This window comes from Ptychodera flava, chromosome 7 (assembly GCF_041260155.1).
Source record: "Ptychodera flava strain L36383 chromosome 7, AS_Pfla_20210202, whole genome shotgun sequence".
NCBI lineage: Eukaryota > Metazoa > Hemichordata > Enteropneusta > Ptychoderidae > Ptychodera > Ptychodera flava.
This window is the reverse complement of record NC_091934.1, coordinates 34,253,785-34,365,888: the sequence shown is the minus strand read 5'-3', so window position 1 is coordinate 34,365,888 and position 112,104 is coordinate 34,253,785. Positions and strand designations below refer to the sequence as shown.

Sequence of the window (112,104 nt, the reverse complement as noted above, 5' to 3'; positions counted from 1 at the left end):
TACAAGATAGGCTATGTAATATTATACAGTAAAGGAATAAATACCGACTAAATCTCCCAGTCAGTAACACTGCTCTCAACTTGTCAGTGTCTGCCACAAGGTTTCTTGCCTTTCGCCATGTCAGCAGAAGTAGAGATCATTTCGTCATTATTATCGACGTCATCAAGCAAACGCTTTGACAAAGACAGATGGAGAGATTAGTTTTCCCACTTGCACCGAAACTGCTGCGAGGCTGAAATATGATTAAGCCCAGTTAAATGAATTTGAAAATGTGCTTTGTTCGATTAATAGTAGGAAATGATGCGCAACCTGCGGATTGAATTTGTTTGCGGCATCGGCGCATTAAGTATTTATAAATCTCATCTGATCTTAGATGTGCCTGTAGCCACGGTTTTACTCAGGTGTGACGGCCGCCTCTTTGAGGCCCCAGCCGGGACTGGGGCGGGTTAAAATATCAGGTTTGTCACATATTCTAAATACTGAAATAATAATATCAGCCATTTACAATGAATTGTTTGATTTGTAAACAAAAATAATGTCATGAACGATATGAATTTCAATATACATCTAACCTGAGAAGTTGTGATTTCAAAGATATGAGTGAGATGTAAAGTGGAAACGGCAGTATAGAAAGAGGATCATGGGTAAATATGCAAATAGCCGTAAAATGTCACGTACTTCGTTGGGTTCAAGTGCATGTTCAACTGATTTGCTTTCTAGAACATTTGATGAATTTAATAAATAAGTTGCTACAGAAAATATACATTTTATTTGAATAGCCACAAAGTTTTAAAATATCCCATTAACAATCCCTAGGCATATAATATTCTAACTTCATTGTCAAGCAATTTTTTGACATTGGTAGGTATATTAACAAAGTATATAGTAAGATAAAAGCGTATGGCCATATATCCATATGAAAATATTTGCATCGTGAATTGTACGTAGTTTTAATATCACATTTACATTGAAACACTTTTTTCGGTAAGAGATATTTCTTGCTATGCTACACTTTAGCGAGAAAATGAACAATATCGATTTATTTGATAAATATTAGTAAATTTTGAGGAGTCTTTCGAGAATGTGTCAACTGTAAACCGTAATGTACAAATACAATGTTAGAAATATGCCATATGCCATCACTGTCCATTATTCTAATCGATGATAACCGTAATTACAGAGAAGAACACGACTGTCCGATAGCTTCTTTCTTGCTCCTCGATTTCCTAAACCTATGTATATAAATGATTTCCCAACACAAGGGGAGCTGGCGATTGCGCACTTCGAATAGATCAATTCTTGAGGACGCTGTCTCTGAACCCAAAAGGGAAATACAATTCTATCATCGTAAATGTACATTCTGTCTCTAATTTAACTCTACAATCGAATTACCATCTCTTGATGTGGACTCTGTATTCAAGAAAGATGCAAAGGGCATACTAATTAGGCCAAATAAAAAAAATATTTCTGTTTCCGACGACCTGACCTACCCTAGACGAACCTGCGGACCCTGGAAATTTTATTCGCATTTTCAAGAACAAAATCGGGTAAATTCTCTAAATTTTACCGTATTTTATGGGTCTCAGCCAACAACAAGAAAAAAATCTTCCGACCTTCATTATCCTAATTTTTGAAGACATGTTACCAGAAACAACCATTTTATTATTTGGCCTTAGATACTTACAAAAATTTCCCCCAACTTCCAAGAGTATCCGATTCTTTGGCGTCGATTGTAAGACTCTTGTGTAACAACAATTATAGTCGGCGCTTTTATATATGTCTACAAATTTTAAAAAATATGAAAAAGCTTCCGGCAAGGACGCGGATTTTTTTCCCCATTTTTGCCATCACATATTCTATCATGGTTCCTATCTAGTTGTATACATAACGTTGTACGTACGCTTCGGATCCGCGAAAGAAAACGCGAGGACGGCACAACCAAACAGTTTATACAAAGATTATTTGCTTGGGACACCTGTAAGATGTAAGATTACCAAGCAATATTATCCTAGATCACAGACAACTTGGAGAAAAGAGTTGTCTCCTTGCCTGTGCCTAGATATCAAGGGAGGGAAGCCTCCGTATATACCGATTATGACATTACTCTTCGTATTAATTAAGCGTGGAACTACCTTGGGGGTCAGTCATCTCCTAAAATATGCAAAAGTCACTCTGCTCATCAGCGTAATCTAATTTGTCGTTTGTCAATTATCATTGAAACACTGACCCCTGACTCCAGGGGGCGTTTACTTTCCTAATGATCTCCTCGGGACCACTGATTCAGCTCGAAGTCATGACGTCACTTGCTCATGGATCAGATGTCCGATCAGTAAAGAGGTCTTTCCAAGCAGTATTCCATCGAGGAAATGATGATAATGAACTTTGTTTGGGCCATTAACACATCTGTAATAAAAAAAAGTCTAAAATACCCCATCTTTGGCCTCAGAAAGTGGTTCGAAATTGTAGAGGAGGGTGTATTAAGATACTTCCACAGCAACAACCGTGTCACATTTCACGTGAGCTGAAATATATCACCGACAGATCGATACTTTTAAGCAATGGGACATGGTTCAATCATTTGGTATGATGCCTGGTCGTCTTCAGTCCGACGTGGGACGGCTTAATTTTCGATATGGCAAGGTATTTCTTATCGGATAAAGTTTCTCAGGAAAATCACGTAATAAGCTTATCCATAACTATTCACTCTAGTATCTCAGGTAATCAGAATAAATTTTACCGGTAAGCTTACTCCCGAAAAGCATTAACGTATCACTCACAGATCATAGGAGAAAGCCATTAACAGTCCTGAAAATCTGATATCTGTTCGTGAAGTATTAAAATGCCACAGACGTCAATCAAAAGGATTTAAACGTCTTCAATGACAATTTGACGGCAATACCCTGGGAACAAGACAATAGCGTCATTCCATATGCATCGCGGCATTTTTCTTCTGTTCAATTACTATAAGTGATATCCGTATGAGTGTGTGTGTGTGTGTATATATATATATATATATATATATATATATATATATATATATATACACATATATATATATATACATATATATATATATATATATATATATATATATTTATATATACATGTATACTATTATGGATATCACTTATAGTAATTGACCTTTTTATTTATCTATCTATCTATCTATCTATCTATCTATCTATCTATCTATATATATATATTAATAAATAAAAAGGTCAATACAATACGGCGCTAAAGACAAGCGGATACACTGAACAAATTGAATCTGTCAAGACCAACCAATCAGCGAGGAGAAACAATAACAGGAAACGTCACATCACGTGGTTCAACCCCCCCTTTCAGCAAGAACGTGGGAACTAATAGACATAAAGATAAAGACATTTTTTAACTTGTTGACAAACACTTTCCAAAGGGGTCTAAACTTCACAAGATCTTCACTAGAAACACAATTTAAGTGTGGTATAGCTGTATGAAGAATATGGCAAGTGTAATCAAATCGCATACTAAGAGGGTAGTCATCGGAGATCAGCGTAAGGATCAACCAGCTGATTGTACTTGCCGGGTCACGTGTGCATGTCTCTTGAAGGGTAACTGTCAGGTCAAAGGCGTGGTTTACGAGGCCAAAGTATCAACGGAGGACAACACGGAGAAGGTTTACATCGGTATAACTTATAACACTTTCAAGACACGCTTCGCTAAAGACATGCAATCGTTCCGTAACGAGAAATGCAAAATGGTACAGAGCTGTCAAAGTTTGGTCAATTATTGACAAAGCATCGAGCTACTTTAACATAAGAAAGCGATGTAATCTTTGTATATCAGAAAAGCTGCACATTATTTGTGCTGACAAATCTACGCTCTTAAAACAAACGCTCTGAATTGGTTTCAAAACGTCGCCAACAAAATGAATATTATTTATCGAATTTTAACACCACCAACAAATAGAATGGTACGTCCAAAACATGCAAATGAGGGTGTTGCTAAGAATGCTTTTACTTCTGTCTGAAGATTGCAGAATGCATGAAACTTAAGTAACAGATATTATTACTTTGTACTTGAAGTTGAAGTAATTTGTAAGGATCAACCAGCATGAAACTTACGTAACTGATATCATTACTTTGTACTTGCAAGGTAATTTATGTTTTTATATATATATATATATATATATATATATATATATATATATATATATATATATATATATATATATATATATATATATAATATACATATATACATATATATATATATATATATATATATATATATATATATATATATATATATATATATATATATATATATATATATATATACTGTAAGTGATTTGATTGGACATCTGATTTCTAGCACCAAAATGAGCATCAGATCACCAACAAAGAAAGCGCCATAATTAATGTATGTCAAGACATGCCATGTGACCAATGAGACGTGAGTAAGCAGTGTGATAAGAAAAATTATTGAGCTTCGCTGAACCAGCTGAGAGACGAGTACAGGTTGATATGGAGGCAACGACCTTGTTCGGCTTAACACAACATTAAATGGCTCTCTAGTATTTATGTTTGTGGGATTCAATGCCTGGTACAAAGCTTACTATTTTTAAGTTCATTGCTCCAGTCTTGGTTGGGTCCATCAGGTACTGTGTAACTATAGTAGGTGAATCAACAGGCGCCCTTCCTTCGACGTTGTTAAAATTTGAGTCAAATGATAAGCGGATGGTTGCGGGAAATCATTGTTCAACCGCCCGCATGCATAGAAATCACTCGACAGTGAACATTGTGATGTCTACGGATTTGTGGTGCTCTCCGTCGCTTACACGCATTTCTGCCTGTTTTTTTTTCGCTCGATAGGTTGTGGCCGTTGCCCGGCTGAGGTTTCAACCGATAACCGATGCCTCATCTTTACTGCCAATTATGTGCCTTCTGAACGGGTGATGAAACGACAACGACCCCCATCACCCATTGTCAAATATTTTTATTGATTGACTGCGCTGTGAACTGTTATGACGCCCTCCGATCGCCTGACGGTACGCACGGATGGACACGTAGGCTACTTCAAAATGTCGGGGGCAAACAAGTTACCGGGAATAGATAGAAAAATCGTGACAGACAAATCTGATAATTGATACGCAAACAGAAGCAATCTGATAAATGTCACACGGGCACACTATGAAGCGCCAAAAAAATCTGAAATCGTGGCGTTTGTAACTGAATTGCAACAACGCCGACAAAGGCCGGCTGCCACCTCCCATCAGATGAGACAGACAATGCGGCGTAACATATGAGGTCGGCATGATATTGATGATATTGCTACCTATAAATTTATAGCATTGGAAATCCCTGATGTCATACTTGGTTGCGTTTAATGCCTAGTTATTTTCATATGCAGATTGGTACGTATGTGAGTCATGTATATCATCGTGTTAATGAAAACGAGTCTAAAAAAGTCGCTACCAAGCAACATCATATATGCAAACCAATTGAGTTTCTTTCAGCGACGCGACCATACATCAGACACGAGACTCGGACAGAGTAAATTTGGTCCTTTATGAGAATATAAACACTTAAAATGCTTTTCGGCTTTCGTTTATTTGGTCCCGTGCAGTGCCATATTTCTTATATCACGGGTCGCGCTCTTAACATAATAGCTTACCCATATGGTCTGATAAAATGTTAGGGTATTTTGGAAAATCTATCGACATCCTGCGCTGTTTTAGAGCTCGGCGCTCTTCCGAAACCGTATTGCCAACGACATAAGTGCCATTTTAAGATCAAATATCAGGATCTCATTTCCATGTCAAATCAGGCTTAATAATTGAGAAAGCTTGTGAGACATATTGCAATTCAATTTATTTGATCTATTTCGCTTTCAATAAAGGAAAGATTAACTAATCTACAAAAAATATAGTCCTGTCCTGCATTGAGATCATGATTTCAGCGTGCAGTGTTATTAACAAGATATATGTATATATACCGATTTAACGAGTTACAACCCAAAACCCTCTTGTATCATTTGATAATACGCTTCAAAAATACCAAGATTCGCCAGTAAATGCTTTGCGATGAAAAAAATTCTGACATGTCATGTACGTAATCAATAAATATAGTGTAAATAAATTTATTAGAATCTTGTTTTGTATGTCAACATGCTGTTGACATGCATTTGTCGAAAAACTGTCGGAAAAACTCTCGGTGTTGGTTGGGAAAAGCAGACATTCTGAAAACGTAGTTGAGTTAATCATCATCTTTAAGGCAAGACAAAGTAATGCTATACTCTTTCATCACGGAATTACAATCAACGAGCATCTTCACAAATGATGACATGGTTAGTGATTTAAAGGTAGGGGGTCGTCGAAACTACGCGTGTGCGACTTTCTTGTTTACAAACAATGCATTTCATGCATGGTATCTTGATGCATCAAGTCAACATAGCTGCAACATTTAAAGTTTGCGACATTCATTGTTAACAAACGTGTTTTAACGTTCATCAATCGCCAATGTACCCTAGATAAAGTGTTTACATCGGTCGTAGGGGTCCCTAGCAACCTTTCAGCAGAGTTCCGACGACCGCCTCCCTTTAATATTGTTAGCATGACAGCAAATCAAATCACATATGTAACCTAGTTGATATGTATCGTTCTAATTGGTTAAATAATTGAAAAAGAGGCAAGAAAAATAACAAGGAAAAGACAAGGATGTTGTTGTGCATTTTCCGACCGTGCATAGTAATAAATTTACCCTGTCATTTCATGGGCGGTACTTTACTTGATGAGAAAATCAGTCTCAAAAGAAACAGTCATATGAAATTGAAACATTTTCCAGTCCTTCTTGCACAAATTTCGAAAACATACATTTCATTGTGACTTTCAATAAATGTGACCAAAACATGGGTACGTATTTACCTGATGGAGATGGTATATTTCATCTACAGTATCTCTCATAAGTAATTTACAGAAATAAACTCGATCAGGTTAAATTACAATTATATAGTCATTAGTTTACCAAGAAATCAACGTTATATACTCGGGCATTTCCGTATGCAAGTCAATGGAATTAGAAAACACTATTTCTTATTGTTTGCCCGTTTTTTAGCGGGTGTGATTTCCAGGAAGGCTTCGATAGCTCCTAAAAATAGATCATAGTCAGGCTTTCCGCATCGCGCTATTGACAAGATGCTTAAAAAATTAACATCCGTCACAAAGTCCACATTTTTTGTACCGTCAGGTGATCTGACTGTTCTCTGCGCGACCTCTGTGAACTTGTGTTATAATGTTTCGAACTCAGGGAGCAGTTTTCAGAGCGTCTAATAGTTAAAGGGACAAAGTCGCTCTTTTTCGATATTTTTCATGAATTTCTTTAATATCAAAGTAATTTGCGACTTGAATTCTTGACGTATGCTGAAATACTGGTCAACTGTGCACAATGTTAATGCTGCTTACAGCCAGACAAGATTAAACATTTCTGTGAAAGCTTCCACAGTCTGTACTAAAATATCAAGTTCAGTGCACAACTGTCACTACGCATGCCTGAACATACAATGTTACAAAATTTTGGACCTAATGTAGGCTGTTGTAACGAAATCTTAAATGGCGACTCCTTTCATATAGATAAGGATATCAGCTTTTCCTTCAAATCATGGCAATATTTCTCGGTTATAGGAAAAGCAAGTTGGAAAACGAAAATTCTACTTTGTCTAGAAGTCACAAACAAATCATCTGCTTCCACTTAGCAAATGGATAATATTTAACAATTTTGTACCGTCGCATTTTGTACCCTGAGTTGTACCCTGAGTGACTCTATGCAATTATTCCAAGTTTTCTTGACATAACAAAAATGACCAAAAATAGCGACTTTGTCCCTTTAAGTGACGGAAGCGGATAAAAATAACCCTGATAGTGCAAGTCAGCACTTGAGCTTCATCAATGCTACATTGAAATACTTTTCACCCAAAAGTCATTATTTCAGACATTTCCACATATTATTGACAGTATATTCACTTTATTGGTGACAGTTTCTGAAAATTACTGAACCTTCTCGGCCACCAGGTTTAACTCGTTTTCTTCCAGTACTGACACTAACCGTTCATTGGTCGCCGACTCGCCAAACTTTCTGCGCCAGCGCAGAAGCATCTGGAATCTCTGCTCGCGTGCATTACCCGGATGGTCGTACTCGATGTCGGAGATTTCATTCTCGCCCAGGCCGAGATCTCTCGCGACTTGCTTCCAGAGTTTTGCAGGTATCCAATTTGAGGCCTGTTTGATTATTCGGGACTGAGCTGTAGAGTAAATAACCAAAATAAATTAAAACTCTACTTCACATTAAAACCGATGAGGGCTTTTTCGATTTGTCTTTGGAGGTCTGGAAGAATACAGTAAGCCTCCATTAATTCTCTCAAAAAATGAGGGGGTTGTCTAGAAAATCCACAAAAACTGAAAGGGGATGGTCGCCCCCCCCTCCCACACATAAAACAAATATTACAGAATAGGAGTCGTGGCTAAAATTGACAGAGATAAACGAGTTAAATTCTTTGGCCTAGCATCGACCATACTTCCGTATTGTCCCCCATACTGCAACACACCCATTCTTGGGTTTGTATTTTAATACATCATGGTTATCGATCATTTTGAAACTTTGAACTGCAAACAAACATTGTACTATATTGACACGCTACCTATGTCCCCGGGTCAAATATCTTAGCATGCTCATGTATCGTTACGGATATAAATAGTAATTGATACAGCAAACGAGGACAGGGTCACACGTACAGTATTGACAGTACCCTGAACTACGTTGAGTGGTTCCTATACGTTCTGATGTACAGTGTTGCTGTAATATACTGACAGATATTGAGATAAGGTCTATGCTTATTGGAATTACAGAGGTATGCTTAACTCGATCAAAGCTAATCAAAGCTTAGCGACGAGAAACTACGTGAAACCTTGAACATTGCTCCAGAGAGTGTCTTCAGCTCCATGCTGAAGTGGTATCAAAATTTATACTGTGTTTTGACCAAGGTGAAACACCAATAAACATCATGTATGTATAGGTTTCGTTTCTGAAAGATTCCTGTAAGCATGGAGTGTCGTACACACGTTAAATATTTTAGGGTCGTGCACTTTGTTAACGAGTGCTTTTCCTGCAAGCAGTTAGGTAATATCACTAGAGATAAATTGTATAAATATGCTTATCAGTAATAAACAGTATTTTGAATTTTTGGTTCAGCAAAACATAAGTACGTGCTTTGTTCACAAAGCCACTGGACCTAAATGTACGCAAAGCATAAGAAGAAAATTGGGAAATGTGTTTTTGCAGGGTTTTAAGGTAGAATGCGCCTCGGGGACAGACATTCGGGCTCTAAATTTTTTTAAATTCTTTGCAGATCTATCATTTGCGGGGGGGGGGGCTCATTTTAAAGCTTTTGGAGTAAAAAAAAATTCACCATTTTTGTTTTTCAAAAATTGAAAACTTTTTTTCCCAATAGATTTTACACAGGGATGGCGGCCATTTTGAATTTCAAGTGTCCGTAAATGTCAGGTAACGTGTTTCTCTAGTTCCAAACTTTGGACAGCGACCCCTGATTTAGATACTTGAGTTGGTAAGAGAATGGCTGAAAGTTCAGTGGAGGACAGTTTGGGTACAAGTTTTAATCTTTTGCTTTCAAGGCGCGTACTACATTAAGCTTAAAGGGATCAAAGGAAAAAAAAAATCAAAATTCTTCGGTTCCCACTTGAAGTAAACAATCAAATGTTCATGTCGAGAGACCACATGATCCTATAGGTTGAGGGACTATAACTACAACATGAATAATTCGTAACACAATCGGTCGTCAAAGTGCCTTTGCGCTCAATAGTTAATGATCAGCTTATTAAATTATTTACGGGTAAGTTACGTTACCTCTGTCCTCTCTTGAGAAATATCCAAACAGATGACTGATTGAATCCTGAAAAACAAAAAACGTACAGTTTAATTGACTTAGATATGTTTCTTTAACTCTGTACAGCCTATAAATAACGGTTTTCCAAGTGACGACGACCAAAATAATACCGCTTGAGCCTTTCGTGGTTTCCAATCAAACCGGACTGCTGGATTGAACTAGTTCATCCAGTATAGCTAGGAAATTAGTTTCCACTATACGGCGGCCTACGTACACTAGCATATTGCATTGTAAGGCGACTGAGGCTGCATTCACAAAAAACGGTTAAGGGGGGGGGGGACTGGAGGAATTCAGGGGGGATTCGAAAATTTTGGAGGTAGTAGAGGGGGGACTTGAAAATTTTGCTCTACCTATAGGGGGGACTTGAAAATGTTTGGTTTCGAATTCCTTTTGTGTTTTACATTTTCCAGTTCCAAATTTTTGTAGGTAAGTCAATGAAAAATGAATACCATTTTTATGTCATCAAAATGTTGTAATGTTAGTAATAATTTAACAAAATCTAGCACCATTTTGTCACATTTCATGACTTTTATCTCGAAAAATTCTAAACGTGTGATTTGTCGTAAAAAACAAACTTGAGCCAAGTAACAGGGCAGAAGCTGCAACTGTTAATGATTTCTGCAATATTTCTATGCAATATAACAACTATAGTTTCTTGCTATCTCCCTACAGCATGCTAAAATACTCAATATTTAGTTTGTCGACAAAGCCTATAAATATATAAATACAAATATGTATTTGGTGATAATTTAATTGGAGTCCAGACTGACAGTCAGTTGTCAGTGATACAAATGCATGGTACACATAAATAGGCCGTGATAGCAAGCTGAATACTGGACAATTCAACATGCTGTAGGGAGTAGAACAAGAACGCAGTTGTAAAACTGAACAAAAAAAAATTGCCAAAATTATCAAAGTTAATACAGCTACTGCTTATGGGTAGTGTCACTATCATTAATGCTCTGCTACTGCAGTGTCACTGCCACTGCATACCTGAACAGTGATAGAGATAGCTCTGACTCTAAAGTACATGGTAGTTGAAGAAGAGTTCGGGTCAAATGACGGTCATGACAGTGAAACATACTTGTACACAATATAAGGCCAGCGAGCAACACATGGAAGAACACATAGAAATTTTTGAATTCTGGCATATTAGAATAATCAAATATTAAAGAAAAAAGATAGGGTCACCATGCTTGATTTTCTAAATTTTCACAATCTTGTTATAAAATGATACAGAAGTAAAACTTTGAACAGTAAAGACTAAAAAAAAATGTGACCAATGGAATTATTTATTTTTTAACCAAATTTGCAATTGATACACCAAAAATTTCAGAGATTAAAACATTTATTTGATGGAATATTTTAACCTTCCAGTATTGTCAATTTTGAGTAGTATCTAATCCATATATACCTTGTAGATTTGAAACAAATTTTTGGTAGGTCACTGTGCAATATGGCAATTAGCCAGAATTCACAAAGCTACTCTCTCATGATTGTCATTTTGTGTGCTCTTCAGCAGGAGCACTTGACCAAGCCAGAGTTGGATCAACTCAAGTTGGCTTTTAGACCAATAAATCTAAAACATTCACTGATGCATTTAAAGAACTTGCCTTTGGAATATGACTATACAAAGTGCTAATACAGGTAGTGTTTAACACCTGTGAGCAGAACGGCGCAATACATGTTTATTTTTTCTACGCTCACATCCTTTACAAATATGCGGCCTGTGATAGTTGGGGGGGACTTGAAAAATTTTGACCATGTAGAGGGGGGTATTTGAAATTTTTTTAGGGTACTAAGGGGGGGGGATCTGAAAAAAATAAGATTTCAATCGAGATTCCTCCAGCCCCCCTAATCGGTATTTTTGAACGCAGCCTAAAAACCAGGTATCAGCAATATAGCTCAAGGAAGGACGCGCCTCGGGGACACACATTCGGACTCTCAAATTTTTACAATTCTTTTCTGATCTACAACCTGTGGCGGCTTATTTTTAACCTCTTGGAGAAAGAAAAACTGTCACAATCTTAGTTTTTCGAAAATCCAAAATTTAATTTTTCCCTCATTGAGTTAACACAGGGATGGCGGTCATTTTGAATTTCAAACATCGCGCAATGTTTGGCATTTGTTTCGCTAGTTTCAAACTTTGCACGGTAGCTTGCTGATTCGTATCGTTGATTTTGTAAGAAAATGGTTGACATTTTAATTTAGGAAAGTTTGAGAAAAAGTTTAAGTCTTTCACTTTCGAGGTGCATACAACCTTAAACCTATCCCTTCACTATACAATGCATTTGTATATCTTTTTTACTGCAAAAATAGAAATGGCGACTCTGTGACAACAGAAAGAATAGCAGCTTACCGTCGGAACTCGAAACTGTAACTCGGTCAAGAGTTCTTGCGGTTCTTGTCGTTGAAACTCCACTAAACCTTTAACGCCAAACTCAGTGCGTTCAGCTCCAGCGACCCGCGGCAGGACATCAATGCACGCCCTCCAGTGGTTGTCTCGGTTATAGTAAAAAGTGCCGGTGGTCTTCTTAGTAAGCAAGTAGAAGTACCTTTGAGAAAATTCGCCGATGTTGATTGAAACGCTTTCTCCATTTTTCATCTGCAGATCCTGGCTGTAGGGGATATCGTTGTCATAATACGTTCTGAAGCCCTCTTCTTCGCGCCGACGCAGTAGCGCTTCAAGGTTTTCCTTTTCGGCCATGTCAAGCAGCAGTGTGAATGGGTCTCTCTTGTGTTGTAGGACGATGGACTTGACCGTGTGTATGCCAACTTTCAGCGCGTCTACTTTCTCCTTCATCAGAGTCGGTAGGTGAAGCTTCTGCCGCTTCAGCTTTCTTACGGACCCACACCTGCAAATTACGTCAGACTACGTCAGCAATTTGAGCAAAGTTGATTTTGAAAATGGGCGATTTTATCTTAGGATGACACAGCTTGACAAATAAAAATTTAAAATTTGTATTTGAAATGCAAAGAACGAAAGTCTAAAATAAGTTTCCATGCGGAAACAAAAATTCGACGAAATAATCAGCTGCAATAAAATAGTTCGACAATCTTTGCTCACTCTCGTCAAATCACTGCTGTTCCGGATTATATTAAAACGCGTAGGGCATATTCCAGAAAATGAGCCGGAATGAACGAAAAGTTTTGCGCTCATTTTTTTCTGTATATAATAAAGTCAAATGTAAGATATATGTAAATTTGATGGTAGCGAAATAACATATTTTGATGACGCAGTACACATATTTTGAATTCAAGGTCTTCACGTGGCGTTTTTCAAAACCCCATGAGAGGCAATATACCAATAGTAATCCACGGCCCCATCATATAGCGACGGATGGACACTCAACCCCAAACAAAAATGGACAACTTACTTGCAGAGGCTCTTAAGTTGAAAGAATATGAAGTCATCTTTGATTTTCAGCGTTCCCGCCACTTGATTTGTGATGTCCTCCCAGCTGTCTTTCTTGTCGTTCGAAAGAATTCTAATCTCGTCATCCGAGGCGTGAACGTGTTCTTCGTCGTCTGCGAGGGGTGGCGGGACCTGTAGCTTGACGGTGGCGGGCTCCTTAAAGTCGAGGTTGATATTTTCTCCATGGCTGTCTCGAACATAAAGCATTGGACCGAGAGTGACATCTTCCTGATCTTTCTTAACGCTGGTTGTTGCCACCATTTCTGGGTCAGGATTATGAACCTACGTGATATACAAGCATAGATAGTAGCCACTACAAATACTCGTACAGCGTTTTGAAATGTCTATCAGATATACAGACAGAAACTTTTTTTATAATTTGCTTCACAATTCAATGTTTTTCGAATACTGTGTCTAGGAATACCAAATTACGAAAGCTTCATTTTTTTAAATGAGCGCATGCGTATCATTTTGTGTCTCGATATCAATCGACGTTTACTTCAAACGATGAATGTGTTTCGTCAAAAGCAGTCGTTTATCAATCTTGAACGCAGAAATTAAAATCGGGTCATCAGTAGGGACTATGTTATCGACGATGACTAAAGAATGTTATTTACACGCTAAGTAAATTCATTACTTCGTTTAACAGTTGCCTTTGGGACAACGACATGGCATTCCTCAGTTTCTGGCAGATATATCGCACATTGCGCACTTCATTGTTTCCATAAATCAGATTCACCTTTTTAAGTCTGTCAGTCATGACATGACAAACTAGCATGTTAAGTAATTAATATTCACAACATCAGTAAGACCACGACTTGTTTTCTTTCAAAGTGATTATTGGTCGCATTCGGTCATGCACATGTAACACAGAAACTTCACAAACTACAACAAATATTTTCAATTTCTGTCGTTGAACGAAATGACTAAAGGTGTCAATCATTTCAGGATGTCTGGGAACTAAGGGTAAAATTTGAATATCTACCTCAATAGTAGCTGTTTTTGTTTCGTCAACGGCAGCTGGAGGAACTTCTAATCCGACGGTGTTTCCTTCGAAGTTGAACTTTCCTCCACTCTCTTTAATTTCGATCTTCTTCTCGTAAGGCTTGGATATCACCACAAACAATGCCGGTTTTGTGAACTTACACGTCACGCTTTCATGTTTCTACATTGAAAAAAGAAACAAGTCGTTAAACAGCAGTACTTTGTTGAGATTCGATTGAAAATGGAAGTATTCGGAATCACTGAATCATAATTACATTTTGGTCATGATTGAAATGAACAATTATGGACTAACGAAACTTCACTGCCCCATATATAGCTCGATATGTTTGGTGATTATAAATGTTGGCCTGTGTCGAATGTCGAAAAAACAATTGGATAGGAGCTGTTTCTGCGGGAAAATGGCTGCCCTCTATTGGCATGTGGCTCTCGGTCAAAGAAAACATGCGGATGCTATTATATGTACAGTCAGGGCAGAAAAATACTAGTATACTTATTTTTTTTTGAAAGTTTGAGACACGACATCTTGCTAGTTGGAGACTTTCAATCTTTCTCTCATTCTTTTGATTCTCGAGAAGTTTGTGATCCTCCTTGTTTTGTAAACTTAAATCTTAAAATCGACCTTAAAGCATTGGAAAATGACCTTGAAACATTGAAAACCGGGAGCTGAAAGTGCAAAAACTGGCCGGAGTTACAATTTTGAAATAAAAAAATTAACAATAAGCCTATTTATCAAAAACAGTTCTTACGACTGACGATTTCAGTTCCTTCCAATTTTTCCCATCTTCACTCGTCATGAAAACTGGAACCCTGGAAGAATCCTTGGACTTGAACTTCAGCCCTAGAACAACAGGACTGTCAAAACTGAACCGCTGCGGAGAGATTTCGATGACGTCAGACTCGAAGTACTGGAACTCCTGCAGTTTGGGTCTGTCATCCTGGTCTTTGAGTGACGTCACGTTGAGCTTGATCATTTCGGTCACTTCAAGTTCGAAGATGTCCAGGAAAAAATCCGCCGGCAATATGTATGACTGCAATAGCAATGAATACTCATGATATGCAAATTGCATCACAAATAAATCTAGCTTCTTCTTTAAGGTCACACCGAAAGCACTGAATCATTGAACAACGCTCGTCAGTGGAGAGATGTCATACCACAGATACGGAGATCTCCTTGTCAGTGGTCATACCAACCGAAATATTTGTTCCCAGATAAAATAACACAAGGTAATGGAAGTCAGGCTGATGATTACAATCCGTGTGACGCCATATCAAAACAAACGAGTTCAGTAAGATTAAAAATTGCTGCACCGACTATAAATTTAGTCAAAAAGCGTTTTGAATTTTTTGACTTTGTACATGAGATAACTCAGCTATGTTTGCAAACATGCATATTTCCGCTTCCCTAAATATCCATTTTGAAGAAATGTTTATTTTGCAATTTCGTTCCATTTTTGAATATATCTTCTTTCAATCCTCAAAGAGATACTCCTAAGAGGCCATGCTCAACCGAGTTGGTCTAAAATAATACCAATCAACGATGCTAATTAAATCAATAATGATCGAATTCATAGATTTTGAAGTATAGGTGTACAAATAGACGACCGAAATCAACAATATTGTTGTTTTACTATTCAAACTAATTATTTAGCGATATGTTCAGTTAACATGAAATACTAGACTGTGTGTCAGAGTTATTTTACTTCGTTTTCTTCTTCTAAATAGCTTAATGGCTTTCTGGTAAACAGAAACTAAATGACTGCATTGAAAGAAAAGTACGTGTATTTGACAAATATGCCAATCTTCACTAATGACAATGATCGTCTTACCTGCCTACCAGGTACAATGCAAAGAGTTGCATCATCAACGTTCACATCTGTAATAGACGGACAAAAGACGAGAAAATTGAGTTATCGAGTGAGATAACATTTGCTAATATTTCAACACTTATTCCTACAACAGTCAATTACTACAGGCTCACAAATATTGATACAGACACTTTGCCACACAAATGGAAATCTCTCTCTCTCTCTCTCTCTCTCTCTCTCTCTCCCTCTCTCTCTCTCTCTCTCTCTCTCTCTCTCTCTCTCTCTCTCTCTCTCTCTCTCTCCCAATATCTGTTCAAGAGGCGGATTCTATCTCAAAATTCTAGTTATCAGTATGAATTACCTTGTATCTTATCGCTAGTTTTCACTGCCAGCTCATCCCGTTGAAAACTTCTTATAGCATCGATGCCCCCTCTGCAAATTTTGGTACTGGGCTTAAACATCGGGTTACCCAGGAGATTCAATTCACACAGGTTAGACAGGGTGATAGTAAACCTGGATGGGAGGACTCGGATTTTGTTGTTGCTAACATTCAGCTTCTCCAGCGTTGTCATGTTTTCTATTTCTTCCAGGGCGGTTTGATCCAGGAAGTTGTAACTGAAGTCCAGATTCCTCAGCATCGACAGCGCTGTTATCTCACTTGGAATCTGCGTCAGTAGGTTGTCCTTCGCGTGGAGTGTCGTCAGAGTAGAGAGTTCCATAACGGCTGGTGGAAGGCGTTTCAGGTCGTTTTGACTGATGTCCAAGACTTTCAACGTCTTCAGGTTTTTCATTTCCTCGGGAAGATGGTGAAGGCTGTCATTCTCGCCAAGGATGAGCTCCTCAAGCATTCCAAGTTCTCCTGGTGTGGGAAAAGTTCAAAGCCATTTCACTGAGTTATCACACTGGTCGAATGAGTTTTACAAACGTTCAATATTATACAAGCATCAAAGGCAAATTTCTAGCTCATCTCGTTGAAAAGTTCTTGTGGCCCAAATGCCCTCTCTGCAACCTTTGGTACCAGGCTTAAACATTGGGTTAACCAGTATTGGATTCCCAAGTATAATAGATTGTATACTTTCATTCCTTTGTGATATCAACTATAAACCTGGACAAACAATGAAATGTGTTCACATTTTATGGTTGCTAATCGCTCTCTTCTGATAAAGTCTCATCTACGCCACAACAGCAGCTGTATCCCAAATCTGACACTAGCAAACTTGGAGGGAATATTTCTCAAAGTTGGGGAACGTTGACACTTACCTATGCTGGGAGGGATTGTGTCCAGTGCATTGTACGACACGTCGAAAAACCTCAGCGCCTGTAAATTGTCCATGTTTTGAGGAAGACTATAGAGGTGATTGCCACGCAGTGTTGCCCTTGCTAGGTGGTGCAGGTTACCGAAGCCAGGCGGTAGCCGTGTGAGCAGATTGTCGTTACACGCGAGTGTCTCCAGCCTTTGCAAGTTGCCGATGTCTTTGATGTCCGAGATGCCATTCTTGGAGATGTCCAGCTCACTCAACTGACCCAAGTTGTACAGACTCTCCGGCAGTTCACTGATGCCGTTGTCGCTCAGGTTTAACCTCTTCAAGCGAGCGAGTTTGCCGATGTCTTCATGGATGATCGGTGTGCCGCATCCCTCCAAGGAGAGGTCCGTCAACTCTTTCAGGTTGTACAGCGCTATTGGGATTTGTTGAAGCCTGTTCATTGAGGCGTCCAGTAATTCAAGCTTCGTGAGGTGGCCGACTTCGTCAGATATGACCCCGATTTCGTTGCCTTTCATGTTGAGGTAGGTCACATTGGGTAGATGGAAGACTTCTTGTGCAAGATTTGATATGTTGTTGTTAGCAATGTTCAAGCGCTCAAGGCTACGAAGTTGGCTGATATTCTGCGGAATTTGTGACAATTTGTTTCCCTCGAGGCATAGCTCCCTCAAGTGTTTAAGTTCGAGAAGCTCCTGAGAAAGCGCTGTTATATTATTCATCGATAGATCAAGTTTTTCAAGGTTATCAAAGTCGCCAAACGTGCTGGACACCACGCTGAACTTATTGCCTTTCAGTATCAGACTTTTGAGTAGGTAACACTGTGGCAGCGTTGATGGAATACTTTTGAGCAAATTGTCCGAGAGGTCGAGAACTAGCAGTCTTTTCAGCTCGCTGATTTGCTCCGGGGTTTGTTTCAGTTTGTTACCGTTCAGGTACAAGCCCGTCAACTCTCGACACCCGGACAGTGTGTCCGGAACGAATTCGATTCCATTCTCTGCAAGGTCAAGGCCCTGTAGTTTCTTGAACTCGCCGATGTGGTCGGGGATGCTTCTCAGGTTGTTGGCGGTGATGTGTAGTTCTACGAGTTGCTCACACTCTGTCAGTGCCAACGGTATTGCATCAAGGTTGTTTTTGGATACATCGAACAGTTGCAGTTCTTTGAGATTCTTTATGCATTCTGGGATTTCTGTGATGCTGTTGCCTCGAAGGCAGAGTGACGTCAGCTGTTGAAATTGACACATCGTAGGTACAATTTCCGTGATCTGATTATGCGATAGATCCAGAGATTTTAGTTCGCGGTAATCGCTCATATCATCCGGAAAAGTGGCAATTTTGTTCTTCTTCATCGTCAGAGTTTTGAGTGCAGGGCACGCTGTAAGCTTGACTTCGATTTCACTGATTTCGTTGTCGGACACATCAAGGATTTCCAGCTTCTCCAATCGGCTGATGAAGTCAGGAACGCCGGTAAGTTTGTTGTGTCTCAGATCCAGTTCCGTCAGTTCACGACATTCGGCAAGAATCTCGGGAATTTCTGCGATTTCATTATCTGGTACGTACAGTCGTGTAATTTTCTTACAGGTGTGGATATTGGGTGGAAGTTCTGTGAGTTTGTTGCCATTGAGCTTCAGCGTCTTCAAGTCCTTGTTGTTTGTGAAAGTCGAAGAGACTTTCTCAATTCTATTTTTCGACAAATCAAGCATTTCTAAACTCTGAAGATCTTTGAATTCATCATGTACCTCCTTTATTAGATTATTAGTCGCAGACATCGTCTTCATCTTCTTACAAACAGACACCGCGGGTAAACTTTCATAATTATTCTCGGACACGTCCAACTTCATCAAGTGCTTCATGTGCGTCAGAAGCCAATCCAGGGCTTCGAGATTGTCCAGTCTGTTTCCCCTCAGTACGAGCGTCGACAGCGTTTTGTTGTCATCGCCACCGGATGTTGCTATTGACGAGATGCGGTTGTGAGACACGTCAAGCGTTCTCAAGCTCTTGAAACTTGTGATGTATTCTGGGAGACTGCTCACTTTGTTGCCGCTGAGGTTGAGACTCAGGAGTTGAGTAGGCTTTAGCAGAGACCCGTCCATCTCTTCGACCTCATTGCTCGACAGATCGAGAACGCGGAGTTTTGTCAAGCCAGCGACTGCGTCAGGAATGCCTGTTAACTTGTTGCCTCGGAGGAGGAGTTCGCCCAGTTTTTCACACTTCGACAGGGATTCAGGCACATTTGCGATCACATTCTCGGAAAGATCTAGTTTGCTAATTTGGGCCAAGTTGCCGATATCGTCTGGTAACTCACTGATTCTGTTGCCGCTTACATACAGTTGCTTCACGTTAGGAAGACCAAGTAGTGTTTGAGGGATACTTTGGAGACGGTTATCAGACAAATTTAGAATTTGGAGCTTTTCCATGCTTTTCATGCCATCTGGCATATCTTCGATCTCGTTATTATTGAGATACAGGCGGAACAGATTAGTCAACTTTGACGGCGAGGGGAACGTCTTGATTTGGTTATTCGACAAGTCCAGAATGCGGAGCGGCAACAACTTTATCTTAGATCCAAAGTTTGGTAAATTGGTCAAATTGTTATCTTTCAGATATATCTCGGCTATTTGACAATTGAAGAGTGTCTCTGGGATTGCCCGGATGGAGTTCTTGCAAAGGTGAAGCACCCTTAACTTTCTGAAGAGTGAGATGTCAGGTGGAACGGTGGTTATTCTGTTCCCGTCAAGCATCAGTACTGACAACTTCGAGCACTTTGACAAGGCTGAGGGTATTTCTCGAAGCAAATTACCGGAACAGCTCAAGAATCGCAACTTTTTCAGTTTGCCAAGTTCGTCGGGAAGGACAGTGATTCTGTTCCCCTTCAAGGAAATCTCGTTGATAGCCCAGCATTTCCAGATCCTGGATTCGGAGATGTCCTCGATCCTGTTGCCCGCTACATCCAAGGAAACCAGCTGCTTGAGCTTACTGATGTCCGGCGAAATCTCTTTTATGAGGTTGTGAGAGATTCGGAGCCTCTTCAAGTTTTTCAGTTGAAAGATGACTTCTGGTATCTTTTGGAATCGATTATTTGACAGATCGATTGTTTGTAACTGTTGGCAGTGGATGAGCTCATCAGGTAGGCTGGTCAATCGATTGTTCTTCAGGTTCAGAGTCTTCAAGCGTTTGAACGCACCGATGTCGTTTGGGAGTTCCTGCAGTCTGCATCCCTCCAGACTCATCGTCTTGGCTTTGTGGTTAAATTTACCACGCAGGTTTGAACCGCCACCATTCATCTTCGACAAGACAGGTTAGGATACACTGAAACTGGAAAAATTGATTTTTGTCTGGTCTAAGTTAATTACCATAATTTGCCATCAGAGCTAGAATTATTGCATATTAACTGCTCCTAGCCAAACACCACATAGGAATTTCAAACACTACGGGGAGCTTTAACCACGTGATTTGTCAACTAGCTGTACCATAAAAGTCAACATTGTGGCGGGAGAATTTGCGTCAGAAATTTGTGTACGTTGGCTTCGGGCTTCAGACAGATCTTATTTATTGACTTCCTGCAGTGACAGTTTTAAAATGTTGCTAAAATTTCGGTCAGGTAAACCTTCACAATCTTTCAAAATCAAGAACAAAAATCATGGGTCGCAGTGAACTGTTTTTGAACTGGAAAAACGATAAACGTAATATTGCCTTATTCTTGAAAATGGCCCAGTATATATCCCTGTGTTGAATCTATAGGTATTAAAGGTATACTGTCACCTGTTCCAATTTTGCCACAGTTACCATGGAAAGAGAAAATCTAACCAATCACAGATTATAAGCGGGTGGCCACTTTTTAAAACAGCGCCTTCACATGGGCATTTTGAATACCAAGGAACGCCCCTTTGACCATATAAGGGCATATTTAGATTACAGGTGACTGTATACCTTTAATTACATTTTCGATTTTCGAATGCGCTTTTATTCAGATTTGTATGGGCGTGAATAAACAAAGACGGATGAATTGTAATATCACCTACTAAAATATGGAGAGTGGTCACTGATAAACAGTTCACTTTTTGCAGAAGCATTGCAACCGATTAATTCAGTTGTGATTGAATAGATATGGCTACACGGTATCCAATCAGAAAACATGTTTTGAAGTACCTATTCACAGCTACATGGTTGTCAACAAGTGAAAGTCAAGAATGAACTTAACAATAAACAAACAATCCTTAGCACCTATACAATATTGAAAAGCGTATAGTCGGAACTTCTTTTCTTTCTTTGCACTTGTCTTGAACCCATTTAAAGCGCCTTTTATTTGATGCGGGAGGGAGAGGGACGTTTCCTCTCGTCTTACCACAGTTTAAAGGTATACAGTCACCTGTAATCTAAATATGTCCATATATGGTCAGAGGGGCGTTCCTTTGCATTCAAAATGATCATGTGAGTTGGCAGTTTTAAAAAAGCGGCCACCCGCTTAAAATCTGTCATTGGTTAGATTTTCTCTTTTCATGGTAACTGATGCAAAATTGGAACAGGTTACAGTATACCTTAAAACATGCGCCAAATTACCCACATTTATAATAATCCCACCTGTTTCAGTAGTCAGGTATGTATCTTATCTAAATTTGCCTATTTTCAGGGGTTCTCTGACTTCCTGGTTCACACCTTTTTTGAAAACCTGGCGTCCAGTTCTCAAAATGAGGCTAAGTATAATTACATTAGAGTATGGGCACTTCATATCAACACCGCTACATATTTCACGGTTGTGTTTACTGTCAAAAGTTCGCATGACAAGGCCGACCTGTTTGACAGCCGGACAATGTCCCTGCCAGAGCAAATATCTAGTGAGTGGGCGATGTGTTACGATATAATGTCAAAGTAGTATTATTGAGCTACATAGCATATTGTTTTAGAGACAGAGAAATGAGAAATGACGGGTGGCTGAACTTAGAATCTTTTAAAAATTTTTATCCCTATTTTATGTTGTCTGTGACCATACATCTAACCATTCCCGTGTGGTAACCAGATTTTATCCGATACCATTAGACCCTGAAATTCTCAAATAGGGAAAGTTTTCATGTCCTAAAACATAATTTCGGCAGTATTGCACCATAAGTTTCATTGATCTCTGCTGGTCAGTGTTTACTCTTTGAAACATGCTTACATACAGTAGGAAATAGGGTACACGCTGCCTTTATTATGCAAATTTTCCTCGTCGTCGTACAGAGCACAATTGTCCGTGGTGCGGAAATCGCCAAAAAAATATTAAATCCCATTTTGTGACACGAATTCGATTTAAATGGACTATTGTCCATTCATTTTTAAAGCTGGTAGGTCCAATTTTGTCTGTGTCCAGTCAATGAAATATTTATGTTGCTAGAGATCTTCATGCGTTAGACAGTGTACTCGATAGAGACAGCGGCGACACGTCACAGATTTCATTCAGAAATAATATTGACTTGAAAAATTCTGCGATCGAATGGTAGCCGTTCATTGCGTCCATTATGAAGCGTTCTACAATGCTAAGGTCATGCAAGAGAGCGTTACTGTAGGGCTACTGTCGTGTTCTGTCTCGAGGCTCCAATCTCCGTACAGAGATTGTAGCGGCGTGGACAATTATGACATAGCTAGGGAATCTCAGCAGTGGCCATACTAATCTCTGCCACAGAGATTGGCGGGGCCCGCTGTCAACGACTCGTAGACCCTCTAGCTTGGTTCGAATTATCCTCACCGTACTGCTGCCCCACCGCTCTGCTTGGAGATTGTCGAGGCTTATTACGCAAGGCTAGAGGGCATAGACGTTGCCCGCGAGATGTAGTTGACTCAAAGATAAAGTAAGGTATTTCGGCTATCAACGGGCTGACAGTTTATGAATTCTTTTTTGGCATTTATCACAAATCATAGCACAATCGATCATGTATGTCACTGCTGATAACGTCAAATGTCGAACTCCAGTCGGGGCTGTATTCAAAGGTGGCCAAAAGCAGTTCAAAACATTAAAGTTGTCTAAATACAGAGGGTTTCAGGAGAGAAGACCCGGAAACGACCTCCTCTGACACATATCAGTCAGTTCAACATCAGATTGGAGCCAGCTAGCCGCGTTTAGCCTTTTTTCAGCGCATTTCTATGATTTCAATATAACATAGTTGAATATTACTGCAATGATGTATATAAATTGCCAAAATATTATGATGTTTTATAATTGTTCGCTATACGCTGATGAAGAGAATCCCTAAAAATGACAGATTCGGCCGAACTGCGATTGTCTCTTTTTTTTCTCTGCATCATCCGGACCGACGGGATCTTTCATTTTTATCCCCAAGATTCAGCAGTCAGATAAGCACATTTACATTGTATATTTTTGTCCTATTCTTTATCTATCTCGTAAATCTAATCAACATCTATCAGTCTACCCGAATCTTCACCCATCTAGTCACTTTTGTATCAGTTTATGATTCCGATAGCTTCATTCCACATTTTTTTATTTTATACGATTTATTGGTGCATTACCATCCGATGAGACTGGGAATAAACATGAGAGTTTGAGGAGCCATGCTCCACAGATAAGACTAACTTTGACGGCAAAGTCCCCTAGAGTTCCTGCTACGGTACAAGTTTATACGATGAAATGGCCATGTGTGTAATGCTATGCTTCGCACCGTGACCCTCTTCGCAGTCGAAGCGAGTAGAGTTGACCTTACACATTTTGTCGTCTGCCGCTCTTCTGCCTTGCTGGAGCAATTTTAGAGTGGAATGTCATTCAAATCATCGAGCTTGTCACCTCATTTCGTGTTATAAATTATCATATCACTCAGAACATACTCCTTGTTGATTCTTGCTTCGCAAACATTACGTCACTTCTGTTACGGGCGGAGTGATAGCGAATATCGCTATTTGCTCAGCAGTCAATAAAACCAGTATCGGTTGGATAGATTATGTGTGGCCTCTAAAGAGCTCGCCTGATGCAACAAAAATACCCCTTGATATCTATCGAGACTTTAAACTAGTCCAGGGCAACCATCAGCGTTTATAGCCAGCTACGGCAGCTACCCTTGAGCCAGTGAGAGTTTATTATCAACAGGGAATATTTATTGGGGTTGGCAAGACTGTCGCTTAGGGGACTGGAAAACATCTTGTTGTGCTTATCGGAGTATGTCGTGCCTATCACCTGGGGACTGGTACGGCGGTACACTTACCGCTCCAATGTAGCATCTGATAAATTTTGGTCTACTTCCATTGCAGTTTACAGACCATTGTTAACTTTTTGCTCGACAAATCAAGCACGGCTCGGATGGTCATCGATTGACGTTTATTAACGAGATAACTGGCGTTTAAATTCGGCGGATTGTTGATGGCGACGACTTTCAAAGGTAACAATGAACGCACTGCCACCAAAACAATTACTTACAAAAGTCTGAGACATTTTGAAGGAGGAAAATGCAAATATCTAAGATGTAAATTATTGAAATCGTGTGCTCTGTACATGCAAAGCGTCTTGTATTTAACTTTGACCCTGGTGGTAAATTCTTGTTGCTGATAACAGATCGTTCCAGGTCCCGGTTCGTCCGTTTGAAGTAGCGCTTGATTTATATTTTATCTTGTCAGCCCCAGGCCAAAATATGCACGCAATCATGCAATCAATATTTGCAGGGTAACAAGTAGGCGGATCAGCCAGATCTTATCGTGTCATCTCCGATGAAAGGCGGAAAATCCCAAGATCGCGGAAATGGCGGAGCTACAGCAAGGATATTGAGCACAATTCAGTCTCTTTCGTTTTTCCTAAGCAATCCCTTCATATCATTATCACTAATGTATAAATTTTCTTGAAACAATGAGAAATATAAGAAGATAAATTTTCAGTGAGTCGATTTATATAGTAGCTTGTAGCACCTGTGACCCTGCCATCCTGTTTTTACAGCGATGGCATGCATTGCATCGTAAGTCAAGTTGACGACGATGTATGATATCTAATACTGTGTTATTTACAAACACCCGAACTGCCCCGCACGTCTCGCGCCAAAGTTTTTAATATAATCATATTTTGAAACAAATGACTTATGTTAGCTCGAAACAGTGTGCCATGAATAAAAAAATACTTCCTTATTCTTTTCCGGGTTCGTCATCTCATAAGTTTAAATAACGGTGCTTATGTTATGGAAGATTTACCGACAGGCTGTCGCTTGTTCAACATCACCTCATGATGGTCATGGTTGTGTAGTTAATTATACAATAGCCCATCATTTGTAAGCCAGTTCTCAGGTACAAATAACACGTTATGGCTGACGACAATTTTAATGGTAAACATAGCATGGAGTGTGAAGTATCTACACGGCCGCGTCGTTGGCCTTCTATCCCGTAAATTTACACGATTTGGAAGAAAATGTGATTCGTCTGCTGCTTCTAAGCTGAGTCTTAAACGGGATGTAAGAAGTCCTCCCTACCTGACAATTGCTCCGCCAAGTTCACGACGCTAACACTGAAGGTATGGCTCTCAGCGTTCCGCCCATCTGGAGAGAATACTGCGCGTGTACAGAAAACTATCAGATATGTGACCCTGTCACCGAGTCTCTGTTAGTGTGTCATAGTCCAAAATCCGCGATATATAATAGCTGAAAGTCCAGGGTTTGCGCGCATTGCTCTGTGTCCAGCCAACCAATCAGTGGCTGTAAGAATGTCACAGTATATACATGTCTTGAAGATCTCCGATAATGACGGGTGATGTTTGCTTTAGGATTGCTCAAGCACATTTTTGGAATTGTTTGGAATCAAAATCACTATTACTACTTCGCCGCGGCGTCAGTCTAAACATCGTCATCTACCCTTGTAAACCGAAAATGGAAGGCAAATTTGAATTGTGTGGGCTTCAATGGTAGCCTTTGCATCAGAATGCATTGCTCGACCTTTCTTTGATATTAGATAAGCAAAAACAATAAATAATACAGCAAAATTTGGCAAAATCATACGTGATTTTTTGAAATGGGAAAAAAGAGTTTGAGGTCAAGTGTTTATAACCCTTTGAGTGCTGTAATTTTTCCCCATAAAAAATCAAGTGCAATTTTTTAGAAATTTTATGTACTTTTTAAAAACTTTTTGGCAAAATTGACATTACTCTTTATTTGCAACAGTTTTTGAACAAAATTTTGGAAAAAATTAACACAAATTGTCCAGATCTGAAAAAAAATTGTCTTAATCATATTTTATACAGTCGACAAATATTGACTTTGGCACTTAAAAACCTGGTTAAGGGTAGGTCGGGTTGCCGGAAACATATTTTGCTTTTAGCCGCCCGGTGACGGGATTCCAATCAAAGTCCGCCAAACAGCACATCTTTAAAAATTTTCAAGTTTTGTGCGACAAGTAAGTAAACTTCTCTTCCTCTTCATTGCAGAATTATCGCAATTACACTGTGTATCGTTTGTCGTGTAGAGTTGTCCAATCGTACACAAGGGCAAACGTTGTTTGTGACAAGCGTCAAATTTTCTTGCAAGCGTGCGACTGACCCTAGCGAACGTAAGAAAGCCTTCTCGTGATTAATTCGGTGTCGTAAATGGCAGAGGGCACATTTTGTGTCCAAAACATACTTGTGATCATGAAGTGACATTCGTACTTACCGCCAGTAGACCAATCATATGCGAAGTGACATCTTCAGTGTACTGACATATATCTCTTTCTCATTAGGAAAGATTCTTTCGTTTTGAAGAAAAACTAACTACATAGATGTTGTAACACACGGACTTTTTGGTTTTACAAAATCTATGTCACTGATGCCATAAATTGTGCTCATGGCAATTAAGTAAGTCGTGAGGAATGTGTTTTGGGCTATCCAGGGGTTATTGGTAACTGTGCTCATACCAATAAAACACTTCAACATGTTAACTTGTAGTTTTTAAGCGAATTCCTCCGTGGTGTTAACTCAGGCCCATCCACCACTGCATGCAGCAAACGATTTCATGTGATTCTTGTTAGATATCGCCAAGCGGCTGTGGAATGGCATTAACTTATTTTCTGTGACGAATTGTACGAAATGTAGGTCAAGAAAATAGAAGCCTTTGGCATCGATAAGTTCAGTTTTGTTCGTCGTTTTGCTGTCAAACTGGAAAAAACAGCACTAGTTTTTCATTTACATTATTGCCCGGCGTACGTTGGCTTGGTGAGTAACAACTACTCCCTGACGAAGCTGGTATGTACTTCCGTGGTCTTATTGCCATGGTAGCAACAGTGTGAGTTTTTGGATTGGCTGCTTGCCGAAGCTAAATCCAAATTTCATATGCCTAAACTGGAACGTGTACAATACGAATCCAAACTTCAGATGTGGCATCCATAATCACTCACTTACAGACTAAAATTCAGTTAAATTAGACTTTTAATAATCAGGGAGTATAAGCGCCTCGACATCGAAAGTTAAACATTTTCTCAAACATTCGGCCAGATAACTTTTAATCATTTCCTTATTCGAAATAAAGAATAAAGTCGATGGCTACCGTGCAACATCTGGTACCAGAAAACAAATTGCCCGAATTTTACAGACACTTGTAATTCTAAATGGCCGCCATATCTGTCTTAAATCTATGCGGAACAAGTCAGTTTTCGATTTGAACAAAAATACGCCGACGACAACTTTATATACCCCGTGAGCTTCAAAATAAGCCGCCACGAATAGTGGTAGATCAAATATGTAATGTAAAAGTTTAAAAATCCGATTATTCTGTCCTCGAGGCGCATTTTACCTTAAATGTGTTTCACATGATTTGATCAAAGGGTTTTGAAAGCAAAAAACAAAGCTAAGAAACGTTGAAAGTCGTTGCATTTCCTCGTGGCTATTGAACTGCATAATTTACACTTTCAAAATAGTTTAACTCACTATGAGCGCGAATCTACTGATACGACACGATTGATGGTTATATTGCCAACACAGATCACTTTCACTGACAGTTACCTGAAAGTCAACAAACAATTCACGGTCAGACAAGAACTGATCATCACGAAGTCGATTCAATACTGACTAGTGGAGGCGACGCAGCTGTTGTTTCTAGCTTATCAATGATTCGCACTTCACTTTTGCCAAGCGTTGCGTGTCATTGAGTGTAACTAGAACAGTTCCTTAATTTCCTCAGGTTTGTAGGTACCTTACCAATCTGATTAAAATCAGATGTAGAGTACGGCGACGTCTACTTACGCGGTATTCTCTCGTAGTGAGAGGCGACAGCAAGAGGATACCTCGTAATTATAGACGTCTCCGTACTCTACACCTGATTTTAATCAGTTTGGTACCTTACCTACCTATACCCTCCCACCTAGCTGCCTACCTACCTACCAACCTACCTACCTACCTATCTACCTACAATGAACCTACAACAACATCACAAACCAACACAGATAGATTTAGACAGGCAGGCAGACAGACAGACAGACAGATAGATTATATAATTATATATAGAGATAGATAGATAGATAGATAGATAGATAGATAGATAGATAGATAGATAGATAGATATCGGTAAACAAACAAACGAACGAATAAATAAATAAATAAATAAATAAATAAATAAATAAATAAATTACATAAATAAATAAATAGTAATAAAGTAAATAAATAAATAAATAAATAAATAAATAAATTAATTAATTAATTAATTAAAGTGTCAGAATGTCAAGCAATTTGTTGCTCGGTTAGAAAATTTGCATGGTGGCCCCGGCCCTGATATTAATTCTCCGTTTGGTAAATATAGGGTTGAAAGTTTCCGTCGAGAAATTCTGATCATAGGTTTAAGTCTTTCAATTTCGAGGCGCGAACTACTGTTCACTGAATTGTTACTATGAAAATATGATATCGTACTGTTATGATAATATCAAATGAGCGACAAAAGCGCCGAGCTGTCCTATAAAAAATTCTGCAAGCAGGAAGTTTTAAATTGGTGTTATTACAGCTGTCGGTCTAATACTGTAGTACTGATTTGTGAAAACATGTTTAATTCTTCTAAGTGACTCAAGTATCACGATTAACCCTTTGAGTTGTATTTTTCCCACCAAAATTGTAGTGCAACATTTTACCAATGATTTTATAATTTTTTCTGCAATTTTTTCGATAATTTTGAACTAAATTGACATCAAATTTAATAAACTACAGTTTTTTATCAAAAATTTGGCAAAAATCTGAAAAAAATTGACTGGGGTATATTTTTAAAGGCGACAACTTAAAAAATTGACTTTGGCGCTCAAAGGGTTAATAATGCTTTAATTCAATGCCTGTACATCGGATGTTGAGGTCCTTCCACGAAATTGGTTGAATGGACTTCAAATATGTAAACAGTCATGGGAAAATAGTGCAAATAAATTGTATCAGTTTGCATAGAGAGAGTATTAAGCCGCCACAAGATGGTCATGAGCCATATTCCTCATAGTGCCCTTGAAAAATTGAGGTTTATCACAACAAACGTGCGCATGAGCGCACGCGCACATACATACACACCAGTACACGCAAACACACACACACTCTCTCTCTCTCTCTCTCTCTCTCTCTCTCTCTCTCTCTCTCTCTCTCTTCTCTCTCTCTCTCTCTCTCTCTCTTCTGTTGGACAGTCTTGTGCTGATCATAATATTATCGGACTTTATGAATATAGTGTATGTATAGTATTCATGCCGCTACAACCCGCACTGCTCTCGCGCAAGCTAGCTCACGAATCTCAACCAAGACCATCGGACAGTGTTAAGGAGATTATTAGCTTGTAGTGCACCGTGTTACTTTGATGTTGCCTCAGGATGAACATGATGAATGCATTGCGCAACAAATCAAGGCAAATAAAAATGGGTATTCCTTGTCGATTGATAAAGGTTTGATTGTAGTAATTATCTCTATCCTGCAGCTATTCTAGGAATCAACAACAGGGACTTTTTTCAGCTGCACACCTACCTCCAGGGACCGTTTTCATGTTTCGTAGATATCGTACGCCAAGAAGTATAGTTCCGACACACTCAGCTTTAATTTTAATAGCATTGTTGATGAAAAACACATAATTTAAATTGCAAGCGAACTGGACGCCCCGTTATTTAGCTTTTTTTATGCAATAACCATTATCAAAATTACCAACGGATGTAATACGATACAAGAACTTAAACAAAACATAGTACATATTCAAACCGCGATTTCACGAAAATCTGCACGACTGTCTTTTTTAGACAAAGTGTACAGCCTACCAGCAGGAAGCCCTGGTAATTACGTCGTGCTTCAAGTATGTAAGCAACGGCAGTGTTACCAGTCTTTGTAAAGTTTACCCAGTCAAAATATTCACATTGGCTTAAAATGCGTCGCTGCTTTAATTTTCCCTTCACCTTGTAGCTGTTTAGTTTGCGCGGGTCTTTTTTTCTATTACCTATTAGCGAAATCATTACAGCGATAAGGAACGAAGTGTTGCGTGATTCAACCCTTCTCAGTTGAATAACCAATGAACAGCGGCGTACGCCAAGGTGTTCGGTCGGCAAAATGTTGTGTAAATAAAGTACATTTTGCCGACCACCTCCTTGTTTTCCGCATGTCAAAAACGAAAATGGCGCCAAATTAACGATAAATCAATTGATATCACGGAATTGTCCGGCATATTTCGGTCGTAGCTGTGCATTATGTCACTGTGGACGATTTTATATGAAGTATGACTTTCTAGCGAACGTTAGACGGTTATGTTTATTCATACAGACGATATCGATCAAGCAAACGATTTCGCGGTGACATGTTTGGCGGGAATTTATCGTCGCGGTGCAAAACAAATTTCTGAAATAGCGCAAAATCCAGCAGGATTGATGATACATTGTGCAGTCTATAATGAGCTTCTTCTATCTTGAGATTCCCCAGTGTTAATATTCTCATAATTCAATCAATTTTCAATAAAGCTCCATTCACTTGCGGTTAGCGTCGTCTGCCCTGTTCACGCGAATCAATTTATCAATCACTCTGACGTAAAGCGATAAGATTATTGTGACGATTCCGAGTAAGATCGATAGTCACAAAGGGAGCACAGCAGACAGTCGTTGACATGGAAACCGCATGAAGATTTCATAGCTTTATAACAAGTTATTATAATTTGTCACAAATAATCGATTACACGAAGATGCGGGGATTATTTTTGGTGCATAAAAAGTGCAAGGTCTATTTCAGATCAACGTCTTTAATAATATTCGTCCAATTAAATTTATTTTAATTTCACGACTGTTTCTTTCTCATTTCATATAATTTATCAGTTGTTAGGGAGCTATAATTGCAGAAACGGAAATAAGCAAACTTGTTACGGTAGTTCGCACCTCCAAAAAGAACGACTTAAACTTTTGCTCAAACTTTTCCTGGGCCAACTTTCAACCATTCGAACCATCCGAAATCAGGAATAAAAATCGGGCGTCACCGCGCAAATTTTGGTACCAGAGAATCGGATTGCCCGATACTCACGGGTATTTGAAATTCAAAATGGCCGCCATCCCTGTGTTTTATCTCTACGGGGAAAATAAAGTTCCCGATTTCCGCAAAACAAAGCAAGGTGGAAATTTTATTTACCCATGAGCTTCAAAATGAGCCTCCACAAATGATGGGCAAACGAGCTGGTATAAATGTTTGAGAGTTCCAATATCTGTTCCCGCGTAGGGCATTCTATCTTGACTGATTAAAATTTACTGCCCGAAAAGTGCAATGTTTTGATCGAAATATCAGTTTTGTCACTGCTATTAGAAATATTGTCGCCACTTTAAAAATTTTTTGATATGACGTTGCTTATCAGGACATGGCGTAGACCATCCGGCCATCACTGTGTACCTCGGTTCAATCTCCCTGTCGACGTTTATGGAAGCCACGCTAAAATATCAAAGATGCAAAGTTTGCTGTGTTTTGTAAAATGTCGTCTGCGGTCAACATCTGTCCATTCACCTTTGCACTCTGTAGAAAAGTATTCAGCTCGGTAAGCGTACAGTCAAACAAACAACAGATTAAGTGAGATAGAAATCTGAACGTTTTTTTAATTGTACTCCGACTGAATGTTATCGGAGTGATCGTTATTGATTACACTGTTCTCCGCTTTATCAAATCCATAATTACGACTACCTCCATCACCATCACCACACACAACTACCTCATCATCCATCAACGTCGTCGTTGATATCATCATCATCATCATCATCATCATCATCATCACCACCACCATCACCAACAGCAACATCATTAATTATTGTCGTCATCATCATCAAAATGGCAAACAGAAACAGAATTTCAAAGGGATAACACCGTAATATTGATTCTGCATGACCAATATCATCATCGGTATCGTCATTATGATCAAATCTATCATCATCATCATCATCATCATCATCATCATCATCATCATCATTATCATCATCATCATCATCATCATCATCATCATCATCATCAAATTTATCATCATCATCATCATCATCATCATCATCATCATAATCATAATCATCAAATTTATTGTCATAATCATCAACATCATCAAATTTATCGTCGTCGTCGTCGTCATCTTCATCATCATCATCATCATCATCATCATCATCATCATCATCATCAAATTTATCATCATCATTATCATCGTCATCGTCATCATCAAATTATCGTAATCATCATCATCATTTATCGCCACCGCAACTATCATCAAGAATTGCACCATCAATTGTATGAGCACCATACAAGGGGTGTGTTAAGTTCAACAAACAACACAAACTGCAGATTTCCGTCTCTTTAAGTTCATAATATCTTTGGCGAGTAACTGTAACTCCTCCGCGTTGAGAGCCTCGATCAGGCGTTCTCTTAAAACCCTTCCCCTCAGTCGATATTTCTTCTCCCATAGCAACAGCATCTGATAGATCTGTTCCGTCAGATCACGTGGGCACTTGAACTCTATTCGGTCGATCTCGGGTTCTTCTATGCCAAGCTGCCGAGCCAGAGATTTCCATTGACTGGACATAATTCTCTTGGCGAGGAAACGAAACAGATCCTCCTGATCTGAAAGACATGAAAAGAAAACGTTAGATGATTAAACTTAAGGTAATATGCGCCTCGAAAGTGAAAGATTTGAACTTTTGCTCAAACTCACCTCAAGGATTATTTAAACCATTCTCTTTCAAAATCAAGAATAAAAATCGGGGGTCATCGTGCAAACTTTGCTACTAGAGATACAAATTACCCAAGATTTACCGATATTTGAAATTCAAAATGGCCGCCACCCCTGTGTCAACTCTATGGAGTAAAAATAGAATTTTCGATTTTCGAAAAACTTAGACGTTGAAAAGTTTTCTTACACCAAGAGCTTCAAAATAAACCCCCACAAGTGGTAGATCTGAATTAATTGAAAAAAGTTGCCGAGTCCGAATATCTGTCCCCGAGGCGCGTTCTACCTTAATGAAATTTAGAATAGGGTGAATGAGAATAGGGATTTCACTGTCACTAGGAAATATCGTGTAACGTTTCAGTTCACCTTGACAGCGTCTGCTTGACACATGGCGGGAACGGTGGAACGTGTAAAAGAGTTATTTAACTTGTTGTCGAAGTTTTTTTGACAATTAATAAATAACATTAATAAAGATCTCGTACCTTGACTAAATATAAACGTCGGGGAATAGCAGGAAAAATCTTCAAACAGTCCCAGATCGTGAAAGTTCTAAAAGAAAGAAAAGGTAAAGTCAGAAATTACATAAACGTCATGCCACAGTACATTTACAAGGCGCCAGAACAAGATAGTGATTTTTGAAACTTAAACAAGAAGCGAATTTACGATATATTTTGCGGAGCTGGGTTTTCAACCTTGTCGCAACATTCATAGTTACGTACGACTGTGTCATTCCATTCTACAGGTATACAGTGCAGAGTAATTCCATGGATCGTACATTTCGCACATGTGGCGATAGTATCGTATAGAAGGAGATAGATTCCATTCAGTTCTCAAGATCAGATGTGCTTATATGTCATCATTTACATGTTTGTCAGTACCAGAGGTGAATTCAAGTAGACGGCAATGAACAAGATGCTTCTGTAAGGAAAGCTACCATATCGATATCTAATACTGTGACAAAACTGTAGAAAACTGGGTCCAATCATAGACCCTGGAGCGAGGACCTAAGATGCAAGTTGTAAAATTGCTTAACATTTTTAAAGTGTTTTTTCCATTGATTTTTCAGAGGTACCCTGTAGCAAGAAAGGTTCGTCTGGCCTATCGTATAGTCCCCTGAAACCGTGCATATCTTACCTCAGTACTTGGCACAGTGAATGGTAATTCAGCTAATAGTTCGCTCTTCTCCCCACGATAGAATTCCACCAAACCAGAAGACGGCTGCTCCGAAAACTCCGCATCGACCTTCTGACACTCGAAGACGGCGATCCAGTGGTTGTCTCTCTTCGCGAAGAACGTGTTACTCTTGGTCTTTGTCGTCATGGTGAAGCGCGGCTGCATCTCCACGGAGACCCTCTCCCCGTTGACCAGCACGGTGTCCTTGCTGTACGCCACGTTGCTCCAGCCGTTGCTGAGCCAGAATTCGATGCGTTTGTGTACATCGGCTTCCTCGACGAGATCGAACAGGAGCGTGTAAGGATCTTTCTCGTGCTGGAATAGCAAGATCTTCACAATGTGTTCACCTCGCTTCAGAGAGTTGATCTTATCTTTCATGAGTTTCTCCGTGTCATGACTTCGTGACGTGGTCGTTCTGGCTGTAGCACACCTGACATAAAGTAAATACTAACACTGTAAGGTCATAAAATATATACTTCCAGGCTCTACCGCAAAGATTGACTCTTTCTTAGGTGGTTAGGTAGTTTGCGCTTCGAAAGTGGAAGACTTAAACTTTTGCGCAAACTTTCCTCCATGAAACTTTCAGCCATTCTCTTACTAGATCAAGAATAAACATCAGGGCTGACGTGGCAACAAATTTCCTAACACATACAGATGTTTGAAATTCAAAATGGCCACCCTCCCTGTGTTAATGTAAACTCTAGATATCAAATTTTCGATTTTCGAAAAACGAAGAAGGTGAAAATGTTTCTGACTCCAAGAGCTTCAACATGAGCTCCAACAAGCGGTAGACCAGAAAAGTCCTAGAAAAAGTTGAGAGTCCGAATATCTGTCTGCGACGTGCATTCTGCTTTAAACGTAGAATGCGGCCCCGGACTCTCAAACTTTTACAATTCTCTTCTGATATACCACATGTGGGGGTTCATTTTAAAGCTCTTGGTGAAAGAAAACTTTTCACCGGCTTAGTTTTTCGAAATTCGAAATTTTTATTTTTCTCCATAGAGTTAACACAGCTATGGCGGCCATTTTGAATTTCTAATATCGGTAAATCTTGGGTAATTTGTTTCTCTAGTACCAAAATTTGCACGGTGACCCCCTATTTTTATTCTTGATTTTGAAAGAGAATGGTGAAAGATTCTTAAGGAAAGTTTGAGCAAAAGTTTAAATCTTTCACTTCCGAGGTGCATACCACCTTAAGTTTTTCGCCATCTTGTTTTGTGATTAATTTTGTAAACTTTCAGCTCTTGGGCACATACTGCCTTGAAATGTATTTGTAGAGCAAAGCGATTTCATACTTTGTTTGATAGTTTCCAAAATCTATCAACTGTGCGCAGAGACAGGCAGTATGACACATACAGAGTTGTATATGACTGACGTGACTCGGGGTCGAAGGAAGAAATGAGAGCATTTAAGAATGTATAACTTTATGGTTTCCCGCTAAATGTATATCACTGTAGCATTGAAGGCTCCCATAGACAAACTGAGCCTTTTCTTTGTAAATACGCATCAGCAATTGAAAGTAATATTATACACCACAGTTTTGTTATTCCATCGAATATTAGTAATTTAATGTTGACGAACTGATATTTCCAACTGAAACTAAAAAAATGGTAACTGGCAAAATGAAACTTGGCATTAACTTCTCAATGCCATTAAAATATTCCATCGATCCTCAGAGATTGACAGGTGCCACGTGACCCTCTGTCGCAGCAAAAATTGTTCCTCTGCCTGCCCTTTCTTAGTTCGTGATTTCTGTTTTTTAAAAGTTGACAACATTATAATGGGATACATTAAAAGCGGCGCAATGTACGACTTTAAGGTGGCTTTCCGTAATAATTGAATATACCCGAACAATTTATGGTTCCAAGACACGTAATTGACCTTTTTAATCTAACAATTCTACCCCTGTACAATTTTACCCCTGTAAATTATACATTTCCTGAAAGCCTAGATATAAGGAAATATTCTGGTAACCACAGTGTCACCATTTGCATAACCTTTCAAAAATCGGTTTTCCCTATGTTTTGTCTCAGTACTTCAAGATATCTGACTCAAACTTGCCGGAATGCAAGCTGTCACAACGTTCTTCCAAAATGTGTCTCAGATTTTTATATTTTGATTAGATATTTTGAGCACGATTTTTAAGAAATCAACCAGGGTTAAATTCACCGCTCTGGCAGTTTTTCTGGCATAGACATTGTTTTAGGTTTAAAAAATTCTGAGACACAGTTTGGAAGATCCCAAAGACAGCTTGCACTCACACAAATTTCAGCCTTATATCTCAAAGCATTGAAACAAAACATAGGGAAAACCGATTTTAGAAAGGTTATACAAATTACCTGTCACGTGATAGTTATGTAAACAATGGTGACACCGTGGCTACCAAAATGTTTCACGATATCTAGGCTTTCAGAAAATGTATAATTAACGGGGGTTCTGAGCTTATTAACCACTAGAGAATTGTTAACTTAAAAGGTTAATTACTTGTCTTGTTATTGCGAACAACTTATGGATATGGGTCAAGGTTGTATATGGGATGATGATCGATAGTAAATCACCATACTGCACTGTTCCCACAGCCTACCTTGACAGAGCTTTGACCTTAAATGACACGTGATCATCGCACAGTTCCATACAAGAAGTCGTGTCGTCGGTGATGTCCTCCCATTCATCTTCTCGTTCACATTTGAATATCCTAATTTCACCGCTGATGGCGTCACGTATCGTGCGATCTCTGCCCAGGGTCCAGCCGGCCGGCGTCGGCAGCCTGACTGTAGCCGACTTCGTGAGGTCAACGCACTCTGTACCGCTTCCTTTGATAAGTAGCATCACACCCAGGCACATCGGTTCTTCAATCTTCCTACTGATATTTTCGCCGACAAATGGCGCGCTCAGGTCTTGATGAACCTTTCATGGGAGAAAATAATGAATAAATGCCACAAATAACAACTGCAATGCTGATAGCAACATCGTACAGTTTTCTGTATTTCAGACATACATGTATTTTAATTACAGACGTCAATTATCCCCGTTGAGTAAAATCTAAACCAGGTTAGGATAATGGGCAGTCAAATAACCCATTTGGAGGCATTGTAACCATAAGTGTTTTCTATTTAAATATAGGCCTATATATCATATATTTTGAACAAAAAACTAAAATCAAGGGAAGAGAAAACTTTTCGCAGCTATCTATGATTGCTATGTATCCATTCATATACTCCTATGTTGAACAGAAGTTTAGTTTGTGCACTTCTTGTAAATACTGTACACGTGTACAGTTCATATCAAGGTACCAGCGTACAAATCAAGGGGAAAGTGAACGCTTTTCGCAACTTTTTACGATTACAAAACTTTCCTCTCCCGCCCACAAATTTTCCCCTCCATACCCTGTACATGTACCTGGAAAAACAACCCGCTAGCCTTCTCCTTACTAGAAGATTTTCATTGCACTTTCCCGAATATAAAAAGTCCACGTTACCCACTTCCCACTTTGTTATTTTATTCTCCTCATTTCCTCCTTGTAAACAGCCGATCGCCTACACCGTACTCGTCCACTGAGCTATTTTCTGAGTCGCAATTGAGCAAAAGGATATAAAATTTCCCCCGTATGCCAGTGATTAAAAAAGCCCGCTTCTTCTTTCCCATCCGCTGATACGAATGTCGAATTATTGAACTAGATAGCGGAAAAGTCAACATTTCACTGCAAAGATTTCCCCAAAAGTGCATATTCTTAAATTTGTTGGACATGTTAGCGTAAACGAGGAATTCATTATGTTGAAACCTTTACGACAAGGGTACTGTTTTACGGCCTACAGGCTCACACAAGATTGAACTCTGCCGCCTGCCATTCTCAGTGAATAAGGGCCGTCGCCGGGTCAGGAAGATTATAGATTTATGTTCACTATTGCTAGGTTATGACGTCATATAGTGCGAAACTGTTCACACAATGAGCCCTGGGACTTGTGTTTGAGAGTGTTCATTTACTTAATTGAGGAGACGTTTCAATCAACGGCGACCGAGCCTGTTATCAATATAACATCATCCTTTATGCCGTGGTCTAAAAAGTACTTGACAAGCTAATTATTGAAAGGCATACTAATCTTTTGCAAATTATCAAGGGACATTAAAAAACACCACAGATCTCGTCAGCCAATGTGTCATCAATCATCCTTTCTGATACAATTTTATAAATTGAAAATGATCTCCCATTATTCGCCTTTTGACCCAATTGAATATTTTGACACCAATTTTCAAAGCAAAGTAAAATGGTGGCGTAGTAATACACCATGACGATTTTCATTAATCCTGTCGATGATCTCTTATTTTCGGCTAAGCTTGCGAGGTGTGGGTAGCTTGGTGCAGCAGATGGTTTTTATGGAGTACAGAAATAACGGACGAATGAATCCTCAGGCACATAGTTACCTCGACGGTGATTGGTTCATTGCTCTGTACCGCTGCCGGGGGAATATCCAATGAGATCTCTGTGTTGTCTTTAAAGGAGATTTTGCTGCCTTTTTGATTGATCTTCGCCCTCTCTCGCTTCGGTTTTGACACGACGACGAACTTAGCAGTCTTTGGGACGTCAGTGTTGACACCGTTCTTATCCTACAGGTAAGAAAACAAGATGTCAGTGCAGAGTTTTTGATGTAGTGCTGTGTTTCCAAGGCCCTGAAATCCAAAACTTGATTCAAGATCCAATGTTTTTACTTCAAAATCGTACATTTTCGTAATATTTCTGAATTCTGTCACGTGTAACTTGAAGCAGTGACGAATTAGAATACATACCACACGTGACTGTTTCTCGTTCCATATCATACCATCGCTGTATTCCATAATGCTCACAGTACGAGAGGAAGAACTCCCAGCGCATTTAAACCCCAGCACAGGGGGTTTACTAAAATTAACTCCCTCTGGCGAAATCTCTATAATGTCGGACTCCAGATGTTCAAAGTCCTGGAGATCGGGTGCAATCCCATCCTCTTTCACGCACTTGACTTTCAGCTCGACAGATTTCTTGACTGCGCCAACTGGTATAGTCAGGTAGAAATTGGCGGGCAGGAAGTGGTATGTCTACAAAAGAAGACATTTCAGATATAAGCAAGCTTGACTCAACCATTCTGTTCACACTTTTCGAAGTTTTGGAAATATTAACAACCCATGCCGTTCCCTTATATCGGCAATTTGAGAATGACATCTATATCTTACCTTTTTATCCGGATTAACTCTGATGATGCATGTCTTTCCAGCTGAGGCGAACTCTAAATGAGAGAGACAAAATTTGTATTTCATTAAAAAGCTCAGGTAAAGTTTGAGAGAGAGAGAGAGAGAGAGAGAGAGAGAGAGAGAGAGAGAGAGAGAGAGAGAGAGAGAGTCAAGGGACTTACCTGATGATGGGTAATCTTTCTGGTATTGCCTTATGGCCGGTAGCCCTCTCTCACACACCTCAATTGGTGGTTCACGCATTGGATTACCGCTGAGGATGAGGGTAGTCAGTTTCTCCATTTCGATGCTGAACGTAGAGGGCAGGCAACCGATCGAGTTGTCACCGGCGTCCAGTTTCTTCAGCTGTTTGAGTCGTCTGATGTGCCGCAAAGCCTCATCTGTCAGCCGATTATTGTTTACGTAAAGTTCGCGCAAGTTTGTCAAATTACCGATTTCCTGCGGTAGATTTGATAGACTGTTGTGACCGATATCCAGACGATACATTTGCTTGAGGTTACCTGTCGAATATACGGAGAATTAAAGAAATATTTGTCAAGGGTTTCAAGTTTCAATTGCCTGACGAAAAGTTACCGTACTAGGTTGAACACTCGAGGTAGAGGGTTTGAGAACACGAACGAATAACATAGAGAGTGGGGACATACCAAGCATGAGGCAGATACACAGGAAATCAACAATAAAGTTAGAAGTGACAGTGACAGATAGTCAACAGGTACACCTTGATATTCTTGCAGATAACAATGCAGAAACGACTCACCGCTGATCAGGGGGATAAAAAAAAGACAGACAAACGCCTACAGACATGCTGAAAGCCCCATACGGGAGAAAGACAGACAATATATAATTTTGAATTTGAGTGACATTTCAGAAAAGTTCATTGCTGTTCATTGCATTCTCGAACTTGTTTTCAAAACACTGAAACATACCGTGGAATATCATAGTGGGAAGTCTTTGCACATTGTTTCTCGACAGATCCAAGAATCTCAAGCTCTCCAGCTTTCCGATTTCTTCGGGTATTGAGTACAGTTGGTTTCCCCTCATATCAAGTACAGCCAGGTCGGCGAGGGCACAGATCGATGACGGAATCTTGCCGATGATGTTGTCGGCAAGCTTGAGTTGTTGAAGCCTGTGCAACTCGCAGATATCGTCGGGGACATCCGTGATGCGGTTGCCGCTGAGATTCAATTTAAACAACTCTGTAAGAGTGAAGATAGCTGAGGGTATTGTAGATAGCTTGTTATTTGATAAGTCCAACTTGTTTAGACGGCGGAGCCTCCGTAAATCCGTTGAAATTCGCGATAGACCATTATCGTTCAACGACAGAGAACTCAGGTGTGTCAGTCTGAACACGCCGTTCGGCACTGTACGCATGTTCGTGTCGCCCATGTTTAACTTTTCTAGTCGTCTGAGATTTCCCACTTTCGAGGGAACTTTGATCAGATCGTTGTTGTGAACGTATAGCTCGCACATATCGTTCAACCTGAACAAAGCTGTCGGAAGCTCAGTAATTTGGTTATTCGAAACATCAAGGACAGTCAGCTTGGAAAGGTCGCTCACGGAAGACGAAATCGCGCTCAGTTTATTTCCACCGACGTAAAGTTTAGTTAATTCGGGAAATTTGAACAATGTGTGTTGTATTGTGTGGATGTGATTGTTCGATAGGTCTAACAGACATAATTTTTGCGCCGTGAAGTTTTCTGGTGATACTATACTCAGTTTATTGCCAGCAAGTTGGATCGCGGTCACGTGATCAAGAGAAAACAGCGTTGATGGAATCTTTTGTAGCCTGTTATTACACAACGAGAGCCTTTCAAGTCTTCGTAGTTTGCTAATATCTGGATGAAGAACAGCAATGTTGTTGTCGTTCAAATACAACTCGGTCAGTTCAGGTAATGAGTAAAGCGCTGACGGAATATCGCGTATTTGATTTGCTGTTAACTCGAGCACGGTAAGCTTCTTCAACTTGCTGATGTGGGGCGAAAGTTTCGCAATGTCGTTGCCCCCGAGACGCAATGACGTCATTTCCTCCAATGTGTAGAACGTCAGCGGTATCTGTTGAATACGGTTCTCGCTGAGGTCGAGATGCTGCAGCTTGGACAACTTTTTAATGTTTGACGACACGGTAATGATTTTGTTGTCCTTCAGTTTTAGTTCTGTCAGTTCTGTCAATGAAAAGAAGCTCATTGGTACCTCTTGAATTTGGTTGTGTGCCAAATTCAAGTACTCCAGGTGTTTCAGGAGTTCCACATCGTGAGGAAGCTCAGTGATGTTGTTCTCGTTCAAGGATAGCGCCGTCAGTTGGTGCAACGAGAACAAAGATGGTGGCAGCGATGAAAGTCTGTTCCGGGCCAAAGAAAGCTTCTTAAGATTTGGCAGGCTTGTGATGACGTCTGGTACCTCTTCCAGAAGGTGCTCACTGAGGTCAATGTCAGTGACTTCATCGTTGGTTTCTCTTATGCCAGCCATGGCGCGAACAAACAGTCTCTAGTAACTTGATATCTATAGAGTAGAAATGCAAAAGTATGGTTGAGGGCGCGTCAGTATCAACATCACTTCGAATATTGATTAAGGCGCATTAAATAAAATTCTTTGTTTGCCGTCCGCTTATTGGTAGGTTTTCAGAGAAAATAAAGAAAATAAACACATTGTTAACACTATTACAAATAAAATATTATTTTTCCAAAAGAAACCAGCTAAAAATTCAGAGCTTATGTTAATACACTTGTGTTTTCTGTCTGTTTTTGTTTTTCCCTGGCTGGCTGGTAGATCTTTCAAAAATTCAAAGACGGCAAACAAATAATTTTCTTTAAATGGCCTACTAGCGAATTAAATAAGGTTTGTAAATAACTAGAGTTTCACAGATGTACACAATACACAATATGCAACCACAAAAGCAACTTGGCTCGTTTGGTATACTATTGTATGTCATATCTTGAACACGAGAATGTTTCAAAAATGTCCTTGCACAGAAAGAAAGGTTGCTACAATTCACTGGAAAACTTTTCACGAAAACTGGACATGAGAACGACGCGAGGGTGTCGTCATTGTCAAAACGGTTACTAGAGAATAACCTACCAGCAAGTTTGACAAACTTCTGCGAAACTTTGACAATACGTCTTTGCCATGGATAATAATTTATCAACTGATACACAACACAGTCCCGGCTCAATCTCCTACCCTAGCCATCATTTCAAAATGTTTAAGAGAAATCCGTGACAAGAAAACGGTAGTTTATGGCTTTTATTGTCAGTGTTTCAAATGAACATTGGCTACGAGATTAATTCTGACCCATTTAATTGGTATTATATATTATGGTGTTTTTCTAATCAAGGACACCCATCGACAATGGACAGAGTAATAATGTGCCGTGTGTTTAGTCTCTCGTAGACAAATGTAAACGACAAGACAAGCCAATTGTATTGGAATAAGAAAATTTATATTAGCAAATTTTCGTTTTGGAATTATGTTCAACAAAAATCATGAGAATTTCGGAGACATTTAGGCAGACCATTGTGCTAAAAGTTGACATTGTGAAGGTGTACTGTAAGGAAATCTAGCAATCAGAAGTCAATAAAGTTTGATGAAAGTCATTAAAATGTGCTGCTTAAATTGTGTCTTGATTTCGATCCAATTTCTGTATTTTCACAATGGGTTTTACCCCTTGACGTTATTTCAGAGATCTTGTTTACATCTTTTCCACACAGTCAGAATAACAAATCATGATGAAATAAGATCCTTGAAGTTATAAATATGCTGATAGTAAACAACTTACCGGTGTAATTAATTCAGTCTTCATTCATACTCTTTCACAGTGGCTAATCATTGCCATCATCATAACAACACACGCTGTAACCAATGTTTGTACAACAAACAGTTAGATGAGACGTTTTACAAGTTATTTCAAATTAATGAAACTTTGCAACAATTATTGGTAACCCTCAGTTTGTCAGAGACTGGCAGCCGCCATAATAACCAAATTACCACCCCCCCCAAAAAAAAATCCCCAACAACAACAAACAAACGAAAGAAACTTCTGCGTTACCCACATCGTATAAAAAATGTACAGGCTTACAGTCACACATCAGAATCAAGGATCAGATCGAGTGATAATTAAAAAAATGCTGTGATAAAAAACAAACTTTCAGCAATGTCAGGTAAATTTTATAACGTCCAATCCGTCTAAACGGCCAGCTGTGATATTTCCTGTAGTAGCATGTTTAAAAACAACGCGTGCAAGCTAGAATATCATAAGGTCTGATTGTTGCCCGTGCATATTCAAGCATTTTCTGATCAAATATTACGTACTACGTCACAATAAGAAATGTACATGAATCTGACTACCAACGTGTAATACGCAACTACCCTGCAACCCGTAACACACAGACATCATCACGAGCCTTAACAACGGAAAACTGTTTTGTCTTCATTAGCTTTGATATATCATAAATTCAAACCAGATTTGCCTCAAATAACTTGACATTTCTGACAAAATATCGTTTCTTTCGATTTTCATACTTTGATATTGTGTCTGCTAGACTTACTTTTTTCTCTTCAGCTTGAATTCAGTACTACCGGCTGGAATATTGGTCGAATTGACACACATACCGCCTTGCTTGATCATGAGTCCCGAGACAGTCTGGATGATGACATCTAAAACATCGACTGCAAAAAGTTGGCACAGACGCAAAGTTGTCGCTCGTTTTACGATCGTTCGCCGTTGATTGCATAACCTTTGATGAGTGTATTTGTCGCATCGTCTGTCACGTGTTTTACAACTCGTCTTAGTAACAAGGACGCGGAGTGGGCAACTCGACAGTCGCTATGACTTAGCGTTTGAGCCGTCCCTGGGCTGTCAACGATTTTCCTATAAAAGTTGTAGAAAGTAGCATAACATGCAGGCATGAATTTCCGTTGCAAAAAAACTTCCATTGGGCATTTGGATACATAACTAATAATGTTAATGCCTTGTCGCAAATTGGACCGTGACGAAAGAGTCAAAAGTTGTTCGAAAAGAAATGATAGAGATCACGAATATATTTTATTCATGGCCTTAGAAATAATGCATTTGTGACCAGTTATGAAATGAAGTATATTGAAACTATAAATACGTCGATATCGACGTGAGCTGCAGTGTACATAGTTAACTTTCGTGAAAGTTGGCTTTATACGCGATACGTAACAAGATGGAAAAACGCCTTTCAACAAAGACCCTGAAACACCGGAGTCTAGCATGATTCAACTCGATGAAGTCGTCGATAACACAAAGACAAAAGAAGTCAATATCGAACATTATGGGTCTTAAAAGTAATGCTATTTCCACACTTTAGAAGTCAAGAGCGACAGTTAAACGTAATTGAAGAAAACATGATATACGACTATAATTAGTCATTGTGATGAACACAGCAAGCGGGATTCTACTCTGTTATAATGCTTTGTCTTTTCTTTGTTTGACGGAGTCAGGCAAAGTGTTAGCCGAAAGGAAATTTCATTTGTTCTGTGTTCGTTCGTTCGAGTTTGTAGTGTAAAATGTTGTAGTTTCTTTGAAGCGATTGGCGAGTTGAGTGTTTGCGTGTGGATGATGTGGATGCTTGTGTTTCTGATTTGTTGAGAGCATGGCGGTTATTCTGAATCAGCAAAACCACACAGACTGACGTTTTGAAAGCGTCGATTTATTTCCTGTTTTGTGGACGAGTATTTTTCCTTTAGGGCGGGGATCATTCAATGTTTGTGGGATGATCACGATACGAACCCTAGTATTTTACACCGAAACATGTTCTCCACGAAAAAGAACTGTAAAGAACATTTCCTGCTATGTTTTGTTATCACAAAGTTACGAAATGAATTTTAGCCATGATCAGCATTCTTGACAAATAAGTATTCTAGATCGAGTCGCTTTTCCACCTGACTTGCAGCAAACGTGTCATGAAGTCGAAAATTCCTCGTAAACTTTGTACCGCAAACTATTCTGCGAACATCAACTTTCGGACTGACGGATGTACCACAACAGTTCAATTATTATCAAGCATTTTAACTGTGCGATAACGCAATGTCCATAGGTGAAGCGGGGCTATATCTGTAGCGACCTTTGCTGTGGAAAAGATATGCAAATGTATTTTCCAAATAGTGATAATGAGATAATGTTGATGATTATTTCACATCGACAGGAGTGTTGGTATTTTCTGATGCATAATAATGGTGGCTGTATGAATGGTCACTGTGGATTAGTGAAGATATAGAAGTTGAACCCGTTTGTATAATTGTTTTCAAATGTAACTCTCCATTTTGTTCTTGTATAAGTATTTGCAAAGTTAAACATTATAATTGGTATTAAATGGATATTGTGTCCAAGACTTATATTCTGCTGACATCGCAGCTGATCATGTTTGAGCAAGAAATCACTGTCCACTGAGACTGTTGACGTAAAATCCTTCGCCATTGCAGAATGTTTTGATACAGCGCCCTCAAGCGACGGAGGTCAATGGCCAGCTGTTCGTTTTCACTGTTACTGCAGCTGACCTCCACCAACAAGTTCACCGTCCGCTGACACATTCCAATTGAGAATACGGTCTCTAGGATTTTTCACTGTGTAAATGTTGAGTCACCTGCTGTGACAAACTCAAAATCACATCGTGGGGTATCCGCAACCTGAGTAACTTTCACTCAGAAATGGTGATGAAACCAGGAAGAGATAATACGTAAATCGCGTACGGAAGGTAAGTGGTGGTCGCTCGCTGAGGCCGACTCTCTGAATTCTCGCTTCAATACAATATAACAAGCTCGTACGATTCCAAAGGCACCACAGTGCAAACACTACACATTCTACTTTTATGATCACAATACATCAAGTGAGAGCTCTAAAGTAAAACTGTCACTTGAAATAATTTGTGATGTGACGCAACGTACAGCGGCGCTAGCGGACAGCAACACCATTGATCGACTGTGTGAGAGGCCCGCATAAAAATAAGCGAGGTGTCGGTCTGGCCATCTGGATTCGGGGGTTTACAGATACTCTGTGTGAACGGACGAATACGTGGCACAAATCAGAGGAGATGGAAGGAGAGAATAATCATGTACGGTAACAAAAGTAACTGTTTTAATTTCCATAATTTCTGAGTGTTAATGCGCGTTATCGACCCAACCCACACTTCCTGTAAATCCCCGATTGCTTACGTGTAGCTCAAAAGACTGAAAGACTGGCATGAAACGACTGGGCAGTTGAAGGAGAAAGTTATATTGTTTAAAGAAGAACCTTCGCAAAGCAGGTGGTTACTGGCTAAAAATGGACAGAACTTTCGTAGCAGTTATACCGTAGTTGTGCTCTAAAATGCACCGTCCAACACAACACACAGGAGGATTACAAATATTACCCTCTCCTACGCGACCTTGAGTTCGAGTTACGCTGCCGGAAGCAACCATTTTGTTTAGCAGGGGTGTGGAAACTGCTCAATGCGACTACCCATCTACGAGCTTTAACCGAGCCAGCGGGCGGCCACTACCGCGAAAACAACTGCTGTGGGTCGAGGCAGAGCGAGAAAAATTGTCGTTCACTGGATATCCCGTGTAAGACCATAGCAACGGCGAGTCATTGTTTTCGCTGTTCATGAAACTGTGAATCCCCCCTCCCAAAAGATTTATGATCACGAACGCTCACTCAATAAAACCGTACACAATGGAATATAAACGCACACTTAATGTTTAATACTGTTAACCAATATGTTTATTAAAAATTATTTGGTATTGAAACAAATTGCTAGACGAACGGGGCACAATAATTACTGATCGAGCACCAACAAAAATAGATGCATTGCGGAAATAATTGATCTATTTTCCTACCGAGGACAACATGTTGAATATAAAAGTGGACTTTTATGGTCACTATCAACCTTGTCTCGGCGCAGAATGACCCCGAGTCCAGTGACGGTTATTCTTTCTTCGAAAATAATACAACTTTGTCTGGTATCAGACAGTCAAACCGCTATGCCAATCCTTGCCAGCAGACGACCGATACACACAGACAGCCAAACAAAATATAATCGAACCTAATTTCGGCCATAGCGGGATTAAAATCCACACAGGTCAATACATCTCGTTCAGCCTTGCTGATTTATTGGCTCTGGTGGTAAAAGCATCTAAATTTATCACTCGATTCATAGAGTATGGTAAGGTCATCCCAACTGAAATTCCCCGCATATGAAGCGCATGCGTCGTGAGTCATGTAGCAGGTTGTGACAAGGCGAATTTTACGTTGCTCATACGATGTGCTTTGTATTCACAACTTCAGGGACCATAATAATCCAATGAGCGCAAACTTAATTTTACCGATATAAATCACCATGACTACAACTACGAACAATGAAGAAACAAACTTGTACCAAATTACATGGCTAAACATTTTCCTCGATCAAGTAAAGAGCAGTTCTCTGCGTGTATAGTTTGCCGTTACTTTTTTGGGTCAATTCAGTATTACCCTGTCGTACTCTGCGTTTAATGTCAGTGGTTGTGGTTTGTGTTGTGTAGTGGGGCGTTGTGTAGCCAGGTTTTCGTCATATTTCATTTTTAAAATGAATTGACATCAATAAAGTCCTTGATTTGATTTGTTATCCATCACGCGTTGACATTTTTACAACTCGACTACATGTGCACTTCGACTTAGTGGTTTTCATGATATGCCTACATGTAAGCTGATGAGTCTGACATAATATGTTCGGCATTGTTGTTATTTTGCTCTCAGGACCGCATTCTCATTGCCCGGTTCGCGCAGCCACTAAATAAATTCATTTGTCGAAAGTGCAGGGCACACTTAATTAAAAAAAGGAAAGAGACAAACTAAAAATCACTTTGCTGTCTTCACGTGATAAACTCAGGTTGATATATATGACATTCAGACATGATGTACTTCAGATGTTCTACAGATTAGAGGTAGAAATTATTTTCCATGCATGAACGGATATAAACATGTAATATTTGACTTTTGATAAAAAGGATTTCCTTTCATCATCCTGCCCTTGATATTTTCTGAAACTCCCGTCGTTTCGCGCCATCTTTTGCAAGGAGTTCATGAATCACACATGATAGTGACTGGGAGGTGGTCGAACACTGTTGGCCACTCCAACCCAACTAGAGACGTCAGATCAAGTAAAACAGATTTAAAAAAAAATATTATAGAATATGTTAACACCTTTTTGGAGTTTGATGACGTACTCTTTTTATTAGAAGATGGTGATTTCTTTTCTAAGGAGGCAGCACTTTTACGGCATCGCCGCTTTTACAGCCAAGTCATTACATGTAAATATTGGCAATGGGTGATTTGACTTCTCTTTCCCACAGCTAACAATGGGCGGCGCTCTATCTGACGAGAGTCCCGGTTCGAACTCCGATGATGAGGCGACATACTGGAGGCGAAATCAGCAAGACGATTGGCTGAACATCTTCCAGACGCCGGAAGAAAACTTCACCTACAACCCTAAAAATAGCTACGCCGTATGTGCAGGTGTGTCAACTTTCAATTGTCTGCAATTTTGGGAGCATGCGCATAACCTTAAGAGAGGTTCTGTAAAACAGAGCAAAATCGATTTACAATATTCTATCGCAAGCTCGTGTTTGATCAGTCACTTTTGTTTCTGCGTAAATTTATTTGCATTCTCCAGGCCTAATTCTATCAATTGATTCTTGATTTTCCTGACTTGGAATAAATAAAATAATGATTTGAAGTAGAACATAAGCCAAACAGGTACAATAATAGCTTTACAATTTTCCACCAGGGGTGGGTAAACAACTTTACGTGGCGGCGAGCGACCTGGGCCCGGCAGCCGACAATGATGCATCGATGATATACGATACTCTGACTGGTCATCTTGGATTTCCAACCGTGAGTTAACCTTATAAATAACCGTATAGGCCTACAACCTACCAAATTGAATAAAATAAAAGTGTTCCTGTGCTTGCAACATTCATTGCTACTTCTGCCCGCCCACGAGTTCAGTGTCATTTAAATTCTCAATGGTATGGCTACGCGTGAGTGCGGTTTCACGTACAGCGCCTTTACTGATTTTGTTCATAGGATAATTACTATTAGTGTAAGATACGGGGCAGATTAGTATTGATTTATGCAAATTATATTAATAGGAATTGTTTCGGTTTTGAAATTTTATGCTAATGATTCTTTATCAATGTGAAATATTCATCTGCCCCGATTGTGCATTATATAGATAATTAATACAAGCCAATTCAATCGAAAGTTGCTATGCAATCTTGCTTTGTACAGTGAATATTATCTAAGCTTTACCTTGCTCTACGGTGCTAGTCATGGCTGACTTTGTACATGCAAATTTGTATACCCTCGAGGGTAAACAAATTTGTATGTCTTCTGAGAGAGGTGATGATAAATATCTCAGACTTCAGATAAATCGAACATTTTATAAATCTGCATTGTCTTTCACAAAAGTACAGACTTACTTTAATTGTTTATTAACTTTTTTGAAAGTGAACATTTTTGTAATTTTGAACATTTTAGGATCATGTACGTCTACTAACAAGTGGTACAACTCCAGCAATCAGGGATATCGTCAAGGCTGCCCTGCAAGTGTTCGCCAGAGATGTGCCGAGTGATGGCGTTCTCCTGTTTCACTTCTCGGGACACTGCAACCGAGCCAGGGGCCAGGCCGTGCTCGTGCCTGCCGACTACAACAATACCTGGGAGTCTGTGATATCGGTGTTTGACCTCAACGAAGCGCTTAAAGAAGCACGCGCTAAATACGTCATCCTGATCCTAGACTGTTGCTATGCCGGCAAGCTGGCCGAGGATATGCTATTCGGGCAGGGAATAGAAACGCCAACGTACGTCCTCGCCGCCTGCAATTCACGGGAAAAGTCGCTCTCGTTCGCTGATCTGGGGAATGGATTTTTCACGTTTTTCGTCAACAGATATTTACGTGACCAGACACAGCAAGGGGAGTTTCCTGGCCGACGTTTCATTGATTATTGTGTACCGCTCGTAGAGGCACTGACAGCCCTCCTCAGGTAATACTTTAATAAATAATGATTGCGTGCTTGTGGTTCTTGTTCTTGCATTTCAATGTTCATTAACGACCCGATTTATGCCCGCCACCACCATCATAACTACCATTGTTAGTTATGAATATATTAGTTATGAATAAGTTCACCGTTATGACAGCAATCTGACATCTTTATCATCATCATTATTATCATCATCATCATCATCATCATCATTATCATCATCGTTATTATCATTACCATAGTCGTCTTCACAACAACACCATGGCGGCTGGTACAAAAATTGATTTTTTTTTCAGTAAGGTGACAGCAGTTTCATCTATCAAATTCAGGTTGAACTGAAGTCAAAACCCTTCACAATTGTACTGGTAACATTGTAAAATATCTGAAAATATCAATATGCAACTTAAATCTCAAATCTGCTCATCAATTTTGATGCAGACGCAATTTTGCGCCACTGACATCACGTTTACATGTTACATTGTAGGCCTATTCGTAAGGATGTGTACATGATGACACCGATGAGTGTGTATAAGGACGTCAAAGCAATTGCGTCATTGTTCGGAAACGAGGCTTTGGAGGACGAGGTTGATGCTGCATTAGCGGTGAGTTGAACATTCGCCCTCTTAAGTTGAACACCGAAAGACATCGTGCGATTATGTAGGTATACACTTTTGGCAGATTACGGAGTTTCACCCAAGCAGAAACTGTTTCATAAACAGAGAGAAATGGAGCTGATCTTATAGGGTATTAGTAAGCTACAGATTGTCTGAATAAAAAAATGCATTTGTGTTTTGATACATGCACTCGCAACCGAACGTACACCATATATTTTTTTACCGTTGCAATTAGGATGTTAAAGGGATATTATTTGTATCTTTTGACTTTTTTTTTCATTTTTTCGATGACTGAAATCCCCGGTCAAATCAATAGGAGACCTAAATTGTGACTATGGACGGCTTCAAGGATATGTAAAACCACCTTCTTGCTCTTTACGGCAAGGTTCAATGTTGGTAAGGGCGTCCGCGCGATTTGAACCAACCGCCATGATTGAACCCCAGCACATGACCAATATTACTACGCATTCGTCAACTATCAAAGAACAGCTAGAAAGCTGAGCGGCCGTCACCTACACAGTAACTTCAGCACAATGCATATCGATGAGCTCACGGTGCATAAACAAATGCATGTCTCACAAACTACTGTCAAATAGTGAAATAAACAGGGCATTTGCTTGTAAGTTTGATTTTAGTATCGATGACACGGACTGTGAAACAAATAAAACCATAAACGCAATTGGGTCAATGGTAGAACTAAAACGATGTCAGATTGCTGTGGTGATAGTGAAACAGGTACAGAGTAGTGCATTTTCTGTACATTTGATCGTTAGCAAATCTTCGTCAACTGTTAAGATTTTTAGGGCATTTTCTTGCCATTACGTTGGTTCGTTTTACAAACACAACATGATCACTTGTTGAACTTGGAAACATCGCACTCGGACTGAACAGTGCACGGTGTAGCATATGTGACATCGTGACACCGCGCCGAGCGGGTACTGTACTGTCGATTGATACTGCTCGCGATTGGAGTCACCTCTCGATACACAAGATCTGTTCGAATGTTGTTATTCTCTATGCATCGTGTAATTATTTGTATCAGTTGCATCGCATTTCGAACCAAAAGTGAGTACATCGCAATGACAGTTGCCTAGACCCTATAAGTCGCTTACGGCCTCCGTGCCTCCGACCCACTCCCAAAAGTGGGTTTTGCGTAAGTTTAGAAGCGCATTGTGTACCTGGCCCTGCGGTCTGTGTGTTCCCGGCGTTATACGGCGAGGAGGCCGTATAACGCCGGGAACACAAAGACCTGTACGCAGGGCTAATCGTGTACCCAGGCGAGGCGGGTGTGCTCGAAAACGAAACTCAGTGCGAGTTTGGGATTAAAAATGGGTTGTTTTTGGTGGAGAAACTGCACGCCGCAACCGAGGTGCTGCCAGCGATTTGGCACAACCCTGCCACGCAGAGCTAGCTTTCACCCAACAATGTACATGATGTACGTGTCAGTCGCCAAAGCAGCTTCAATCATAGACAGTAGAGGCCCCTCTGTTGTATATGCTTCAATTTCGCGATCACCTCGACAATAACGTGACTGTCTACTGAAGTTTATCCCTTCATTGTACTCTGTTTTGACGTTTCTATGCCCACAGGCTTTGGGCAAGTCTACATATGGAGGTACAAACGAGACGAAAAAATAGGCCTTGTCCGAGTCGTCGGCTTCTTGCAGCTTGTAGGCATTTGAAATGCCCAGTACAAAAATGTGCTCTGTAGCAGCAAAGAATGGTGTATCTAAGAGCAGGATTGGCCGTCAAGATCTCCATGAAAAACTGACCGTCAAAATGTAACTGAGCAAACGGCATCGGTAATAGGGAATCCCTAAACTGCTACACTGCGCTCTCGACTTTCACTTCGTATGGTTTATTTTTTTACACGCGGATGCTTAAAGCGGCCTAGATAGCAGTTAGCAGTGTGGTCTTATCGCAGGTCAACGGTAGCCCACCATTAACCTCTGACCCAAGGTTTTTCTATACAGTGTACGCAAACGGGATGGAAGTTGTCTATGGTCGACCGTTCTTTAGACATCTCTCAGTAAGTCGAACAACATTATCAACTTCTCGTTTGCAACAATATAAGGTCAAAAGATACAAATAATGTCCCTTTAAAATGAATGTACAATAATTATGTTGTGTTCTCTACAATCCAGTGGACAGTGCCTGCATACTTGTTGCAGTTATTCAATCAGGATGAGCCAATGCCCGTCATACCAGACTCGCTCTGTGATTGGCTGGCTCGCACTGTGGAGTCTGCTCTCGGCGATCTCCACAACGCAGGGGTGCTGACGTCACCGGTAATGTACAACGCAGTGCTGGCTATGATGTCACAGTCCATCGCTGCTATCCTGTGCGATGCTAAGACTGAGATTTCTGAATTAGATGCGCTAGCAAAGGTAGGTGTTAATAGCGCTTTCTTCACCCAAGCAGAAACGGTTTCATATTAGTAAACGGAAAAAAGGAAAGTTAATCTATTCCTTGTGGTCGTATTTTGACCCAATGTTATCCTAGCACTATTATTTTAAGTCACTTTGTTAGATATTCCAAAATATATTAAATGTCAAGTTGCTTTGAATTTTATAAATGAAGGTACAGTACATGTTAATGCAAAACTCACTCATTACCTGTGATCAATTAAGGTTAACATATTTCATATGTCCTGTAAATAACACGAAAATGGAGTTACGTTTATCGTTCGAATTCCGGAAAGGAACGGAATGATATAGAACTTGTCAAGTGTATTAATGTGTCACTCTTGACTCGGGATAGAAATGTAGGGGTGTGTGTAGGAGAAAACTTGCATAGCTGAGTGCGAGCTATCCCGTCCATTTTCTTTCTTCACAGAGCAACACGTTCTTGTTGTGCTACCTGCGTATCTGCGAGACTTTCGACCACGTCGACCCTCGTAACCAGGAACTGGTTCCTAAGCTGACGCACATGGAGACATGTTTAGTGAATTACGTCAAAATGGTAAGTCCGGTGGATAGACTGAAATACGGGTATCATAATTATGTGATGATGACGATGATGATGATGACGATGATGATGATGATGATGATGATGATGGTAATGATGATGGTGACGATGATGATGACGACGACGACGATGATACAACTGATCGTGATGATGATGATGATTTTGATCATGATAATGATAATGATGATGATGACGACGACGATGATACAACTGATCGTGATGATGATGATGATTTTGATCATGATAATGATAATGATGATGACGACGACGACGATGATACAACTGATCGTGATGATGATGATGATTTTGATCATGATAATGATAATGATGATGATGACGACGACGACGATGATAATGGTTGTGTTAGTAGTGGTTTTGTATTTTAAAACTTTGAAGATATTGATTGTGCTCTGCATTGAAGTTTAAAGACATTTTATCAAAAGCTGATTAATTCCCCATCAGGTTTGCCACGCAAAGGGTGTTGAGTTCGCAGAGGACGTGTTCGACGATATCATCAAACTCCTGACCAGGATTTTGTATGAAAAGGAGAAGACACAGAGGTCGAAAAGGAAAGCTGATAATATAGAGGATGAGGTCGACTCTGGTTCTGGCGACCGAGCAGAGGCTGTGAAACTGTTACGAAATTTACCGAGGATACACGGAGTGCCTGAACTTCCTCAGATTGAATAATAACCACAGTATCAAGTCAGTCTGAAATTGAGAGAGAGAGAGAGAGAGAGAGAGAGAGAGAGAGAGAGAGAGAGAGAGAGAGAGAGAGAGAGAGAGAGAGTGTCTGTCTGTGTGTTTGTCTCTGTGTGTTGTGTCTGTGTGTGTGTGTGTGAGAGAGAGAGAGCGAGAAGAGAGAGAGAGAGAGAGAGAGAGAGAGAGAGAGAGAGAGAGAGAGAGAGAGAGAGAGAGAGAGAGTTCATAGTTCATGTGTTTGGTGTTTTCACTAATCATTCCTACGGAATTACTGAAATCTGTCCGTTACTTTGAGAACGCCAGTAGCACTCTTGTCAAATCCTGCATTTTTTAATGAGACGTTTTTAAAAACTATATTTGAAATGTATTTTAGAGGACGTATCCAACTAAACAAGGGCCTTACAGCTTGCACTTACAAAAAACCAATTTGGATCTGGTCACAGGGCAAACTGTGTAAGCCTTTTGTAACAGTTACTATCACAGAAATTGCAAAATTCCTTTCAAAAAAATCCTTGCTATTGAATTCATGCAGTCGTTCTCAATCTATTATTGCAGTCTTTATTTTGTTGTAACTTTTCTTGTTTCAGTTTGATTTCATATGTCGTTGGGTGTCATCAACTAATCTGTGCCTTCATACGCCCCATTGTATGTGTTTTTTTTCACATTTATATCGTTTTATCTTTTAAAAGTACATTCATTGAAATTCAGAATGGTATTATTAACGTATCAATCGAAAGCGAGACTCACTCAGAGCAAGCTGAAAGACTTTTAATTCCACATTTTTACATTCCTTTCTTCGAATTACCAATGCCCCACTTGATGTGTACTTGAATATCGCATGTGTACTTTTGTGGTTTTATGTTCACTACATGCTCAGAAGTAATGTTATTTTAGCAGTGTTTTAGCATATTTTGTAACCTTAGTCAAGCATAGACTATGGTAGCGGTTGCAGCTGCATACAATCATTTATATATGTATCAATTTGGGTCATAAATCTTGTCCGTGCACTTAGAATATGACATGTCTGCAACAACAGACGAGGTTATAATGTGTTTTTATCGAGTCACAATCTGTTTTTATGTGTAGTTATTCAGAACAATCCATAAAAAGTACACGTTAAATGTAATAACAGGACCTAAGTTACTAACATGATGCAAATGAGCTGTATTCCAGGCTTCGAACAACTATTTCGCAGTACTTCGTAACCCTTTACCTGCCAGACAGTATCACCTTCCCATCACCCAACTCAGTGAAAAGCAGTATTTAGCCAAAACCATACTTATTTCCACACATTTGGCTTGGTCTGTTCCAACATGTCCAACAGCTTTAGTCCATAAAAATCATGTTTACAGTATCTCTGATTTCAGGGGCTTTCAAATATTTAAATTTTGTTAAAATGCACCAAATGGGATATATTTTGCTTCGTTAGTTTTAACGAACTTGGCCTGATGCTGTAATATGAACTTGGGGAATGCGCCTCGCGGACAGATGTACAGACTCTGAAGATTTTACATTGCATTTTCGGTCTACCTCTTGTGGGAGCTCATTTTGAAGCTCATGAAGTAAATAATGTTTTCTCCGCTTATCTTTGGGAAAATCGAAAATACACCCCCTCCCGCGAGTTAATGTCGGCCATTTTGAATTCCATATATCGGTAAATGTTGGGTTATTTATTTGTTTCTCTGGTACCCCGATTTTTATTCTTGATTTCCAAAGGGAATGGTTTAAAAGTTTCCTTTAACAAAGTTTTGGCATAAGTAATGTCTGCCATTTCAAGGCGCGAGCTACCTTAAATATAACCCCCTAACCGTAACAATACAATTTGTGTATCAAACAGTAGTCCGCGGTCACTCTGGCCACAGACCTTTACACCTAGGGTCAAATGCATCTCAGCCATCGAATCATTTATAACTGAAATTATAGTTTTAATTTTACCGAGTTGGTTTCTAATTCAGGCTTTTACTGCCATTCTCTTCGTACATTAAAATATAATTTCAGATACTCGACTCAGCTTGCCGAGAGCTCTTTTATTGACCTGCACAAACTATGCAATATCACGTGACAAGGGGAAATCCCGTACTTAGTCACGTGTCGCACGTTTGTGTGTGTGTATTGTTTGTGTTTATGTAAAACCATAGACCCAAGTTTAAGGGTCTAGGGTAGAATTACACGTACATAGGAAAGCGTTTGGTTGACCTGTTTAATCTGGTGCGATAGCATCAAAGTAGCACTGATAAATTTGACATTCGTGACAGGGAGATGTTGAGCTGACGCAACCGAGTAGGGGAGTTCCATCGAGTCAGAGATATGGGTAGTGCTTTTAGTTTATTTATTCTTGTCACACATGTGTCACATGAAATCGACGTGATAGAATGTACATAATTGGTTGCTGGCTGCGTCACTATACATATTGTCATCATTTACTTTCGAACACCACACGCGGCAACAACAATCGCAGAACTCCGGTAAGTGTGTGGAAGTTTTATGTATGTGTGTGTTTATGTGTGTGTGAGAGAGAGAGAGAGAGAGAGAGAGAGAGAGAGAGAGAGAGAGAGAGAGAGAGCAGAACAGAAGGGGTCAGCTAAGGACAAACAACTACCAAGGTTTAAATACATAGATCGTCGGCGTTTTTTTGCACTTGTAGTGGTTCGCCGTGTTGCTTAAAATGCAGTGTTGTCTGAAGTTAAAACAGAATCGTGCGACTCTTGGTTGTAGCTCAGGTCAAGGTTATGTCAAAGATATACGATGTCGTTTTCAAGTTGAAAGCGGTGGCTTTTCCCTGAGCCAAAGAAACAATCAGCTTTTCTACGAAATTGCTTTCACCCGGAACGTTTGCCTGAATATAGGCTGTATAGGGAACTGATTTAAGCCGATATCACCTTATTGTTATGGCAGGACAGCGTGACGTCACCAGAGGTCAACGAACAAAGCAGAATGTGACATGTGAGATACACTCACCTTAAAGGCACACAGATATGATCAGAGTTCTATGCATGAACAAACATATCCATATTCCTCCAAACATATCCAACTCATTGTTCTGTCATTGTTCTGTCTCGGCAAATCTGAACAACAATGTAATTTTTATCATACTTCATACAACAGTGGCTGATAAAAATATCCTTTATCCCTTCCACCTTTGCTTTACGGCCGTTCTGCTCAAGGGTCACACGCTGTTTGTGCTATGGCGAGTGGTTCTACCATGCACTGCCCGTACTCAAGGGGAGTTCCACAAACTTCACTCCGTGAATCTCAGGGAGCAATTCGATCTGCGAACCGAATTTATACCTCACTGTGCCCGGTTCTACGATCTCACACCTGATCTTACGATCTTCAGGATTTTACTCTATACAAGACAACAGTTGATGAAGGCACAACGATACAGAGATAACCTTTGGACTTCCCGAACCCGTTTTTCAAAAACACGTTCGACTCGCTCGCATGCTCATAGCATACAAAGCAAACAATGTTATTGTATTATTAATCTGACGTATTAGAGCGCCAATTCTTTACACAGGTGTTCATAATGTCCACCCATTTGGTTTTTCTTCATTGGTTTGTTTATTTCGGCATAGGCGTGTTCATTTGTAGTCAAACGAGCAAATTTATTCAAAGCTGTTTGAAAATGAAAGAAGAACTTTCGACTCGCCTTTGTTCATTTCTCACATGTTTAGGTTTTCAAAAGATAAATGACGGATTTCAGCGTGAAGCCCCCGCAGACATGAAGCTTAGTCTCAAGCGATATAGTGACGTCAGTTACCTTCCTGATGGAACTCATCACACAACACTTTTGGCGATACATACCATAGTGTATGCGACAGATCTTCCTTCATTTTCTGACAGCGAATAAATACACATGGGTATATTCTTAAAGGGACAATAGTCATTTGACAATGGGACACAGACTGATCACTTTCATATGTAAAGCTCTGCGCCCCTTCGGCATTCTAGTTTGGCAGGGAACATAAGGCGTTATCGCCTGTTTCACGTTATACTGTAAATGTACCGGAAATTAATTTTGAACACGATCAGAACTAATTTGGAATAATTGGATTTTCATATTTTTCAAATTTCTCAAAAGTGTTAGGTGTCCTCTAGCGGAATGTTGCAATATTACAAATTACTCATAAAAACAAGTGTGTAATGTAAAAAGGACAGTAGACGAGATTACGTTTGTACATTAAATAGACATTACCTCACCATCCAATTATCCTAAATTAGTTGCAATCGTGTTTTTTAAAGTATTGATACAGAAAAACAGAAAAAAAACTATGAGGCTGACCGCGGAAAAACGATAGTACTATATGGTGAATTTACAACGATGTGAATACCAAGCTGTGTAAATAAGAAAATTGGACAATTTGGAATACGTAATTGTCTGTTCAATCCCGGGGACGATACTTTTCCTCGTACGAAATGTCTATGAATGCTTTATGTCCTCTAAAAAACTCGGCATTTAGAGTAAGTGAAGTATTCATTGCGCGACTACAAAAATATTACTACATATATACAGGGTGGTTTACCACGATGTAGCATCACTTAGCATTACGCTCCTTTCGTTTTTTCCCATGTTTTGTGATGTTCAGTAAACGATGGGTAGCAATCATTCTAAGAAAAAAGCCGTAGCTGCCGAATATTCCAGGAAAGACCGACACGACGACTGGGTCAACTTCTTCGTGTGCCCGGATGATAGCTTCAAGTTCAACGCCAGAAGCAGTTACGCTGTGTGTGCAGGTGCGTAGTCTTGAAAGAGAAATCTGTTACATCCTGACATGGTCCTGATGATCAAAATGTCACGTTCTCCGGGCCCGTGGTCGGAGGGAATGCGATGACCATTTACGCACATGCGCAGTACATTTCTCAGACCGGACTGTTGACGACGAAATCGCTTCCGGAAAAAACGTTGTTCTTGAATGGTGCACAAATGAGCACGTGCATAAAGTTCTTGACCTTCGAAGGCCTCCCAATTCCAATTTTTGCTTGCTACAAACTACTTTTTTGTTATTTTGAATACTAATAAATATTCAAAAAGCAGTAGAAGAAGAAAAAAATGGCTTGTAGACTGTTTTTTGCTAATCGCAAATCTTTTTTTATACACCAAGTTTGCTTATCGTTGAAATTCAATTCCAACAGGTGTTAGCAAGCAACTGTACCAGAAAGCCAGTGAATTAGGCACAGCAGCAGATAACGACGCATCCATGATGTACGACACACTCACTGAGTACCTTGACTTTTCCACGGTAAGTCAAGGCACAGAAAACTAGCATCCCAAAATGCTATAGTTTAAGTCAGAATCCTTTATTTTTCATTTGTGTGATCTCTTCTCGAAATGTAAGTAAAATATATTGAGATTACTTGCGTTCGCGAAGCCATTGCTCGAACGCGGTGCGATTTGTCGATGCCTAGAATTCGATTTTGCCATCATTCATTGAATAAGTGCCAGTCAAAACCACAGGTGCGCCAGCCAACGCTGCACGCACCTGTGGTCAAAGCACGGAAAACAAGATTCTGTATAGCAATTGAGACTACTTATCGCGGACCTTTATTTCAGATCGGTTCGATTGTTTATCGCATGATCTCATCAAATTAGCATGTACGAGTGCTTTTTTAACACGCTACTTCAATATTCTAACGACAGGATCACGTGAGGCTGTTCACAAGTGAGACGACGCCCGCTACCGGGGACGTCATCAAGACAGCGTTGAAAATCTTCGCTAGTGAAGTTCCAAGCGACGGGGTTCTGCTGTTTCACTTCTCGGGACACTGCAATACAGCCAAGGACCAGGCCGTGCTCGTACCCGCCGACTACATCAAGACATGGGAGTCCGTCATAACCGTGTCCGATCTAAACGAAGCGTTTAAAGACACAAAAGCCAAATACGTCATCATGATTCTTGATTGCTGCTTTGCAGGGAAGTTCGCCTTAGAGCTGCTATCCAGAAACACAATTGAGGCGTCCATGTGTGTCTTGGCTTCCTGCAGTTCAAGAGAGAAGTCTCTATCATTTGCAGGTCTCGGCAACGGATTTTTCACATACTTCACCAACAGATATTTGCGTGATAAACCATCCCCGGGAGAATTTCCAGTCAGCCCATGTATTGACTACTGTTGGACTGTAATAGAAGCCATTACATCACTTCTCAGGTAATACTTTGGTTTAAAATACAATGGTGATAAGGATTCTCATATACTCTTGGTGAAAGCATATCTCTGTTGTGGTGAGCTTGCATCTCTTTCATATCCCTAGTGTTACATCGGATCATCATCATCATCATCATCATCATCATCATCATCATCATCATCATCATCATCGTTTTGTCATCGTTTCCGTGGATAAAATATGTTCTATATAATTGTTGCTGAATCATGGAATAAATTGAAATTGTCTTCCTTTGCAGAGGAAGAGATCTATTCCATGCAGCGTTACACGTTTCTACAGTATTTATGTCGCTCGCTTGACGTAACCGTCGACAATTTTTACTTCATTTTCACGTCACAGGCCTTCTCGTAAAGGTGTTAAGACGGCGATGACGCCAATAAGTGCTTTCAAGAGTATGCAGGTCATTGATAAAGAAGCGAAAGCTGGCGACGGTGAAGATGAAGTTGATGCTGCTACAGCGGTGAGAAAAAATGCGTTACTCTTTCAGAGTCAGTATAACACAACAGCGTTTATTCTTCTTTCGGAGCTAAACGACACAAACTCGGTGTTTGTTTCGCAATATTTAAACTATTTCCAAGTTGTGATGAACTTTTCGAATATTAGATAGTATTTCGTTATAAATGCTTCGAAATGTTGGATCCATAACGCGACGATTACAACAGATGTATTCTGAAATAAATTTCTACACAATATTTGAACATCATGCATATTTTTGAGCTCTTTGATAATCAGGAAATGTGAAATACACAACTTTTTATACTGTCGCATTCGACAATGAACTACTAAATATCGAGCACAAATGGATGAATGATATCTTCACAAGAACTTTTAACTTAACTACGGCTTTTTAATGCTTGCCTTAGACATTCGAAGGAGTAGACTGTAAAACTATAGTTTAAGTCAACATTCTCAGTGATTTCATTAAGTTAGTGTTCCGGTAAAGTAAGGGAGTGCGATTTTTTTTCATGTTGTATGTTCACAGTGGAGAGTACCCGAGTATATAACAGAACTGTTGGACAATGATCCTATGCCTGGCATACCAGATTCACTATGTGACTGGCTGCTAAACATTGCCGAGCCTGCGCTGGGTGACCTAAAAGGCCAGGGTACATTATCGAAAGACGACGCCTTAGTGTACAACACAGTGCTGACATTCATGACGTGGTCCTGCGTGACCATTCTGTGTGACTCCGAGAGCGAAGTCTCAAAAATTGAAGTGCTGCGAAGGGTAAGTGTAAGATCTGTCAGTCTATAGACCAATGCAATGACTGGAAGTTTGTGACACTTTGAAAATGTTATGATCATAACACCTGCATGGAACTGTGTCAGAATTATTAAAGCGCTCGGTTGAAAAAAGAATCGCAACTTCACAGAAATTCTCACATTTATTGGTATTTTACTTAAAACTTTATTCCCAGGTAGGTCAAGTCCTGAGTGCTGTTTATTTAAATAAGAGACATTTACAAGTTCACGTTTAATTTCTGTTTTTCTGCTATAATGTACCAACCTGCATTTTCCCCCAGCGGAATACATTCTTGCTGTGTTATCTTCTGATTTGTGAGACTTTCTACCATGTCGAGAAGAAGAAGGGATTGGTACCAGACTTGAAACACTTGGAGACTTGTTTAATCCATTACATTCGAACTGTAAGTAACCTGCTAGCGAGAGCCAATACGTCAATGGTGATGATGATGATGATGATGGTGATGATGATGATGATGATGATGATGATGATTACATGAATAAGTTAGTGGTGTCGTGTAATAATCGTAATGGAAAACCCCATTCCAAATTTTTGTTTTCAACCGTTTAGCACTTAAACACATTGGAAGGCAGATAGTAAAAGTCATACTAAGTCGAGGACCGAGCGTGGAAGAGTACTGCTGATATTGTAAATTGAAAAATGGTTAAAAGACCGTCTACGTCAAACTACACTGCCCTCTAGAGCCCAGAATATCGAAAAGACCAGAAAAAACGTGTGAAAGAAACTGCCTGTCGGATCTCTATAAACGAGAGAGTACACTCATTTAATACTAGTGTCACAATCTTGTAACCGAATAAGCATTTCGATTAGCAGTAGCAAATACATGATGTCCTATTTTCTATATACAATTTAAGGAGCTGCATATTTTAATCAGTTTTTTTCTTGTATACTACCAGGTTAGTGCCCTGAAAGATGTTGGCTTGGAGACAGATGTGTTTGACGACATTGTGACGTTCCTGATCACGGTTCGGAAAACCAACAGAATGTTAGAAAGTCCGGAAACATTCGCATCCGCTGTCGGTGATGAAGTCGACTCTGGTTCAAGCGAGAGAGACCAAGCCCTCCAGACGATTCAAGACTTAACGGGACCATCCGGAATACCAATGCTTCCACCCATTGAATAAATCGTCAAGTCTATGCTGTCAAATACCGAAATTTTATCCGCGAATCTATTTTTGGAAGTTATACCATTGACACAGTCAAATGTTAACTTGTGCCTGAGCAAATTGTTGAAACACAAAAGTCCTCTTGTTTCTTCGAGATAGCCGTACAGACTGCAATCATGCTAGTCAAGAAACCTATCGGATGTTATCGTATATAGAACACATTTTGTGTACCATTGTTTGTTTAACGATGTCAGTCGTCTTCTCTGGAATTAATTACCAGTCCCACATATACAGGGTGACACTGAAACCTTAGGGTAGTATGCGCCTTGAAAATGAAAGGCTTAACTTTTTTGCTCAAACTCTCCTCAAAGAATCTTTCAACTATCCTCTTTCACAATCACGAATAGACATTAGGGGTCACCGTGCAAATTTTGATACTACAGAAAAAATTACCCGAGATTTACTGATATCGGAAATTCTAAATGGCCGCCACTCCCGTATTGACTCTATGAAGGGAAATGAAATTTTCGATTTTTGAAAAACTAAGACGGTGAAAAGTTTCCTTACACCAAGAGCTTTAAAATGAATCCCGACAAGTGGTAAATCAGAAAAGAATTGTAAAAGTTTGAGAGTCAGAATATCTGTCCCAAAGGCGCATTCTACCTTAATGTCAGTTTTTAAATCTTAACTAACTTCGGACTGTTTATTACATTACACATTGAAAGCAGGGTCAACACAATCGATTACATTCACTCTTCTTACAAAGCTTGAAAAACAAAAATCTAACTATATATAATCTCTCTCTCTCTCTCTCTCTCTCTCTCTCTCTCTCTCTCTCTCTCTCTCATAATAGAATATATAAATATAATATCTCTGCATATACACACATACATATTTATAATATCTCTTCACTATGAAAAAAACATTTCCGTGAAAAAAGAAAAATCTGTCACTTTGTTATATATATAGAATCTATTTATAATTGTTTATTGCAAGAGTACCTTATAACATGAAGGAAACTGAAGTAGAAGCCAGTAACTAAATTGCGTTTCTCAATGTTTAAAAAACGAGAGTACATCTAGCATGTCTACTTGGTCAATAATTGCGATTTTGTTTACTGAACTTGATATCTCAGACAATGCAGTAAATTTCCTAAAGATGGTATAACAATGTTTGATCGCAAAATATTGCCGTTTACAGGTATACAGTCCACCTGTTCCAATTTTGCCACAGTTACCATGGAATGAGAAAATCTAACCAATCACAGATTTTAAGCGGATTGCCGCTTTTTAAAAACAGCGCCCTCACATTGGCATTTTGAATAACTAGGAACGCCCCTTTGACCATATATGGGCATATTTAGATTACAGGTGACGATATACCTTTAACCAGACGAAATACTCACTTGTCTTTAGGAACCCTATGTTATGCATTTATGCGGACCTAACCTCTTTGTTATGACGTCATTGGTTGTATTTTGGGTTAAAGAAGCAGAGCACATCAGTTGTATTGATTAATATTCTATGTCACAACCACTCAGTAACCTTTTGAGAATAGCCAAACCATGCGTAATTTTATACTTTTTTCGAAAATGTTACTTGGAACGTTTTATAAGCTAGTAATAAGAGGCGAGAAACTGCAAAGACCGTAAGTTAGAAATTGATCCATAGACAACATATATTTACACTACTTTTGCTTGAGAAAATCTCAATAATCCGAGAATTTTTAAAAGTCCTTATATTTACTGTTAAATCATAGTGTGCCACATCAATTGAAGATCCAATGAAGATTATATTTTCATTTCTTGTCAAACAAATGTAATTATCAACAACATTTTTCTTACAAAAGATGTGGAATTTTAAACCTAGAAGTCATAAGAAAATAGAACCTAAGCATTTGATGTGATCGGATGTAAAATTTCTATGAACCAATGTATATTGATCTCTATGAATTTATATGACCTCTATGAATTTCTACCGTTTGGTTGATAGCAATGCCAGTGTTGTCTTTTACGACTTTTTCTCTTTAAGCTATTAAGATGGTTACCCTTTCAGCTGTACAATTATTTTCTTCTGACGAGTATACTATACACCAGTTTTCACCGTTTTACAAGATTGACATTTTATTGTCATATACTAGCTATCATCAACTAGATCATTCATTTCACTGTGAACTGCATTTTTTAAGAAGTGTAATTTTTCAAGCAAGAATAATTGTTTCCTTGCGTGTCCTTTTGAAAATAAAGTTCTCACTATTTTTGAACTAGTGTTCTTACAATGTAACAATTATTTTGTTTCTAACGATATTAGCATATCTGAATTACAGTGCAGAAAGCTCAAATTAGAGGTCAGCTCTCAAGATATTTTAGGTTCACTGAGTAAAATTTAGGAGTTTGACTTATTTAAAAAAGTAAAATAATTTGACAATATGCCCGCCACTGACACCTAAATGAGTGTTTAGGTTGCAGTGGCGGGCATATCGACTACGGGGTCGATAGATCGAGCCGAAAATCGATCTACTTAGCAGACTACCCAGCTAAAGAGCGTCTGTGCTTGCGGGTCTGCCTTCCAACAGCACTGCGGTCGCCCCCTCCAATTATGAATGCTGTGCTGTATCTAACATGTTGACACTGCAAACGTTCACCGATTCACACCTGTAGCGTATCCTTTTCTGATTGACAGCTTGCAGACCTTTGTTATGGCCGCTTGCATGAACTTACTCCAATAGGGGCAGCTAGCTATTTATACCCCGCCCTGACCTTAAAAAAGGGTGTGTTCTGAGTGGGCTGTGCACTTGTATAGAATTTATTTTGCTCAGAGACGGTACAGACAGAAACTTGCCTCGTTATATTCTATCTGAAAGTTCAGAAGATCTACTATAATAAGCAGGTAAGACGTTTTCTCTATATGTTTTTGTTCTTTTTGCCAACGCCTTTCAGACAAAACCAAAGACCGGGCTTGTCTAGGCAAACATTTTCTCGAATTTTCGAACTCACTAAACGACAAACGCGGAGTCTTTCCTCTTCACTTTGGGCATGATGCTTTGAGCGTGCTATTAGACGTACTTCCGGGTCAAAGGGTGTACTTCCTACTTTAGGTTTCCTGTTAACTACTTCTGCTTTATACATGTCAGCATTTCCTATAAACAAAAGCCATTGTAAGAATCTGATACAAGTCCTGCAGCCATTGGTCATCGACGCGAACGGCGCATGCTTGATTGCGCGATTGTTGCTGACAATTATATGGTTTAATCTGTTCTGAGCGCAACAGGTTGGTATTTCGATTCTCTTGATACCAGGCTTATAGGTCTCCGCAACTCGTGCAAATCTGTGATTGGCGAAAGATTTGATTCGTGTCTTTGTAAAGTTGTCAGTGTTGATGGGTAATAGGGAATGTGATGGTGGCTTCAAAGATTTGAGAAAGGTCATTTTTTATCTTTGGAAATGTTTTGTGTATAGCACTTTCAATGTTTTCCAGCGTGGCACTGTGAGTGGACGCATTGTGACTCGAACAAAGTATGCCAGCTATTTATGACAAAAGTATGTCAAGGCTCAACCAAAGCTGGAGTATATAAGAGGTGACACGCCCACGCCCATTATATTGAAAGTGAATGTATGGCAACCTCATTATGCGCACAGTCTAGACGAATACAATTACACAATACAAATTAATTCATGATTTGCAAGAGTGAATTGTAACCTCCTCAGTATACTTTTTAAAATTTCCCATCAGCCATCAGCTAACCATGGGTGGCGTGCAGACTCGTGAAATGAGAGTGGATTCTTCCCAGGTTTCTCCCGTGAGAGTACAACGCAAGGATTGGCTGAATGTCTTCCAAATACCAGAAGAAAACTTCACGTACAAAGCTTGTAATAGTTATGCTGTATGTGCAGGTAGGAGATCGTCGATAAAAATTGTATTCTGTAGATAGCAAGGGCTGGTACCATCAAGATCATTTCTTAAATGCATTATAATTGAATATCTGTAAATTCAGTAAGGAAGAACAAGATACCGTGAGCACGACAAATCTCAAACACTCATTTCTACATATTGCAAATACAGCTTGATCAACTCTGACGCAAGTATCAGTGTTAGATGAAGATATGCGCACCGAACATAAATTTCAGTTATTGTGTTTTCTTGCAATTCTAAAATGTGCAATAATTTAGTCCCAGAGCAAGAAGATTTGTTTATTTTCGGATTTATGATAATGTTGTGTTCTTCGTGCCTACACAGGAGTAGGAAAGCATCTGTTTCATACAGCGAGAAATTTAGGGTCCGCCGCCGACAATGATGCATCAGTTATGTGTGAGACCCTCACACGTCATCTTCAATTCCCAACGGTGAGTGACATCCACAGAACGTATCTTCGCTTCTTTTACTTTTCTTTCATTACACCAAGTATATTTATTAAATTAGCCTTATATCCCTCCAATCCTCAAAGTTGTACGCTTCTGACCAAGATGAATTAGTTACACAAAATGAGACAAACAATAGAAGTATACTGTGTACTAGTAATTGGCGCCCTCATACCGTGAAAGTGAGGCCAAAGAATGAGACTATCTTTGCTGTAATTGGCGCCCTCATACCGTGAAAGTGAGGCCAAAGAATGTGACTATCTTTTCTTTAACAATTAATACCAGATATAAACTGAAAATGCTCACGTGTTTCATTATATATTGCAGTTATGTGGAAATTTTAACCTTTGCCACATGTTTGCAACTTCATCGAAAGTATTATGATCAACATAATGAACAATAATCACCGCTGATTAGGTCATGAAGTATACAAATATGTAATAGCTGAAATAAAAATATTAAAGTTCTTTTACTGCTGTCATTGTATCACCACTTTATATAGCAAGTGTAATTACCGTTGGCCAAGCCATATATGCCGAGCTGTGAAAGCTCATTAGACATGCAAGTTATAAATTAGCTGACATTAAAATGTGAAATGACTTTTGATATTGTTTTAACCTGGTATAATTATCAATGTACATAGCATGTTTTGCCAACTTTGATCCCAGTATATATCCCTGATAAGCAAAGTTCATTAAATATGTAAATTAGGAATTGGCTTAAGTAAAAATGCTTAATGATTTTTAATGATGTTGTATCATGGTATCTGCAATATATGTAGCAAGTTTTGTCAACTTTGGTCAAGTTGATTCAGATATATATCTCTAATTAGGAAAGTTCATTAAATATGCAAACTAGGAATTGGCTGAAGAGAAAATGCTTATAATGACTTTCAATAATATTGTATTATAGTGTATTTAATGTACAAAGCAATTTTCATCAATTTTGATCAAGTCAATTCAGATAAGTATCCCTAATTATGAAAATTCATTTAATATGGAAATTAGAATTGGCTGAAGTAAAAATGTCTTTTGATTTTCAATAATGTTATATCACAGTATTTTTGATGTATATAGCAAGTTTCAACAACTACAAGCAAGTTAATTCATATATATATCCCCAATTGGGAAAGTTTCTTAATTAAATATGCAAATATGGACTTGGCTGAAGTAAAAATGTTTAATGACTTTCAAAAATGCTGTATCATAGTAGCTTCAATACATGTAGCAAGTTTCATCAACTTTGGTCCAGTCAATTCAAATATATATCCCTAATTAGCAAAGTTCATTAAATATGCAAATTATGAATGGGCTGCAGTTAAAACGCTAAATGACTTTCAATAATGTTAAATCATAGTATCTTTAATATACATACCAAGTTTGGTCGATTTTGATCAAGTAAAATCCCTGATTAGGAAAGTTCATTAAATATGCAAATTAGCAACTATCTTTCATGTCACCCCTTAATGGTTCCCACTGCTGATATATCTTGGTGTGATCAACATTTGTAGCAAAATTTCATCAAATTTTGTGCAGTCGTTTTAAATGTATATCAATTTTTTCTAAAATCATTAATTGTGCAAATGAGCAAAAGAGTATGCAAGCCACATCCACCAAAAACTAATCAGTTTGCCATTTGCTAACTGAATCTATGTACCAGATTTGATTCCGATGTGATGAGCCGTTATTGAGATATCGGACCAAGAGACAGACAGACAGACAAACAGACAGACAGACAGACAGACAGACAGACATCGCTGCGACATATGCTCACGTGTGTAAACACGTGAGCAAAGAATGCTTTAAGTTATGACCGGCATGCTTAGAAGACCCTCATGTTCTTTTAACTGCATTTTAGGGTCCACCGTCTAAAACATTTGGTTATTTATTTTCCCATGATTTGTATACAGAATCAGGTCAGTCTGTTTACAAGTGTGACAACACAATCAGCAACTCGAAGCCATGTCAAAGAAGCACTACAAACGTATGCCAGAAAAGTCCCACATGACGGGGTTCTAATATTTCACTTCTCGGGTCATTGCACCATAGAGGGAGGGAGATACGTTCTTGTACCCGCCGACTATAAAAAGACAATGGAGTCTGTGATATCCGCCACTGACCTCAACGAGGTATTGAAAGATACACGCGCCAAATATTTCATTTTGATTCTAGACTGTTGCCACGCAGGGATGATCACCCATGATCTCCTCTTTGAAAGCACGGCAGATGTATCGATGTGTGTCCTCGCTTCCTGCAGCACAACAGAGAATTCGATGTCGTGTAAAGATCTTGGCAACGGCTTCTTCACGTTTTTCGTCAACAGATATTTGTGTGATAAGACATCTTCCGGAGAGTTTTCTGGCCGTGGCTGTGTGGATTTTTGCAAGACTCTAATTGAAGCAACGATAGCATTGATGAGGTAGTGTACTGTTTCAGATACAATATCATCATCATCATCATCATAATCATCATTATCACCATCATCATCATCATAATCTTTCTCATGCAGCAGAAACACCAATACGACTCGAGGTTTATTGTTTTATCTGTTTTCTTGTTATTTTGGCACCAGGATTCGATTTTCCTTATTTTGTAGAAAAAAGTGAAGAAAGGAAGATACTCTTCTTTATATTCGTTTCTTTCCGTGTGATAAACGCGTTCTTATCAGTTTAATTTTTTTGCAAGGGGATAAAATACTGGTTCTGGCGTTTTTTCTTGGACAGAGGAGGGGAGTAATCTTGTTCTTTCTTAGAAACATGAAATACCTCACCTAAAAGCCACCATGAACTCAAAATGTGCCTATATCTTTGATACAATGAGGGTACACACGGAATCCTGTCTGTAAGCGAGACATAAAATCTGAATGTTAAAGATGTCTATTGACGCAATTCCCCCTGAAATGATACAAAACTGACCACCAACCCATGCCAAAAATACAAAGGTAATGTATGAAGACAGTGGATTATTTTTCGTTCGAGTTAAATCTTTTATACATGTTGTTACATAACAGACCCTTTTGCAAGCATGACTATGTGATGACGCCAATGGGTGCCTTCAAGAGAAATGAGAGCGTGGACTCAGACCTTTGTACCGATTGTGCTGACGTGGTAGATGCCGCACAGATGGTATGTTAAACCTTGCATTGTCAAGACAAGAAAATTTGACGTATCTTTAGAAAATTTGCGCAATGACCGTCGAAAACATTTTGTAGCAAGTAGTTTGCGAGAGTTTGATAAGCCTTTTGATATTGTCATGCCAATTGCTATGTTCCGGTTTTTTGTTGAAATGGATTGCTACATAAGGTGGGAACGTCTTTTTTATGAAAGACGGTGAATTGTTCCTGATTACTGTACGCATAAGTTCAAGTATGAATAATTCCGACTGAGGAAAGTGTGTAGAACACAAAGCGTGTAAAAATTGTGCATACATTAAAGGTACATGAGCTGCAACTTTTGACATTATTTTCATGATTTTATATTTAGATTAAAATTATTTAATAGAAATGCTCAAGTATAATTATCCACTGAGTGGGACTGCATGGGAAAACGGGTGCCGCACCCAAATATGGCCGCCTCCATATAAATACATGATAATCAGCGTAAATGGTGCATGTACACATTTGAATCTTTATAAATACAACATGATGCAATCGACTGAAAGGTCGGATAAGGATTCACTCCACTTTAACAAAATTCTCCGTTTTTCACATGGCAAGATTTTAAAAATAGCAGGAAATTTGAAACGAACAACAATCTGTTCAATTTCTTGCCTATTCTGCAACAAGTAAATGTTGTTGAGACAAAGTTAATGACTATACGTTCAATTTGTAGATCGCAATGAATATCTGAGGAAATTGGAGGTACTTTGAGGTTCGACAATTTCTCAGAGTTGCAGCTCATGGACCTTTAAAGACACGACTGCAATCTTTCTGTTTCTATACTCACAAATCACAGTTTATTATGGAAAACAAAAACCCATCTTAATAATCCTTGTTCAGGCATTTCTTTAGATTTCAAACTGAATGATACTTGTAATAGAAGGGTTAGATTCCCAACAGTATCACTAAGCGACATAAATTTGTAGGGGTGAAAGTCTGAGATAAACAAAAAGTTTAAGTTCCAACTTTTCTGCTTTAACCAAACAGTGGTCCGGACCTTCGTATCTGTCAGAGCTGTTTGATAAAGGTCCTATGCCTAACATGCCAGACAGGCTCTGTGATTGGCTGCAACATGAAGCTGAGCCTGCGCTCTGCGTGTTCCATCGTCATGGCATATTGGCGCCACGTAATAGACTTGTGTACAACATAGTACTGACAATCCTATCGAAGTCCACCGCTGTAATTTTGTGTGATAGCGAACACGAAATAGATGTGCTGTCACGGGTAAGTCTGACATCTCCGCATAAAACAATAGCAGCATTTATTTGTGTAAACACCCATATATAAAGTATTATCATACATGCTATGCCTGTATTGCCATTCTCCTATTGTTCAGACGGTACTGATATGAGCTCGTATTTAATTATATTTTCACTGTAACTGAACTACTTACAACTACGCGTACGCGGGACCTTGGCTTTGCATATGTGCATGCATATTTCATCAAGATTTCAACAAATGCGGCCAAGGTTTTGAAAGTTAGGTTTTGTACAAATTGGATTAACTTCTGTTACAAATTGGTTAGTGTTACAAATAGGGTTGATTGTTACAAATAGGGTTGACACGTCACCCCTATTTGTAACAATTTACCCTATTTGTATCAAAAAGTTAACCTCATACAGGTTTAGTATGATTTCTGTCAGAAAACAAGATTTTTTTATTTTTTTGACCGAAATTTGTGAAAATTGCTTCGAAACAAACTTTTGGCATGTATCTGCACTACTTGATTATCTTTTACGTGTAGATCTATTATCCCTAGGAACCTTAACAATGAAATTTAATCTAAAGAGCCGTTTCGGAAAAAATGAGTTGCGACAAGGAAAAAAAAAGAAAAATAGCCCCAAACATACAAATATGCATATTTCATCAAGATTTCAACAAATATGGCAAAGTTTTTTTGAAAGTTAGGTTTTGTTACAAATTGGGTTAACTTTTGTTACAAATTGGGTCAGTGTTACAAATAGAGTAGATTGTTACAAATAGGGGCGATACAGCGACATACAAGGTGCACATATTATATTTCCGATTTGTACCGTCAGTGAGATTCACAGGTCATATGATCGTGTCCGTTGGCACCGGTGCGGGTTTCAGTTACAATGTAAGATATAGGGAAAGTCAAACTTTCGTTTAGGTTGTTAAAGGAAGTTTAGTTCTATTTAGGCAAGCTAGTAACGAAAATATACGAACAGACGATGAAAATACCTTTGAAATGTTTTATTCGTACAACAACAAAATCACGAACAAGTTACGACGCTACAGCTTACAGTGTACTCACTTCAAGTTTCCCTAATCCGCTCACAAATTCGTTTCTAAGATGGTAAATTCGGCATATTTTGCGTCCGGGAACATGTATAATTCTCCGAGATAAACTGACTGGTACGGCTATATTATCCACTGTGCATTCATAGATGTCGCAGAGCTGCTTGCTCTATGCCCTCGACTGTTCATACTTGATCGAATTTGAAATCGAACGAGGGCGCGGCGCGAGCATTGTTGGTGGGCCTTGTACCTTTTACGCAGGGATGAGGTTATGTTTCAAAACACGAAAACACACTCATTTTACATACTCCAGCCTATGTTTTACGCCTACCGTCATTTTAAACTCAAAATTAATATTCTTCAAATTGTGAACATATGTGTCGAAATCTTAATATTTAAATTGTTCGCTATAACGCTCCCTTGAAGTGAATGGCCCAATAGCGGAATAATATCAAGAAGTGATACGGTTATCATCACTCCTTAGCAACGGTAACCAACTTTTTATGAGTACAGCGAGGAACAAGCAAGGTCGATTTCAGTTGATTTCGTCGCTAATTTCGAAACGTTCGCAGGAAAACAGTCATAACCAAAGCATGCATGTATGATAAAGGGGTTATTACATGAAGGCAATATCTCGTCGTATTCTCGTGATGTGTCCGCATTTTGACGAGTTGCGCGGTATCGCCCAAACTTCGTGTAATAACCCCTATGTACATACGGTAATCGACCGTTTCCCAATCTGACGATGTAGCAAAATTGTACTGCGCAAATTTGGATACATTCCCGTCGGAAAATGTCAACAATATCGATGGTGATTGAATTTCACCTTTTTACATTTATCCTTGTGAGTCATTCACATTTCTGTTTTTGAATATACAGAAACGAGTAGCTCTATACTATATAGACTGATTGCTCCATTAATGCAAATATTACCTTACTTCTAGCGGAACACCTTTCTCCAGTGTTATCGCCTAATTTGCAAGACTTTGTATGGTATCACTGAGAGAGAGGACTTGGTACCAGAGTTGAATCATCTGGAGAGTTGTTTAGAAACTTATATCGAAATTGTAAGTACATTCCTGATGATGATGATGATGATGATGATGATGATGATGGTGATGATGATGACAGTGATGACAGTGATAATAATGAGCAATACGACGACGATGATGATCATCCCCACCATCATCATCACCACTGCTATCATCATCGACATCATCATCATTATCATCATCACCATCATCATCATCATCATCATGTCATTATTACTGTAAAGTAATAATCTCTACTGCCCTGATACTTTTTGCGAACCGAGGTTATAGAGCCCAACAAATCCGTATCAGGGTCGTAAAGATTTTATCATAAACTTTATGGGAGAATAAATATATCGCTAAAATGGTATTCGACTTTCAAAAAAAGAAGAAATCGTCAGTGACGCGCTTAGTCTACACTTTATTTTAATAGAAATGTCAACAAATGTCGCGAGCTTCACTATCGCCCCTACGAACAGAACGAGAAGACATGTTTCGAACCTCGTGCAGAGAGGGGTGATTCACTCAATCATCTGCCTCAATTGTTGCGATAATGGAGATGATTAGAAAACAAAATGTACTGCAAGGCTTTCTACATAACTTATGCAGAGATTATTGCAACTGCGGCAGGATCTTTCATTCATATTTTATAACTGCAAAATATTTTTGTCGTCAGGTGAGTGCAAAGAAGGGAGTTAGCCGTGAAGATACGATGTTTGGCGAGATTAACAAATTTTTTGACAAGGTTACTAAGGGAAAAAACAAACGGTCGAGAAAGGCAGCTGCGTCCACTGGTACTGATGAGGTTGACTCTGCTCCAAGTGGCTCTGATGAAATTGATTCTGCTTCCATCAGCTCTGATGAAGATGACTCTGTTTCAAGAAAGAGAAAATACCCTGCAAACGATTAGAAGCTTACCTGGACTGCAAGGAATACCACAACTACCAAGCATTGAATAACGCAGAATATGATGTGCGCTGTGGACGTCTAGACAAATCGAAACTTTGCATGTGTGCATATAGATGAAAAAAAAAACCCATCATATTCACAGTAGTCTTTTTGTTTCAAGACACCAAATGTTGAACAACTTGATCATCTGGGGCAAATGAATCGTAAAAGCTACACAACATATACCCCACGACCGATTTTAGATAGTCCAAAACCATAAGAGACAGATTCTCGTTATGGCCAACCTTTCACAAAAATCCGCCACCAATAACGGCACTAGTCACGCCAAATGTGGTAGTGTCTATAATCGAGGCAGGTTCATTCATGAGACTATTGCTCATTCACAGTGATTATAGCACAGTCCCTAATACAATATTTGATGTAATTTGATATCATTTGCAACATTGAATGCAACACACGTATTCCAATATACGTCATCACCCACGGTAGATTTTCAAAACAATATGCAGGTGAAACCATAAAAGAAAACTTAAAAACGTATGAACGAAAACATTTACACTAACAATAAGCCGACTCCATGTCTCTGAGCACTTTCACATGGTCACAATCTATCACATTTCCGTGCTACTGGTGTCTGTAAAGTCATCACTTACTACCATAATCAACAACAGACGAATTAAACTGAAATAAATGATTAGTCTTAACGCCCTCTGACTTAAAGGTATCAACAAAAGGAAGGATAGTTTGGCTGTTTTGTTGACATATCGCATTCTCTTGTCTCATTGTGACACTTTACTCGATGTGTTTTCGGTTCGAACCTTCCTATACATAACTTAGGTGGTCTTTTGCTGATTTTCAGTTACCTGAAGGGCTTTTCACTCCCCTCCTTCCTTTCCTAGTATAATCCAGGGTTTCATTGCATTTTTAAACACAAAAAGCTCATTTACATAATTACGTTTGTTAACAATGATATTTATAATTTTCTGCATATCTATTTTCTTCCAAGTAATAACATCTTTTACAAACAAAATTCCAGATTTAATCCACTCCGGGAAAAAAGAGTTTTATTTTTATACCTTATAAACTGGTTAGACCAGATTACTTGTTGCAGCAATGACGTCACGGAATTAGGCTTTTCAATTTTACCTTCAAAAGATTCGTGTAGATAAAGGATCATTTCTCTATAAAATGTTGGCAGAGAACCAGTACAAGGACAATCTACTGGTTTTGTAAAGTTGCTGTAGAAACTGATCACATCAAGGTTATTTTTACATAAATAAAAATTAGGAATAAAAATCCAACTTGGTTGTATGCTATCCAATAATGTACAGTTTTTATCTTTCAAGAAACGTTTCGCCCAAGATGCTTTGAGTGCTTTATACTGAGTCAAAATGTCAGTCATTTTAAGACCACCTTGGTGATAATCAGCTATAATCGTTATTGCGTGAGATTTTATGCATTTTGGAACCCCATAAGAATTAAAAAAATAAAGCATCAGCTTGTTTAATTTGCACTGTGGAAATTCAAGCATTGACAAAGGATAAATAAGCTTCGAGGCGGCAAATGTTTTCAAAACAGCAATTTTCCCATACAGGGTCATATTCCGCTTACTCCACACTTTTAAAGCAAAAGAAGCTTTTCGTAACGATTCTTCCCAAATCAAATCTTTACACAGCGAAACATTTGAGTGAAAATACATAACAGATAACATTTTACTGCATTTTACCTGACTAACTTTCTGCAAAGGGGTAAAAATGCACATTTGTCAAGTATAGCTTCAGATTTTTGGGGTCGCTGATGCTATTTTTGGAAGGGCACGTGAGCGTCACGATGTAATTTCTGTAGAGTCGCCATGCGTATTATTATATTGCTTGCCCATTAGCAACCGTCATTTGTGGTTCCCTGATATCATTCATGTTCGCTACACCGCTATGGAACCTGTAACTATTGTCAGCCACCAATAAATGTACCTTTGAAATTGGTATTTACCTTCACCATAGATTGACTTGTTTCTATGTGAAGGTCCAATCCCCATGCAGGTCAAGGACCAAAGAAGGATGACATTCGAACGACTGGAATAGAAAATATTGTTCATTCAGCGAGCACAAAATGACAAACAAGCTTCCAAACTGAAGCCCTGCAAAAAAGTAACATAGTCCTCATTTTGACCATAGTCAATTTAAAGATTGGACTGTTACCATTTACTGGAGATGCTCTGTTGGTTTTTTTTAGGAGACGCACAATTGCATATCGATAACGTTTGCTAAATTGTCATCTTTCAACTGACAGCTCGGGGCATTTGTCTGGTTTTCATGATATCATAGTGTTTACGCAATAGAGTAATCATGCATATCAATATCATATTAATCGAGACAGCTTTTAAAGACTCCATTAGCTATTGTTCTTTTTAAAAGCTATTCATTGCTGTGATTGCCAAGCCCGTATCGATGGTCTACTGTAAAAGTAAGTTAAATACACTGTATACACATTCTATTAAAAAAAAAAAAATTAAGGATATCGCATGTGTACAGTATAATTTTATAATCGTAATAATGAGAACAAAGTACATGAACGATTTCTATTAAGAATAACGTCATAATGTGAAGAGTCACAACATTGTCAGTGGTTTGTACTGGTATGCATATTATAAACAGACAGGGTTTGAAACAATATCAGCACTCTTTGTGTGAAGTAGACAAAAGATTACCCATCCAGTGACGTAGTCTTAAAAGAGGGAGTATTTTTAGTGTGCTGTGCACTTGCATAGAATTTCTGTCGCTCAGAGACGGTACTGACAGAAACTTGCCTCTTAACATTCTATCTCAAAGTTCAGAAGATCTATTTTAATAAGCAGGTAAGATATTTTCTCTATGTCTTTATTCTTTCTGCCAACGCCTTTCAGGCAAAACCGGAGACCGGGCAAACATTTTCTCGAATTTTCGAACTCACGAAACGACAAACGCGGCGTCTTTCCTCTTTACTTTGAGCATGATGCTTTGAGTGTGCTATTAGACGTACTTCCGGGTCAAAGGGTGTACTTCCTACTTTTTATTTTAGGTTTCCTGTTAACTACTTCTGTTTTATTCATGTCGGCATTTTTTATAGGCAATAGCCATTGTAAGAATCAGCTACCCGTCCTGCAGCCATTGTTCATCGACGAGTACGGCATGCTTGATTACACTGAACTCAATTGTTGCTGACAATTATATGGTTTACTCTGTTCCGGGCGCAACAGGTTGGTATTTCGATTTTATATTCCTCGGTATATGCAGGTCTCTTGACCTATCTGCTCAGTTTGAATAATTCTCTTGATACCATGCTTATAGGGCTCCACAAATTATGCAAAGCTGTGATTGGCGAAAGATTTGATCCATGACTTTTGTAAAGTTGGCCGTGTCGGTGGGTAACAGGGAATAGATTTGAGAAAGGTCATCGCTTATATTTGGAAATGTTTTGTGTACAGCACTTTCGATACGTGCTAACATGGCACTGTGCGTGACCGCATTGTGACACGAACAAAGTATGCCAGCTATTTATGACAAAAGTATGTCAAGGCTTAACCCAAGCTGGTATATATAAGTCTTAGAGTTTACACGCCCATTATATTGAAGGTGAATGTATGGCAGCCGCTCATTATGCGCACAGGCCAGACGAATACATTTACAAAGAGTTATTTTCCGGATGAAGACGTGCTCATATAAATGTTATTTACCATTTTACACCAAGTCATTCATGATTTGCGAGAGCGAATTGAAACCCCTCAGTATACTTTTTAAAATTTCCCATCAGCCATCAGCTAACCATGGGTGGCGCGCAGACTCGTGAAAGGAGTGTAGATTCTTCCCAGGATTCTCCCGTGAGAGTACAACGCGAGGATTGGCTGAATGTCTTCCAAATACCAGAAGAAAACTTCACTTACGAAGCTTCTAATAGTTATGCAGTATGTGCAGGTAGGAGAACGTCGATAAAAAATGACATCTGTAGATAGCAAAGGCTGGTACCAACAAGATCATTTCTTAAATATCTGTAATTTCAGTAAGGAAGAGCGCAACACCGTGAGCATGAATTTAAACAACTAAGTTCGGTTATTGAACTAATCTTTTTGAGATTGGGGATTCAGCCGAGAGGTTTTGTCTGTGGCTTCTCCGCTAGGTGACTGGGTGCCGTACGTTGTGAGTTCGAACCCGATTTAAACCACCGTACTCATTTCTTCATATTGCAAATACAGCTTGATCAAATCTGGTGTAAGTATCTGTGTTAGATTAAGATATGCGCACCGAACATAAATTACAATTGTTGCGTTTTCTTGCAATTCTAAAATGTGCAATAATCTCGTCCAAGAGCAAGAAAATTAGTTATTTTTTGGATTTATGATAATGTTGTCGTCTTCGTCCCTAAACAGGAGTAGGAAAGCAACTTTATCAGACAGCGGGAAGTTTAGGGTTCACCGCCGATAATGATGCGTCAATTATACTTGAGACCCTCACACGTCATCTTCAATTTCCAACGGTGAGTGACATCCACAGAACGCATGTTTTACTTTTCTTTCATTACAACAAGTATAATTATTGATTTGACTTGACTATTTCCCGATCCTACAAGTTGTACGCTTCTGACCATGACAGAATGGTAACACAAAATGAGACAAACAATCGAGGAATGCTGTATTTTAGTAATTAGTGGCTTCATACAATGAAAGCGAGGCCAAAGAATGTGACTATCTTTGCCCTTACAATAACTGAAATGCTTTAAGTTACGAGCCGGAATGCTTGGAAGACCCTAATGTTCTTTTAACTGTATTACTTACATTTGATAATTTATTTTCCCCTTGCTTTTATGCAGAATCATATCAGTCTGTTTACCAGTAGGACAACACCAGCAACTCGAAGAAATGTCAAAGCAGCTCTACAAACGTATGCCAGAAAAGTCCAACCTGATGGGGTGCTAGTATTTCACTTCTCGGGTCATTGCACCACAAATAGGGGTCAATCTGTTCTTGTACCCGCTGACTACAACAAGACAACGGAGTCGGTGATATCTGCCCTTGATCTCAACGAAGTATTGAAAGATACGCGCGCCAAGTACTTCATCTTGACTCTAGACTGTTGCTATGCAGGGAAGTTCACCCATGATCTCCTCTTTGAAAGCACGGCAGATGTACCTATGTATGTCCTCGCTTCCTGCAGCACAATGGAGAAGTCGATGTCGTATGACGATCTTGGCAACGGCTTCTTCACGTTTTTTGTCAACAGATATTTGTGTGAGAAGACACCTCCCGGCGAGTTTCCTGGCGGTCGCTGTGTGGATTTTTGCAAGACTCTAGTTGAAGCAATGATTACATTGATGAGGTAGTGTGCTGTTCCAATTATAATAGATATCATCATCATCATCATCATCATCATCATCATCATCATCATCATCACTCAGCAATTTCTGCTGCAGCAGCAACACCAGAACGAGGTTTATTGTTTCACCCGATTGACTGTAATTTTGGGGGCTGTATTCGATTTTCCTCATATCATAGAAAAAGTAAAGAAAAGAGACTCCTCTTCTTTTTCTTTTTTTTTTCTTCGTATAAAACTGTTTGAAAGGGAATTTATTGCTGGTTGTGCCGTTTTGCGTTTTGTCGTAGACAGAGAAAGGAAGTGAGATTGTGTTTTCTGAAAAACGTGAAATATCTCCCTGAAAGCTATCATGAACCCAAATAGTGCTTATATATATAATTAAACGACAGCGCATCCCATGGAGTGCCGTCTGTATAGGCGATACTAGTATGAAATCCAGTATGTTAAAGATGCTTTTGATATTACTACCCCCAAAATGATAATGATGAACAAAAAGACATTGAACAAAATTGTTGAAGATAATGTATGAAGACAGTGTTTTGTGTTCTGTACCTTTTGCTTCCATAACAGACCCTATTGCGATTATGTGATGACGCCAGTGGGTGCCTTTAAGAGAAATGAGAAGATGGAGTCAACTCTCCGTACTTATGCTGGTGACGTGGTAGATGCCGCACAGATGGTATGTTAAACCTCATACTCCCAAGACAAGAAAACTTATTGTAATCTTTACCAAATTGCGCAATGACCGTCGAAACATTTTGTAACAAGCTAGCTTACAAGTGTTCGATAAGCCTTGTTTTGACATAGTCATGCCAATTACTTGAGTCTATGAAATGGTTTTCTCGATAAGGTAGGAGCATCATTTTTTATGATAGACGGTGTATTATATTGTTCCTTCTCTCTGTATGCACATTTCCGAGTATGAATAATTCAATCTGAAGAAACTATGTAACACAAACTGTGTAAAAATCGTGCATACACTAAAGACACAACTGCAACGTTTCTTTTTTTCAATAATCTCAAATTACAGTTTATTGTGGAAAACAAAGAACATCTTATGCACAGTGATTAAATTGAATCAGCCCTTTTCATGCGTTTCTGTAATTTCAAACTTAATGATGCTTTTAACAGGAGGGATAGAGTAATTGTTGTAACAGAGTCACAAACCAAGCTGACTATATGTTGTCAAGTCTGTAATTTTGTTGAGAAAGTGTGACGATAGACATACATTTGAGTTCCAACTTTTCTGCTTTAACTCAACAGTGGGCCGGACCTTCGTATCTGTCAAAGATGTTTCATAAAGGTATTACGCCTCGCATGCCAGACTCGCTCTGTGATTGGCTGCAATATCAAGCTGAGCCTGCGCTCCGCGTGCTCCAAAGTCATGGCATATTGGCGCCACGTGAAAAACTTGTGTACAACATAGTACTGACATTCCTATCGAAGTCAACCGCTGTAATTTTGTGTTATAGTGAAGACGAGATCTCCACGATAGATGTGCTGTCACGGGTAAGTGTAAAATCTTCACACAAAATAATAACAGTATTTATTCGTGTAAACCACCTATATATAAAGTAGTACATACGATAATCGACTGCTTCCTAATCTGACGATAATAGCAAAATTGAACGGGCAACTCTGGATTCATTCCAGTCGGCAAATGTCAACAATATCGATGGTGTTAGAATTTCATCTTTTTAGAGTCACCGCTGTAAGTCATTTAATTTTTTTTTCAGTAGACAGAAATGAGTGGTTGGATTGGTAAATTGTTCCATTAATGTAAATATTACCTTACTTTTAGCGGAACACCTTTCTCCTGTGTTATCTCCTTATTTGCAAGATTTTGTATGGTATCAATGAGAGCGGGGACTTGGTACCAAAGTTGAATCATCTGGAGAGTTGCTTAGAAAATTACATCGAAATTGTAAGTACATTCGTGATGATAATGATGATGGAGGTGATAATAATGATGATGATTGTAGTAATAGTGATAATTAATCCGACGATGATTATCACCATCACCACCAACACCATCGTAATCATCAACATCATCGTTATTATCATCACCATAATCATCATTTAATTGTTACTGTAAAGTAATAACCTTTAATGCCCTGATACTTTTTTGCAAACCGAGGTAATACGGCAGAAGGTCCAAGCCAAAACTTATCAGGACCGTAAAGGTTTTATCATGAACTTTATGAAATAATGAATATCGGAAAAATAATATTCATCTTTCAAAAAAAGCCGTAATCGTCAGTGACGCGCTTAGTCTACACTTGATTTAAATAATGTCAACTGTTGTCGCCAGCTGTACCGCCCCTATGATCAGAAGATAAGGCATTTTCTAAATCTCGTGCAGCCAGTGATGATTAACACATCTGCCTTTATCACGACAAAAATAGAGAGTAAAAACCGAATTATGCCACAAGCCTTTTAGACATAATATGAGTAGAGATTATGCGAACTGCAGCAGAATCTTCCATCATACTTTTACTACTACCGAAATATTTTTGTCGCCAGGTGGGTTTCCTAAAGCAAGTTAGCCTTGAAGATAAGGTGTTTGACGATATTATCAGATTTCTTGCCAAAGTAAAGAGAAAAAACAAACGGTCGAAAAAGGCAGCTGCGTCCACTGGTACTGATGAGGTGGACAAAGGTCCAATTACCGGTAGCACTGACGAAGTTGATTCTGGTCCCACTGACTCTGATGAAGATGACTCCGAGTTTGTTTCAAGAGAGAAAGAAGATACCCTGCAAATGCTTCGAAGTTTACCTGGATTTCAAGGAATACCACAACTACCAAGCATTGAATAATTTGATATCATTCAATAATATATTTTTTCATTCAGCTCGGAAAATACTAGTGACGTTATAACCGTGTCACCACTCAATTTCGCCTCGTGGTGAAATGGTCATTACGTCACTCGTATTTTCCGAGCTTAAAGAAGAAAACTATGAGGGAATATCACATGCACAAGCCAAGAATTCGTTATTTTTGTAATGTACAAGACGTTTTCCGGAACGATTCCGTGTTTTGAACTACTTTAGGAAAAGTTATTCACTTTTTCAAAGATAGCATAGGCCTTGAAATTCACCTCAGACAAAGTCACGCAATTTTGTTTGTTCACATTTACGAGTACACCGATGTCGACGCAAAAAGATCCGACATACCAAATTTGGTGACCTAAACAGGGGTTGTTGTGACGTATAATTACCAGAGAATAAATCCCTTACTTTTTGGTCAGAGACGACAAACTTGGCTTGTGCATGTGATAACGTCAAATGAGTATTGTGAACCTCCATAACTCGATTAACTGCGAGCATATAAATGAAACAAAAAATCCGTCCTATTCACACTAACTGGTTTATTGCAAGACACAATTATTTAACCAACTATATCTCCTTGGACAAAGACATTGCAAAACTCTCCATCACTTACCCATGACCGCTTTTAGACAGCCCTAAAACACTAAAGAATCTGTTACAGCCAGCCTTTCTCAAAAGTCCGCCACTAACAGCACTAGTCACGTCAAATGCCGTGGCATCTGTAACAAGTGCAAGTTCATTCACGACACTATCGCTCATTCACAGTGACTAGAACAGTCACTTATGCAAAATTTGATACGTCATCACCTGTGGTAGATGTTCCAAACAATATACAGGTGGAACCGTAAAAGAGAAGTTAAAAACGTATAAGAGAAAACATTGACACCATTCGCAACAATAAGCAGACTTCGACTCCAGTCTCTGAGCACTTTTAATTCGCAGGATCACAATGTATCACATTTCCGTGCCACTGGTCTCTGTAAAGTCGACACTTACTAACACAATTAACAGGAGACGAAGTGAACTGATATACATGATTAGTCTTTACACCCTCTAACGTACAGGTATCAACAAAAACGAAGGATAGTTTTCCTGTTTAATTTGTTGAGTCTTTGTGACACTTTACTCGATGTGTTTTCGGTTCGAACCTTCCTATACATAACTTAGGTGGTCTTTTGCTGATTTTCAGTTACCTGAAGGGCTTTTCACTCCCCTCCTTCCTTTCGGTTACTAGAATTTATTGTTCAGATTGGTCCAAGTCACGTCTTCCTTATTCCCTATACTTGTTACACTGCAGGTTTTTGTTTCCCTCTCTAGGATTATCTTCATTGATTGCTTGTTTCTTTGTTTGCTTGTTTGTTTGTTTGTTTGTTGTTTGTTTTCTTTGCTTATTCAAGCCTGCCAAGATTTCATTGTCTTAATGCTATGTGTTTTTGTCACGGTTGCTGTTCTAAGACTTGTTTTAAATCATTGGTAGAAAACTACTTCTGTCCTGTAGTACATTTGAGACTTATATTGACAAGCATTTTTTCTACATTTGAATGCCTTTGTTGATTTAACCATCGCAGTTTTTAATTTATTGTCTCTTACTTTTACCCGATGAAGACAATCTAAGTATTGTCGCAACGTTGTTGTAAATCAAGATCAAGTTCATCAGCATTGGTCTAGCCGCCTCACTTGTCTTTCCTTATGTTTTCGAGGTTTGTGCTCTCCAACGATCGATTCTTTTACTTTGCTATACTACTTTATCGTCCAGGTCTGACAAACCTGCCAGGGAGTATACTGTGTACCAGAAATGACAAAATCATTACTAATTTGGAAAATCGTTGGCTACCTAACATTTACAAACAGATTATCTAAGCCATGTCAACTTGGCTATAATATCAAAGTTCCAATAGGTGTAATTTTGTCGTATTTTCCAATGTTGTGCCCCTTACAAACTGCAATTCTCACGTGTAGTGATACTCCAAAAATAATATTTTAGATAGTATGCGCCTCGAAAATGAAAGACTTAAACTATGCTCAAACATTCCTCAAGAAATTTTTGAACCACTCTCTTTCAAAATCAAGAATATTAATTGGGTATTATGAATTCTAATGTTCTCGATTGAAAATAAGAAGAAAATTTACTCATGTTTTCGAAGAGATCGATTTTCATTTGTTAGAGCTATTGTCCCTTTACTGAGTCTGAGTAGACCTGTCAGCATAATTTGACAAGTAACAATATCAAGTTCAGTTTAGAATTCTGTTTTGCATGTCACATCGACTCGTGGTTTATTAAATGTTCTGAAAAGTCTTACACATATTAGGCAAGGATAGGTGCTTTAAAAATAATAATTCTGGTACGGCAAAGGTGTTAGACCCATTATCGATGTTAATGACAATGGCCTTATTCTTATTTGCTCGAATCAATATGTAGTTTGTTTTTGATTTGCAGGTGGGGCGCTATTTTGCTATTTCGGTAGTATTGTTTCTTTTCCTGCAACTCTTCACTTGGCTACTTTTATACACAGCAAAAAATTGCCCCTATGTCAGGCCCTGTGCAGACACTGACACAACCCTGTGGTACAGGTCTGTGTCAAAAGATGTTCCATTGCTGTGACGGGCTGATATGCAGGTCTGTATCCTGGCCTGTGAGGACAGAATTGTGTACAGTGTTGTGGACACGGACCTGTGACAGGGTTCTGAAATTTCTACCTGTCTCAGCACTGTATTTACAGGACTATTTACAGAAATGTGAATACAGACGTGTAACTGGGTCAATAATTTTTTAATGTGCACACAATTATGCCTGTACACGACAAGAAAACTACAGGCAGATTTAATTTTTTCAGCCCATTTCTCTGAAAAATAAACCCTGAAATCTAACAAATTTTCAGACCCTGTAAAGGGTCCTGTAAATGCAACAGTGACACGCCACTGTTTGTAATTCAGTAAGTGGAAGTAATTCAGTCCTGTGGTTATAGCACTAGACATATTCTCAAATTACATCATTGTATACATCCCTGTAATACCAGGCCTGGTACAGACCTGTTCATAAACATACGCCCCTGATATATGACCAATTTTACAGGTTACAGGTTATTTATTAGGGACTGTTACAGGTACTGATAAGGCATGTACTGAAATCGGCCTGTAGTTTTCTTGCTGTGTACTTGCTCTGTAGGTTGCTTGTGATTAAATAAAATAAGTCCCTAAATTACCTTTGTCAAAAGAGGAACTCACCAAATTGTCGTCATATTTTAAACTGTCACTGACTCAGATATTTCAAGTGAGTGATATCGATATGAACTTCTGACACATAACATCTTACTGCAAATATGACCCGTACTCTATGAATCATATGAAATTAAAATCAACATGTTTTATCAACTTCTGCTTTGTTCCGTTCTTTTTGTATTGCCGTGTTCCCAGCATGACATAAGACATACATCTTGTTAAGGAGGTACGCGTTGTGAATTTGACAAACTTAAATATTTGCTGAAACTTTCCGTAAGGAAACTTTAAATCTTGTCCTTTCGAAGTCAAGAATGGAATTTGGCGCCATGTGCAAAATTTGGTACAAGAAAAACAAATTACCCAAAATTCACAATGGCCGCCATCTCTGTGTGAACTCCATGAGGAAAAATAAAAACTTTCGATTTTCAAAAAAATCAGCTGATGAGAGCTTTTATTATTCCATCAGCTTTAAAATCAGTCCCCAGAAGTGGTAGACCAAAAGAATATTCTGAAAGTTTGAATTGGAATATCTGCCCTCGAGGGGCGTTCTATCTTAACATAAATACTTTCAAGCAATGGCTTAAACTTGTTCCTGTATTTGTTTGTGAATTAGTTTTATGGATGGTTTTTATGATAAGTAGCTGCGTGGCATTTTCCAAATCGACTGCGCACCAGCAAATATATATGTGGGTTTGGGTGTTGGCCTCGCACTCGATATGAAAACTATTCGAGCGACGAGCTTGATTTTTGAACACCTCGCTTCTGAGGAGATCAATAGTTGGTCATTTAATGTAAGCCAAGGCCGTCAATGTCAAGGTAAGGGGAGGACCTACTTACTAAGATTGGTCGACTAATGAAAAATACTGGATTTTGTGTCTTGCAAGGCAATGAACATTGTCCTATGATTATCATTCCTCTGAACTTTCTTGCAGAATATTTATTCTAGCGTAAGTTTCCTTGACCTGCTTTCTGCAAAGGGGTAAAAATGCACATTTGTAAGGTATAGGTTCCCATTTTTGGGATCGCTGATAATGTTTTCGGAAAAGCACGTGAGCTTCACGGAGTAATTTCCGTAGAGTCGCCAAACGTGTTAGTGCGTTGCTTGCCTAATAGTAACCGTCAGTTGCAATTCTCTGATTTCATTTGTTTTCGCTATCTCCTTTAGGGACGCCGTGGCTATTGTACACGACCAATAAAGGTACTTTGAAATTGGTATACACCTTTACCATAGATTAATTTGATGACTTACTTGTTTCGATGTAAGGATCCCATCCCCATACAGTTCTAAGACCAAAGAAGGATGACATTCGAACGATGGTGACATATTGTTCATTCAGCGAGCACAAAATGATAAACAAGCTTCCAAACTGAAGCCCTGCAAAAAAGTAACATAGTCCTCATTTTGACCATAGTCAATTAAAACATTGGACTGTTACCATTTACTGAAGATGTTATGTGGGGTTTTTTTGTTGGAAACGCAGAATTGCATATCGATAACTTTTTACTAAATTGTCATCTTTCAACTGACAGCTCGAGGCATTTGTCTGGTTGTCATGATTTCATAGTTTTTACGCATTAGAGTGATCATGCACATCAATATCATATCCTTCCAGACAGCTTTTAAAGCGTCCATCAGCACTTGTTCTTTTTTAACAGCTATTCATTGCTGTGTTTGCCAAGCCCGTATCGATGGTCTACTGAAAAAGTAAGTTAAATACACTGTATACACTCTCTATTTATATCAAAACCTTGAGATATTGGGATCGTTCAGTTATTATGGCCGGGGGCGGGCCGGCAAAATCCAGGGGGGGGGGTCACCTCAAATTTGAAAACTGCAAAGGGGGGTCATGTATTTTTCAAACAGCTCAGAGGGGGGTCACTTAATTTTCATAAGTATCCGTCCCGTCAAAAAGCAGTTTCAGTGTTCAGAAATATTCTGGGAGATAAAAATGATTCGTTGCATAATTTCATTCTCTGAAGTTATTCACCTGTAAATTTGAACAAAAGTATAATTATCTGTCACATGAACATCTTGACTTGACAACTCTGAGGCTTGTCTTATTGTAAATCAAGCTCACTGCACTGAGGGCAATGAACAATTCCTATTACTTACATATTAGAGATACAGCAAGTTTTGTCAGGGAAATTATTTAACAGTTACCTGTACTGAGACTACTAGTACCATGAAAAGTTAAATAATACTTTTAGGTGAAATTCCAATATCATAATTGTTGTCCACATCTGAACTTTTAAATACCCTATTTGAATCAAGTACATTTGTATCAATTATCAAACACCTATAAAAGCACAAATTAATTTAGTTTTGAATTGGAAAAAATTATTCATATTTCCTCTTAGACTCCCATGTACAGTGAATCATACATTTTGGTATAATTCCAAAATCCAATTTCTGGCGAACACATCCATTTGTTACCATCCTAATCTAATCAAGTACATTGATATCAATAATCGAGAGTACATAAATACATGGGTTTACCTATTTTTGTATTGGAAAAAATTATTCATACTTTCCTCATAGACTCTCATGTATAGTGGATGAACATTTTCAGTGAAATTCCATAATCAGATTTCTTGTACACATAATATGCACCTTTAACCATCATACATGTATTCTAATCAAGTACAATTATGTTAATTATTGAACGTCTGTATATGCACAAGTATATAAATTATTCACAATTTTATCATTGACTCCCATGTATAGTGGATGAACATTTTTGGTGAAATTCTAAGGTCAAACTTTTTGTCCACATGCCAGTTGTAACAACCCTATTTCATTTAAGTACATTTATGTAAATTATCAAATATCTATAAATGCATAGATATAGTTTTGCATTGAAAAAGTATTACATAGATTCCTCATACATGTATGAGAAAATATATGTATACCATGTATAGTCAATCAACATTATCAACAGCTGATTTTTAATTAAATCCAAATATCACAATATGTACACACACGCTTGCGCAAAAATATTGCGATCGACTAGTAATTTCTGTCAACCCCTTTGAGGGGTAATTTCAAAATTATAACAAGTCAGAATGGGAAATCTGAGCATTAACACCTTTTGAGTTTGTAAGGAAGGTCATTTGAAAAAATCTAAGCTCTTTTTGGGGGGATTCTATCGCTCCATACCCCTGAGGTGTTTGTGTGTGCAGCTAATTTACTCAAGCAATGGGGGGGGGGGGTCATGAAATTATTGTCATCTTGAAAGGAGGGGGTTATCAATGTTTTGGTACAATGGGTAGGGGGGTTCACTTATTTTGACTGATGCGCAGGAAGAATTTGCCGGCCCAGCCCCGGCCATAATAACTGAACGCTCCCTTAAGGATATCGCATGTGTACAGTATAGTTTTATACTCATAATAATGAGAACAAAGTACATGAACGATTTCTATTAAGAATAACGTCATAATATGAAGAGTCACAACATTCTCAGTGGTTTGTACTGGCATGCATTCAAGTATTTTAAACAGACAGGGTTTGATACAATATCAGCACTCTTTGTGTAAAGTAGACAAAAATGACCCATCCAGTGACATAGTCTTAAAAAGGATGTGTTCTGAGCGTGCTGTGCACTTGCATAGCACTTCTGTAGCTCAGAGACGGTACAGACAGAAACTTTAAGCATTCTATATTTAAGTTCAGGAGGTCTATTTTAATAAGCAAGTAAGATGTTTTCTTATATCTTTGTTCACTTTGCCAACGCCTTTCAGACAAAACCGAAGCCCGGGCTTGCCAACGCAAACATTTTCTCCAATTTTCGAACTCAGACAACGACAAACGAAAGAGTTTCCTCTTTACTTTGAGCATGATGCTTGGAGCATGCTATTAAATGTATTGCCGGGTCAAAGGGTGTACTTCCTACTTTTTATTTTAGGTTTCCTGTTAACTACTTCTGTTTTATACATGTCAGCATTTCCTTTCGACAACAGCCATTGTAAGAATCTGTTACCCGTCCTGCAGCCATTGGTCATCGACGACGTGCTGAATCACGTGGCTGAAGTCAATTACTGCAGATAATTATCGTTTAATCTGTTCCAGACACAACAGGTCTGTATTTCGGTTCTGCATTCCTCAGTATATCACAGCTCTCTTGACCTATCTGCTGTTTGAATAATTCTGTTGATACTTCGCTTATAGGTCTCTACAAATAATGCAAATTTGTGGTTGGCGAAAGATTTGATCCATGTCTCTATAAAGTTGACAGTGTCGATGAGAAGCACGGAATGTGATGGTGGCTTCAAAGATTTGAGAAGGGTCATCGTTTATATCGGAAATGTTTTATGTATAACACTTTGGATACGTGCCAGCATAGCACTGTGCGTGACGACATTGTGAAGTATGCCAGCTATTTATGAGCTGGTATATATAAGACTTTACACGCCCATTGAAGGTGAATGTATGGCAACCACGTATTATGTGCACAGACTAGACGAATACGTTTGTAAGTGGTTATTTGCAGGTGCCGTGCCGATTTTATCCCTTGCCGATTTCGTCCCCGCACATGCGCAGACTATCCAACATGGTTTCTATTCATAAAACGGCCCCAGACATGTAGCCCCGAATCTGAAGCCACTTTCTTCTATCATATGTCAGCCCTTTCGACTTTTTGTTGAGAAGCATTCTTATCATAGCCTGTCAAATCGTATACTTGTACCGAAATTCCTGCAGATGAAACAGTATTGGTCGACAATGGGGCGCAAACTGGCAAGATCGCGTACGCATCCCCCCAAATTTTTGGCGTGAACTTGGATTTTGAGTCGAGGGTCGAAATCGGCAACTGCAGAACCGAAATCGGCAGCTATAGCAGTTCTATGTTTCAAGTAAATAACATCGATTGATGCACTTCCCCAAACTATAATACATTTTTAACTAATTTAAACACATAAAATTGACCACCGGATTGATTGTACGAAAGAATTTTAGCGTGAACTTGGATTTTGAGTCGAGGGTCGAAATCGGCAACTGCAGAACCGAAATCGGCAGCTATAGCAGTTCTATGTTTCAAGTAAATAACATCGATTGATGCACTTCCCCAAACTTATAATACATTTTTAACTAATTTAGACACATAAAATTGACCACCGGATTGATTGTACGAAAGAATTTTAGCGTGAACTTGGATTTTGAGTCGAGGGTCGAAATCGGCAACTGCAGAACCGAAATCGGCAGCTATAGCAGTTCTATGTTTCAAGTAAATAACATCGATTGATGCACTTCCCCAAACTTATAATACATTTTTAACTAATTTAGACACATAAAATTGACCACCGGATAGATTGTACGAAAGAAATTTTTGGCGTGAACTTGGATTTTGAGTCGAGGGTCGAAATCGGCAACTGCAGAACCGAAATCGGCAGCTATAGCAGTTCTATGTTCCAAGTAAATAACATCGATTGATGCACTTCCCCAAACTTATAATACATTTTTAACTAATTTAAACACATAAAATTGACCACCGGATTGATTGTACGAAAGAATTTTAGCGTGAACTTGGATTTTGAGTCGAGGGTCGAAATCGGCAACTGCAGAATCGAAATCGGCAGCTATAGCAGTTCTATGTTCCAAGTAAATTCCCGGAGTAAATTACACCGATTGATGCACTTTTCCAAACTTATAATATATTTTCAACTTATTTAGACACATAAAATTGACCACCGGATTGATTGTACGAAAGAATTTTAGTATGAACTTGGATTTTCAGTCGAGGTCGAAATCGGCAACTGCAGAACCGAAATCGGCAGCTATAGCAGTTCTATGTTCCAAGTAAATTCCCGGAGTAAATTACACCGATTGATCCAAACTTATTTACATTTTCAACTTATTTAGACACATAAAATTGACCACCTGATAGATTATACGGAAGAAATTTTAGCGTGAACTTGGATTTTGAGTCGAGAGTCAAAATCGGCAACTGCAGAACCGAAATCGGCAGAAATTTTAGCGTGAACTTGAATTTTGCGTCGAGGGTCGAAATCGGCAACAGAACCGAAATCGGCAGCTATAGCTGCCGATCTTATCCCAGTGAAGCCCTGTTGGATAGTCTGCGCATGCGCGGGGGACGAAATCGGCAAGGGATAAAATCGGCACGGCACCGGCTTAAAAAAACTCCAAAGACGTGCTCATATGAATTTTATTTACCATTTTACACAATACAAATTCCATGAGGGGATTGGCCGGCACAAACCATGTATCTAGGCTAATCCCCTGAACGCGGAAAATTTCCGCGTTACCAAATTAATGGCTTATGACTCCCCAGAGAGTAAATAAACTACCGATCAAGTAGAACAAAAGATCACAATGTTTATGAATATGACATCACCCGTGATATTTGTAGAGCAATCACCGATTGACAGTCAGTTCACACCTCAAGTAAGGTATCTTTTCATATGGAAATGATTTCGAACCTACAGCGTTTGTGCCCGGGAATCTTGGCATGTTCATTTTATTATTCGCAAGAGCGAATTGAAACTTCCTCAGTATACTTTTTAAAATTTCCCATCAGCCATCAGCTAACCATGGGTGGCGCGCAGACTCGTGAAAGGAGTGTAGATTCTTCCGTGAGAGTACAACGCAAGGATTGGCTGAATGTCTTCCAGGTACCAGAAGAAAACTTCACGTACAAAGTTTCTAATAGTTATGCTGTATGTGCAGGGAAGAGGACGACGATAAAAATGATATTCTGTAGATAGCAAGGGCTGGTACAACCAAGATCATTTCTAGTATCTGTAATTTCAGTAAGGAAGAGCAAGATATAGTGAGCACGAAAAATCTCAAACACACATTGCTTCATATTGCAAATAAAGGTTGATCAGTGTTAGATTAAGATATGCGCACCAAACATAAATTTCAATTGTTGTGTTTTCTTGCATTTCTAAAATGTGCAATAATCTTGTCCCCGGGCGAGAAAAGTTGTTAATTTTCGGATTGATGATAACGTTGTGTTCTTCGTGCCTACACAGGAGTAGGACAGCAACTGTATGAGACAGCGGGAAGTTTAGGATTCACCGCCGATAATGATGCGTCAGTTATGTGTGAGACCCTCACACGTCATCTTCAATTCCCTTCGGTGAGTGACATCCACAGAGCGCATGTTCGTTTGTTTTACTTTCTTTCATTACGCCAAGTATATTTATTAATTTAGCATTACATCCCTCCAACCCTTAAAGTTGTACACTTCTGACCAAGATGAATTAGTTACACAAAATGAGACAAACAATAGAAGTATACTGTGTACTATTAATTGGTGCCTTCAGACAGTAAAGTGTGGCCAAAGAATGTGACTGTATTTGCTGTAATTGGCGCCTTCAGACAGTGAAAGTGGAGCCAAAGAATGTGACTATCTTTGCTTTGACAATAACTAAAATGCTTTAAGTTATTAGTCGTCATGCTTAGAAGACCCTCGTGTTCTTTTAACTCCAATTTATAAGCCACTGTTTAAAACATTGGTTATTCATTTTCCCATGATATTGTATACAGAATCACGTCAGTCTGTTTACCAGTGGAACAAAACCACCGACCCGTTGTTATGTAAAAGCAGCCTTACAAACATATGCCAGAGAAGTCCCACCTGACGGGGTTCTAGTATTTCACTTCTCGGGTCATTGCACCACAGAGGGAGGTAGATACGTTCTTGTACCCGCCGACTATAAAAGACAATGGAATCTGTCATATCCGCCACTGACCTCAACGACGTATTGAAAGATACACGCGCCAAATACTTCATTTTGATTCTAGACTGTTGCTACGCAGGGATGATCACCCATGATCTCCTCTTTGAAAGCCACGGCAGATGTATCGATATGTGTCCTCGCTTCCTGCAGCACAACAGAGAAGTCGATGTCGTATGACGATCTTGGCAACGGCTTCTTCACCTTTTTCGTCAACAGATATTTGTGTGAGAAGACGCCTCCTGGAGAGTTCCTGGCCGTGGCTGTGAGAATTATTGCAAGACTCTAGTAGAAACAATGATAGCATTGATGAGGTAGTGTACTGTTTCAGATATTATATCATCATCATCATCATCATCATCATCATCATCATCATCATCATCATGCAATTTCTGTTGCAGCAGCAACACCAATACGACACGAGGTTTATTATCTGATTTCGTGTAATTTTGCAACCAGTATTCGATTTTCTTATCAGTTTATCTGTTTGAAAGGGGATACATTGCTCGTTCTGGCGTTATGTCGTAGACAGGGGAAGGAAGTAATTTTGTTTTTCTTTAAAACATGGAACACTTCATCTAAATGCTACCAAGAACTCAAAACGTGCCTACAATGAGAGTGCACATAGAGTCCTGTCTGTAATAGAGATATAAAATTCAGAATGTGAGGGACGTTAGCTTATATTGATATAATTGCTCATGAAATAATACAAAAATTACCCCAAAATGACAAAAATTTCGAACGAAAATATTATATATAATGTATTCAGACAGTGGATTTTTGTTGTTTGAAGTAATTCTTGTATACTTGTTGTTACATTACAGACCCTTTTACAATTCTGATCACGTGATGACGCCAATTGGTGCATTCAAGAGAAGGAGTACTAATGCTGATGCTGATGACGTGGTAGATGCCGCACAGATGGTAATGTCAAACATCGTCCTTCCAAGACATGAGAAGTTAATCGTATCTTTAGCAACATTGCGCAATTACCGTCGAAACATTTTGTTGCGAGCTAGCTTGCGGGAGTTCGACAAGTATTTTGACACTGTTTTGCCAATTACTATGTCGAGTATATGAAATTGATTCCTAGATAAGATAGGAACGTCTTTTTACGATATACTTGGTATTGTTCCTGATCACTGTACGCATAATTACGGGTATGCATAATTCAGACCGAAGAGAGTATGTAAAAAAGCGAGTAACAATCGTAAGCACACAAAAACAAAAATCACGACTGCAACCTTTCTTTTTTCTTTATTACAAATAACAGTTTTTTATGGAGAACAAAGAGCACCTTAGCATTTTAATTAAATAAAATCAGCTTTCCTCATGCGTTTCTTTAGATTTCAAACTTGATGATACTTGAAAGGGATAGAGTGACTGTTGTAACAGAGTCACAAGCCGAGATGAATATGCGTCGACAAATAAGTTTGAGTTCCAACTTTTCTGCTTTAACCCAACAGTGGTCCGGACCTTCGTATCTGTCAAAAATGTTTATTGAAGGTCCTACACCTCGCATGCCAGACTCGCTCTGTGTTTGGCTGCAACAGGAGGCTGAATCTGCGCTCCACGTGCTCCACAGTCATGGCATATTGGCGCCACGTGAAAAACTTGTGTACAACATAATACTGACAATCATATCGAGGTCCATCGCTGTGATTTTGTTTGATAGCAAACTTGAACACGAGATCTCCGAGATAGATGTTCTGTCACGGGTAAGTGTAATATCTTCACAAGAATCCAATACTATTATTATAGCCCAAACAGGGGACTACGTGCCCGAGGGAAGGCGACCAACTTTTGACGTCAGGAGGTAAAATGGTGTCCTGTCATGAGGATTTGTAGTCCCTTGTTTGGGCTATAATTTTTTTATTACATGCCTCTCTTACATAATCTTCATTCACAATGTTGGGTTCATTTGCACACGACGATCATAATGCTTTAGATCCATGATAGACGGAAATACGTCAAAAAGAACTATTTTAATTATCGAGCGGAGCATTACATATATAAATCATTGTTATACAGTTTATCGTTTTTATGCATAATCATCAAAACCATATTTCCTATATAAAAGATGCAAAACATTCCGAAGCTGTCAGGTTGAAAACAGCTCCAGGTCACTTTCAGTCAAACAATTACTGTGCGGCCCGCTAGGTCATCAACTAGTTACCATTGAATCCTATGGGGCGCGCAGCATTCGATATGCGAGGCATGTAATAAGAGTATTTATTTGAATAGGCTCAGGAGTAGTACATACGATATTCGACTGCTTCCTAATCTGACGATTTAGCAAAAATGTCAACGCTATCTATGGTGTTTGAATTTCATATGTTTACACTTTCCCTTTTGGCTCATAAACTATTTATTTTTGAGTTCTAAATAGACAGAAATGAGTAGTTGGATCGACTGATTGCTCAATTAATGCAAATATTACCTTACTTTTAGCGGAACACCTTTCTCAAGTTTTATCTCCTCATTTGCAAGACTTTGTATGGTATCAATGAAAGCGAGGACTTGGTACCAAAATTGATTCATCTGGAGAGTTGTTTAGGATATTACATCCACACTGTGAGTACATTCGTGATGATGATGATGATGATGATGATGTTGATGATGATGATGATGATGATGATCACCACTACCATCATCAACATAATGTAATCATGCATTTACCTAAAATGTATAATCTTAATACTGCTCTGATACCTATTTGCAAACTGAGGTAATGCGACCAAATTGCCAATAATCAGGGTCGTAATCAATATTTTGATAAAATGATAGTCACCTTTCAAAAATCAGAATTCGGTGACGCGCTTAGTCTACACTTCATTTAAACAGAAATGCCAACCGATGTCGCCAACTTTACTGTCAACCCTACGATAAGAATGAGGAAACGTTTTCGAACCACGTGCAACCAGAGATGATTCACACATCTGCCTTTGTCACGATAAAACAGTAGAGTAGAAAACAATGTATAAAGTCTGTATGCGGAGCTTGTGTGAACTGCAGCAGAATCTTTTATTCACACTTTGGCTTCAAAAATATTTTTGTCGTCAGGTGAGTGTCCTGAAGGAAGTTAGCCTTGAAGATACGGTATTTGACGATATTATCGAATTTCTTCGCAAGGTCAAAAGAAAAAACAAACGGGCGAAAAGGGCAGCTGCGTCCACTGGTACTGATGAGGTGGACTTTGGTTCTATTGGCTCTGATGTTGTTGACTGTGCTCCCATTGACTCTGATGAAGATGACTCTGATTCAGGAGAGAGGGAAGATACCCTGCAAATGATTCGAGGCTTATCTGGACTGCAAGGAATACCACAACTACCAAGCATTGAATAACGCCGAATGAGTATCGTGGACGTACATAATTCGATGAACTGTGCGCATATAGATGAAAAAAATCCATTCTATTCACAGTAGTTATTTTGTTGCAACTTCTCTCCTTAAACAAAGACAGTGCAAAAGCTATCAAACATGTACCCATGTCCGCTTTTAGACAGCCCTAAAACACCAGAGAGTCCGCTATAGCCAGCCTTTCTCAAAAACGCGCACTATCAGCACTGGTCGCGTCAAATGCTGTGGCATCTGTAACAGATGTAAGTTCATTCACAAGACTAGTGCTCATTCAGAGTGACTAACACAGTCACCAATACAACATTTGATTATATTGGCAACATTAATTGTAGCACACATATAATAAAAGTCATCACCTCTAGTAGATGTTCCAAACAATAAATTGGTGAAACCATAAGAGATAACTTAAAACAAAACATTAACACTATTCGTAGCAATAAGCAGACTCCTACTCCAGTCTCTGAGCACTCTTAGTTCACAGGATCACTATGATCTTGAAGGAAATCATCGCCCAATCTCAATTTTGAGTGTTCTCCAAAGTTTTAGAAAGAGTAGTTTACAATTAATTTGAACAATATCTTCAGAAGTTTGACATTTTGTAACTTGAAACTTCAAACTTCCCAAAATAAAGTCATACGGTTAAACCTTTATATGTCAGCGAGAGCACACCTTCAATCTGCTCACTTCAAAGAGATGGAAAGGTTACCTGGTGACCGCAAAGTCGTATATATTAAATTCAACCATGTGCAGAGAGTGAGATTGGGATTAGCACCGAAATAGTTGTCAGATAATTTTGTTCTAACAGGCATGTACACAATAAGACATCCGGACCCTATTCTATTTTTCCCAGATTCCAGGTGGGTCTCGGTTTTATCAGAATAGTGTTGTTTATAGACAGAAAGTGTTGAATTGAACAAAGTTGTAAGAAATATACAGAGTATTACTTCAAATTCTCTGTTGAAAAGAAAGTTAAAGAAGTATTTTATGAAGCAATGAATCAACGTGAGAAAAGTGATTTTGTCTATTTATTAATTTTATTAATTTTAACTTTTTTAAATTTGGCCTGGTAAACTCTTGAGACAGTTTATCTCCCAAGGGCCGGCTCTCGATATAACAACAAATTTAAAATATAAAACCACAAAAACAATTTTCAAAAGTACAAATACAAATAACCACATGTTACAACTGCCACATATAACAGGAAAAACAAGATTTCCGTTAATTGTTGTCGTGGTAATTTGCTTGTGACTTGTGATAGCCGGGTGTGAATATATGTACTCACCGTGGTGAAGCAAGATCTGCTCTCCGGAACAGGAATAGTACGTCTGTTCAGACAGTCTAGGTATCTGGCTTCTCAGTGAGCGAGTAGATACAATATACGGAGCTTGTAGCTGTACGATGTGGTCAGTATGGCAGTAGTAGAACTTTTCTGTGTTATCCCATCACTTTTGTTTGTCTTTTTTCTTGTTTGTATTGTATGTTTTTAAAGTGCTAAATAAATTAAATCAAAGTATTAAATTTCCGTGCCATGATCTCTGTTATAGCCAACACAATTAATAGAAGAAATTACTAAATTGACATACATCATTACTCTTAACACTCTCTCACCTAAACATATCAACAAAAAGGAAGGACAGTTTTCCTGTTTTGTTACCATATCTATCATCCATCTCCTCTCATCTCTTTGTGACAGTTCACTGATAGTCTTTTTGATCACCTTCCTATACATATACTTATGTGGCCCCTTTGCTGATTTCCGTTAGCTGGCTTCGTGCTATTTGCTAACTGGAATCCATCTCACGACTTTCTTATTCCTCTACGTTTTTACACGTTTAGTTTTTGTTTGCCTTTCTATGGTATATCTTGTTTGTTTGTTAGTTTATGCCAGTCTGCAAAGGTTTTATTTGTCTAATTGCTATATTTTTATCTTTCTTTTAAATTAAGCTGTACTAAGACTTGTTTTAAATCTTTCTAGAGTACTATGATTCCGTCCTCCTCTATTTTTAGGATATATCTTGCCACGCAATTTTTCCACGTATGAATGCCGCCTTTTTTGATTATACCGTCGTAAATGTTCATTTCTCTATTAGTTTTACCTGGCGAAAAAACCTGAGTGTTGTCGAAACGTTGTTATAGATAAGGATAAAGTATATCAGCATTGGTTTCACAGCGTCACTTATCTGTCCCTATGATTTCAAAGTTTGTGCGCTCCAACGCTCGCTTTTGAACATCCCTTGTAGTTTTACTGATTCTTCTACTTTCCTATACAACTTTACATAAGCAACCAACTTGGATATCGTATCAAAACTCCAATAGTTGTAATTTTTGACGAACCTTTCATTTTGTTCCCCTCATAAACTGCAGTTCTCACATGTAGTTCTACTCCAAAAATCATGTTTTAGGAAGCATGCACCTCGAAAGTGAAAGACTTAAACTTATGCTCAAACTTTCCTCAATGAATATTTCAACCACTCTCTTTCAAAATCAAGAATATAAATTGGGGGTCACTATGAAAATCTAGGTACAAGAGAAACAAATTTCCCAAGATTTACCGATATTTGCAATTTAAAATGGCCGCCAACCCCGTGTTAACTCTATGAAGAAAATTTTTCGATTTTCGAAAAAGCAAGAGAGGTGTAACGTATTCTTACACAAAGTGCTTTAAACCCCCACAAGTGATATCTCAGAAAAAAAGTGGAAAAAGAATTGGAAAATTTTGAAAGTCCAAATATGTCCCCGAGGCACTTTCTACCTTAACATCTGGTGTACAGCTTATCTGTACACACAGAACAAGTGTAATTTTCAACATTAGTGCGGGCAACTTAATCCTATTCCTGTCTAGAATTCATTTGTCGTTCTGAAATATATATATCTACAAAGTTCTCCATTGAAAATAAGAATAAAATTTACTTTTGCTTTTTAGATAACTAATGAAATAGTTTTTCATTATTTGCAGCTATTGCCCCTTACTAAGTCTAAGTAGATGTGTCAACGTGATTGGAAAAGTCAACGTCAAGTTCAGTCTAGAATTCTGTTTTGCATGTCACATCGACTCGCGGTTCATTAAACTCGTGGTTCTGAAAAGTCTTATACGTGTTAGGCAAGGATAAATGCTTTAAAATTATTAATACTGTCAAAATATAGATAAAAGGAGAAATTACAAAGCAATAAGTAGAACTCAAGAGTTTTATGAAAGACTACATGTGTCTTTAGTGTGCAGCGCCCCTGTGTCAAGTTTAAAGATAGTCGTAATGGAGTAATCCACCGGCATGGCTGGTGGGTTACTTCATTACAATGGAAAACAATATTACCAATAAGTACCATGCAGTAACAGTCACTTAAGTCTTCTCTAAGTTCCGTTTAAACTTTACCGTGTCCGATGGTAGTTGTGGTGGTGGTAATGGTGGTGGTGATGATGATGATGATGGCGATGACGACGACGACGACGATAATGATGGTGATGATAATGTTTTTGATGATGATGATGATGAAGATGATGATGATGATGATGGTTGTGGTGGAAGTGGTTTTCTTTTTTAAAAATCTAAGAAATTATAGTGCCGTTCATTGATGATGATGATGATGATGATGATGATGATGATGATGATGATGATTGTGGTGGTAGTGGTTTTCTTTTTCAAAACTCTAAGAAATTATAGTGCCGTTCATTGAAGTTAAAGACGTTTTATCAAAAGCTGATTAATTTTCCTTCGGATTTGCCATGCGAAGGGTGTTGAGTTCGCTGAGGACGCGTTCGACAATATCATCAAACTCCTGACCAGGATTTTATATGAAAAGGAGAAGACAATGAGGTCGAGAAGGAAAACCGATAATCTAGAGGACGAAGTCGACTCTGGTTCGGATAACCGAGCAGAGGCTGTGAAACTGTTACAAAATTTATACATGCAGTGCCTAAACTTCCTCAGATTGAATAATAACCATAGTACCGAGTCATTCTATATCTCACAAAGAGGGAGAGGGGTTCATATTTCATGTTTGGTGTTTTCGATGATCATTCCTACGGAATTACTGGAATCAGTCCGATTCTTTTACAACGCCATCAGCGCTCTTGCTAAAACTTGCATTTTTAAATGACACTTTTTTAAAATCTGTATTTGAAATATATTTTGGTGGACGTATCTAACTGAACAAGAGCCATTCAGCTTAAGCTTACACGTACAAAATGCAATTTGGATCTGGTCACAGGGTAAACGATGTACGCCTTTCTAACAGTTACAATCACAGAAATAGCAAAATTCTTTTCAATGATTCTTGCTGGTAAATTCATTCAGTCGTCTTGTTTGCAGTCTTTATTTTGTCGTAATTGTTCTTTTCGCTGCAGTTTGATTTCACATGTCGTGGAACTTCACTGTGTCTTCATACGCCACTTTATATGTATTTTTGTTATAATTTATATCGTTTATCTCTTTAGAGTGCGTTCAATGAAATTCAGTCTGGTGCTATTAAGGTATCAATCGAAAGTGAGACGTTTTACTCGGAGCTACACTTCTTTCTATTCCTTCTTCAAGTTACCAATGCCCCGTTCAGTATATACTTGAATATCCCATTTGTATTTTCATGTTCACTATATTATATTATTTTAGCAAAGTTTTATCATATTTTGTAATTGTAGTCAAGCATTGATTAAGGAAGTGGTAGCTCCTGCATACACTCATTTGTATATGTATCAATTTTGTTCTCAAAATTTTGTCCATTCACTTAGAATATGGCATGTCTGCAATGACGGACAAGGTAAGAATATTTTGTGTCTAAGTCTCAATCTGTTCTGTTTGTTTGTGAGTGTGTGTGTGTATAATCATTCAGAACAATCCATTAAAGTACACATGAAATATATGAAGACATGATCAAGTTACTAATGTGATGCAAATTAGCTGTTTTCAGGTTTCGAACAACTTTTACGAAGCCTACTTCGTAAGCTAGAATGGGCCTGGGGAACAGATGTAGGCTCTAAAACTTATATTTTCGCTCTGCCACGTGTGGCGGCCCAGTGTGAAGTTCATGAAACAAATAAAATTTTCACACGGTTTATTTTTGCGAAAATCGAAAATATATCCCCAAGTTAGCAGAGGGATATAGGCCATTTTTAATTTCAAGCGTAGGTAAAAATTGGGTCATTTCTTTCCCTGGTACTACATTTTGCACCGTGACCCTCTATTTTTATTATTGGTTTCAAAAGGGTACGATTTAAAGATTCATTGAGGAACGTTGTGGCAAAATAATAAGTCTTTCCATTTCGAGGCGCGAACTACCTTAAATTAAACCTTCTAACCGAAAAAAGAGAATGTTTGTAAAAAACAGCAGTCCTTTAGACCTACGGGCAGTTATATCTCAGCCGTGGAATCATTTATACAAGTAATTTTTTTTCATTTACCAGGCGGGGTTGTGATTCAGCCTTGTACTGCCATTCCCTTCGTATAATAAAATGGCATTTTAGATCTTTTCCTCAGGCTACCAAGAGCCTTATTTTGACATACACAATCACGTTACAAGGGTTATCCGGGATCAAATAATTTGCAGACAGCCAGCTTCGGTACGTTGGTCATGTGTCGCATATTTTTGTGTTGGAGTCCGTGTGAGTGTTGTTTATGGTTCTGTCAAATCAGAAACCCCAGGTTTTGGGTCTATGCTACGGTAGAGAGTTCCACTGAGTAATAGATATGAGAAGTTTCAGTTTATTTATTGCTCTCACACATTTGTCACATGAAAACGACGTGATGGAATGTACATAATTAGTTGCAGGTTGAGCTACCTTATCATACACTTTCGAGCACTTCAAAGTGAAAGAGCAATCGCAGGACTCTGGTAAGTCTGTGAAAGTTTTATGATGAGAGAGAGAGAGAGAGAGAGAGGAGAGAGAGAGAGAGAGAGAGAGAGAGAGAGAGAGAGAGAGAGAGAGAGAGAGAGAGAGAGAGTATTGTGTCATGTCTCAAAACAGAAAGGGTCAGACAAGGGAAATATCTTCCACCAAGATTTAAATAATCTCGTCGTTTTGCACTAGTAGTGGTTCACCATACAGCTTACAAACGCAGTGTTTTCTGAAGTTAAACAAAATCGTGCGACTGTTTGTTGTAGCTCGTATTAAGCTTATGTCAAAGATGTATGATGTCGTTATGAGGAACACGATTAGAACTTATTTGGGATAATTGGATGTCGAAGTAATGTTGGTTTAATCTAAATGTAAGCTAATCTGCTTTGAGTTATACCCTTCTTTTTATGAGTAATTTGTAATATTGCAACATTCAGCTATACGGCATCGAGCACTGAAGATCCAATTCTCCCAAATTTGTTCCAATCGTGTTCAAGTTAAAAGCGATGGATTTTTCCTGAGCCAAATAGACAATCAGCTCTTCTTCGGAATTGTCTTACCTGGAATGTGTGCCTGAATATGTTGGGAACTGTTTTAATTGCGTATCATATCTGTGTTATGGTATGGCAGTGTAACGTCAACAGAGGTCAATGAAAAAAGCAGAATGTGACATTAGAGATACACTCACCTTAAAGGCACACAAATATGATCAAAATCCTATGCAAGAGTTATTCCTAACGACATATCCAACTTATTGTTCTGTCAGTGCGTCTCGGCAAATCTGAACAGCAATATACTTTTTATCATACTTCATTCAACAATGCCCGACATGTTGTTTTATAAGATAATATCGGATAAATCGAAAATGTCGTTTAGGGAAGTGGCAAATATCCGGAAGCTGTATAATCGGATAATATAAGATAAAATCGATAATATCGTCCAACTTTTAATGTAGAGTTTACTATTTTAGGAAATGGCGAAATGGAGAATTGGAGAAATGGCCGATGTCCGACATGCTGTTTTATCAGATATTATTTGACAGAAAAGATTATAAATATCACCTCACTTCTAAGTTACAGTCCAATATTAGAAGGATGAGGAAGTATTGTATGTATCGTGTTGTGTGTTTCAAGTGGGAGAAGTACATTAATTTTGATAACATTGTTGACTTTATTCTTTTTGGGCCTATGTTTCATCGAATTGTTAATTTCAAATCACCCACTTCCCCGACCCTACTAATATAATATTTTAACTATCGATGTGGGGGTATGTTATTTGCGTAGGAGGGCAGGTCGATCATTAGATCAATAGATCGAGCAGACAATCGATCGATCAAGCAGATTACCCAGGCCATGTTTGACTGTGTTCAAAAAGTTTGCTGCCGCAGCAGCTTTCTTCCGAAGGTTTACATTGCATGCGAAACAGATTACGAGGCAAGGTGAAAATTAAATTCTATTCCTCTAAAAGGCAGATTGTGGACGTATCGAGTAGTAAACTTTGTGAGTAATGATATTAATGCGTTTTGAAACATTGCGTCTTGTTCTAATTCCGTCCCACGTTCTCCGTGTTATAAGTACGAGTTAGCGGTTAACTGGGCGATATATTGTATACTTTAAGTGAGCTGCAGTACTACAAGTCGAGGTTTTGCCCGGATATGTGGGTCGGACGGCAAAACTAGACCCAAGCATAACCTCGAGCAACAGCATTGCAGCTAACTGTAAGTAAGACTCGGTTTTGGAACACATATGCTTTTGAAGATACTGTTACATTTGTGATAAATATGAAGCTAAACATTTCATTCATAATTTAATTTGGACGATTATATAATCATAATGTATAATCTTAATTTAAAGTATGATTCAAAAGGCAGTCTTCAATCTCTAGCGCTCGTCCACCAGGTTACTTAGCCTAGTCGCCAACGCCAGCATAGTTCTACCGGACGCCATGCTCTTCAGAAACCGTATCACAGGGAACTCTGATTGAATAACAGACAACAAGCTCTTATGTAGGTCATTTTCCTCTACACTCATGACCTGAGTTTAATTAGTCTAGAACATTCTCAAGGTCACTTTCCTTCACGACCTCACGACCTTAAATTCAATTAGTTATGTTTGGAACCTTTTGGAAATTCAATTAGTCGTGTAATGGAGATATTTTAGAGCAGTAATTAGCATCTCAATATAAGTTCTAGATTGTTCTTATATTGTCTTACATAGCCATTTGAGTATAAATAGGTGACCGCACGGCTTTTCAGTCAGACATTTGGGATCGTGTCATTGACGTGTTACTACAAGACTTTGGAAACTCCAGCAGTATTAATTCCAAGACTTTTCGAGATCTTAAAGGTATACTGTGACCTTTTCCAATTTTGCCACAGTTACCATGGAAAGAGAAAATCTAACCAATCATAGATTTTAAGCGGGTGGCTGCTTAATGCAAATTATTGGATTCCGGATTTCTCTTGTGACGTGATTGTGTATGTCAAAGTAAGGCTCTTGGTAGCCTGAGGAACAGATTTAAATGTCATTTTTATTATATGAAGGTAATGGCAGTACAAGGCTGAATCACATTTTGGGATCGTGTCTCTGACGTGTTACTTCAAGACTTCGGAAACTCCAGCAATATTAATCCCAAGACTTTTCGAGATCTTAAAGATATACTGTCACCTTTTCCAATTTTGCCACAGTTACCATGGAAAGAGAAAATCTAACCAATCACAGACTTTAAGCGGGTGGCCGCTTTTTAAAAAGAGCACCCTCACATGGGCAATTGGAATACAAAGGACCATATGGGCATATGGGAATATTTAGATTACAGGTGACTGTATACCTTTACTGCCACGCTGAATTTATACTGTGGATTCAAGTCTTCAAACAAGCAAAAGGACCGTTAACTTTGTCTCAATATCTGACTCAACTTTGGAGCTTTCCCGTCCCAGCTGAGATAGGTACCCTGTAAACGTTTACATTTTGTACTTTATCCCTTGACTTAGCGATTACTTATATTTTGTTTGGTAAAAATTTCGTCTTAAAAGGAAATTGCTGAGTCCACCCTTTTGTTCGTTTTCTCTCATGTAACAAAATTGGGGGCTCGTCCGGGATTTGAACATTTTGAGCCGTTTGACATCATTTTGCCAGTCTTTACCAAACTATACTCTATTATGAACTCAAGCAATTAACATAATGGCGGGATTCAAGCCAGACGGAATGATGGACCTTGATCAGCACACATTTGATTCCCTACGAAAAGACAACCTAATTGCGCTAGCCAATTCCCTTAAAGTAGAATTCAAAAGAGCTATGCTCAAGAGGGAAATACAGTACAATATTGCAAAACATTTAGTTAATTGAGGAATCCACCTTGAAATAATATGAGCCTGAGGCTGCCTTTAAACTGAGAAAATTAGAATTAGAAATACACTCAAATTTGGAACTTAAGAAAATGAAATTACAAATGGAAGTAAGACACAGAGAGAAAAATAGGCAGGAAAGACTAGAAATGAAACGTTTAAAGCTTGAACAGTCAGGAAAATTCTCCACTTCAGATAATTTTGACATCACTAAACATTTCAGGTTTGTTGCCCCTTTCAAGAAAAGGATGTCGACAAATATTTCCTTCATTTTGAGAAAATTGCTCAGAGTCTGAATTGGCCTACGAAGTCCTGGTCTATGCTTGTGCAGAGTGCTTTGGCGGGTAAAGCCAGAGAAATTTACATTCAATTGTCGGTAGAGCAGGCTTCAGATTATGATACTGTGAAGGAATTAATTCTCAAGGGTAATTAGTTGGTGCCTGAAGCTTACCGTTAGAAATTTAGGGACTGTGAGAAGGTTAAGGATCAAACCTATGTTGAATTTGCTCGAACGGAGGAACAACTGTTTGATCATTGGTGTTCTTCTGAAAAAAAATTGTCGGTATCATGAAAAATTATTCCAACTTATTTTGACTGAGAAATTCAAAAGGTGCATTCGAAGTGACATCAAGACATTTATCAATGAACAAAAGGCAGATACATTGGAGGTTGCTGCACGTCTGGCCGATGGTCATTCTTTGACCCACAAAACTTCATTTATCAGCAAACCATCCCAGTCCTTTTTCATACCGAAACAGTGCATTCAAATTTTAATCCTCTTTTCATCTAAGAGTTTCTCAAAGAAGAGTAGAAAATCACATAACAACAGTTCACAGAATTTAAGCAACACTCCCACTTCATCAGATTCAAAGTCTCCATCCCCATCTGGCAAACAGTTTGCTATACTTTCTTGTAATTATTGTAAGAAAGACGGCCATTTAATGTCAGATTTTTCAGATTGAAAAAAACCCTTAGGGTTAGAGTGATTAAAGTGGATCTAAGCCCACCGGCTTTATTTCTTCATCATCTCAATTAGAGTCTAATAATGTGTGTAACACATTGTCTGAGGTTGAACCCCTCTTATGCCAAATCAATGAGGTCAAGTTAAATTCTTCTCAAGATAGCATTATGGGTGTTTCGAACCATTTATTCATGATGTTCTAATATGACTTTCTAATGATTTGTCTTCCACTATCACAGTCAAAATTTTAAGATATACTGAGGCTTCCCAGTCTCTGCTGTTGGCAGATACCCTGCCGTTTACTGAAAAGTCATTTTCAGGTTCGAAAGTCTTATTAAGGGGGTAGATTGTAATGACTACATTCCTGTTCCTCTCCATAATGTCTATTTGTCTTCGGACAATGTTTCTAGACCTGTGGCTTTAGGTATTAGGCCCTTTTTGCCTTTCGAAGGGATTCACCTTCTCCTTGGAAACGACCTTGCTGGGGACAAGGTCATTACTAATCCACTTGTGACCGATAAACCTAGTTTAGATCAGGATCAAGAGCCAATTGAGCAAAAAATTCCTGAATGTATCCTGCATGTGCTGTTACTCGAGCCATGCTAAAGAAAACTTCTGAGAATCAAAATATTCTCAAAAATGATGTCACAGACGTTGACTTAAATGACATCTTTCTCAGTCAGGTGTTTGATACGGATCATTCCGTTATCCCTAGTGGATTCGAAACTTCCAGTAAAACTTCTGCTGACCAAGGTCAGACATTTTCTAGATCAAATCTTGTAGCAGAACAATACAAAGACCCAGATATTTTGTGTTTGTTTGACAGGGTTGTCGACGAAGGTGAAACTTCAGATAGTCCTGTTTATTATTATACCAATCCTGTATTCTCATGCATAAATGGAGACCTCCAGATGTCTTGGTTGATGACGATTGGGCTATAAAACATCAAATTGTGGTTCAAAAGTCCTATCGTGCTAAAATATAACGCCTGGCTTATGCAACTCCCTGGGCTGGTCATTAGGAGTCAGAAAGACCTATCATAAAATTCTCAGTCACTTTTATTGGTCTAATCTCAGGTAGGTTGTAGCACAATTCTGTAAAACTTGTCACACACGTCAAATGGTAGGAAAACCAAATCAGACCATTCCAAAGGCTCCTTTACAGCCAATTCCTGCATTTCAAGAACTGTAGTTTGATACTTATAGACTGTGTTGAGCCCCTAGTACATGTTGACAATAATGTTTACATCGACACGGTTCTTAGAAGCCATACCACTGAGAAACATAAAGACTATAGTGAAAGCTTTAGTCAAACTTTTCACTTTATTTACCCCCCACCCAATGTGTCCAGTCCGATCAAGGCTCCAACTTTATGTCTGGGATTTTTCAAACAAGTCATTGATCAGCTAGGCATTAAATAGTATAGATTCTCTGCCTAGCACCCAGAAAGTCAAGATGCTTTTGAGCGATTTCACCAAACCTTGAAAAATATGATTAGGACCCACTGTTTTGACACGGAGAAGCAGTGGAATGAAGGAATTCATTTTCTGCTCTTTGCTGTTAGAGAGTCAATTCAAGAGTCTCCTGGTTTTTAGCCCATTTGAGCTTGTATTTGAACACACAGTCCGTGGTCCATTCAAGTTTTTCGAAGACAAATTCCTATCAGACGACAATTATTGTCTGAATATTTTGCAATATGTATCAGAATTTCGTATAAAACTTACAAAGACATGTGAATTATCCAGAGAAAATCTTGATACATCTCATTAGTCCATGAAAGTAAAATATGATAAAAAACACATCAAAACTGAAGTTTGAACCTTTTCAAAAAGTTATGCCACACAAATATGCTTAAGCAATATTTAGATAGGAGTAATCCTACAGTAATACAACCTATCAGTACAGTCAGTTCAAACCACTATCAAGGTAGCGACAGTGAAACTAAAGCTGGGCTCGGCCAAACTCCAGAATTCAGAAATCCTGAAGAATCTTGAGTCTACAAAGTTGGCACATCTAGCCTTCACAAACAACAACAGGTGAAATAACTGATCAACGAATACGAACAATTGTTAAAAATGTTCCAACGATGACAAACACCATTTATCATAATTTTGATGTTGGCGACAGTAAGCCTGTGAAACAGCATCCATACAGACTGAATCTAACGAAAACAAAATATCTCCAGGAAGAAGTCAAGTATCTGCTTGATAATGACTTTGCATGCCGTGCATACTTGTGTGAAAACCCACCAAATTAAAGTTATCGTATATGCACGGACTGTAGGAAAGTGAACACCCTGACAAAGACGGACAGTTTCCCAATTCCGAGGGTTGATGACTACGTCGATCGAGTGGGAAAAGGCAAGTATGTAACAAAATTTGATCTACCCAAGGGATTTTGGCAAGTCCCTCTGACTGATTGTGATTGTAAAATATCTGCCTTTGTTACACCAGACAAATTATTCTAGTGCAAGCTAATGCCACTTGGAATGGGGAACTTGCCCACAATATTCCAACAGATGATTAACGACGTCGTATCCGGACTAGAAGGGTGTGAAGCTTACGTCGACAATGTTGTCCTGTACAGTGACACCTGGGAGGAACACATCAAACTCATGCGGAAGTTTTTTGAGAGACTGAGCAAAGCAATGTTTACTGTCAACCTCGCCAAATCTGAGTTTGGTTGGGCAAAGGTGACTTACCTTGGACATACTGTAGGACAGGGTATGGTAAGACCTGTTGATGCCAAAATCAGTGCCATTTCAAACTTTACCATACCAAATTGCAAGAGACAGCTGATTCGCTTTCTCGGTAAGGCTGGTTACAAGAGACAATTCTGTTCAAATTTCTCTACAATTACTGAGCCTTTGACTAACTTACTTAAAAAGAAAGTAAAGTTTGGTCAAAACAATGCCAACAGGCTTTAGATACACTTTAAGCCATACTGCAAGGTGCTCTTTTAGAAATTCAATTAGTCGTGTAAGTGGAGATATTTTTAGAGCAGTAATTAGCATATCAATAGAAGTTCTAGATTGTTCTTATATTCTCTTACATAACCATTTGAGTATAAATAGGGGACCGCACAGCTTTTCAGTCAGACATTTGGGATCGTGTCTCTGACGTGTTACTTCAAGACTTTGGAAACTCCAGCAGTATTAATTTCAAGACTTTTCAAGACCTTCACTGCCATGCTGGATTTATACTGTGGATTCAAGCCTGCAAAAAAGCAAAAGGGCTGTTCACTTTGTCTCAGTGACAGTGTCTGACTCAACTTTGGAGCTTTCCCTTCCCAGCTAAGATAAGTACCCTGTAAACGTTTACATTTTGTACTTTATCCCTTGACTTAGCGATTACTTATATTTTGTTTGGTAATAAATTTCGCTTTAAAAGGAAATTGCTGAGTTCACCCTTTTGTTCGTTTTCTCTCACGTAACAGTGTAAATAAAAAATAGACAAAAATTTAGACAATAACGGTCTAAAACAAAAAATATACAGAATAACAAAAATAAACAAATAAATAAACAAGCAAACAAATAAACGACCGACGGATCAATTTTGAGACTAAAAACGGTGAAAAAAGAAAAAATAGAGAGAACAAACAAAAACAAACAACTGAACTAAATCAAACAAGTAAGCAAAGAAACACACAAATGACTGAGGGATCAATTCCGAGACTTCCATGAAACAGACTAGATTCAGCTTGCTACGGCATGCACGGTCTTCCTCTCTATATACTCTACAGAGGAAAATTTGGAATAGTAAAGCGATACCAGGAAGCGATACCTTTTTCTCATATAAATGTCTATGAATGCATATGTTCCCTTGAAAATTAGGTCATAATTTAGGGATGTTAGTAGTGTAAGTGAACAAATTTTATGGTGTTTGGGTATTACTTCATCATAATACTTCATATATACAGAGTTGTATTCAATGAGGTAGCATCACTTATCATTACGTTTCTTTCATTTCTTTTTTATGTCTTGTGACGATCAGTAAACGATGGGTGGCCATCATTCTAAGGAAAAGGAAAAGTCCTTAGCTGCGGACTCTTTCAGGAAAGACCGACATGACGACTGG

The 112,104-nt window shown here is 38.8% G+C and overlaps 5 protein-coding genes across 8 annotated transcripts; 4 read left to right on the top strand and 1 right to left on the bottom strand.

The window, feature by feature from the left end:
* Window positions 1–5,833: 5,833 nt before the first annotated feature.
* LOC139136458 (uncharacterized) lies at window positions 5,834–44,689 on the bottom strand. The gene is made up of 20 exons (XM_070704183.1): window positions 44,446–44,689; window positions 43,677–43,750; window positions 40,831–42,403; window positions 40,069–40,404; window positions 39,890–39,942; window positions 39,470–39,754; window positions 39,107–39,289; window positions 37,269–37,591; window positions 34,646–35,114; window positions 33,994–34,060; window positions 33,116–33,405; window positions 17,422–20,719; window positions 16,523–17,020; window positions 16,183–16,229; window positions 15,103–15,384; window positions 14,337–14,516; window positions 13,314–13,633; window positions 12,296–12,791; window positions 9,897–9,942; window positions 5,834–8,277 (listed from the first exon to the last, which is right to left on the bottom strand). The coding sequence occupies exons 3-20, from the start codon at window positions 42,368–42,370 to the stop codon at window positions 8,024–8,026; spliced, it is 8,967 nt and encodes a 2,988-aa protein (XP_070560284.1). The 5' UTR covers window positions 42,371–42,403; window positions 43,677–43,750; window positions 44,446–44,689; the 3' UTR covers window positions 5,834–8,023.
* A 1,692-nt stretch (window positions 44,690–46,381) lies between these two features.
* Window positions 46,382–57,208, top strand: LOC139137375 (uncharacterized). 2 transcript variants are annotated; one of them, XR_011553376.1, is made up of 9 exons: window positions 46,382–46,617; window positions 49,232–49,394; window positions 49,666–49,772; window positions 50,418–50,923; window positions 51,405–51,522; window positions 53,678–53,920; window positions 54,369–54,494; window positions 54,963–55,313; window positions 55,358–57,208. XR_011553376.1 is itself a non-coding variant. In XM_070705430.1 (8 exons), exons 1-8 carry the CDS (start codon window positions 46,954–46,956, stop codon window positions 55,188–55,190), a joined length of 1,512 nt encoding a protein of 503 aa, XP_070561531.1. In that variant the 5' UTR covers window positions 46,805–46,953; the 3' UTR covers window positions 55,191–55,313. The 2 variants fall into 2 exon arrangements, 1 of the variants encoding a protein (XP_070561531.1); XM_070705430.1 differs by lacking the exons at window positions 46,382–46,617; window positions 55,358–57,208 and adding an exon at window positions 46,805–46,974.
* Window positions 57,209–57,284: 76 nt separating this feature from the next.
* On the top strand, window positions 57,285–65,994 carry LOC139137377 (uncharacterized). The gene is made up of 8 exons (XM_070705431.1): window positions 57,285–57,667; window positions 59,789–59,936; window positions 60,336–60,442; window positions 60,841–61,346; window positions 61,702–61,822; window positions 62,345–62,590; window positions 62,886–63,008; window positions 63,523–65,994. Exons 2-8 carry the CDS (start codon window positions 59,795–59,797, stop codon window positions 63,748–63,750), a joined length of 1,473 nt encoding a protein of 490 aa, XP_070561532.1. The 5' UTR covers window positions 57,285–57,667; window positions 59,789–59,794; the 3' UTR covers window positions 63,751–65,994.
* An 827-nt stretch (window positions 65,995–66,821) lies between these two features.
* LOC139137374 (uncharacterized) lies at window positions 66,822–85,700 on the top strand. 3 transcript variants are annotated; one of them, XM_070705429.1, is made up of 8 exons: window positions 66,822–67,001; window positions 67,464–67,624; window positions 67,968–68,074; window positions 69,999–70,507; window positions 71,099–71,213; window positions 72,233–72,469; window positions 74,449–74,571; window positions 75,212–75,916. In XM_070705429.1, the coding sequence occupies exons 2-8, from the start codon at window positions 67,477–67,479 to the stop codon at window positions 75,443–75,445; spliced, it is 1,473 nt and encodes a 490-aa protein (XP_070561530.1). In that variant the 5' UTR covers window positions 66,822–67,001; window positions 67,464–67,476; the 3' UTR covers window positions 75,446–75,916. The 3 variants fall into 3 exon arrangements, with proteins under 3 accessions (XP_070561530.1, XP_070561529.1, XP_070561528.1); XM_070705427.1 differs by lacking the exons at window positions 66,822–67,001; window positions 67,464–67,624; window positions 67,968–68,074; ... (3 more) ...; window positions 74,449–74,571; window positions 75,212–75,916 and adding exons at window positions 78,486–78,679; window positions 79,234–79,394; window positions 79,847–79,953; ... (3 more) ...; window positions 82,591–82,713; window positions 83,313–85,700; XM_070705428.1 differs by lacking the exons at window positions 66,822–67,001; window positions 67,968–68,074; window positions 69,999–70,507; ... (2 more) ...; window positions 74,449–74,571; window positions 75,212–75,916 and adding exons at window positions 79,847–79,953; window positions 80,287–80,792; window positions 81,360–81,468; ... (1 more) ...; window positions 82,591–82,713; window positions 83,313–85,700 and having other exon boundaries at window positions 67,395–67,624.
* A 9,660-nt stretch (window positions 85,701–95,360) lies between these two features.
* On the top strand, window positions 95,361–99,331 carry LOC139136211 (uncharacterized). Its single transcript, XM_070703950.1, has 4 exons — window positions 95,361–95,456; window positions 95,999–96,250; window positions 96,984–97,106; window positions 97,596–99,331. Exons 1-4 carry the CDS (start codon window positions 95,382–95,384, stop codon window positions 97,875–97,877), a joined length of 732 nt encoding a protein of 243 aa, XP_070560051.1. The 5' UTR covers window positions 95,361–95,381; the 3' UTR covers window positions 97,878–99,331.
* The last annotated feature ends 12,773 nt before the right edge of the window (window positions 99,332–112,104 follow it).

Coding starts and splice junctions, on each gene's coding strand:
- LOC139136458 (XM_070704183.1), bottom strand. CDS start 42,370: ATGGCTGGCATAAGAGAAACCAACGATGAAGTCACTGACATTGACCTC. Junction 40,405..40,830: donor TCCCACTATGATATTCCACG/GTATGTTTCAGT, acceptor TATATTCGACAG/GTAACCTCAAGCAAATGTAT. Junction 39,943..40,068: donor GAAAGATTACCCATCATCAG/GTAAGTCCCTTG, acceptor TCTCTCATTTAG/AGTTCGCCTCAGCTGGAAAG.
- LOC139137375 (XM_070705430.1), top strand. CDS start 46,954: ATGGAAGGAGAGAATAATCAT. Junction 49,395..49,665: donor TAGCTACGCCGTATGTGCAG/GTGTGTCAACTT, acceptor ATTTTCCACCAG/GGGTGGGTAAACAACTTTAC. Junction 49,773..50,417: donor GTCATCTTGGATTTCCAACC/GTGAGTTAACCT, acceptor TGAACATTTTAG/GATCATGTACGTCTACTAAC.
- LOC139137377 (XM_070705431.1), top strand. CDS start 59,795: ATGGGTAGCAATCATTCTAAGAAAAAAGCCGTAGCTGCCGAATATTCC. Junction 59,937..60,335: donor CAGTTACGCTGTGTGTGCAG/GTGCGTAGTCTT, acceptor CAATTCCAACAG/GTGTTAGCAAGCAACTGTAC. Junction 60,443..60,840: donor AGTACCTTGACTTTTCCACG/GTAAGTCAAGGC, acceptor TTCTAACGACAG/GATCACGTGAGGCTGTTCAC.
- LOC139137374 (XM_070705428.1), top strand. CDS start 67,477: ATGGGTGGCGTGCAGACTCGTGAAATGAGAGTGGATTCTTCCCAGGTT. Junction 67,625..79,846: donor TAGTTATGCTGTATGTGCAG/GTAGGAGATCGT, acceptor GTCCCTAAACAG/GAGTAGGAAAGCAACTTTAT. Junction 79,954..80,286: donor GTCATCTTCAATTTCCAACG/GTGAGTGACATC, acceptor GCTTTTATGCAG/AATCATATCAGTCTGTTTAC.
- LOC139136211 (XM_070703950.1), top strand. CDS start 95,382: ATGACGCCAATTGGTGCATTCAAGAGAAGGAGTACTAATGCTGATGCT. Junction 96,251..96,983: donor AGATAGATGTTCTGTCACGG/GTAAGTGTAATA, acceptor CCTTACTTTTAG/CGGAACACCTTTCTCAAGTT. Junction 97,107..97,595: donor TAGGATATTACATCCACACT/GTGAGTACATTC, acceptor TTTTGTCGTCAG/GTGAGTGTCCTGAAGGAAGT.